Source organism: Xenopus laevis, chromosome 9_10L (assembly GCF_017654675.1).
Source record: "Xenopus laevis strain J_2021 chromosome 9_10L, Xenopus_laevis_v10.1, whole genome shotgun sequence".
Classification (NCBI taxonomy): domain Eukaryota; kingdom Metazoa; phylum Chordata; class Amphibia; order Anura; family Pipidae; genus Xenopus; species Xenopus laevis.
The window spans coordinates 131,155,785-131,281,764 of record NC_054387.1 but is presented as its reverse complement, the minus strand read 5'-3'; the positions used below and the strand labels follow the sequence as shown (position 1 = coordinate 131,281,764).

At 38.8% G+C, this 125,980-nt stretch overlaps 3 protein-coding genes across 8 annotated transcripts; 2 read left to right on the top strand and 1 right to left on the bottom strand.

The window, feature by feature from the left end:
* The first annotated feature begins 11,162 nt into the window (after positions 1–11,162).
* Positions 11,163–23,855, top strand: prss8l.3.L (serine protease 8-like gene 3 [provisional] L homeolog). Its single transcript, XM_041576705.1, has 6 exons — positions 11,163–11,221; positions 11,600–11,629; positions 19,614–19,785; positions 21,693–21,958; positions 22,348–22,508; positions 23,018–23,855. The coding sequence occupies exons 1-6, from the start codon at positions 11,182–11,184 to the stop codon at positions 23,297–23,299; spliced, it is 951 nt and encodes a 316-aa protein (XP_041432639.1). The 5' UTR covers positions 11,163–11,181; the 3' UTR covers positions 23,300–23,855.
* A 6,012-nt stretch (positions 23,856–29,867) lies between these two features.
* Positions 29,868–71,805, top strand: LOC108703876 (A-kinase anchor protein 9). Of its 4 annotated transcripts, none has more exons than XM_041576695.1 (26): positions 29,868–29,936; positions 33,213–33,249; positions 33,330–33,378; positions 33,956–34,150; positions 37,789–37,926; positions 39,059–39,163; positions 40,272–40,322; positions 42,311–42,367; positions 42,624–42,710; positions 44,366–44,489; positions 44,579–44,709; positions 46,581–46,634; positions 47,989–48,057; positions 49,998–50,204; positions 51,855–51,929; positions 53,688–53,894; positions 54,507–54,581; positions 55,196–55,402; positions 58,487–58,561; positions 59,554–59,760; positions 60,314–60,388; positions 64,003–64,209; positions 64,762–64,836; positions 66,434–66,637; positions 67,919–67,993; positions 71,014–71,805. In XM_041576695.1, the coding sequence occupies exons 2-26, from the start codon at positions 33,242–33,244 to the stop codon at positions 71,425–71,427; spliced, it is 3,171 nt and encodes a 1,056-aa protein (XP_041432629.1). In that variant the 5' UTR covers positions 29,868–29,936; positions 33,213–33,241; the 3' UTR covers positions 71,428–71,805. The 4 variants fall into 4 exon arrangements, with proteins under 4 accessions (XP_041432629.1, XP_041432632.1, XP_041432631.1 ...); XM_041576696.1 differs by lacking the exon at positions 29,868–29,936 and adding an exon at positions 30,120–30,236; XM_041576698.1 differs by lacking the exons at positions 55,196–55,402; positions 58,487–58,561.
* A 3,878-nt stretch (positions 71,806–75,683) lies between these two features.
* Positions 75,684–112,654, bottom strand: rnf112l.L (RING finger protein 112-like gene L homeolog). Of its 3 annotated transcripts, XM_041576212.1 has the most exons (19): positions 112,355–112,654; positions 111,199–111,290; positions 105,639–105,661; positions 105,500–105,558; positions 104,992–105,186; positions 103,025–103,162; positions 102,099–102,203; positions 101,111–101,161; positions 99,045–99,101; positions 98,688–98,774; positions 97,944–98,067; positions 97,720–97,850; positions 97,372–97,425; positions 95,985–96,059; positions 95,445–95,651; positions 93,296–93,370; positions 85,709–85,912; positions 84,291–84,356; positions 75,684–76,678 (listed from the first exon to the last, which is right to left on the bottom strand). In XM_041576212.1, the coding sequence occupies exons 3-19, from the start codon at positions 105,658–105,660 to the stop codon at positions 76,259–76,261; spliced, it is 2,070 nt and encodes a 689-aa protein (XP_041432146.1). In that variant the 5' UTR covers position 105,661; positions 111,199–111,290; positions 112,355–112,654; the 3' UTR covers positions 75,684–76,258. The 3 variants fall into 3 exon arrangements, with proteins under 3 accessions (XP_041432146.1, XP_041432147.1, XP_018095764.1); XM_041576213.1 differs by lacking the exon at positions 111,199–111,290 and having other exon boundaries at positions 112,355–112,425; XM_018240275.2 differs by lacking the exon at positions 112,355–112,654 and having other exon boundaries at positions 111,199–111,650.
* Between the last annotated feature and the right edge of the window lie 13,326 nt (positions 112,655–125,980).

Sequence of the window (125,980 nt, the reverse complement as noted above, 5' to 3'; positions counted from 1 at the left end):
AAGTGTATTTCGGTTGAGTATTCACTACCTGGTTTTCTGTTATTTTATAAAGTAATGTAGTAAGATGGTCAACGGGCTAATTAAGTCAATGTTTTGTCCTTTATCATATAAAACACATATGGTTATTGTTTGGTCTTTAATCTAAAAATAAGCTTTTTGTCACCCCAGGTGGGAAAGTAGAGTTGGAAATAATTGAGGTGTACACGTGACATGTTTAGTGCAATAAAGAATGGGAAGATTTCATTGCCAAGGTATCCCAGTGAGGGAATGGGAAAAGCACAATCTCAAGGTAGGAATAAATCTCCAGGAAACCCCAGCAACATTCAATGATCGTAAGATACAGAGAAACATCTAATCCAGCCAGCCAGTTGCCTTTTTTGGTCTCCTGCCTTATCAAGATGACTGAAGATGTTCCAAAAGTGGACATCCTGCCCATTCATACTTTATACAGGTATGGGACCTGTTATACAGAATCCTTGGGACCTGGAGTTTGCTGGATAATGGGTCTTTCAACAATGTTCAATCTTTGTACGTTAAAGGGATACTGTCATGGGAAAAAAAATTGTTTCAAAATGAATTAGTTAATAGTGCTGCTCCAGCAGAAATCTGCACTGAAATCCATTTCTCAAAAGAGCAAACAGATTTTTTTATATTCAATTTTTAAAATCTGACATGGGGCTAGACATATTATCAATTTCCCAGCTGCCCCAAGTCATGTGACTTGTTCTCGGATAAACTTCAATCACTCTTTACTGCTGTACTGCAAGTTGGAGTGATATCACCCCCCCTCCATTTTTCCCCCCAGCAGCCAAACAAAAGAACAATGGGAAGGTAACCAGATAGCAGCTGAAGACAGGCGTATTCGGAAGCAGGCAGAGGTCGGTAGGCAGGCAGAAGTCAACGAAGTCAGGAACAGGCTGAGGTCAAACACAGAAAATCAGAATATCAAAGCAAGCCAAATCACAAGTGGGAATCACAAGCTAGGAAATAACCAAGCACTGTTTGTTTCCTCAGACGCCTATTTAAAGGGACTATTTTGGCACCAACGTTAGGGCACAGTGTGATGACGCTGAGCGTCAAACATTGCATGCGCACGTCTTGTCGCGGCGCGGGTCCACATAAACGGTCGTGCACACACACGCAAAGGCACAGAGAATGTACAGAACCCTGCACACCCCTGCGCCTGCGCGCAGGCGAAGGCTTGGCTGCACCCAGTGGAACCTTACAGCAAGTCATTAACTGGGCTCACAGTGGTTGCATTTATGCAGTTATCCAGGGGCTACATTGCTCCTTTCACATAATTTCTACTAGAACACCACATGATGGTATCTTATGCTTCTGCAACTGCAAATAAAGCCCACGCCCAACCACATTTGTTTTTACTTGGAGCCTGTTCACTATTTTTATGTAAAAATATGGACCTACATTTATTTGAGATACATCTTGAAACAAAATAAAGAATCAAAATGGTCAGGGGGCATGTTGCCTTTTCAACAAAAGTATACACAGCTGTAAATATTCCAAATGTCAAGTCAAGGAAACTACTAATCCAGGCCTCCATCAACTGATTCTGTTGGTCAATCTCAGCAAGAAGGCTTGTTTTTTGCCCATTGGATGGTTTCATTAGTTGGGTTATTAGAGGGTTATTTTGTTACCAGTAATAACAGCCCTTCATAACTGGTAATCCATTATTTACAGTAAAAAATATTATCATTCATCCAGACTACACATCATATATAAAAGGCTCTGACATTTGTCTCTGGGAGCTGGAAACCAAGTTAAACTTCACCAGATATATTGCTCCAGTGTGTCTGCCTACATCTAGGGTGACTTCCCAACAGGAATGCCATGATGGGTGACTGGCTGGGGAGCAATTGCACATCAGGGTAAGTAAGGCTTCAACTCACAGCTTTCAACATGATCATCCTCTATCTTTCTACCTCTCTCTTTACCACCTCATGTGTTTATATCTACGTAGATCTGAACATGGCTTCCCATAAAACAAACTCCTCCTAATTAACATCAAAGGCCTTCATTCCTCTACACCTCACTACATCTCCTCTCTCCATATGTTCCTTGTATTTATTATTGTAATGAACCATGATTGTTCTATTAATAAGTTGTTCTGCCATATAAGAAGCCCTCTATACGTATAAATATACATACATACACATAGATCTTCTTTTCTTTGTCTATTCAGCCTCCCATCACCTAAGACCTTGCAAGAAGTACTGGTGCCTCTGATTGGTGCACAGGACTGTAAGAGATATTATTCAGCTGTAGCCAATATTATGGATAACATGATATGTGCAGATTACATTAGCAGAGGAAAGGCTCCTGCCAGGTAAGTGATAATTAGAATATCAGCTCAGCGTATATTCCCCAGCGTATAAAGATTAATGAAGTTATACATTAGGAGAGCAGATGCTCCATGGGGACAGTACCTACTTACTGTTTGTGGGGAAGTTTTAGGGAGGAAGTAATTACTCTATGAACTGCTTCAACCATGAGTCCAAATAATTTTATCCGAAACCAGGTCTTGGTGGTGATTCATTTTTGGTGACTAAGTGAGAATCTTGAGGGACACATTTGCTTTCTTAAAAATCAACCTCATTACGTGGACAATTATGACTAATGTGGTATCTTTTTTGAAGTTTCCTTTGTAAGTCATCGTTGGCCTTTGATTGCATCTGAATGGCTTTTCCCTACCCAGAAGTATGTGGGTGGCCAATGACAGTTCTGAGAATTGTGAGGAAATATTAGTGGAGAAATAATTGTAATTGTAACCTCCCCCCGTCTACATATAACTTTCTTAGCATTCATTTTTGTCCCCCTGTCTCAGTGGTTGTCAGACTTTATCAGTTCTTAAGGTGGCCATAGACTACAAGATCCGCTCGTTTGGCGACATCGCCAAACGAGCGGATCTTTCCCCGATATGCCACTAAACTGCGTGGCTATATCGGGGTAATTCGAACGTTCGGCCGTATGGCCGAACGATTGAATTACGATGTGACAAGCGGCTCCGACGGGTCGGTCGGGTAAAAATCCAACCTTCCCGATCGATATCGTGGCCAGATATCGATCGGGAAGACCCGTCGGAAGCCCCCATACACGGGCAGATAAGCTGTCAAATCGGTCCAAACGACCGATATCGGCAGTTTTATCTGCCCGTGTATGGCCACCATTAGAGGTCCAGTCTTTGTTCAGGGCCCCACTTAGCTCATAACAAAGTTAAAGTCCAAAAGTAGAATTTCCGCACCTCCTCTCCTTTCCGACGATATTCCTGCTTGGTGGTTCATAACTCCCTAGACGGTCAGCACACGTCGATCATATGAGTAACAGCAAAATGGAAGAGAGCCGCACAACACCATAATTATTGCAGGTGAGGAGCTTACCCCTTTTATTCTTCACGACCCGTGTATCAATGTTTCGGAGGGGTTTTCACCCTCCCTTCATCAGGATAAACACACTGTGCATACAATCACATATTAAAGCCACATTAGACACACCCAAAAACCCAAGGTTCCCAAATTCCATTGTGAATCCAAAATGAGGCTTGGTACTCAGTCCAGTCCAATCCCTTGTTAGAATGTCCATTTTGTGGTGATAGTAAAAAGTCTTTGGAAGGTCATATTATCATTAACCAAAAGCAGTGCATATGCGGATTTAATATACAGTAAACCATCATTCACAGTATTGCAGTTTTCAATTAATATTGGTTATGTGTATTCATCTTTACTATTGTATATATACTATAGGTTCATCTACTCACAGCCAGCAGGGTTCATTTACCATTAGCTCTATCATTGCTTTCTCCCTCTGGCCGGTTTATCTGTGAAAAGGAAAACAAAGTGTCACAATCACCGTTTAAAACATATTATAGAAAACAATTTAAACTGAAATGTTCATTTAGACCCCTTTTTTACTCAAAAAATGACGTATTCTGGTACTACTACCTTTGCTATGTCTGCCTACTACCAATGCTGTTACTACTTCCCTTACTACTTCTGCTCAAAAAAATACTAATTCTGGTACTACTTCCTTTACTATGTCTGCTCCAACCACTACCAATGTTTTTACTACTTCTCTTACTACTTCTGCTCAAAAAATTACTTATTCTGGTACTACTACCTTTACTATGTCTGCTCCAACCATTACCAATGCTTTTACTACTTCCCTTACTACTTCTGCTCAAAAAACTACTAATTCTGATACTACTTCCTTTACTAAGTCTGCTCCAACCACTACCAATGCTTTTACTACTTCCCTTACTACTTCTGCTCAAGAAATTACTTATTCTGGTACTACTATGTCTGCTCCAACCATTACCAATGCTTTTACTACTTCCCTTACTACTTCTGCTCAAAAAAATACTAATTCTGGTACTACTTCCTTTACTATGTCTGCTCCAACCACTACCAATGCTTTTACTACTTCTCTTACTACTTCTGCTCAAAAAACTACTAATTCTGGTGCTACTTCCTTTACTATGTCTGCTCCAACCACTACCAATGCTTTTACTACTTCCCTTACTACTTCTGCTCAAAAAATTACTTATTCTGGTACTACTTCCTTTACTATGTCTGCTCCAACCACTACCAATGCTGTAACTTCTTCCCTTACTACTTCTGCTCAAAAAACTACTAATTCTGGTACTACTACCTTTACTATGTCTGCTCCAACCACTACCAATGCTTTTACTACTTCCCTTACTACTTCTGCTCGAAAAACTGAAAATTCTGTTACTACTTCCTTTACTATGTCTGTTCCAACCACTAACAATGCGGTTACTACTTCCCTTACTACCTCTGTTAAACCACTGCTAATTCTGTTCCTATTAACCATCCCATTCCATTGCTCACAGTTATCCTTATTTTTGTCTATTTTTGCTCATTGTTATTGCCTTTATAGAAAAAATAGAGGCAACAAGACACACAAGTCATGAACAAAAGAGACACAACAATGTATAGTCTATTTGTCCAGATTCAGTTGCATGAGAAAACATTGTTTTATGGTTTATCTTGTAAAAATGTGTGGGCGAGATTGAATTTGAAGGGAAAAAAACTTTTCTTCCAATTCAGTTTGAGTTTTTTTCCTTATAAACTTCAATAGGGTTTTAATGTGATAAGAGCATTTTTTTTTCTATGGGAAAATCTGGAATTGAATTGGGAGATAAGCTTTTCTCATAAAATGTAATCTGGTCCATTGTTTGGTATATTTGTTATAATTGTATTTACTCATGTTATCGTAGTATTAAAGCAGTGCCTTCTGTTAATATCCAGGTACAGTTTACCTTACATTGCCTCTGAACATGAAAATTCTGCTCAGCACAGGAGTGATAGACTGTTGTTGTAGGCAGGAATGGTTGTAGGTGGGGGAAGTGTATTTATAAAACTCTATTTCCGATATGATGAGGAAAAGCTATTTAAATTACAGTATTGTAGACATACAGATGATATTGACCTTCTACATGGAGCAACTTCCTGAGTAACATTGTGCTTGGGGTCAGGACATTGTACTGATAGGCTGGGACACAATTTACCTATGTCCTATCACAAAATTGCCCATCCCAATAATATTGCCAAAGCTGATCCCAGTCAGAGATTGACATCGCTAGTAAGCGGTGGGCTGAGGTGAGATTGGGGGGCACCTGCACTAGGAAAGCTTTTTATATCTGGGTCTATGTTAAAAAAATTAATTGTCCCAAAATGTAACTAATGAGTGGATGAGTTGATATGAATTATTTGTATTGTATTGACAAATGATTACTGGATTATTAAATGTATTATAAATCAATTATGGGCAATTAACAAATCACATTAATTAGTTATCATTATCATTATTTTCTCATAATACAAGTAGTCATTTAATTCTTCCCCAGTTAGAATCAGTAATGGACACTTGTCATGCTGGTTGTGCTAACTCCATAATCCAGGTGGCAATTGCAGTCGATAAATATTCTTGTATTTTCGTTTTTTAATTATTCCGATTTTGTTTTGTGGCCTTCTGGCGTGGAATTACTAATGTTATGTGCTTGTTAAGTTATATTTAACCTTACAATAAGACTGTGGTGTGTAAAAACACATCACCTAAGTCGTTTATTTCTCTAATTTTTTAAGGCACTGCATAATGACATTTCAAAGACTTAGGGGCTGATTCACTATGGGTCGAATATCGAGGGTTAATTAACCCTCGATATTCGACTAGGAATTGAAATCCTTCGACTTCGAATATCGAAATCGAAGGATTCAACGCAGAAAATTCGATCTAACGATCGAAGGATTATTCCTTCGATCAAACGATTAAATCCTTCGAATCGAACAATTCGAAGGATTTTAATCCAACGATCGAAGGAATATCCTTCGATCAAAAAAACTTAGGCAAGCCTATGGGGACCTTCCCCATAGGCTAACATTGAGTTCCGTAGCTTTTATCTGCCGAACTTGGGGGTCGAAGTTTTTTTTAAAGAGACAGTACTTCGACTATCGAATGGTCGCATAGTCGAACGATTTCTAGTTCGAATCCTTCGATTCGAAGTCGTAGTCGTAGTCGAAGGTCGAAGTAGCCCATTCGATGGTCGAAGTAGCCCAAAAAAACCTTCGAAATTCGAAGTTTTTTTACTTCGAATACTTCACTCAAATTTAGTGAATCAGCCCCTTATAGTAGTCATTTCAGTGTGTTAAATTCTCTCTCCCAAGCTGTTCAGATTCACTTTCCATAGACTCCAGCCACAAACAAGCAACAAGGGATGTGACTAATGAATTTAACTACTTTAAATGGTGATGTTAGCAGTTCAATGAGACCCTTGGGTACTGGTGCTAAAAAAAATGTCAAAAGTAGTTTTGATTTAAAATTGCTGTTTTAATGCGAGTAACAAGAGACGGGAATTAAAATGTAGGATAAGAAATAACAAAATTCCTGGTCTGTTCATGGCCACCAAAGACATTTATAGCTGTTCTAAGCATGTCGGAAGTCAAGTTCAGGAGGGTGGGATGAAGCCCTGTCACTCAAACCCCTAAAATACAAAGTCAGTGCAAACGATCCACCTCCAAAATTCCCTGATTGAGTAGCTGCCCTGCTATCTGTCATTATCTCTGTGTTTGTTAAGTCCCAATGAAATCATTGCTTTATAGTCTGTCATTAGGTGAGTTCCTGATTGAGCAGGTAGAGAAACCACAAGAGATGTGGCACCATGCCCAAGAATGATGGGCTGATATTGTGTTTGTTCCCAGTACTATTATGATAATGATCAGGGAGATAACATTGTCTCAAAGAGATAATCTCATATCTCAGGTGTGTTATCATTACATATAACCCAGTAAGAATCTTCATATATAATTTAGTGGCACGTGGAAGAAGCATCGCTGCGTCCTGAGTCATTCACCAACTCCTGGGGCTTGAACACAAGATCTAGTTTTAGTCACCAAGAATATTTCACAATCGATATAAATAACAAAAAAAATCCAATGCCAAGGCAAGATGGCACTGGGACGGAATGTATTTGTTGACCTTACACCATGTTAGGAACCAAACTGCCATTTTATCATTGCGCATGAATCAATTGTATACTGTATAGAAATGTATATAAATGCAATCAAAATCTTAGTTTTAAAGTCCAAACCCTTCACTCTGCTATGGAAGATCTATTAAAAACTTGATTTTGAAATCACCAATTTGTACACTTTTTCTGCACAGATGATGTCCCCATTGCTCCTGACCATTTGCTCATTCTTCAGGGTTGTACCATCTCCTATATATGATACAGGTATGGGAACTGTTATCCCGAATTCTCAGGACCTGGAGTTTTCAGGATAAGGGATGTTTCTGTAATTTGGATCTCCATACCATAAGTCTACAAAAATTGTTTTAAACATTAAATAAACCCAATAGGTTTCATTAAAGGGATACCGTCATGGGAAAAAACATTTTTTTCAAAATGAATCAGTTAATAGTGCTGCTCCAGCAGAATTCTGCACTGAAATCCATTTCTCAAAAGAGCAAACAGATTTTTTTATATTCAATTTTGAAATCTGACATGGGGCTAGACATTTTGTCAATTTCCCAGCTGCCCCTGGTCATGTGACTTGTGCTCTGATTAACTTCAATCACTCTTTACTGCTGTACTGCAAGTTGGAGTGATATCACCTCCCTCCTTTCCCCCCCCCCCAGCAGCCAAACAAAAGAACAATGGGAAGGTAACCAGATAGCAGCTCCCTAACACAAGATAACAGCTGCCTGGTAGATCTAAGAACAACACTCAATAGTAAAAACCCATGTCCCACTGAGACACATTCAGTTACATTGAGAAGGAAAAACAGCAGCCTGCCAGAAAGCATTTCTCTCTAAAGTGCAGGCACAAGTCACATGACCAGGGGCAGCTGGGAAATTGACAAAATGTCTAGCCCCATGTCAGATTTCAAAATTGAATATAAAAAAATCTGTTTGCTCTTTTGAGAAATGGATTTCAGTGCAGAATTCTGCTGGAGTAGCACTATTAACTGATGCGTTTTGAAAAAAACATGTTTTCTGATGACAGGATCCCTTTAAGGATTAATGATATCTTAGTTGGGATCAAGTACAAGATACTGTTTTATTATTAAAAAAAAAATAATAAGAAGAATAATTTGATTAAAATTAAATTTTTTTATCCAATGCTTTTTGGATAATGGATTTCCAGATAACGGATCCAGTACCTGTATTGTTCAGATAAAGCCCAGGAACGTGCTTGGGAAAGGTAATGAGTAACAAGATCTCAACCTCTTTTTATTGTTATGGACACGTGCCGTATGGCTTTACATATTTTATTCACAGAGACTCTGGAATGGAATGAGTGAGCAGCATGAGATTATCTATTCAATATGTTCATTTGTTTATGATGATTAAAATATTCTTTAACAGGTAGAACACACTTCATCATTTCCTCTGTGGTTTCTCTGAATGATTTACCAGAACTTTAAATATGTCACAGGGAGTTAGTCAAGGAGAGGAATGAGGGCTGGAAGGGTTGGAATGGCAGCTAAAAACAAAACATAGGGGATAGTTATTTTCTAGCATTTCTTCACGATGAGTTCAGATAGAGAAGTTTAGGCAAAAGGTTGAATAAGGTAAGTAACATGCAAGAGTAAAGTTGATTTAAAACTATATTAACACAGATATGAGTTTTATTACCCAATGTCCGAGTTTGAGATTTTCTTTATGAGGGATTTTTCCATAATTTCCATAATTTGCATCACCATACCTTAAAGGGGTTGTTCACCTTCCAACCCTTTTTGGATTTCCGTTGGTTTCAGACAGTTCACCAGAAATAAAGACTTTTTCTATTTTTGTCTGATATTAAAGTTTAAAGTGTCATTTTTCAACTTCTAAAGCAGGTCGCCGACTCTCCAAACTCTTCTAAATTGATACACATGGGGGTTATTTATGAAAGCTCGGATTTCAAAATTATGTTAATTTTTTTTAACTTAATTAGAATTTACTCACAACTGGAATGGGAGGTTATTTATGTAAAAAATTGAACGTCTAATATTCGATCGAATACGGACAACCCGAGAATTCGAATCAAGTTTTCTTCCAAAAAAAAAACCTTGAATGTCAGGAAGGCAATTAACATCTTCAAATGGTTCAATGGACCATTGACTTGTACATGAACGCTGCAGGTTTTAGTTGGGAATATTGTAATTAGAACGGTTTTCAGGGTCAAATTCAAACTTGAGTTTGTGATTTAAAATTTGAATTTGTGAGTTTTGACCAAAAACATTTTTAAAAATTCAAATATGAATTTACCATTTGAACCTTAATAAATCTGCCCCTTAGTTGACACATTTCTTATGTTTATCCCTGGAACATTAAAATTGAAACTTCAATTTTGGAAAAACTCTTTATTTCTGGTGCACAATCTGAAAACAATTGAACCAGAAAAAGGGGTTTGGAAGGTGATCAACCCCTTTAAGTCTCCTCTAAAATGGTCTAAACATTAAAAACAAACCAATACAATTGTTTTATCCCCAATATAAATTCATGAATCTTAGTCAGTATGAAGTACAAGGCACTGTTTCATTATTACAGGGAAAAAAAGAAGGTCATTTTTAAAATTTAGAATTATTTGAGTAAAATGGAGTCTAAAGGGCGAAGTGAAATTCGCCAGCGTGACGGCATTTTGGCACTTCGCCAATTTAACGTAATTACTGGTGTAATTTCGCTGGCATAATTTCACCAAGGAGATAGACTCTGGCGCAACGTCGCACTCTAGCGAATTTCTGGGCCGGCGAAAGAGCGTTACTACGCAAATTCACTACGTTTTTCATTTTACTGACCGTTACCTCTATCGCCAGACTTGCCTTCACCACCTCAAACCAGGCGAAGTGCAATAGAGTAGATAGGAGCTCCTCAAAAAAAAGTTGAACATTTTTTTAAGTCTAAAAAAACGCTGGCGTTTTTTTCTATTTATAGGGTGATAGACTGAAAAAGATCGTAATTTTTTTTTTGGGGTACCCTCCTTCCCCCCTACATTATACTATACAGTGGGCACATGTGTAGGGCATTATAATAACTTTATAGAATTTTATTAAGGTTCCCTGGACTTGTGTAGTGTAATGTATTTGCTGCAACATATACGGCCATTGTACTTTAACTGCACGCCGTATGCTAATTAGCCAACGCTATCGTAACTTCGAACTGCTGAGCGTAATTTTGATTGTGTAATTTCGCCAGCATTCGGTACCCTGTGCGCAACTTCGGATCTTCGTGAATTAGCGTTGTCCAGGCGAATTTACGCCTGGCGAAGTGTTGCGATATCAAAGCCATCGCTGGCGAATTTTCACCGGTTAGTGAATTTGCCCCTATGGCAGATGTCCTTCACGCAATTCAGAGGTTTCTGGATTGGGGGTTTTCGAATAAGGCATCCCATACCTGCACAACATTCCTGATCCAGAAGAAAAACTGTGTTGCTGGGAATCTAAACAAATTTTTTCCATCTATAGGTAAATAGGAAGAAGAAGATGAAGAAGAAGTGTTGAGCAGCTTACAACAACAATGGCTCATGACTAATGTATTGCCAAGATTAATTAGTTATGAATACAATTAATTAGGAACAGGCTGGCCCACATTCTAACAGCACACTATATAAAATGGGAGATCTGGACAGTCAGTGGCCACATCTTTCTGAACAAGACAACAACAAAGATGTTCCTTTTAGCCATTCCTCCACTTTTGGCATTCTTGGGTAAGTAGGTCTATATCATTTACTTATAATAGGGTCTAGCATATTATTTCAAACTATTATAACTTCTGTTTCTTGTGTGCAGCCAAATCATTCTGCCATTCTCTAGGCCTGTCTGAAATCTCCCATTGGCCTCTAGGAGACAACCGTGATATTAACCTTGTTTAGGCACAGCCTCACCTCCATTGTTTTCATGGTGAATTCCCATGCATGGGGTCAATGGGCCTCTGTTTTAGACCTGAAACAAAATGAGTGCAAATGCAATGTTTTTGCACCTTATCCCATTCAATTCTGCTCAAAGTGGCCTACTTTGCACTCAGCAGTGCTCCATTATTTTCCATATTATTAATCATATTTTTTCCCACAATTTTCTTTATTTAGGAATCTCTGGAATTTCTAAGGCAGCAACAGGTAATTATGAGCCCAACATATAGTATGTCAAACAAAATCTCCTGTTTGGAAGTAATGGAAGTACGGTAGGTGGATCAGGACAGTAGGAGGGTTGGTACAGTACCGTAAAGTAAGAGGATCAATTTTATTAAAGCATTATTACTATATCTATTAGCATATATCTACACTTGGAAGCATTTTATGCCAATGGCATTGTGGATAGTCATTCAATGCAACCCTATGATTAACTGCTCCCTTTTGGCACGAAACGCGTTTTTTTTGTTATTAGAATGCTTTTTCACTGCACCACTTTGTCTTGATGGTCCAGTTCTGTGCCACCCTATTAACTATGATGTAGGAATCTCTGAAAACCTCCCTTAAGATGAAGGTCTGGGGCATGTGCACCTGCCCCCACATACTTTGGCTAGTTTACCCCCTAAGATTTATTGGATTCCTCTTTAAGCCTAAAATGGATTACCATGCCTCAAAGCTAACAGAACATCTTGATGCAGTAGGATTGTTTATTTCAGTAATCCCACAGCCATGTTTGGGAAACTCTATTGAATAATTACATTTCTTATTGCAACAGAAAGACAAGTCTTTTGAGAAGTTCAGTAGCTGTAAAAGAGTAGCATCCATATAATTATATTGGGAAAACCTTTTGCACTCTAATACAGCTAGTAATCAATTCTACAGTTACTTACGCTCTAGTAAATATTTTGTCGACACTTTGGGGCCGATTCATGAAGCTCGAGTGAAGGATTCGAAGTAAAAAAACTTCGAATTTCAAAGTTTTTTTTGGGCTACTTCGACCATCGAATGGGCTACTTCGACCTTCGACTACGACTTCGAATCGAAGGATTCAAACTAAAAATCGTTCGACTATTCGACCATTCGATAGTCGAAGTACTGCCTCTTTAAAAAAAACTTCGACCCCCTACTTCGGCAGCTAAAAGCTACCGAAGTCAATGTTAGTCTATGGGGAAGGTCCCCATAGGCTTGCCTAAGTTTTTTTGATCGAAGGATATTCCTTCGATCGGTGGATTAAAATCCTTTGAATTGTTCGATTCGAAGGATTTAATCGTTCGATCGAAGGAATAATCCTTCGATCGTTCGATCGCAGCATTTGCGCTAAATCCTTCGACTTCGATATTCGAAGTCGAAGGATTTTAGTTCCTAGTCGAATATCGAGGGTTAATTAACCCTCGATATTCGACTCTTGATGAATCGGCCCCTTAATAAAAATGCACCCATGTTGTATTGGTTAAATATTAGGTTATATAATGTCTAAAATGGCTGCATTGTTTTCCTTTTTGGGTGTTTTGTTATTTTAATTAGACTGTTATTGGCAACTGTAAAAACTACCTGTGATGTCCTAATTTCTATTACATTGGATTTCCCCTCTGATGAGTGCACTGTCATAGGTACATGCCCTATTTATTAGTCATTGGGTCGTGTCGCTCTCTTATGTGCATCCAAACATAAATATAATATATCTATGGATGTGTTTTCACTATGACCACCACAAAACAGACCACTGGGTGCCAGTGGTACTTTAGCAAATAATGGGTGCTGATTAGATGTTACAAGATAATACATCAGCAAATGCTTCAAGTACTTTCACACATTAGGGGGGTATTTATTGGGGTTCGTGTTGTGTTTTCCAAGAAAATTTGAGGTTTTGAGTTGATTTTTTTAATTTAAAAAACCCTGCAATTTTTTAAATGTTTTGTCTTTAAAAAAATACCCCAACCCTGGAAATAGCTAGAACCCAAAATTCACCATCTAAAACCTGTTGAGGTCATGTCAATGGTCAATGGCAGGGGTCCCTTGAACCATTTCAAGATGTTAATAGCCTTCATGATGGTCAAGTTTTTTTCAGAGGGTTTTGCCCTGGTGGTCTAGTGGCTTCCCCCTGGGCATGCGGGGGTGCCCGCTATGCCTCTGGCGGGGAAGCCCGCCACATGCGTCCTTCTTCTTCTTCCGTGTTTGGTCCCTCTATGGCACGTGCGTCGGCGTGCTTCCTGGTTTATGCGCCAGCGTAATGACGTCTTCTTGCATTGGCGCGAGTTTCAAAAGTATAAAAGGGGAATTCTGTTTTCAAAGCACTGCCCGTTGTTAGGTTCTATTTGTAAAGTTCCTAGGTGCCTGATTCTAATTGTTATTACTGGTTTTGACCCTTACCTGCCTTTTTGACTATTCTGATCCTCTCCAATCCTGACTTTTACCTGCCTGATTTCTCCGACCTCTCCAATCCTGATCCTGCCTACTTGTGACTACTCTGACCTCTCCAATCCGACCTTTGCCTGTCCACTGACTATTCTACACTTTCCTATCCTGATTCCGGCCTGTCTAATGTTTCTCTGCTTGTGCTGGCTCGGGCTGCCTTTTCCTGGTGGTGTTCTTTCTTCCAATATCCTGGTGAAACGATCGTGCCCCTTTGCCCCTGTTAGCTTTGCTCCTCTCTCAAATAAGACCTGGCGGCATCCGATTAGCCGAGGGCTCCTCCTGAGGTGAAAGGCGGTGGTTAGAGGCAAAAGTGAGAGCCGAGACCAGAGAACTTAGCTTGAGTTCTGGATATAGGGTGCCAAACGTGATACTTAATCTGAGTTTTTGGCTTTTACAACTTAAACTTGCAAAATCGAGTTTTTTCCATATAAGTTTTTTTCTTAAATAAAATACTTTGTGGTTGTAAGATCATTCTAGTTCATTCGAGTTATAAAAAAAACTCTAACATTTGACCTTTGATAAATAACTCCCTAGATGTTATCCAATACAAATAGGGGCATATTTATCAAGGGTCGAATTTCAAATTGAAAAAACGTCAAAATTCAAAAAGACCAACCAAAATTAAGTCGAAGGTTTTTTTTTTGGTCAAATAGGTCCGTTATTCGGCTGAATTTGAATCGTACGAATCGAAGGAATTGCGCATTCGATCTGATCCATAAATTGACACCAAATAGGTTCTAGGAGGTCCCACATAGGCTAAAACTGCAATTTGGCAGGTTTTAGATGGCGAATGATCAGTTTTTAAAGAGACAGTACATGATACATTTCGATATTGAAATTTTTGAATTTTTTTCAAATTCAAATAGAATTTGGACTATTCCCTAGTCGTAGTATACAAAAAATAGATCAAAATTTGAATGTTTCATTCAAAAATTCACTTCGACCTTTGATAAATGTGTCCCCATAGTGTTATGTTTTCAACATTCAGAGGTAGTACGGACTGCCTTGGTGAAACAATCTGTAGTGCTAGCTGTGTATTTTCCCTTCCTAGATATCCACTGGAACCTTCCTCAACTCAAGGCCCTCTAGCACACACACCACTCCTTCCAGCAAGTCTGGAGACCAAAAGAGGTCAAACTCATGTGGGCTACCCTTTTTTTATAAACAAGAGGAACCCTAACAATGCAATATGAAGCGTCCATTATTACTATGGTTCTAACCTTTATCAGTAGGCTTAATTATAATATCTGTCCTTGTAAAATATGTGACATTTGAATGTGCCTCCTGGATCTTATACCTTCCCATGGCAATGGTCTCTTTCTCCATTCTTGGGTGGCCTGTCCAAAAAATCTGGAGATTGTAATGTTTATTCTCCTGACGTTTATATGGCAAGCTCTTCTTATAACCTCCCATCCAGGCATACACATAACCTTTCTGGTAATCAGATGCCTCTCTATCAAATTTGGGCCGTTTTTGTCATTCCCGCTTCTTACAGTAGCATTCTAGTTTAACAGCAAGTTGACCACACACTTGGAAACATTTGCATAACTAGATATTAACGGGCTCCAAAGCAAAATTATTTTTCAGGCCCTTAAAATGTTTAGGGGTTGACCTGTTTTACCAATATTCATTAAAATTGTTTATGAATTAGGTCCTCATGGGGCCCCTATACCCCCGGGGCCCCCTGCAACCACATGCCCTGGGCTGCGCTGTTGTAGTTCAGCCTCAATTTAGCAATATCCTGCAGGACTTGTTGTATATCAATATCAGTACATTCCAGTGTAAGCAACGTAATCTCACCTACTGGCAGTCTGACAAAAAATCTGGGTTTGGCACATGTCTAGCATAATGCCAATGGGAAAGTTTAATTAAGGAGTAATGATGGCCTACAATGCTGTTTTCCATGATTTGGATAGGGCACCTCATACTAGTGAACCCGTAAAGCAATAATAACACCAAAAATGAAAAATGAAAAAATGAAAAAATTAATTGTATATAATATACTGTTGCCCTGCACTGGTAAAACTGGTTTCTTTGCATCAAAAACACTACTATAGTTATATATATATTAGTATATAAATAAACTGTTGTGTAGCAATGGGGGCAGCCATTTAATTAAGAAAAGTCTCAAATTAGCTATCAGATAATCTCTGTAGAATATAATGGTGTGAATCTGTTATCTGCTATTCAACCTGTGCTATTTAGCCCTATTTCAATTGCCTCCATTGCTACACAGCGGCTTGTTTATATACCAAATAGAACATTAAATTAAATTATTTAAAACACAATGGGGGTTATTTATCAACACTGGGCAAATTTGCCAATGAGCAGTAACCCATGGAAACCAGTCAAATTACTGCATTCATTGTTGTACTTGCAGCTGGATTTAAAAAGCTAATGTGGGTAGGTCATTTTGTTTCTTGTATGAATTGTTCCCCATTCATCACATTTGCTTATTATTATTCTTAAGTGTTCAATACTGATCTGTTTTTGCACACACTTAGGGGCCCATTTACTTAGCTCGAGTGAAGGAATGAATAAAAAAACTTTGAATTTCGAATGTTTTTTTTGGCTACTTCGACCCTCGACTACGACTTCGAATCGAACGATTCGAACTAAAAATCGTTCAACTATTCGACCATTCGAAGTACTGTCTCTTTAAAAAAAAAATTCGACCACCTAGTTCCCCTCCTAAAACCCACCGAAGTCAATGTTAGCCTATAGGGAAGGTCCCCATAGGCTATTTTTTGGTCGAAGAAAGATCTTTCGATCAAACGTTTTTTTGTTCGTTCGAACGAATAGCGCTAAATCCTTCAACTTATTCGAAGTCGAAGGATTTAACTTCGACAGTCGAATATCGAGGGTTAATTAACAATCGATATTCGACCTTAAGTAAATTTGCCCCTTAGGGGCAAATTCATCAAGGGTCGCATTTTGAAGTAATGGGAGTTTTTTTGATCTCCCATAACTTCAAAATTCGAATTAAAAAAGACCAATTGAAATTTATCAAAAAAATCTAAGTTTTCTTTTTGGGCGAATAAGTCCATTTTTGATCGAATTTGAATTGTACGAATCAACATAACAGCGCATTCGAACTTTGATTTTTCAAAGTCCACCAATTGACTAGTTCTAGGAGGTTCCCCCGTAAACTTAAACAGCAATTCAGCAGGTTATAGATGGAGAATGGTCGAAGTCGAGTTGTGAAAGAGTGCATGATAAATTTTTAAAACTCAAATTTTTTATTTTTTATCAAATTTGGACTATTCCCTGGTCGAAGTACACAAAAAATAGCTCAAATTCTATTTTTTTAATTCGAATTTTCACTTCGACCTTTGATAAATCTACCCCTTGAAATAGGACCTATAGCATTTTTAAAATCTCCCTCAACCCATAGACATTTATAAATAATATAAGATGCCTCATTTAAATTTGGGACAAAAAGAGTTTTACCTTAATAATATACATTTTTATTGGAGTTGCCTATAGATTCTTTCTGGACTATGTTAGAAATGGGTGCAGAGCATGTTCTGTTGGTTTTACCCCAGAAGCACAGTAGTTTGTGAGAATCCAATTACAGTTCCCTGTCAGGTCAGTCAAATTGTTGGCCTGGAAAATAGCCAGCAGGAAGTGGTTGATACTAGCCAGTTTTTCGTAGGACAAGCAGGCATGTTTTAAATCCATATTAAGAGGTGTATAATGCAACAGTAAGCATCAAGGGGTCTAGAATAATTTAAAAAAAATAATAGATTTTTTCCCTAATTCAAAAAAATCACTGAATTCACAAGATCTCTCAATCAAAAAAATCTCAACAATTCAAAGGATAAAATTTGGCAACTGAATCCTTGCCAAATCTCAATAAAAGTCAGTAGTAGGTCAAACTTGTAAAAATGAATGGAAGAATGTAATATTCCTTGTGGTCAAGTTTTTTTTCTCCTGAGAATTCAAGCAACCTAATTTTTCTGATTCAAGTCATTGTGTAAACATGCTACTGCCCAAGAAACAAACTTCAAACTGCAAAAAAAAATTCAATTGTTTTTCTTTAAATCAAATTTGAAAAATCTGAAAATGTAAAATGTTATAAGAAGCCTCCCTATTTCCCCTCTAACTTGCTAAACCATAACAATGTCATAATATAATTAATTCTAATGAATAATAAAAGACAGACATTGGGTGTGTCAGCATACAAGAACTAAATGGAATTGTTAAACAATTACACCATAGACCCGTCTGGCGCAAATGCTCTGGAGTGTGGCCAAGAATCTTGACAAACTCAAAGAAAACATTTGTTTCAAATCAATCATTACTTCATAAATTATTATTCTCATTATTATCCTGTAATAATATGTTTAATATGTTTTAATTTTAACATTTACACCCTCCACCTATCCCATTTAACTTGGAGTTCTAAATGTTGACATAATTTGTCTTGGGAACTAATAACAATTTGTCTGTAAATTCAAAGACAAATGAGTCCACCCCAGGCTACCAGAGGGGTGATTTAAGTGATCTGAGCAGAAATTAAACATAGAGAATATACAAAGGTATTTATTGAAAATCATGATTAAGCCTAAAAATTATAATTCTTTATAAATAGACATTTTATAGTTCAACAACCAGTGTTATGTAGAAATGTATTAAAATTAGAGACATTTTCCAAAATTCACATTTTCAAACTCAAATTGTTAAGATTTATCGATAAACATTTTTTTAAAAAAAAAGTTTGAAAAAAATTGTCAAAAAAAATTTAACTCGAATTTCTGTAGAAGTAAATGGGAAGCTAAAAATAAACCTATTTTATAATGAGGTTTTTTTTTTAAAATTTTGTAAAAAATTAAAAATGAATGTTGTTTTTTTTTCAATTTTTTGCTAGCTATATGCTATAATACTGTATGCTAGAAACTGGGAAAAAATTGGGATTGTGAAAAAGGCTCCATTTAGTTTAATCAACTTTTTTTTCCATTTGAAAGTTTTTCTCCCCTTGTCACAAATAATCTTTTTTTTGTTTTTTTTTGTTTACTCTTTATTTCCCACTTTCGTAAATCCTGTATAATTTCTAAAAATTAGTATAATAGAGTATATAGGTCTAATGGGTTGCAATGGGAGCCCCTGACGAAGGGGCACGCCCCCGAAACGTTGTATTGTTGGATTGACATTAAACACGGGAGCAATCCCTTGAGCATGCTACGTGTGCTGGAGTTACTTTGTATGCATTAATTGTGGAGGGGCCGTCCTCCTATACCCCAGGCACCATACAAATTTGTTGGGAGAGGCCAGGTGTGCGTGTGCGAATTTTTGCCTAATCTTGCAATGGGAGCTTAAATTAAGAGGTGTTGGGATATGGGCTTTCGGAAGCCAGGAAGATTTTCTTCATCCTAATAATCATTATTAATAAAGGTAGGCTATTTCAACTAGGCATACACGGTAAGGTCCACTCTTTTGGCAAGATCACCAATTATCTACAGTAGAATCCCATTTTACGTTTTTCAGGGGACCAGAAAAAAATGGAGTAAAATCATGTAAATATATTATGCAAGTGGATGGGGTCAAGAATTCAGTTAAGCAGAGACCTGTATTCCATATACAAGACTATAAGCCGCTGACTCTGGAGCACACCCACACATGTACCAGTAGATGTTAATCAACAACAATGTCTATTTTTAAGTTTTTTTGTTTTAATAGTCTATAATACCTGGGCAGCTATTTTGTTATTTTCAGTAAACAATTGCCTTGAACCTGTTGACATACAATTGTACTCTAACATCTCTTTGTCCTTCAGAATGTGGAATTTCCCAGGTGTCCGGGCGCATCATGGGAGGCCAGGATGCAGCACATGGCGAGTGGCCCTGGCAGGTTAGCTTGAGAGATGTGCTTGGGCGGCACTTCTGTGGGGGGAGCCTCATCACTAACAAATGGGTTGTGTCTGCAGCTCACTGCATCACCAATCCCAGGTCAGTCTATGTTCATGAACCTGTTTGGATACATGTATAGGGGGCAAATAGATGATGATCTAGAATAGCTGCTCTGGCAAAAATAACTCACAAAGGACCATAATATCCAGTGATAGAACCTGCTCATTACCAGTATTGCAGTCATTGTTTATCTGTAGTGATATTTGGTTTTTATGGTTATGTAGAAGCTAAAGTAGGTGCAAATTCTCATACTTCAAGTTCAAGTTGTACCTTGAACCTTAAATATCTTCATGTTCTTCCCCATGTTTATCATGGATAGACAACAAAAACTTCCAAACTGGCATACGAAATTCTATTCTTTACCACTGGAGTAGAAATGGTTTACATAACATACTGTACATGATGTACTAGGCAATACATAAACTAAGTTTTCTCCCAAAATAAACTTGCAGAAAAGTTTCCATTCACAGGAACCCATATATACTTAGGCCTACAAATCATCCACTTTGCAAACACCACAATAAGACACTTAACAAACAGAGACAAAAATAACTTGTTTAAACCAACTCTGGAAGAAACTTACAACCTCACACATATACCAATCTATTAAACCATTAATAGAAATAGATAATGGTAACGGAGATAACCTTCATTTTAAATGGATCACTGAGATACCAAAGCCACAGAGTCAGACATCTTAAAACAACCTACTACTTCCAGCAAGCAGATACCAGGAAATGTCATTACAAATTCTCCATAACTCATATTTAACCCCAATTAGAAGATTAAAGATGGGTAACTAGTGATGGGCAAATAAATTTGCCAGGCACAAATTTGCGACGAATTCCCACGTTTCGTCGCCGGCGAATAAATTCGCAAATCTCTTGCGAAAATTCACCGGTGAAAAATCGCCTGCAGCAATTTGCGATTTTCACAGTTTTTCGTGGAAACGTTCGAAATGCTAGATTTTTTCCATGAAAAGGTCAGAATTGCTAGATTTTGCGTGAAAACGTCCAAATTTCACAATTTTTTCATGAAAACAGCGGAATTTCATGAATTGTTTGTGAAGTTTCAGTTTCCAAAATTTTTCGCAAATTTTTCAGGAGAGATTCGCCCATCACTATGGGTAACCTCTCCTCAGACAAATGCTTAAAATGCCACTCTCCCAAAGCAGACCTAATACATACCTTATGGTCATGTCCCTTAATACAAACCTTCTGGGAGGAGTTGATTTCATATGGTGCACAAATGGCTGGAAAACCCCTCCAAACAAACATAGAATGGGCACTATTTAGTAACACAACCTCCTTTACACAAATAACAAAAGCTGAAAAACACCTAATGGGAAGATTAGCAGCAGCAGCCAGGAAAACAATATTGCAGCAATGGCTAAATACAGATCCTCCACCATTAACACTGGTGAAACAAAAATTGCACCATATCTTTTATACGGACTGGTTAGAAACCATTATCAGAAAAGAACACAATACACAGAAATTCTTTAACACATGGACGACTTACATAACGCACCTCCCGCAACAGATAAGACACCTCACGTCTATACCTTTAGACATACATCATGGTACGACATGGAAACTTTGAAAGAACACCCGCTGGTCATGTAATCATCCCAATACCTAGAAACTCTGCAACAAGGACAACCACAACCTGATAATGCGCCTCCACAGATTGAAAGAGTGGAAAGTTTCACTAAGAGGTAGAGAATATGACCTGTGGATTTTGAGCTGTCAGCTAATAAACCTGCATACTTCTGTTATCTAAAATTTCCCTGTGCTCTACTAAATCTTGGGTTTTACAATGACATCAATGGGAGGCCAAGACTTTATGGGAGATGACATGAGCAGAGTCAGTCCTATTGTGTATTTACATTTCCACCAGTAGTGGGACAACTACAAATGCATGTTCTTCAATTATTTTTGCTTTAGTTCCTTCTCCTCGGTTGTGGTTTTTCTTGGCTCCTACAAGCTAAGTCAGACCAACCAGCAGGAAATCCGAGTTGCAGTGGTGAACATGATCAGACATCCCAGCTATGATAAGAATCTAGATGTCAATGATATCAGCCTCCTGGAGCTAGAAAAAGAGGTGGCCTTCACAAACTACATTAACCCTGTTTGCCTTCCTGACCCTGCAGTTAAATTTCCAACAGGCCTGAAATGTTGGGCAACCGGCTGGGGAGCCATCTTGCCTGGTGGTGAGTACCTCTGCTCTTTAAGGGCTACTTTAATGAAGGTCATATTTCTACCACACTGCTGGTCTTTTTTGGATACACTCATCAACATATACTCATCAATATATACTTATATACTTATCAACATATGTAGCGACTTACGCTGACAATAAATTTGTTGTGATCCCCCAAAATGGTTTCCCAATTCTTAGCCTACAGACTGACTGTTGGGGGCCACCGACGTGCTCCATTCTCACAACACACTTCATACAGGAGATGGTAGTGGATGAGGCAACATATTTCACCTCCAATAGCATATATTATTCATATAAAACAGATGTCATGGATATACTGCACAGTGAGCTGATATTTGTTTTTGCTTTTGATACATACATGAGTATTTCTCTCCACAGTTTCTTTGCCGAATCCCAAGACCCTACAGGAAGTGGCACTGCCAATAATTGACATTCAGACATGTTCACAGTATTATAACACCCCCTCCAATAAGGCAATACTCCATCCTGATTTCATGATATGTGCCGGCTATATAAATGGGGGGAAAGACTCCTGCCAGGTACGTTTTGATTGAAATAATAACATGAAAAAAAAAAAATCAGAAACACATTCTACAATTCTCAAGGCCCATGTGGGACATGAAGTTGAAAACATATTATTTAGTAATATTGTGATGCTTTCTGGGAGCCCATTCAGTTTCAGTAGAGTGAGACATTACTATGCTGACTTCTTTAGTCTCTTGTTCCATGAGTGTCCTCATTTACAATTAGGGATGGTGTGAGGACAGTTCCTTGCTTGTTTAAAAAATGTCCACAAGTCAAGGCAGGTGGGTGGAGACAGTTAGGTGTTTTTGTGCCCTCTTGCATTTCTTTTTCTGGACTTTCAGGACAATGATTTATATATTGCCCTGACATGTACAACAGGCTGAGCTTTTTGTTGCGTTGACATTCTCTGGGGCTTTGCTAAAATTATTATTCTTAAAGTCCATGATTTATTGAGGAAAGCATTTATTTGTTCATTATTACGTCTCTTGAGTTTATCACAATAAACTGTATTTTTTCTTTTCAGGGTGACTCTGGAGGGCCCTTGGTTTGCAGTGAGAACAATCGCTGGTTCTTGGGTGGGGTGGTGAGTTTTGGAGATAGTTGTGGAAAGCCATACAGACCTGGGGTTTACACACTCTTGACACCTTATATTAGCTGGATTAATTCCATTGTTCCCAATGTCTCTACCAATGTGAGAGATGTGCAATTTACAGGTCCATTCATTTCCCTCTATAATGCAACACCAACCCTCTTTATTTCCACTTTCCTCCTTCCTTGTGTGTTGCTACTGCTCATCAGCCAGTGAAGCCTTCCTCAAACATAGGGAACTGTGTTACAAAGGATTGGTTTAGTTGGACTTCATATTCATGTTCATGTACATTTGCCATGCCATCATCTACCCTGACCACATCCAAAATCAACTTGATGCTCCTCCAATCAACTTCTCCCATTTTGGGGTAAATAATACCCTTTGAAGGTCTGCAAATCAAACTGTCCCACCTAAAACATTGGATGGTATGTTATTGTTGGTTGTACATCAAAGTCCTCTGAATATTCTGCATCATCATGAGAGAAAACTATTATCAGCACAGTTGGGTCTCTCAAGTGAATGGCTTCAATGAGCTGATCTATGGCCTGGCAGATCAGAGCACTCTAACAGAGATACCAGGCAGCCATGTTTCTTTGGTTGGTAAACATTGATTGCAATAGAGGTTGGATATTGACCAGACTGTAGGAAAACACAGAGTGGACAGGTTATGAGTCAAATTATAGACATAGTGGAGTGGTTAATCCTTGAATATTTAATATTTAAAAATGTAATATTTAAAAAATCTCACTTCAGACATCTTATTGTTTGAGATGTGTAGAGAGATCACCATGCGAGGTGGGTTAAGGCTTTTATGATTTGTGTTAGACATAGGTGTGTGTTTAGTTCACTGTGGAACTATTTAAGGAAAGTCTGCCATTTGTGAGTCATGTAAATGTCTATGATAGATGCTACTACTGGTAGGTGAGGATTGCTCAGGAATGTTGACTTACAGGTCCCTGAGTGATCCTGGGCCTACTGACAACATTGCCTGCCTTAGACAGCAATTTGCATAAATCAAAAGCGGCTGTCAGCAGGCACTGGCAGTTTAAGTAAATTACTGCAGCAATCTCCAACATTCATTACTTTAAAGGTGTTAAAACCTACTATTTAAGGGAGCCAATAGGGTCCCCAAAGCAGAATGGCAGTGTTTAAACATAGAAATGCTCCAGATAAATCGGGTTTGTGAAACCATAAAAAAATGTAAAATCCAGGAATATAAATTGAGACATCCGTGACCAGCATTCCAACTTTGTAGACCTGGTGTCTTCTCTCCAGCCTTCCATGGGTTTCCTCCTGCATTCTAAAAATGTCTTGGGTAAAGAACTGGTTCCTACTGAACCCCATCCCAGTTTGTGACTAAGGCAGTGTAAGCTTCACTGGGGCTGATGACTGAAACATTTTCTGGAAAGTTCTAAGTCAGGACTATATAAACTCTGGAAAATAAACAAACATCAGCCTTGGGTATCTCAGGGTTGAAATCTGCACCTAATGTAAGAACATGGGGATACAAGTTGGCCTTATTTTTATTGATAGCAATTTGAAGAATGTTGACATGGACACTTTTAATTGAGAATTAAACAAAATGAAATGGGTTTGCTCATTTTTATTTATTATATTTAGACATTTTATTTATTGATTGATTTTTTTGATAGAACATGGGGTGAAGGGGATCTACAAATTGGTCTTGCTGCTTGGCAAATTGTGGTGCAATTTAGCTCTTTTTTGAGTAGGTGAGCCCCAAACTATTTCTGCACCTCTATAAAGTCTTGACTTTGTCCCTGGAAAGCCAAATACTAAATTACCCTAGTTGCCAATGCAATTTAGGTTCAGCATTCACAGCAAACTTTATAAAATCCCTTAAATGTATGCAAGCCTCCTCTCTGTGAAATAAAGAATCTTGACTTACGCATGTGAAATGGGGAACAAGGAACTTGACACTTCATTAAACAAATGCCACAAGATATGGTTAGGTGCCTGAACCAACAGTCATACTGTAGATAAAAGTTTGTACTGCTCCATCACTTGAGGAATTTAAGGTTTTGCTGTTACACCCTTAACTGCTCTACCTGCTCTTCTCCAAGCTGGGTAACCAAGACCAGGCTGCCATATTCCTCACATTGTACCTCAATAAAAAAGGTGGCAGGCAGCACTGCTTATGTTGACCTTACTATTTTACAACTAATTAAGCCAGCAAAGGGCAGAGTGAAGGTGCAGGGCCCGGCGAAGGCAATTCAAGGTCTTCAAAATAGGGTGAAGGCAATTCTTCTGAAGTTCCCTATCAAATATCCTAAACCCCAGTTCATTTGTATTTGTATAGCAAGTTATTATTGTTTTTCAAGCTCTGATACATTTGTTTCCTATAGATTCTCTCCAGCATGGTCACTTACTGACATTTAGGGAGTTATTTACTAAAATTAGAATTTGTCTCATGTTTTATTAAAAAAACCATGACCAAACTTTCATGCTCGATTTAACCATATTTATTAATAAAATATCCTGAATTAATTGAATTGTGAAAAAACTGAATAAAATCTAGTGAAAACTTGAATTACTCAATTTATTCTGGTTTTTTTCCCGAATTACCCAATTTTTCGAGTTTTTGCCCGAAAAAGTCAGATTTTTGGTCTAAACCCCCCAAGACCTTTATACCTTCAATTTGTTATAAGTGCTTAATAAGCATAGAAGTTTACTCCTTTTATGACACGTGACATATGCAGGACATCTTCTTCAAACAAATGAACGAGCAGCAGTATGCACCTATAATGTACTTAACACTGGTTATGTAATTAAAACATGTATAGAAAATGTATATTGCAGCATTTTCTAAATAGAAAACAGAGAGGTAGTAAGTATTATAGTAAGAATAAAAACACAGCAATGGCTTAATTGGTCTGTTTGTACTTTTACTCCCTCTCCCTCTCACTGGAAGCAGCAGCTTTAGTTTAAAGATCATTAATGAGCTCATTTCAACCCAATCATCAATTCCTTTTAATCAGTCTACTACAAGTTGGAAAATCAAAGTAAAGAGGTCGTTCCAGTGGGACACGTCTCAAATTACATATGGGAAGATAATTTAATTAATGACCTTCTGCTCCTCCCACAAGAAACATGGACGTAGGATCTACTGTAGCATTACATGGAGGGCCCATCAGGTTGACTGAATGCTTCTATACAAGGGCCCTTAATGACTGGTGTATATTGCCACCACATGTGACAACCTTATGTGCAGGATTTGTATCAACAGTTGCCTAAAATTACCTACACCGTCCTGCAAATCAGCTTAAACCATTGCATTGGCTTTGTGTTATGATGTGCAGAATAAGTCAGGGAGCCATTCTGATTTAATGGAGAAGACCCAGAAAATCATTTTACATGACACTTGACCAGACTGAGAATTAAAATGTATGGCATTATAGTATTTCATATAAATGTATATAATAAATCTCTGTGCCATGTATAACGCCTGCAAAACGTACATGTGACTGACTAAATATGTCAATAAAACTGTAACTAAACCTTGTAAAGTTTGGGCGAGCATGATATACTGGTTCTTCCAGGTCATGTTGTGGATATTAGGAATAACAATGCACAGCACTAGCTCAGAGGATTCTAGGAAATATATCACTAAACGTGAAAGATGATGTGCTTGAATTCTTTTAAGTGACACCTTGACTCTCTGTGGCACAGCACCAGGTTTTTGGAAACTTTAAAGGATCATTGTACCTCGCTGTGCCTTAGTCCTGTGTGAACTTAGGATGAACATTATTCAAAAGGGAAGTTCTGGGTACTGAAGTCTGGAGGCTTTGAAGAACTTTGTGTGAAGACATCTCCATTCTTACTACTACCTTTGTTATGAGTCTTTAGAGGAACTTAATAATAAAGCCCCTCCCTATATTCCATCTCTGATCTCCAAATACTCTCCTTGATGCAACCTACGCTCTGCTTCTGATCTTCGCCTCCCTTCTCCTCTCATCACTTCTGCCCATTCTCGTCTACAAGACTTCTCTCAGGCTTCTGCTTTTCTCTGGAACCCTCGAGCTGTCAGACTTTCTCATTCTTTCTAAACTTTCAAGCGCTCCTTAAAGACCCACCTGTTTAAAGAAGCTTATTCAATGTACCTTAATTAATCAATTGCTGTATCAAAAATCACAAAATTGTTTCTAAAATCCTAATATCTCAATTGTACCCTAACCTTTAGTTTGTAAACTCTAATTTGTAGGACCCATAATCCTATTGTACTCTGTAACCCTTGTTTGTTATCCTCCATTTATTCCTTGCTTGTTATAACTAAGGTAAAGATACTGAGTATCTTGTCGGCACTATAGAAATAAACGATGATTATGATGATTATTGGCCTCAGCTGTTTTTATGCTAGGGTTGCCACCTCTCAATCAGATGAAGCCCGGACAGTGGAGTGGGCCGTGATGTATTGGGGTGGAGCGGGTGATTTGGAGAGGTGGGGCCATGCCATCAGGCAGCGGGGTTATGATATAGCGATTGGCCAATCACCATGACAATCTAAGAGAGTCCAGTCCAGATTTTCATATTGGAAAACCAGGCAGGAAGCTTTGACCCCTTCCAAAAACCGGGCTGTCCGAGTCAAAACTAGACATGTGGCAACCCTACTTTATGCCTTGCCTGGAAACAAAGTCAAGCTGAAGCAGAATAACATTTTCAGAACTAAGACGTTAAGAATACAACCCTGATGTTGCTGGGCTACAGCTCCCAGCATGCTTTAATGTGTTAAAATATGCTGGGATTTGTAGTCCAGCAACAGCTGAGTGAAATGTGATTGGGCAGTGCAGTGCAGCAGGGTTTATTACCCCTTTAACAACAGGAATAGAGAGTTTCATTGCTGGGTGGCTACTGGTGTAACCACAGTTATCACAAAGCTGGACAATCCCTTTACATTTTAGTAGGGCTAAACAATACGAAAAAGATATTACTGAAATGGAAAATGGAAAGTATATGGGGCAGAGTAGCAAGGGACACTGTGTTGACATTTAAAAGGGGAATATTTTATCGTATTGTAACATAAACAGGCATTCTCCAAGATACTCTAAACCTGGGGTCCCCAACCTTTTTTTTTTACCTGTGAGCCACATGCAAATGTAAATAAAAGTTGGGGAACAACACAAGCATGACAAATGCTACTGGAGTTACCAAATAAGGGCTGTGGTTGACTATTGGTAGCCCCAAAGTGGACTGTCAGTCTACAGAAGTTTGACAGTATCCCTGGTTTTTATGCAACCAAAACTTGTCCCCAAGCCTGGAATTCAAATATAAGCACCTGTTTTGAGGCCACTGCGGGCAACTTTACTAAATCATACCTGCTCTTTGTTCCTGCAACTGGAGTTGGAAGCTTTAAGCCCAGTTTCCCAGCACTGAACAAGGCTGTCCTTTATCCCCATGTCTGATTCCTGTGTCATATAATGAAGAATAAAATGACATAATTATCTCTATATGTAACATAACAGCAAGATGCCTGACATAGTGCTGGGAATCAGCATTCTCATTGGTCACTTCTTTTGCATTTATAATGAAGTTTTTGATCAGTAGAATTCTCATTGGTAAATTTTCTTGCATTTGTCATTAAATGGGATGTAAACCCAGTCGTAAAACGGAATAACAGCGCCACCTCGTTTTCTATAGAAGTTGCTGAAAAACATTTAGATGCAAGAAAATTCACCAATGAGAATTCTACTGATGAAACACTTCATTATAAATGCAAAAGAAGTGACCAATGAGAATGCTGATTCCCAGCACTATGTCAGGCATCTTGCTGTTATGTTACATATAGAGATAATTATGTCATTTTATTCTTCATTATATGACACTGGAAACAGACATGGGGATAAAGGACAGCCTTGTTCAGTGCTGGGAAACTGGGCTTAAAGCTTCCAACTCCAGTTGTAGGAACAAAGAACATGGAGCCAGATTGATACAGATCAGCTGGGATTCTCAATGGAGGGTTTTTAGCATTTTAAAGCAGTCGCTGGCTGTAGAGATTTGGGAAAAAAGTTTTATTTGCTTTAAGAACACAACCCTGATGTTGCTGGAGGAACAAATGCAATAAACAGACCAACAGTTGAATTCTTGTTTCCTGTTACCAATTATCATTTTTACACACATTTAAAAAAAACGTAATTTTTTTAGGAATCAAAGCCATTGCTTTTTTCCCAACCAAAAAAAAAAAAATGTTCTTCTGCATTGAGTAGTTAAAAAAGCATTGTAATCCTAACGGCCAAAACTAGAAAAAAAGGTAAAAAGTACATAACCTGCCTCTTCTGCTGCTTAAATAGGTGGTTCACCTTTAATTTAACTTTTAATATGCTATAGAAATTTTAAGCAACTTTACAATTGGCCTTCATTTTTTATTTGTTATAGTTTTTGAATTATTTGCCTTTTTCTTCTGATTCTTTTCAACTTTAAATTGGGGGACACTGACCCCATCTAAAAAAACAAAAGCTGTGTGAGGCTACAAATTTATTGTTATTGCTGCTTTTTATTACTCATCTTTCAACTAAGGCCTCTCCTATTCATATTCCAGTCTCTCTCAAATCAGTGCATGTTTGCTAGGGTAGTTTGGACCTTAGAAACCAGATGGCTGAAATTGCAAACTGAAGACATGCGTAAATAAAAGTTAAACAATAAAAAAATATAAATAAATAAATAAATAAAGAGATCTATTTTAGTGCACAAAGGAGCTGGTCCCATGAAAGGAATGGCGTTGTGCAACGGTGCCAGTGTTTCTAGTTTCACTTTCCATTCTCTGGAAAAGCAACTCCCAGGCACAAGCCTTCGGACGAGATGTTATAGATAGAACAGTCTCCACTCTGGATCAAAGAGAAAGGTAGGACAAAAGAAAGTTGCTTTGGACTTTTTGGTTTTATCACGCGTTACAGACATTTTTTTTATGTCTTTATGGTATTTTATTAATTGAACATTTGGAATATTTACAGTTTGGAGCATTTTATTAGAAGTTTCCCAAGGGGTCCTCCTTCATTATCTCATTTTGATCCTACTCAACAGGGTCAACAGGGTCTTTCTTCACATCTGCCTAATGGGGTATTGCCACCACTTGGAGAGAGTTGGAAGCTACAGCAGTGGGTAATTGGACTCAACCCAAAGGCCAGTTAGGGGGAGATTTGGGGTGAGTGCTTATTTGTACCCTGGGTACCCCTGGAACTATAGCAGGGTGACTGTTACCCCAATGTTTCTATATATCTGTAACCTTGTTATGAGCTAAGGGGGCCCAGTCTGAAAGGTCAGTTAGGGGGAGATTTGGGGTGAGTTCTTATTTGTACCCTGGGTACCCCTGGAACTATAGCAGGGTGACACCCCAATGTTTCTATATATCTCTAACCTTGTTATGAGCTAAGGGGCCCAGTCTGAAGGCCAGTTAGGGGGAGATTTGGGGGTGAGTGTTTATTTGTACCCTGGGTACCCCTGGAACTATAGCAGGGTGACTGTTACCCAAATGTTTCTATATATCTGTAACCTTGTTATGGGCTAAGGGGGGCAAGTCTGAAGGCCAGTTAGGGGGAGATTTGGGCTGAGTGTTTATTTGTGCCCTGGGTACCCCTGGAACTATAGCAGGGTGACACCCCAATGTTTCTATATATCTGTAACCTTATTATGAGCTAAGGGGGCACAGCCTGAAGGCCAGTTCGAGGGAGATTTGGGATGAGTGTTTATTTGTGCCCTGGGTACCCCTGGAACTATAGCAGGGTGACACCCCAATGTTTCTATATATCTGTAACCTTGTTATGAGCTAAGGGGGCCTAGTCTGAAGGTCAGTTAGGGGGAGATTTGGGGTGAGTGCTTATTTGTACCCTGGGTACCTCTGGAACTATAGCAGGGTGACTGTTACCCCAATGTTTCTATATATCTGTAACCTTGTTATGAACTAAGAGGGCCCAGTCTGAAGGTCAGTTAGGGGGAGATTTGGGGTGAGTGCTTATTTGTACCCTGGGTACCCCTGGAACTATAGCAGGGTGACTGTTACCTCAATGTTTCTGTATATCTGTAACCTTGTTATGAACTAAGGGGGCCCAGTCTGAAGGTCAGTTAGGGGGAGATTTGGGGTGAGTTCTTATTTGTACCCTGGGTACCCCTGGAACTATAGCAGGGTGACACCCCAATGTTTTCTATACTGTATATCTCTAACCTTGTTTTGAGCTAAGGGGCCCAGTCTGAAGGCCAGTTATGGGGAGATTTGGGGTGAGTGTTTATTTGTACCCTGGGTAACCCTGGAACTATCTGTAACCTTATTATGAGCTAAGGGGGCCCAGCCTGAAGGCCAGTTCAAGGGAGATTTGGGATGAGTGTTTATTTGTGCCCTGGGTACCCCTGGAACTATAGCAGGGTGACTGTTACCCAGATGTTTCTATATATCTGTAACCTTGTTATGAGCTAAGGGTGCCCAGCCTGAATGCCAGTTAGGGGGAAATTTGGGGTGAGTGCATTTTTGTGCCCTGGGTACCCCTGGAGATTGAGTCAGCGAGAGAGAGAGCATTTAAAGCCTCAAAACTAAGTTCTCAGTCTCTCCTACCCTCATATTTAACTGAAGATGCCGCCCTTCTCATTCTTGTATTTTCCTGGCTCTTTCGCTTCTGGGGCATTGCCTGGGGGGACTTTTAGTTTATCTAAGGGCAACCTAAGTTTTTCAAAATATGCTGGAATTTTTGAAGTGGAATAACACTTCTGTAACAAGATACAGTATATCTAAAAATTTAAAAAATCATATTTTTTTTTTCAATATAAACTAGGGTTGCACCAAATACATTATTTTGGGATTTTGCCAAATCCTGAACCGAATCTGAACCCAAGGCAAGAAAGGGATAAAGGGAACCACATGCATAGGGCATGGGTTAATATGTTTTCACTTCCTTGGTCATGTGAGAAAAGTCACGTGATTTGTGACTTATATAGGCCAAAAACTCCCAGCAGTACACTACCAAATTTCCAAAGCACCACTCCAGAAATCGCCATACTTTAGATTTAAGCTGGCCATAGACGCAAAGATCCGATCGTACGAATCGTGGATTCATACGATTTTCGGACCATGTGTGGAGAGTCCCGACATTTTTCGTCCGTCGGAGATCGGTCGTTTGGTCGATCGGACAGGTTAAAAAATTTCGGTCGCCTGCCGATTATATCTCTGCGTGTATTGCCGATCGTACGATTTTCAGAGGGAGACTGTCACTAGTGTTGTCAGACATAAGTATCGTACGATTGCTGTCAGGGGCAGAACATTGGGTGATCTGTTCTTATTTGATCGGAATGGTAAAGACTTTGATCTGAATGGTTAGTGGAGGGTCGGGAGATGGGAAAGTCCGATCGTACGTTGATTCGTACGATCGGATCTTTGCGTCTATGGCCAGCTTAAAAGGCCAAAATTTTCACTAATGGTGCTAAAGTTTTTCTTTTTAGGTGGCATTTTGATCACCTTGGTCCAGTGCAGCTCCAAATTTCCCATGATTGCTGTAGGTCACCCATATCATACACTTGAGCAGTGAAAGGCGATGAAGAAACCTGCACAGAGAGTTGAAGGAAAGAGAGACACTTTCTTCTATCACACTGGGCTGGTGTAGTTCAATCCTTCCATAGGGCAGAATCCAAATGTAAAAAGTACTCCAGCCTATTGAAGGATGGTTCCACCACCAGCCCAATGTGGGGTATAATACAGATCATGGGCTCCCTGGCATCTAAGCCATGCTTGAGTATCGTTTCAAATAAAACATGATGGACATGACAGTTCTTCCATAGTAATAATAACATGTTCTTTTTTCATGAAAGTGTCAGTAAAGTCATTTACACTAATAACAAGGTGTTCAAAAACCTAGCTGACCTAGTTGCCTTTTGACCACTGTTGTTCTCCAACCAAAATGCCGTGTGTGAGACATTTATTAGCATTTATCAGTATGTGAACATATGCTGCTATAAAAATACTACAACAACATCATCCATTACTGACACCAGGCAATGTAGAGCTCTTCTGAGCCCTTGGTACCTATAGTCACAGAAACAGAAAGACTATCCAAGAAGGACCCTTACGTCAACTAGATAAGAGTCTTGTCGATCAGGATACTGATAGCTGTATTAATCAATGCATTTTTATTTGCAGGGTTATTGCAGCACCTCAAAGCAACAAAAATGGACAAGTAAGTACCAGTTATTCTGAGTAAAAACAGGATTGGATGGGAAATCTAAAAAAACAAGGTTGATAAGTCCTTTCTTGCAGGAGCAGACGACGTTCCAGAACTGCAGGGAGAAGCACATCTAGACACCAGGTAACTACTGAACTATTGCTTTGTGCCCAGGTAAATGTGTAAGGATTCAGTGTTGTTGAAGTTCCGCTACCTGCAGTCAGTGAAGAGGGGATACAGGTGCAATTTCTGCTCAATAATTAGCGCTCAGTTTACTCCTTTGTCCATTCTACAAATTCAGATGTTCATGCCTTTCTAAAGTTTGTCCATGATGCAATTTATGGGTTTTTGCCAGGCAGTATGAACCCTTTTGCACCTACAGTGCAGCACATAACACAATATGCTTGAATCAAAATAGTATTGACAGAGACATGAGGAAATCTTTTACTTTTCAGGTACAAATTTGTACCTGTTTATACTTTGCATAATGGACAGCTTGATAAATAAACCCGTTAGTTTCATGCATTTAGATTCCCAAAAGGCAGTTAAAGGAGCCCCTGTAAGGCCCTATCTGTTCTCCTTGCAGTGAGCTGGACTTGGAAGCCTTCTGCAAAGTGTATCACTGTGTTCTCCATCCCACAAAGTACTGTAACCACTAAAGATCTTTAAATTCCTAAGAAGGATTGCATGTTATTGTTTGATTTCTCATTCCTGTTCCAAGAAACAACCCTGTGCCATACGACTGGTACACACAGATGAATCTGGTCAACTGCAACTAAATGAATCTGCTGTACAGACCTGTTTTCTGGATGGAGAGATATCAGACTACCCTGTTTGCCTAATCTGTGTGATCGGAGAGAAGCGTCGAGGCAAATCCTTCCTCATGAACTACATCCTGAGAGCTCTGTCCTGCCAGGTGAGAGGATCTTATAGAAAAACATAGATTGAAGGGCTATCTACCAACAGTCCAACCAAGTTGTCCTTGTTAAACTGGATGGAGGTATGAGAATGTCATAGTGCAGTGAAATTGCATTTAGTTGCACATCAATTTATGCTAATCTTTTATATACCGTATATACTCGAGTATAAGCCGAGTTTTTCAGCCCCCAAAATATGCTGAAAAACTCTACCTCGGCTTATACTCGGGTCAATCGCAAAAACGGTCCAAGAATGGTCGCCGGCATCAAAAAACCAGACGCCGGCACCTCCAATGTGAGCAGAAACCCTAAATTTTTTGATTGAAACTTACCAGAAGCTGCTGCATTTCTCACCCTAGGCTTATACTCGAGTCAATCAGCTTTCCCAGTTTTTGGAGGTAAAATTAGGTACCTCGGCTTATACTCGGGACAGCTTATACTCAAGTATATACAGTACTTTTGGGTGAGCACTTATTTGTTTTCCTGTGGCTGTGGTTGAAAGACAACACCTTTATACAGTTTATATATATACTTGTCAAGGAGATCAGCACACCAATTTCTCTAATTAGTGATTATTTATTCCACTGTGCATTCCAATGTTTCGATCCACATTTGGATCTTTATCAAGGATTCTGTGCAAGTGATACATCTGGGTTTAAATACTTAACATTCAAAAAAAGTGATACTGTGACACCATCATTTACATATATTTGTCCACCAATCACATCACAATGCCAATTATCCATTACCTTACTTCACTTGTATTGTGTATTTCAAGTGACTTACTAAGTTACTATCTCCACCTAAAGTGTCAAATGTCCAATAAAAAATCTTTTTTGAATCCAGAAGTGTGAGTTTTCATTATGATTATTCGTGCAGGATAACAACAAAAAAAACAAAAACATCCTTAAAACAAAAAAATCCAGACCCGCACATCACTAACATGAATATATGCACTGAAAACTGAAGAAGTAAGGTAATGGTTAATTAGCATTGTGATGCGATTGGTTGACTAATATATGCCAATGATGGTGTCACAATATCATTTTTTTTTTTTAATGTTTAATGTTAAGCATTGAAACCCAGATCTATCACTTGCACCGAATCCATGATAAAGATCCAAATGTGGATCAAAACATTGGTATAAATAATTGCATAATAAGAGAAATTGGTGTGCTGATCTCCTTGAAAAGTATGCATACAATTTAGATCAAGCACCCATTATTTATATATATATATATATATATATATATATATATATATATATATATATATATATATATATATATACTGAAACCAGGTAAGGTCATGCGCACACCTTAAAGGTGAAGTAACCAGGTGCCGCCGCTGTATCGAATATCCACTTCTATCTTGTTGTAAGCAGCGCACACTGGATGATTTTTTAAAACGATTAATTTATTTTTCAAAATATTAAAAGCATAAAGCACAGATCAACGTTTCGGTCCTGGTCTTGGACCGAAACGTTGATATATAACGAAATTGCAGATGATACCCGCACTCCTTCACATCTTGTTCTGCCGGGTGCTCGGTCAAAAATATATATATAGAATTGTGGAAAGGACGAGCACTCCGTTTTTCAAAAAATTCAATAATTTATTTCAATCTCACAGTGTCTCCAACGTTTCGGCCCACTTTAGGGCCTTTATCAAAGTGGGCCGAAACGTTGGAGACACTGTGAGATTGAAATAAATTATTGAATTTTTTTGAAAAATGGAGTGCTGGTCCTTTCCACAATTCTATATATATATATATATATATATATATATATATATATATATATATATATATATATATATATATATATATATATATATATATATATATATATATATATTTATGTAAATTATTTAGTGCTTCATATCACTTGAATTTGTAGTATATTCATCTGGCCAGAGGGTAACTGCCATTTATGAAGAATAGAGAATGAGCACCAGAGACAATAAATGGCAGCCTTCTTAGTGCTAGAAAGTGATCTCAACATAGCCCAGCTTTAGATAAAGTCTTATGGAGCAACAGACTGATCTGATCCTCACTCATCTCTTCATTATTTGAACTTTGAATTGGTCACCAATCAGAACAGGCTTCCAGTACTTTTTTGTTTGCTCAAGCAAAGCACTGCTAACATTGATGAACCTTGTACTTCTAAAATAACAAAACACATATTTGTACTTGACTTTGTGGTAACGATTGGAAATCGTGTAAAAATGCTTGAACCTGCAGTTATAGACAACGGCTCATTGCAGTTACATGTGCAAGTTCAGTATCTATTTCCTCTTCACTGATCTTGGCAGAACATTCCTCTTCCTGGCTTTGTCTATTCCGCAGCCACATTCAGGATAACGTTTGGAGAAGAAAGCCAAAAAGTGATGTGATATCGTAGGAGTGCAAAACATCCTGACAAAATGCCATCCTTCAGTACAAAGATTATCTTGGTTGTAAATGGTTTTATTATTCAATTAGCACCACTAGTGTAATAAAACAATGAGAGCCAGATAAGAAGAGCAGAGCTGCAGTTACATGCTGGGCAAACAAATATGCTTCAAATATAGTTTCTCCTGACCAGTTTATTATTTGAATTAGTAAATCATTTGTTCTCTAATATATGTTCTAAACCAATTGCAGCTGATCTGAGCATGCTTGAGTTCATAGGGGTTGCATCACACCTCTTCTTCTAAGTAGATGAATATCTGGAAAAATGAGTTTTGAACTTCTGCACTTGTTTCCTCAACCAATCAGTTTACATTGTATAATCTGAAAAGAGAAAACAGCAACATTGGATTAAAAGCATCACTTCTGTTCTATTCTTACCTTGTTCTTACATAAAATGGTTCTTCCTTTAACCTTAGTACCCTGGTTCCTTGAACAAAAGTTGGACTTCTTACCAAAAAAGTGTTATCTATAGCTCTGTCTCTCGCAGCACTTGGGGAATTGTTTGCCTTTGGTTAAAACCGGTGAGAAGTAGTGCCAAAATAAATGATCTTTATGAATTAATCTGGGAGTTAATCTCTCCCAGAAATGATGACTGTTCAACAAAGTATCTATTTCCATAAAAGAATGAACTTAATATACTTCTTTCATTATTTAGGGGCACATTTACTAAGGGTCAAAGTGAATATTCAAATTGAAAAACTTCGAATTTCTAAGTAATTTTTGGGTACTTTGACCATTGAATAGGCCAAATTCAACTTTGATTTGAAGTGAAAATGCTATTCGACCATTCGATAATCAAAGTACTGTCTCTTTAAAAAACGTAGACTTCGACACTTCGCCACCTTAAACCTGCCAAATTGCTATGTTAGCCTATGGGGACCTCCTAGAACCTATAGCCAACATTTGGCTAAATTTTTAGAAGTCAAAGTGAACTCATACGATCATACGATTAAATCTTTCGATTCGAAGTACGATCGAACTATGATCGTAGTACGATTGTACTTTCTTAAAAATCCTATGAATGCCGAACTAGCCTATTCGATGGTCAAATTTTGAAGTTTTTTGCACTTCGAAATTCAACCCTTGATAAATCTGCCCCTAAGTGTTGTGTGTTCCTGCGATTGATTTGGGATGTTTTTTTGGAAGCAAGTAGTGAAAAAAAGCAAATCCCTCTTTTTCGTTTTAGGAGAAGGGACATCCACTCAGCCTGGGGGCAGATGATGCTCCTCTCAGTGGGTTTGAGTGGAGAGATGGAATAAGCTGCACAACCAAGGGCATCTGGATCTGGAGCAAGCCCTTCATTCTAGAGCGTAATGGAGAAAAGGTGAGGGTGGGATTGCCTGGGCCTTAGTTGTATGTATCCTATATATTATGGATATTTAATTTGGATATCATAATGTTCACTGATTTCAAACCTTTTGAAGTTTCTATTTCTGAAATCTTTAAAGTTGCATCTCCTATTTCAAACTGCAAGTCTTTGTTTCACTTACAAAATAATTTAAAAAAAATATCATAATGTAGACATTTGCAACCCAAGACAATTTACTTTTGGTCTTTATTTTTTATTTTTGCGATTTTTGAAAAACATTAGAATTTTGCAGCCTTCAGGTTTTTACGTTATTTCTTATCTGGATCCAAGATTCTCATTGTCCGAGAGAGCAGGCATTGCCCTTTAAAAACTCCAAAAAAAAATGACAATTCCTGATAGTTTCAGAATAGTAAGATCACATTAAGGGACTGATTTATGAACATTCGATAATCTTGTTCAGTTATTACACTATTAATTCATTAAAAGTAATTAATTAAAAGTTCGACCGTTAACCGTGAATGCTCATAAATCTGCACCCTAAAGTTAATTTAAATTTAATTTAAATTTAAAATTAATTTAAAGATTTTTTTTAATTCTCAACAACTATAGGGTACATGTTCAAATCGAATCTGTAAAGTTTATTGTAAGAATTCAGATTCTAGTGTATACTCATACACTACACATACACATCCTCCTCAAACACTCTCTAATAATAATAACAACAACACAGAGCATTCGAAGCAATTCATACAGACCCACATACCAGACATACATTGTCATCAGATATGCGAAGATCTCCATGACTCAAAAAGCAAGACAACAAGAGGGATAAATAATGGTAAAATAAGTGAAGGTGTATGAAGGAAACTAAAAGATGAAAAACAGCTCAGAATAGCAAAAGGAAAGGAATAAAGGCAAAACAAAAATTAAAAAGTGGGAAATATACACATGAATAACAGATTAAAAATGCAGAAAATCAAAAATAGCATTAAAAAACTAAATTAAACCTTTTCTGGTTTGCTAGTGAAACAACAGTTCAAGTTGAAACCTCGTTATGTAGTTTAGGCTCCTAACCTGTCCTCATTCAAAATCAAATCCTTAGGCTTTAGTATCAATCCTTATTCCACGGCTTGTGCTTTATTCTCAGAGGGCCGTGTTTGTTCTGGACACAGAGGGCTCCCTGGATATTCAGAGTTCAAGAGACATTTGCCTGAAGCTGTCTGCATTATCCATGATCCTCAGCTCCTACCTGGTAGGCCAGAACCTCCAGACTCTAGACTTTGGGGCCGATTTATTAAGATTCAAGTTGTTTTTTTCATAAAGATTAGAATATTCGAGTTGTATTTTTTGTTCAAAACGTACATTTTCGAGTTAAAAAAACTCAAATAGATCAAGTTTTTTTTAAAAAATAAAAAAACCTTGAATATTCGAAATGTATTATACATCAACCCTGAAAATAGCTTGAATACAAAAATACACCACCTAAAACCTGCTGAGGTTGTGTAGAAGTCAATGGCAGAGGTCCCTGGAGCCATTTGAAGAGGTTAACAGCCTGGAGATTTTTTTTAGGGTTTTGGCTGAAAACTGGAATCGAGAACCTTATTTGATCAATTTGATTTTTTTTTCTGCCAAAAACTCAATCAATTCAAGTTTTCTGGTTGCAGGACTCGAACTCACAGAATTGGGTTTTTGACATTCAAGTTTTTTCTTAAGTAAGATACCATTCGAGTTTCAAGGTCATTTGAGGTTGAAAAAAACTCTAACATTAAACTTTGATAAGTCAGCCTCTTGGGGGCAGATTTATCAAGGGTCAATTTCGAAGTTAAAAATACTTCGAAATTCCACCATCGAATTGAAATACTTGGAATATCGAAGTCGAAGTTTTTTTCATCGAATTTGGCTATCCTGTGGTCGAAGTAAAATCGTTCAATCAAACGATTCAATGGATTTTAGCGATCAATCGAACAATTTTACTTTGACCTAAAAAAACGTAGAAAAATGCATTAGAAGATCCCCATAGGCTAACATAGCACTTCAGCAGGTTTAAGTTGGCGAAGTATTGAAGTCGAAGTTTTTTTTAAAGAGACAGTACTTTGACTATCGAATGGTCAAATATTCGAAGTATTTTACTTCGAATCAAAGTCATAGTAGCCTATTCGATGGTCGAAGTACCCAAAAATTTACTTTGAAATTCGAAGTTTTTAACTTTGAAAATTCCCTCGAATTCACTTCGACCCTTGATAAATCTGCCCCCTTGATGTCTGTAGCAAATAGATATTTTGTATTTGGGGATAATAATTTCTATTTATTTTAGTTCTTCATGAATCTGTTTGATATTGTTTTGTTGTTCAAATATGCAGATATTCAATGTGAACTCAAACTTGAAAACAACAGAAATGGACTATCTTGAGGTAATTACAGGCTTATGGGGTCGGTGACTGACAATGTGGAGGGGGCCATAAGGAATTAAATTAAAAATGGAATGAGAAGATGACAATTAAGCTACAGATAGAGTCGACATGTGCATCATTTGCCCACGGATGTTGTGTTGTGTGCCCCAAGTGTGTCACATGGGTCAAGCTAAATCTCCTCCCTCTACAGAAATATAAATATAAAGCATAACTTGAAACATAAATAAGTTCCACAACCAGTAACATAGACAAGGGCTCATTTATGACCATAGCTGTTGCTGTGGGAAGAAAGGTGCAGGCATCACGTAAATCGAATAGAAACTACACTTTGTACACAATAATTGGACTTTCTATAGAATAATCATTAAGCTCCCAAATCTCTTAATTACCCTTCATGCAATGTAGAGTACATAATAATATAGAATGGGTAACAGTAGACATTAGGTGCAAATGCATATATCATTTATGGAGGTCTAGCCCCAATGGCCAAATCATTAATTGTTCACTAATTTAAAGCCAGCTCCTCAATAGCCTAATGGCTGTGATACTGTAAATATTTGTGAAAACAGGTTGTCCAACTATGGGGTTGGCCCTAGGGGAAGCAGAACCTTGGATATCTGAGATCTTTAGAGAATGCCAATTTTCTTTTCTTGATACTCCTGAAAACCCACCGTGAGGATTAATTAGAGTGAGGTTTGGGGTGGCTCCTGGTGCTCATGAAGCTGTAATTAAATGGCTGATACAGCACTCTTACCATATATCTACTACTATGCTATGAGTTTAAGGGGTATATTACAGAGTGATATCCCCAAATGGAATATGAAGTTGAGATTATGCACCAGTACTCCCTTCAGAGCAGTGATCCCCAACCAGTAGCTTGTGAGCAACATGTTGCTCCCCAAACCCTTGGATGTTGCTCCCAGTGGCCTCAAAGCAGGTGCTTATTTTTGAATTCCAGGCTTGGAGGCAAGTTTTGGTTGCAAAAAAAAACAGTTGTATTGCCAAATAGAGCTTTCTGTAGGCAGCCAGCCCACATAGGGCTTCCAAATAGCCAATCACAGCCCTTCGTTTGCATCCTCAGGAACAATTTTCATGCTTATGTTGCTCCCCAACCCTTCTTACATTTGAATGTGGCTCATGGGTGAAAAAGGTTGGGGATCCCTGAGCTAGAGGGACCACTGTTCTGTCCTCGCTACGTATTACCCTGGGGCAGTGTGTAGTTCGACATGCAGCTAAACCTTCCCACAATTCAATAAAGAGACTAAGCTTGGAGTCTGTAGATTTTACTGAATAGGCAAGTGGAATAAGGTGAAACTGTAATACAAACAGCAGAAAATATAATAAGTATGCTTGCAATGAACTATATATAAACATGCAAATGAACATATAACTGCAGCATAAAATATATATACTGGCATAAATGTCTCTGTAGCAATGTCTCTGGGGGTTCTGGCAGCTGTGGAGGTGTTTTGGTGTAACTATTTGCTTACCAGCGATTCTATCATAAGGGAGATGCAGAACTGTGTGCTTCTTCCAGCAGCATGGTCTGTAAAATGGAGTCCTGGCTCCCACAAGGCATTGCTCTAGGTCACGTGGTGGGCGTACGGTAGCCTGATTAGTCCAAATTCTGCCATAAGCCTTATGGAGGTGTAGAATGAATATACAGGAAGTGACGTTGTGCACTTACAGCAAGTGTCCAGAGGAGGGAGCTCCGAGCAAATGAATAGGGAAATCCCAAATATGGTAAAAGCGTATGCTGGAGACATGACAACCACCATATACAAAAACTTGGTTAGACACTCATGGTGAAAACCCATAGACAGGCCAACATAAAATAAATACAGATGATTCAGCAAACCAAGTATGTGGATGGTTGAGGGCAGGGTTTGAAGCATAGGTGTGGAACTGTTTTGTGACCAACATCACTTTTATACTGTTACAATGATCACTGGGTTGCTGTGCAGTTAGCATGACATTTCTGTTTCCAGATGTATCTCCATGTAGCTGAGTATGTCGGGAGATCGTTTGATCTGCAGGCCTTACAGGTAAGTGAGCAATTGATAGACTGCTTCCAGCACAGAAGTTTAAGGTAGGAGGTGGCATCTTTGGTCAAATGAATCAAATGATTCTAAGACAAACCCAACTTTGCATAATGCATAATCCGTTACTACACGTATTCTATTTTCTTTGACCACGTGACCTCTATGACATGTCAGCAGCACCCCATCAGATCCACTTGCACCTATCTCCTTATGCCATTGCCTGTCTGTATTATATTATGTTGTCTGTTTTGTGTTATAGCACCTCAATATCCTTATACGTGACTGGCAAGATTTTAGGAGATGTGGAAAAGAAGAGGCCCGGGCTTATGTATTTCATGAGACTGAGGTAGAAGCTTATGTACAACACTGGATAATCAGTTGTCTTGTTACTAAATTTTTGTCCAAAAGTAGCATATGTTGGGGTATATTAATCACATATACTGTAACTGTGATGATTGAGAGATAATATTGCCACATTTTTTATTTATTTGGTATTTTTAGGTTTATGAATAATAGAGATTCACCGAATCCAGGATTCAGTTCAGGATTTGGCCAAGATTATGCCTTGTTCAGCAGGGTTCATCCAAATCCGAGTTCCTGGCAGAACCAAATCCAAAAATATCACGACTTTTTGACTTTTCATCTCACAAACAAGGAAGTCAAAATTATTTTAACCACGTGAGCAGTGGTTCCATAATTTACATATACAAATTAGGGATCGGATTCAGTTCAGTATTTGGCCAAATCTTTTTACAAAGGATTCAGGATTTGGCTGAATCCAAAATTAGTAGACTTGGTGCATTTGTCTTTCTATATTTGTTCTTTCCAGTTTGCAGCTGAAAATGTTACCTGGTCATGAATATCAGTCAAAAAACAGATTTTTATTTTTATTGCTCCCAGGTTGTTCAGGTATAACCTCAACCAGACAACATTTTACATTTCTGAATATCATCTGTAAATAAATCAGAGTTCAGAACAATACAATTATCAAATTGTTTCAGAAATCTGTTGTCTACACCATACTAAAAGTATATTTATGCCAAAACTTTATGTTACCACCTATCGATTCATAAGAGTTGGACAGTGAGGTATACAAGAATTTGTCTCACAACCCAGGTACCCAACAATATGGTTGGATCTCAATGCAGAACTGCACCTTCGGTTGAATTATGGGTTCTGGGTTAAAACAACACACACATCAATGGGGGGGATCATGGTTTGGAAAAAAAAGTCCAAGCAATGCAATGTGATTATTATAAAGCCTCTATAGACTTACCCATGTATAGACTGGAGATAAAATGTTCTGCGGGAAATAAAAAAAAATGTTATGAAAGCAGTGGTAGACATGAATCCAGCTCTATCATATTGCCCCCAAGGCAGCCATTAAATTATAAGACTTAAAACATGAGGATATTCTAAAACAATAATAATGATGCATGTTATTGTAGGAAAATGGTATTCAGGGTTTACAAATTGGGATAAGATCATGGAAGGAGAAGGCCAGAAAAAGAGCTTCTCAATAAGTGAGCTGGAAAAGTCTATCTATATAAAGAAGGGATAATTTTAGTATAGTAGCCAAAAAAACTAATCATTTAGTTGGTACAAAGGTGGATATGGTTAAAATTAAGAAAGCATTTAGGAGTGATGGTAGAGTGAATTTACCAGAGGTGGAGACAAAAGCAATCTGGGCATTTTTTCATCTTCATGCACTCAATTGTTTAACAGCCTGGTTACTTGAGCCCTTCCACTGTCCATTTGATTTTGGGGCCAGATGGGTAAACATATAACACCCATGCAAGAAAAAAGTGGAAAAAAGAAGACAGATGCTGTTAACAGAGGTTCGAGGCATTAGAAAAACAAACTTTGAGAATAAGCCATCACCAATGATTTTCAGATGTTGATGGATGAAAGAAGGAAGGTTATCAGAATGTGCCATTGTTGTTGACAAATAATCAATATTCTGTCACTCCCGTAACCCCCATCTTACATATTCGTATTCAGAATCTGCAAAATGAACCTTCATACAAATTGGTGTCAGAGACCCTAAGAGGCCCATTAGCAGACTACTCCCTCCTGCCCCACCCAGGGAAAGATCTGATGATTGACAGTCAAGGGAAATTATCAGGTAACACTAAACCCTTTTTTTCACTCCATTAACCACAATTGAGTCCTTAACACTAATAGTTTTGAGACTTTCCCTCTTCTCTATGGCAGATATGGAAGAGGATTTCAGGAATCATCTAACAACCTACATATTCAACCTCGTGGGAGACATTTGGCTCCACAGAAAAACCAACAGACAAGGGGAAAAAGTGACGTGTGCTGAGCTGGCAGGAGTATTAAAGGTTTGTGAAATTATTTCTGTGTATGTCAATGCCTCTCCGTTAAAAAAATTATTTGTAGAAATGGCGGCCATTGTCATCCTGTGGATTGATTACTTCACATCAGTTGGTGGGCCTCACAATAGACGTGCAGATAACTTTATAGTGCTGGGAACGTTCATTCAGATAAAAAAAGTATACAAAAATATTTATAATATTATTTTTCAGAAAAATTAGCTTTAAAGTTTTAATTCCATGGGAGATACTTGGAGACAAACTAAATATAATATGTTGTTGCTATGGTGTAAGGAACTCAAGTTTCTAGAGTAGGGTTGATTAATCAAAAACATTCCATGAAAATTTTTTATTCCCCAAACCTGCCAAAATGACCTAGGTAATGAATTCACCTTTATACCACTTCCCTTGTTCCTTGGATGTTACAGAGAAGTCATGGACAGTGACACATATACTATGCAGATGGCTAAAAAGACATTGATTTGGTATATGTTGGTGGCCTTTCTTCATGTAGTTGTTAGGATGTCTGGAGAGTGTGTGGGGAAGCAGTGTTAATTTTTGAGCACCACAGGTTTTTTGCTCCATCCAAACCTTGAACTGATAGGAAAACCTTGTCTTCCTTTTCTTGTTTCATCTGTGTTGCTTTTTGTTAACAAAACTGTAAGGATATTTCTGTGTTGGTATACATGTATAATGGTATTTCTTTTGTACATATGTACTTCCTCCTGTTGTCGTATTCATCTGCTGGGCTTTCTTTACGTTTTCTGAAAAGCATGACATGCTCATTGTTCAAAGTTTCTACTAAGAAATTTGCTATAATTCATGGGTGTACACATGGGAGCAGCTATGAAACCAGTGGTGAAAGCTATGCCAAAGTATACAATTTAATATGTAGACTCACAGTAGGGTAAATGCTTCATAAAGTCCAAGAGTTTGTCCTGTCAACATAACTTGTCTTTTTACATATCGGTAGATACATTGTAACACTATAGTAAACTGAGTGGCACCGTTTCTGTAACTATGAGCTTTACCCTAATAATACTGTATGCTCCGGCTGAGACCTTAATTGGCAGGGGTTAAGCCCTCACAGCGATGTGGAGGCAGGGTGTAGTAGACCTGTAATTGGGTGCTATGCACAATAACTGGGTGCCAGGAGTTCTTGCAACTTATTTATTAACACAATAATCCACAAAGGAGTTCACATAGAGATACGCAGGAACATGGAGCAACAGTGGATAGGCATACTGTATACTCACAAGCACCAATGGTCAGTATAAGTATAAGGGGAGAGAACATACAGTCTACAGAGGTACACCCAGCTTTCAGCCTTTATCCTAAGTAGAACCTAGGGGAATCTCTACATCCCTAAGTCTGTACACTTAGTCCCTACTTCTGGACAATTGGTACCCAGGATCCTAATCCCATCACACTCTTTGGTGGAGCCTCAGCTGCTCAGCTAAATAACCTGACTATCGGTGACTAATAAAAGTGGGTAAACTATCCTTACTAGACCTGACCTGTCTATGTTCCACGTCTCCCTTCCAGCCTGCTCAGGTAAGGGGATTAAAAAAATAGACCCTGAGCACATGGATGCTCTGGCTTATATACTTCAGCACAGTCCATCTACTGGACATTTATTACGGGATCAGGAAAAATTCCCCTCCTAACTTTATTTTAGGAGTCCATAACACTAGGGGACTGCCTGATAAATAAAAGTAACTGGCTAATTTACCAGTCCCCTACACATTAATAGACATTTATATAAATATATCACATCCAATGTTTGCAAAAACAGCTTGATCCAGAGAAAGGAAAACTGCACTTTCCTGGGTGCCAGTGTGATCCTCTAACTGTAGTAATAACATTTTATATCATTACAGAGAGTTGTGAACATTATGCAGAGTTTATCATACAGCTTTACCTCCCCGTTGCAGGTATGTATCTGAAAGTATTTTTATAAACAGTATAACCTCTGGGTGAAAAGTAGCTAGGCCAGACCAACCATGTATTATACTGTAAATAAGGATATTAGAAGTCACTGAGGGGTTGTTCTGTGACCATATAAAGACACAAGGCTGCAGGCTGAGTTATACAGGGAACTCTGAGTATCACTCATGTATTATAAGGGATAATGTACCCCCTACTGTAAATGATAAGGATATTAGAAGTCACTGGGGGTTGTTCTGTGACCATATAAAGGCACAAGGCTGCAGGCTGAGTTATACAGGGAACTCTGAGTATCACTCATGTATTATAAGGGATAATGTACCCCCTACTGTAAATGATAAGGATATTAGAAGTCACTGAGGGGTTGCTCTGTGACCATATAAAGGCACAAGGCTGCAGGCTGAGTTATACAGGGAACTCTGAGTATCACTCATGTATTATAAGGGATAATGTACCCCCTACTGTAAATAATAAGGATATTAGAAGTCACTGAGGGGTTCTATGCCCATATAAAGGCACAGGGAACCTCTGAGGTGAAAGACCCCTTTAATAAACAAGTTAAAAAGCCAAGGACCAAGTACAGAGACCTGCGCTACTCCACTGGTCCAATTAAAAAAATTCCATTTACCACCATTATTTGTAATTTAGTAAGTCTTCAGTTTGTTTCCAATTAGACCAATGAAAGTCAATTTGTAATTCAATCAGTAGTGACTTAAATAAGTGAGGATTGGAATCTTGCCACCTTATCATGATTGATGTCAGAGGCTTAACTACAGAGGAAGCAGAACCTGCAGGGGGGCCCAGGAGGTATAGGGGCCCCCAGATTCCCTAATTCATATAGAAGTTAAATAAATATTGGTAAAACAGGTCAACCTCTAAACATTTTGGGGGCCTGAAAACTAATTTGCTGTGGGACCCATTAATATCTAGTTACACCACTGTGAAGCAAAGGAATTGGTCTCCCAAATGCAACTTCGGGTTAACGATCGTCATTGTCTCATACAATTCTGGCTGCAGTGTAGGGGGGGGAAAAGCCATCCTCTAGTCTAAAGAATCCTGTCACAGGGATAATTTTCCTGATTCTCTTATTTAATTGCCCTGACTATTTTCAAATAGACCTTCAACCAATTACAGGGTAGCTTTATATATCTTAATAGGATCACTGCTCTTTTTATTCTATCATGTGATTTATGGCCATCAGAATTCGATTTAATTTTATTCTTTAAATGTCAACTGGGCTTTTAGGACCATTCCTCGTCTTTCAGGCTGCTAAACCAAGGACCAATTGTAAGACTATGGGAGCGTGTTTACAGACAATTTCTATATTTTTATTTTACGTAGATGTTCTTTGCCTTTGAAAATCACAAAAAGGTGGAAGAATTTAAGGAGAAGTTCCACACTTTCAAACAGGTGCGTTAACTGCTCTTAACATATACCATGTAGTAGTGTACTTGTTTCTGTTCAAAGCATTTGCCCTTGACCAAAAAACGAGTCAGTAGTGCCAGGTGAATATCTTGTGAAATGGACATGCTATTACTCTTTGGTAGATCCATGTTTCTCAACAGAATTCATTTTGGGGTTATTTGTACATTTTTGAAATATTCTTATATGTTTGTATCAGCCAAGGTTTAGACAAACCATTTGCCAAACAGGCCCCTCAGGATCACCAACCAACTGAAGTTCAGGGAACTAGTTATTCTTTACCCAGGTGAAAGGTTGGGTCAGATTAGGTCCTTATCATTTACCATGTGAGTATTGGGAAAGGACCCCAGATCTAAGAGATCTAACAGTCAGTCAATATATATGCTTTCTGGTTAAGAAATCTTCTTGACAAGAAATAGTGACTTTATAATTGATAATAAGATGATTTCTCTTTCGGAGATTCAAAAACGTTGGGGTCGACAGCCTAGGGACTTATGGGGTTATAGACAATTACATTTTTAAATATCAAAAATCAGAATGAAGGATTGGAACAGGATCTTAATACCTTGAGAACAGATGTTAATGTCTCCACTTAATTTTACTAAACCCCTTTCAACGTTTTATAAACTACTTGTAGAGCAATTCTCTATTCAAGAGAAGAACTTTTGTAACAAGTGGGAAAAATAACTAAATGTTAATATTACAGTACTTATGTGGAATACAATTTTTACTAATATACTTCAAACCTTCAGGGCATCAGGGGCTAGAGATTCAGCATATAAAATAATTTTATTTTAATTACTAGATGGCACTATACCCCTGTTAGGTTAAGTAAAATGAGCCCGACCTTGTCCAGGTTGTGCTGGAAATGCAACGACAAAGAAGCTTCTCGTTCCCATATCTGGCTTACATGTCCAGTCTTAAAAAATTTTGGAAATCAGTAATTTCTATAATTAACAGAGTTACTAATTCTTGTTTGGATATTAATAATCAAACATAAATCCTATTGACTTATTTAATTATGGAGGATAAAGTTATTTCCAATCCCCTTACCCTGCATATGATGCATGCGGCTAAATGTCTCATACCAAACAAATGGAAGTCACCAGAGGCTCCCACGATAGTAGAACGTCTTTCCTCTATTGAGGACATTAAACAAATGGAAGAAATCACTTATATAATACATAACAAAAGTGTTCGATTTTGGGAAATATGGTCCCGATGGACAAATTTCATGGAATCAATTAATAACCGTGGTAGGCTTATCATACTAAAAACATTGATTGTATTTGGGAAAACCAGTGAAAGGGGATACCTAAGATGTGATTGGTGGCTACTTCACTTTATGCTGTCACAACGTTAATTGTATTTTCTGCATTTTTCTTTATTAATTATTGCATACTTACCTACTTCTTTCCCTGTTCCCTTTTTAAAAGAAAAAAAAAAAAAAAAAAAAAAGAGAGAAATCTCTTGACAGCACAGAAAAACATAGAACTGCTCTTACAGCCAAACAGGTGGTTCTGCCTCAAGGCAAGGGTACTAGGGACCAAGGCTAGCTTGAGAACAGAATCCATCTATGCATACACAGAATTTCTCTTTAAGTAGGATGTAAATACATGGGATAATTCAGGAGTCTAAGCTATTATGGAATATATATATATATATATATATATATATATATATATATATATATATATATATATATATATTTATATGAGTTTTTCTTAGGAGCAACCATACTGTCTTGTTTTAATAACAAGGAGTCTGCATATATTTTATATATGCAACAAGAAAACAGAGATCCAGATACATCACCATCCGCTCGCTCCATGTCTGAATCTTCCTAATAAAATGCTTATTATGATAATGACAAGGTAAGTGAACTCACTAAGTACAGTTAAATTAACATTTGAGATTTACAATTCCAGTCAAAAGAAGTGGATTCTCTGATCAGGAAACAGAACTTGAATCTGATTCAAATGGAGACCAACATCAATGAGATGGCAACCAAACTCCTACTGGATTTTAAACAATCACTTAAAGGGGATGATGCCAAAGAAAAGGAAAGGCTTGTAAATGAACTGGAATCCTACTTGTTAGAACAGCAGCAAGAGTTTTGTGAAGACTACTCCAAGGTAGAACATTAAAATGAGCAATGCCTAAGGGTGGGATGTTGTGTGTGGTCTGGCACTGGTTAAAGGATACCATTCCCTTCCTCAGTGCATATTGACAGGCAACAGACATACTGAGGATAATGGAAAGTGATGAAATGTTGAAAGAGCTGCCTCATTTCATTTCAGCACTGGGTACATTACTCTTACTATGAAGTTCCTAGTAATGTATTCCCAATGGTTTGTAGTCAAAGCTGTGGGAGCTATCTCTGGAAGCTCCCACAGGTCACATCTCCTGGCTTTGCCTGTAACTGCTATAACTATGCCCTTGAGTATTGGAATGGAGACCTGAACTTAACAATATAAAGTTGTGATCATTAAGGTCTGACCAGAGTGTGCCAAGAAAGGGCACAGAAAAAAAGATGGCATTTTAAATCCAATAATACACCAGCAATGACAATCACTCCTTGAATCCCAATGCCACTCAGAAGTACCAGATGTCCTATGACAAGTAGCAAATAATAGTGTGCCCACAGACAGAGTCCCATATCTTCAACACTGATGTACAGGAGTCCTTGGTGTAGATTAATGGGCGAATTTTCATCAGCATCAGTTTCGCATAGATTGCACCAGTTCCCAGGCACAAATGCGACATGACTACGCCAATTCACTAATATGCGGAGTTTCGTCCTGGGTGCTGAACGCTGTTGACTTTTCGCTAGCGTTACTTCGGCAGTGCAAGCATTTCACAGAGAAGATGCCCTATCATTCGTTTGTGCCTATCGGAAATTCGCTAGAGATCTTGTGCATAGGTCAATTTGCATGGGGCGGGTAATCTAAAGTTGTTGGTGGAAATGCATTGTGGGACATTCACTAAGATTGGTAGTTGCGCCAGGCGTAACTTTGCCGCACTTCGCCAGGCGTAGTTTCGCCAGCGCTCTGCAAATTCACTAAAATCCGAAGTTGAGCTCAGGGGTAGCGTAAGGCTGGGAAGTTGCGCTAGCGTTGATTCGCTAAGCGAAGCGAAGTTACGCTAGCGATGGTTAATTTGCATACGGTGCCAAATTCAAATTTCAATGGAGGAATACGTATCAGCGCTACAAATGCCTGGGAAACCTTCAAAACATCAAATAAAATGTTTATTTTGCCCTACACATGTGCCCGCTGTATAGTTAAGTTGCCATGAGTTAGGAAATGCAGGGGGGAAGGAGGGGAGCCCAAAAAATTTTTTCGATCTTTTTCAGCCGATCACCCATAATATAGAAAAAAAGCCAGCGTTTTTTGGGACTTTTTGAACTTTTTTTGAAGCAATCCCTATCTACTCTATTGCGCTTCGCCTGGTCTGAGGTGGCGAAGGAAGTCTAGCGTAAAAGGTAGCGTTCAGAACAATGCGCGCGTTAGTGAATTTGCGTAGTTACGTCAGTTGCACAAATTCGCCAGGCATAAGGGTGCGAAGTAACACTAGCGAATTTACGCCAGCGTTTGTTAGTGAATTTGCGAAGTAACGAAAATGCCCAACGCTAGCGAGGTCTGTGTGGTCAGGACCTTTAACTCTTAAATAGCTGGTCATAAAGAGTTCAGCTGGATTTCAGTACAGTTCCCCACAGAACTTTCACACAAGTGACCAAGATTACTATTTCTATAATCTTTACATTTATTTTTCATTCCACTCAGAGGTTCTATAGATTCCAAAATCACAAGAGGATGGAGCGTATGAAAAAGACGTTTCAAAATGTACTATCATCAAAGGTGAGTCAGTAGATACCTCCTGCTAAAATATTGTGTTCAATCTCTCTATATACTGACATCTCCCTTTAAGTGACCCTCACAGTTTTCCGGAATGTAATTCATGTATCCCTTCCCTGTGCATGCTTCACTTTCCCATTATTTGTATTTATATTAATCTTTTATTCATTTAGCGACACTTTCTAGATCATTCACCCTTAACTCACAATCTAACATTCCCACAACATACAAGCTAGGGGCAGCTGCATTGGCAGTCCTTTAAAGACATGGGGAGATCATCCAAACTGCTTCCAAATATTGCCCGGGTCAGAATCAAACACACTATGTTGTCTGCCTATTTGCCCTTGTCACTACCAATACTTTCACTTTTCCCCAAGTACAGATGAACCCATTGGGATTTCACATTTTGTTGCACCAAACACCATTTTGTGCAAAGTTCTAGACGGTGCTAGAGTGCATTTTTTTCAACACATTGCTTTTGATGGACTAAGGCCATTGATCTCTAGCACCATCTAGACTGCAGTGATCCCCAACCAGCAACAACATGTTGCTCTCCAACCCCTTGGATGTTGCTCCCAGTGGCCTCAAAGCAGGTGCTTATTTTTGAATTCCTGGATTGGAGGCAAGTTTTGGTTGTATAAAAACCAGGTGTACTGCCAAACAGAGTCTCAATGTAGATTGACGATCCAAATAGGGGCTACCAAATGGCCAATTACAGCACTCATGTGGCACCCCAAGAACATTTTTCATGCTTGTGTTGCTCCCCAACTCCTTTTACTTCTGAATGTTGCTCACAGGTTCAACAGGTCGGGGATCCCTGATCTAGAGACAGGACTTTGAATTAAAAAAATGAAATGGTGTCCGGACATGGTGTAACAAAATGTGGAAATCCCACTGGCTTCATCTGTACATTCCAACTCCTTGTACTTACTTTACATTTCTATTTTCTGTAATTGTTCCACTTTTAGTCATATACTATTAGAGAGTTCAGGAAAGGGCACAAAAATTACATAATTAAGTGTGCGCGCCTATGTTTACTTCTTTCTACCATCTTTGCACTCATTTTGCCTATTCTAGTGACCTTAGGCTCAACTAAGCCCTGTAAGCTTGCCATTGACCAGGTATAAGATATAGGGCTCCTTTTGCCAAAGCACAAGAGCATATTCTTTATAAAATAGCTTCCACATGGCTGTCTCAGTTAATATGTTATGTATTATGTAGGTGTGGCCTACTGTGTGTTTTTTATAGTTAGTGTACAAGAGTAGAACAGAGGTCCATCCTCATGGCTGATTGCATTCCCCATGTCTGCATCCTCATAATATGCATTTAATAATGGCAATAAGAAGGTGAGAAGGTGAGATAACTCATCCCAAGTATTAAGTTCCAGACAGAACAAGATGCCAGTGTTATTCCTCCATAGATCTCCAGAGTTGGTGACACATATACAGAGGACTCTCCAGTGAGAATCCTGAGACCAAACCTTGAATATGGTGTTCATACTTGGAGATTCAGGGTAAAACAGAGACAAGTGAGGGCAACTAATGTACCATTTTATGAAACTCAGGAAAGGTTTCCAAGACCTTCTGCATTATCTTCTAGCCAACATTGTTTTTACAGCTAGTGTAGAGCAAATGAACAGAGATCCAAATAAACTGCTGCCTGCTCTCCTTGTGTCAGCATCTTCCCAATAAATATCTTATAATGGTTCTGAGAAGTTAAGTAAATTACAGTTAATTTAAAATTAGAATTTTACAATTGCAGTCAAAAGAAGTATATTCTCTGATCACGGAAGAGAACGTGAGTCCATCTCAAATGAAGTCCAGCATCAATGATACAGCAACCAAATTCCTCGAGGACTTTAAACAATTAATACAAGGGGATGATACTCAAGAAAAGGAAAGGCTCAAAAGTGAACTGGAATTGTATTTGTTAAAACTTCAGCAGAAGTTCTGTAAAGACTACTCCAAGGTACCAAACTAAAATAGTGGGACTGTTGGGGCGGAATGTTGGGTTTGATTAGGTACTGGTCATAGGTTCCCCCAGTGCCTAGGTATATAAATATGTACGATGGGTATAAAGGAAGGTGATTTAATGTTGAAAGATGTGCCACTTGTATAATCTTGGCACTGGGTACATCCCACTGATGGTTTCTCAATGACTTCAATGACAGTATGCTGTTGTGTTCAATGTATGATACATACAGGGACATGCCTGGAACCTGATGGGTCGCAGTGTAAAATTTGATGCAGGACCACCGTATTCCTCTTGAAGACTCCATAGTCACCTATCCAGGGTGCAGGTGTAACCTCTATGGTTATGCTCCTAAAAACATAAAAAATATTCTAAAGATGAAACTAAGTTGAGAGATAGACAATACCAAGTGCTAAGAGAGTCCCTGATGCACATAAAGTAATCAGTGTGTAGAGCAGCACAGGGGCACAGAATGACATACAAGTATAAATCAGAAATGAGGACAAATACTACATAATGGTGCCCAAATACAAAATTAAATTTACTCTTTCATCAGCCTTTTCTTAGAAACCCACTTTAATCTTTATAATTATTTTTCCTTTTTCTCAGAGGTTCTGTGCATTTCAAAATCACAAAAGAATGGAGACAATAAAAGAGTTGTTTCAAGGTGTTATATTGTCAAAGGTGAGTGAGAAGATAACTCCTGTTAAAAGGTAATACAGAAGATATTCCATCTGTTTCCATGACCTTCTGCATTATCTTCTGTATTCTGTATCAGCCAACACTGGGGGTCATTTATCAACACTGGGCAAATTTGCCCATGGGCAGTAACCCATGGCAACCAATCAAATTGCTGCATCCATTGTTCTGCTTGCAGCTGGCGTTAAAAAGCTATTCACTGATTTGTTGCTATGGGTAACTGCCCAATGGGCAAATTTGCCCAGTGTTGATAAATGAGCCCCAGTGTTATTTACAGCTAGCCAACAGCAAATGACTAGAGATCCAAATAAACTGCTGCCTGCTCACCTTGGAGCTCATTTATAAACAGTGGGCAAATTTGCTCCTGGGCAGTAACCCATGGCAACCAATCAGATGATTGCTTTCGCTGCTCAACCTGCAGCTGGCTGAAAAAAGCTAATCACTGATTGGTTGCTAAGGGTTACTGCCCAGGTGCAAATTTGCCCACTGTTTATAAATGAGCCCCCTTGTGTCAGCATCTTCCTTATAAATATCTTATTATGGTTCTGAGAAGTTAAGTGAATTCGAGTTAATTTAACATTAGAATTTTACAATTCCAGTCAAAAGAAGTAGATTCGCTGATCACGGAACAGAACATGAGTCCATCTCAAATGAAGTCCAGCATCAATGATACGGCAACCAAATTCCTCCAGGACTTTAAACAATCAATACAAGGGGATGATACTCAAGAAAAGGAAAGGCTCGAAAATGAACTGAAATCACATTTTTTAAAACAGCAGCAGATGTTTTATAAAGACTACTCCAAGGTAACAAAAAAAAATAGTGGGACTATTGGGGGTGGTATGCTATACAGGGACTAGGGATGTAGCGAACGTCGGAAAAAAAGTTCGCGAACATATTCGCGAACTTGCGCAAAAATGCGAGCGGTTCGCGAACGGTTCGCGAACCCCATAGACTTCAATGGGAAGGCAAACTTTAACATCTAGAAAAGACATTTCTGGCCAGAAAAATGATTTTAAAGTTGTTTAAAGGGTGCAACGACCTGGACAGTGGCATGCCAGAGGGGGATCAAGGGCAAAAATGTATCTGAAAAATCTGCCTGTGTGTGCTTGGAAGAGATAGTGTAGGGGGAGAGCTGTTAGTGATTTCAGGGACAGATGATAGTAAGTTTGCTGGCTAGTAATCTGCTTGATACTGCTCTGTATTGGAGGGACAGAAGTCTGCAGGGATTTGAGGGACATTTTAGCTTAGGTAGCTTTGCTGGCTAGTAATCTACTGTTCTCTTTAAACAACTGCCATACGTTGACCTTGTAGGCATTGTTTGCCCAGTTTTTTTGGACGCAGCCACTGAAGCACAGTTGCCAGAAAAAATATGCCATATAAATGCTGAAAATAGTAATTTTTCGCCATACGTTGACCTTGTAGACATTGTTTGCCCAGTTTTTTTGGTTGCAGCCACTGAAGCACAGTTGCCAGAAAAAATATGCCATATAAATGCTGAAAATAGTCATTTTTTGCCATACGTTGACCTTGTAGGCATTGTTTGCCCAGTTTTTTTGGTCGCAGCCACTGAAGCACAGTTGCCAGAAAAAATATGCCATATAAATGCTGAAAATAGTAATTTTTTGCCATATACGTTGAGTCAACGTATGGCAAAAAATGACTATTTTCAGCATTTATATGGCATATTTTTTCTGGCCTCTGTGCTTCAGTGGCTGCGGCCAAAAAAACTGGGCAAACAATGCCTACAAGGTCAACGTATACACTACTACAGCGGTGGATACGGATTACGTAAAATATATTATGGCTGCTTGAAAAAAGTCACTCCGGTGTTTTTTCTGGAGACGGTAATATTATGGATATTTAGACAGAATGTGAACAAGGTCACACAGCTAGATGGCGGGTTGAAGAAAACAGTGTGCAAATAATGCCTACAAGGTCAACGTATACACTACTACAGCGGTGGATACGGATTACGTAAAATATATTATGGCTGCTTGAAAAAAGTCACTCCGGTGTTTTTTCTGGAGACGGTAATATTATGGATATTTAGACAGAATGTGAACAAGGTCACACAGCTAGATGGCGGGTTGAAGAAAACAGTGTGCAAATAATGCCTACAGGGCAAATAATGCCTAAAAGGTCAACTTATACACTACTACAGCGGTAGTAAAATAAAAAAAAGTAAAATAAAAAAAAATGAATATTAAAAAAAAAAAATTAAAGTTGGTGCTGCTGAACTACTAGGAGCAGCAGATTAGCACACCAGTCCCACTCCCCAACACTGCTAGACTAATAGCACTGGGCTCTTATAGTAGTAGTAGTAGTAGTAGTAAAACAACAAAAAAATAAATAAAAGCAGTCCTTACAAGGACTACTGTTATTGCAGCAGTCAGCAGATGAGATCAGAAGCAGGACAGCTGCCCACTGCAGCTACATACAGAGCACTGCAGTAGAAGGTAGATTACTAGCCAGCAAAGCTACCTAAGCTAAAATGTCCCTCAAACCCCTGCAGACTTCTGTCCCTCCAATAACAGAGCAGTATCAAAACGATTACTAGCCAGCAAACTTTCAACTGTCCCTGAAATCACTAACAGGCAGCAGCTCTCTCCCTACACTATCTCTTCAGCACACACAGGCAGAGTGAAAAAACGCTGCAGGGCTTCGGTTTTTATAGGGAAGGGGAGTGGTCCAGGGGAGAGCTTCCTGATTGGCTGCCATGTACCTGCTGGTCTGGGGTGAGAGGGCAAAAAAAAGCGCCAACAATGGCGAACCCAAAATGGCGAACGTCGCGCGACGTTCGCGAACTTCCGGCGAGCGCGAACACCCGATGTTCGCGCGAACAAGTTCGCCGGCGAACAGTTCGCGACATCTCTAACAGGGACATACTGTAGCTACTGTACAACCGTGATGGGTGCAGGACCATTCCATAGTCCCCGTAGAACCTATATCCCCCCTTCACCAATAGCTTCTTTGTCTCACCCTGTCTGTCCTCCAATATCCCTTCAAGAGGACTACACATATGAAAAGAAAAGGTTTGTAAATGAACTGGAATCATATTTGTTGGAAAGTTCATATTTATGGAGGTGAAATGTCCAATAATATGTTCCTCTTGAAGACTCCATAGGTCACCTCTCCAGGGTGCAGGTGTAACCTCTGTGGTTATGCTCCTGAAAAATAAAAAATATTGTAAAGATAAAATTGAGGTGAGACCTAGACAATACTAAGGGGCATATTTATCGAAGGTCGAAGTTAAAAAAATTTCGAACTTTGAATTCAAAAAGAGCAATCGAATGGCGGTTGAAGGTTTTTTGGGGTCGAAGTGGGACGAATTCGGCCTACTTTGAATCATACGATCGTATTGTACGATCGTACTTTGATTCAAAGTTTTTTAACTTCGACCTTCGATCTCCCAAACTCCCCGAATTGCCTCCATACAGGTTGTAGGAGGTCCCCCCATAGGCTAAAACAGCACTTTGGCAGCTTATAGCTGGCGAATGGTAGAAAGTCTAAGTTTTAAAGAGACAGTACTTCAAAAAAATTCCACCTTCAAATTTCGAAGTTTTTTCAAATTCGAATCGAAGTATGACTATTCCCTAGTCGAAGTACACAAAAAATAGCTCGAAATTCGAATTTTTTCACTTTCAAACTTCACCTCGACCTTTGATAAATCTGCCCCTAAGTTCTAAGAGAGCAGGATTAGCTTTTGCCCCTGATGCACATAAAGCGAGCAGCGTATAGAGCAGCACAGGGGCACAGAATGACATACAAGCAGAAATGAGGACAAATACTACATAATGTTGCCCAAATGCAAAACTAAATTTACTCTTTCACCAGCCTTTTCTTAGAAACCCACTTTAATCTTTATAATTATTTTTCCTTTTTCTCAGAGGTTTTTTGCATTTCAAAATCATGAAAGAATGGAGACAATAACAAAGCTGTTTCAAAGTGTCATATTGTCAAAGGTGAGTGAGAAGATAACTCCTGTTAAAATCTAATGTACCTCTTTACACCCTCTTCATAGGGGTCTCGTCTCGCTCTCTATGTTTCTCTGTGATTCTCTGAGATTTACTTATCCCTTACCTGTGCACTCATTTCTGTACATATTATTTTATTATAAACCAATGCATTTAAAAGATTGCTTGTAAATAACACCAGTCCCTGGCTTGGTGGAACGTACAATCGTAGGTCTGTAGGACATTCACACACACACCAGGGTCCATTTTTATTAGCAAAAATGATTCCCATAGACTTGAATGACGTCACAACAAATGATGCGTTTAAAAAAAAATTGCTGCACAGAAAAAAAAATTGACGCCCATAGACTTTAATGCATGTCGGCGAATTTTTACCGGCAGCGAATTTTTGGCGAAACGGGTCAAATTTGACCATCCCTAATTAGGAGACAACTTACCCACCTGCAGATGTTTCAAGTCTGGAAAGAAACTGAAGCACCTGGAGTAAACCCGGGCTGATGTAAGTGTAGAAAACTGCCAGTTTCAGACGTGTATTAGCAGACAAATTGTATGTTTAATGCAAATAAACAAGGTACCAGCTGCACAGAAGGCAGATGAGATGTTTGTTTCTTGATCCTGTTGCATTAATTGGGCCACAGGCTCTCGAAAGCTGGAAAGAAGGTGTTAGAAGATTAAATTCCATTCCTGATATTACTGAGGTGCAGACCCCATGGTCTAACGACTTGCTTTATCTGCTGGAGCTAATATAAGTCATATTTAGTGGTTTGCTTCCCTAAAAGTTCTATAGATGGGTTATATAGCCCTTTAAATGTTTTTATATGATTCAAATTGTCTCTACTTTGAGTAGTAAATCTGTTAGTCGTTACTAGGTGTGAGAATGCTGCTGTTTTACTATTTATGAAACAACCAACAGTACAAAGAATATTGCTGCCTGTTCACCCCAATCACCCCGACATATCATTGGAATTTTACCATTCTAGACAGAAGAAGCTGATAATCTGATCACAGAACAGAATGTGAGTCCAACTCTAATGGAAGCCCGCCTCAATGATACAACAAACAATTTCCTCCGAAACTTTGAACAATCATTCCAAGGGGATGATGCCCAAGAAAAGGAAAGGCTTGTAAATGAACTGGAATCCTATTTGTTAAACCAGCAGCAAGAGTTCTGTAATGACTACTCCCAGGTACAACATTAAACTGGAGGATCTGATGGGGGTAGGATGCTGGGTTTGAACTGGTACTGGTCATTGGTTCCCTCCCAGTGACTTGTAACATACTAAGGGTATAAAGGAAAAGGAAGGCAATGTAATATTGAAAGAGGTTGTATGAAACATACAGGGGCATAGAAAGACCTTAATGGGTCCCAGTGCAACGTTTAGTGTAGGACCACTTCATACTGCCAAAACACCAATGTCCCCCAATCACTAACAAATTCTTTATTCTACCGTATTTGTTCTCCCATATCCCATTAAAGAAAAGATATTCATGAAAAGGAAAGGCTTGTAAATGAATTGGAATCTTATATGTTAGAAGACCTTGGAAAGTTCTGCAATGACTACTGCCAGGTACAGCATTACAATGGAGGGAATATTGGGGATAGGCTACCAAGCTAGAACTCAATGGGCAAATTCAATAACTTTTTGCAGTGGTCAAATGCAACAATCCAAGACTTCTCTTCTGACAGCCTATCCTCAGAAACTCTCTATAATCCTTGTATTTATTTTCCGTTCCATTCAGAGGTTCTATAGATTTCAGAATCACAGGAGGATGGAGGATATTAAAGAGCAGTTTCGGAATGTAATATTATCAAAGGTGAGTCCATAGATCCCTTCATGGACCTTCTATCCACTTCTCTTTCTCCCTGTATGTGATGGCCAATGTTGGTTTCTGAATGTAATTCACTGTCGCGTTCCATGTACTTTACAGCTCTTTGTACTTCAAGTTTACATTTTCTTTAATAGCTTCACTTTCCTGATTGAAGAACATTTTCGGTCTCCCCACGGGTAAATTATTTTACAACTACCTGTATGAACATTGTTTAAATTTAAGGGATTAAGGCAAATTAAGGGTTACGGTCATTGTGGTAATTTGGGAGTGCAAAGTTGAGGTTAAGGCTGATGTAGGGTTGAAGGAGTTAATTGTGGTTTAAAGGTGATATTTGGACAAAGCAGTATTGGCATCAGTGGTGGAGTCTTGGGTACTTAGATTGAAGCAGACTAGGGTTGAGTGAGTAGTTTAACTTGGGGTCTTCAATTTAATGTTAGATAGACATATGGTTAGGGTCATGCGTTTGGGGGACACCACCAAAATATAGACATATTCAAGTTATCCATGTTAAAGTAGAGGGTTTAGGGTTACAGTCCATGCAGTAACATTTTGAGGAACATAGTTGAGATGTAGGAAGATGTAGGACAGCGAAGCAGCACATGATGATCATTTACTGTACCTTGACTTTCCTTTGCCAGCAACTGTACTACACAGACATTTCTCCTAACTCCACATATTCTATTTTGACTCTTCCCATAAATATTTAACTTTTTAATGCCTTTTACATCCAATATTATGCTTTCCCACTTCCATTATGTAAGTCACTTTCCCACTCCATTTACCTACAGTAGTTTACTTTTCTTTATTATTTCACCATCCCATTCCCCATACTTACTTCAGGTTGGATCTCCTTGCACTTCAACTAGACATATGTGCTCCACTCTTCTCCACTCTTACTCTATGAAGATACTTGATTTTCTCTCTCCCTCAATTTCATGGACTGACATTCCTGCTGCCTCCACATACACCAGTAGATGTTCCACACTCCCCCTTTCTGTATGTACTTTCCCATTCCCTTTTCTTATTTAATCAAGTATGTGGGGATATCAGATAAAACAGACCATCATTTATTGCTGTTAGGTGCACACATAATCAAAATAACAAAGATTCTACCTTAAGGCTGCATTAAACTTATAGTAAACTTATGAGCCAGGCCCTTCACAGTAAGGTTTGTGATTTGCAATACTGGGTGGGGGCAAACCACAGAGACATTTGTAAGGCCCATACATGCAGGGATACAGAGTTAACGTATACCCAGTTGGCGCCACTGAGACACCACTGTAACAAGTAATAACAAGAATCATGCCTTTTTTTGGTTTTGCTGAACCTGCTGAATAAAGTTAATCTATTGTTAATTTTCAATTTCTCTGTCCGAGGAATCAGAAATCTCTACTCTTATGAGGAATAATAATCACCCTAACAGAATTGAGAGGGAAATGCTTGATGTAGTCAATCAATTGCTTGATAATCAAAGTCAGTTGAAAGTGGGACAGCTGGGACCATGTATTTTAACTCCACCTACAGTTGTCCTACCAGAAGTTTTTAATTTTTTTTCCTGATGTCCATCTGTCCTTAAGTGCATTGCATGGGGTATTTACTAAAATTTAAATTTATCCCATTTTTTTTATTAAAACATAGTCAACCTAACTCCCAAGCACAAATTTAATGCATTTATTTAAAAAATCAGCTCGCACAAGTTGGTGCAGGAAAAGTCTTGTCAAAACGTGTGACAATGTGAATCATACACGTTTTTATTTGAATTTGACACTGAATTGTACGATTTTTCCAAGTTGTCATCTGAAAACATCATCATACGAAAACCAGTGCAGATCACGATGTCAAGAAACATCTGCAAATTGTAAAATGGACATCTGACATTGACTTCTACATGTTTTAGATGGAGTATTTTCTGATTTGGATTTTTAGCAGCTTTGGGGTATAATAAATCTCGAAACCACAAAAAATTTGAGTTTCCCTCCTAAAAACTCAACCAGAAAAACATAAACAGGCATTCAAAATTCTTGGTACATAGTCATATTAGTAGAAGAATCTCACCTGTTTATATGTAGGGTGTGGGTGCACATACCCCAGATCTACAGCTCAAGGTGGAGGTATCATACCAAGGATAAAGGAACAGCAGGCAGTCACAGATCCTTACAGATAAAAGAACTGCACTTAGGCACTGATGACTTAGCCTATGATTAAGTGCCTAAGTGCACAAAACAAGTAAGGTTTTGTCTATTTTGCCTAAAGAAAGTTTGCAGTTCTTTTTACATAGTTAGTTACATAGTTAAATCGGGTTGAAAAAAAACAAAGTCCATCAAGTTCAACCCCTTCAAATGAAAACCCAGCATCCATACACACACCCCTCCCTACTTTTAATTAAATTCTATATACCCATATCTATACTAACTATAGAGTTTAGTATCACAATAGCCTTTGTATTATGTCTGTCCATAAAATCATCCAAGTCCCTCTTATAGTCATTAACTGATCAGCATCACAACATCACCCGGCAGTGCATTCCACAACCTCACTGTCCTGACTGTGATGAACCCCCTACTCTGTTCCTTTAAATGAAACTTCTTTTCTTCTAGTCTAAAGGGGAGGCCTCTGGTACGTGATTCTCTTTATGGGTAAAAAGGTCCCCTGCTATTTGTCTATAATGTCCTCTAATGTACTTGTAAAGTGTAATCATGTCCCCTCACAAGCGCCTTTTTTCCAGAGAAAACAACCCCAACCTTGACTGGTCTACCCTCATAATTTAAGTCTTCCATCCCTTTAACCAGTTTAGTTTTAGGTCTCTACAACTAAGGGATCTGTCCTGAGGGATCTATGAGTGCCTGCTGTTCCTTTTCCTTGACTTCATAAATAGGCCCCAACATTTTGTTGCCTTCACAGAGACAACCTCTTCTTCCCCATCTGCTTGGTAGTATTGGATTTTGCAATTCTTTGTGGGAGCACTAGGAGGATATTTGATGAACTGGGTAAATGCAGAACCAATGGAGCTTTTAAACTGTTCTGCTGGGGCCATAATAGGTGCAGCGGTGTGAGAGGGTACTGTTTGTTTAGTATTTTAAAACTGTTGGGTTACTGGACCTGTGTACTGGTTGCTGTTGAGTGCATAACATGGTTGTTTGTGGGTTGCTAACCTGAAACAGTGTCATTATGTTGAATACATGTATGAAATTTTATTAAGTGGTTTGCTTCCCTAAAAGTTCTATAGATGGATTATATAGCCCTTTAAACAGGGGCGTTACTATAGAGGAAGCAGACCCTGCGGCTGCAGGGGGGCCCAGGAGGTATAGGGGCCTCACGAGGCCCTAATTCATACACAATTTCAATAAATATTGGAGAAACAAGTCAACCTCTAAACATTTGGGGGCCTGAAAAATAATTTGCTGTGGGGCCCAGTAATATCTAGTTACGCCACTGCCTTTAAATGTTTTTATATGTTTCAAATTGTCTCTACTTTTAGTCGTTACTAGGTGTGAGAATGCTGCTGTTTTACTATTTATGAAACAACCAACAGTACAAAGAATATTGCTGCCTGTTCACCCCAATCACCCCGACATATCATTGGAATTTTACCATTCTAGACAGAAGAAGCTGATAATCTGATCACAGAACAGAATGTGAGTCCAACTCTAATGGAAGCCAGCCTCAATGATATAAGAAACAATTTCCTCAGAGACTTTGAACAATCATTCCAAGGGGATGATGCCCAAGAAAAGGAAAGGCTTGTAAATGAACTGGAATCCTATTTGTTAAACCAGCAGCATGAGTTCTGTAATGACTACTCCCAGGTACAACATTAAAATGGAAGGACTGATGGGGGTAGGATGCTGGGTTTGATCTGGTACTGGTCATTGGTTCCCTCCCAGTGACTTGTAACATACTATGAGTATAAAGGAAAAGGAAGGCAATGTAATATTGAAAGAGGTTGTATGAAACATACAGGGGCATAGCAAGACCTTAATGGGTCCCAGTGCAACGTTTAGTGTAGGACCACTTCATACTGACAAAACACCAATGTCCCCCAATCACTAACAAATTCTTTATGCTACCGTATTTGTTCTCCCATATCCCTTTAAAGAAAAGATATTCATGAAAAGGAAAGGCTTGTAAATGAATTGGAATCTTATATGTTAAAGACCTTGGAAAGTTCTGCAATGACTACTGCCAGGTACAGCATTACAATGGAGGGAATATTGGGGATAGGGTACCAAGCTAGAACTTGATGGGCAAATTCAATAACTTTTTGCAGTGGTCAAATGCAACAATCCAAGACTTCTCTTCTGACAGCCTATCCTCAGAAACTCTCTATAATCCTTGTATTTATTTTCTGTTCCATTCAGAGGTTCTATAGATTTCAGAATCACAGGAGGATGGAGAATATTAAAGAGCAATTTCAGAATGTAATAAAATCAAAGGTGAGTCCATAGATCCCTTCATGGACGTTCCATCTACTTCTCTTTCTCCCTGTATATCATGGCCAATGTTGGTTTCTGAATGTAAATCACTATCGCGTCCCATGTACTTTACAGCTCTTTGTACTTCACGTTTACATTTTCTTTAATAGCTTCACTTTTCCCAATTGAAGTACATTTTCAGTCTCGCTGTGGGTAAATTATTTTACCAGTGCAAAGTTGAGGTTAAGGCAGATGTAGGGTTGAAGGACTAATATGGTGTTTAAAGCTGATATTTGGAAAAGTAGTATTGAAATCTGTGGTGGAATCTGGAGTACCTAGACTTAAGTAGATTAGGGTCGAGTGAGTAGTTTACTTATGGTCTACAGTTTAGGGTTAGGTAGACATATGGTTATGGTCATGCGTTTGGGGGACACCACTGAAATATAGACATACAGTATTCATGTTATCCATGTTACACTAGGGGCAAATGGTTCAGATTTAAGCAGTTGCGACTTTGAGGGCCAGTACAGTAAATTGTGATACACATTTAAGATTTAGGGTTATAGTCTATGCAGTAACATTTTGAGGAACATAGTTGAAATGTAGGAAGATGTAGGACAATGAAGCAGCACAGAGTTATGGAAAATAGCTCATAGTACAAGTTGATCCTGGGACTGGTCCCATTGCCATTTTGGAGTCAGGAAGGAATTTTTTCCCCCTCTGAGGCAAATCTGAGAGGCTTCAGATGGGTTTTTTGCCTTCTTCTGGATCAACTGACAGTTAGGCATGTTAAAAAAAAGTTAAAAGGTTGAACTTAATGGACGTGTGTCTTTTTTCAACCTAACTTACTATGTTACTATGATGATCATTAACCTTGACTTTCATTTGCCAGAATCTGTACTACACAGATATTTCTTGTAACTCCACATATTCTATTTTGACTCTTGACATAAATATTTAACTTTTTATTGCCTTGTACTTCCCATGTTATGCTTTCCCACTCCCACTACGTAAGTAACTTTCCAACTCCATTTAACCTAATTTACTTTTCCATTCACTGTACTTATTTCATCATCCCATTCCCCATACTTACTTCAGGTTGGATCTCCTTGCACTTCAACTAGATAAATGTGCTCGACTCTTCTCCACTCTTACTCCTTCATGTCCCTCATTTTCATGGACGTAGCCTGACATTCCTGCTGCCTCCACATACACCAGTAGATCCACACTCCCCCTTTCTGTATGAACTTTCCCATTCCCATTTCTTATTTAATCAAGTATGTTGGGATATCAGATAAACAGACCATCATTTATTGCTGTTAGGTGCACACATAATCAAAATAACAAAGGTGCTACCTTAAGGCTACATTAAACTTACAGTAAACTGATGAGCTAAGGCCTTCTTTGTAAGGATTGTGACTCGGAATACTCGGTGGGGGGGGCAAACAACAGAGACATTTGTAAGGCCCATACATGCAGGGATACAGAGTTAACATATACCCAGCTGGCGCCACAGAGACACAAGTAATAACTTGTTAAAGAATCATGCCTTTTTTTGGTTTTGCTGAACCCGCTGACTAATGTTAATCTATTTTAATTTTCAATTTCTCTGTCCTAGGAATCAGAAATTTGTACTCTTATCAGGAATAATAATTACCCTAATAGAATCGAGAGGGAAATGCTTCATGTAGTCAATCAATTGCTTGACAATTACAGAGAATCCCTGGAAGGCATTGATGACGAACAAAAGGAACTGCTTGTTAATGAAATGGAATCACATTTGTTGCAAGAGAATGAACTGTTCTGTATAGAGTATAGCAAGGTACTGTACCCAGATGGGATTGTTATTTGTAGACCTGTGTAATACTCTTGACATATACCAGGCTTTTGGATAAGCAACTCTTTATATGAGCTGCTGTGTCAGAGCCGACTATTCAGATTATTACAAAAGTGCTCTGAGTAAAGATGGCCATAGACTAAAAGATCTGCTCATTTGGTGAGGTTGCCAAACCTTGAGGTGGGTAATATTGGGCTTATCTGATCGTTTCACCCTGGGGCCAAATGATCTGACCTCAATGTCAGCAATTGCTGGTCGTCAAGCAGGGACTATGTCAATGAGCCAATGTGGAACCTACCCCAAGGAGATTTTTAAATCAGCCCAATTATTATCTGACTGATATTCAGCCAGATATCAGTGGGGCAGGTCCGAGTTAACCAGAATATGATCACCTTAAGTTCACATTCATTTTTTTATTTGGGTTTAGATCACATCAACATTTTCTGCTTATGACTCATGAAATTATTTGTTATCTTGAAACAGAAACCTTTATCAATGGATTATTTGCTGTTGCTTCACGACAAAAACATTCAAAGTGGTCATTTCACATCATCGTAGGCCTATACAATCCTTGGTAAACTAAGTAGAAAATGGTAATGCAATTATAAGTTAGTATCCAAAACTAAGCTCTTTGTTGATGGAGAAAAACAGATACCCAAAAACATATCTGCTAGGACAGTGTTGCCTACATTTTTCCTTATAATTGGTCTGTAATTTTATAAGCAACAGGTTTACAAGTTAAGATATAGAAAAATGATGATGTTATACAAAGATCTGTGGAGAAATACATCTAACCTATATGCCCCTTGTTCAACTGCCCTGTTCTATGGCAGTAATGTGCCACCTTTGGTCCTCCAACTGTTTTGAACCTTAATTCACACAGTCCAAAAACCTTTGGCAGTAAGGGTGGTAGCACTCTTTTGTTCACTGAATCATTTTTCCTGATGTCCTGACAGCCTTACTTAGGTTTTGTAAGGGATGTGCTCCCATACCAACCATACTCTAACACTACAGTATTCTTTGTCTTCAGAAGACAATACTCTAATGACACCCAATGTGCTTTAAGAGGACAGAAGCCACTCTTGCAAGAGCCACGAGTCTCCAAATTCAAACTTTCTTTCCAAGATAGTAACTCGTATCCATCAACACTGACTTAAGGAGGATGGAGATTGATATGTTTACTTATCCTCAGAGAGTGAAAACTACTGTATTTTAGATGCTCACTTTCAAGAACATTATATAATTATAAATTTGTATTCTATTCAGAATTTCTATGCTTTTAAAAATCAGAAACGCATGGAGGATACTAAAAGAAGGTTCCTGAATTTTCTAGAGCAAAAGGTAAGTGTGACAGAAATATATCTTCTATTTCTGAACAAAATAATTAACTTCTCTGCTCCCTCCCTCCATGACCATAGAGGAACACATGTAAGAATCCAGTCAGGGCCTCAGTGATAAGTCACAAAGGGGAAGGGCTTTCAGTGATTGGGCAGGATTTTTTTTTAATGCTATGTGTGTTTCTTTGTAATGGGTTGATGAGCTGGATGATCAAGTAATATGCTAATTAGTTTAACATTTATTTATATGAGCCTAGTGGACAGATAATAACCTGTACTCCCCTTGGAAATCTTGCCAACTTTGTAGAATGGGTCAACATATAAATAATAGTTATCTACATTGTACTCTTGAGTTGGGGTAGCTGAGATGGGACTGAGGCTGTGGGATAGCAGGTATAGTAGGGAGAGATTTTGCCTATAGTAACAGTGGGATAATAGTCTCTGGGAAGGGAGTGTGACTGTGGGATAGCAGGTATAGTAGGGAAAAATGGTGCCTATAGTAACAGTGGGATAATAGTCTCTGGGAAGGGAGTGTGACTGTGGGATAGCAGGTATAGTAGGGAGAGATGGTGTCTATAGTAACAGTGGATAATAGTCTCTGGGAAGGGAGTGTGACTGTGGGATAGCAGGTATAGTAGGGAGAGATGGTGCCTATAGTAACAGTGGATAATAGTCTCTGGGAAGGGAGTGTGACTGTGGGATAGCAGGTATAGTAGGGAGAGATGGTGCCTATAGTAACAGTGGATAATAGTCTCTGGGAAGGGAGTGTGACTGTGGGATAGCAGGTATAGTAGGGAGAGATGGTACCTATAGTAACAGTGGATAATAGTCTCTGGGAAGGGAGTGTGACTGTGGGATAGCAGGTATAGTAGGGAGAGATGGTGTCTATAGTAACAGTGGGATAATAGTCTCTGGGAAGGGAGTGTGACTGTGGGATTGCAGGTATAGTAGGGAGAGATGGTGTCTATAGTAACAGTGGATAATGGTCTCTGGGAAGGGAGTGTGACTGTGGGATAGCAGGTATAGTAGGGAGAGATGGTGCCTATAGTAACAGTGGATAATAGTCTCTGGGAAGGGAGTATGACTGTGGGATAGCAGGTATAGTAGGGAGAGATGTTGCCTATAGTAACAGTGGGATAATAGTCTCTGGGAAAGGAGTGTGACTGTGGGATAGCAGGTATAGTAGGGAGAGATGGTGTCTATAGTAACAGTGGATAATAGTCTCTGGGAAGGGAGTGTGACTGTGGGATAGCAGGTATAGTAGGGAGAGATGGTGTCTATAGTAACAGTGGATAATAGTCTCTGGGAAGGGAGTGTGACTGTGGGATAGCAGGTATAGTAGGAAGAGATGGTGCCTATAGTAACAGTGGATAATAGTCTCTGGGAAGGGAGTGTGACTGTGGGATAGCAGGTATAGTAGGGAGAGATGGTGTCTATAGTAACAGTGGATAATAGTCTCTGGGAAGGGAGTGTGACTGTGGGATAGCAGGTATAGTAGGGAGAGATGGTGCCTATAGTAACAGTGGGATAATAGTCTCTGGGAAGGGAGTGTGACTGTAGGATAGCAGGTATAGTAGGGAGAGATGGTGCCTATAGTAACAGTGGATAATAGTCTCTGGGAAGGGAGTGTGACTGTGGGATAGCAGGTATAGTAGGGAGACATGGTGCCTATAGTAACAGTGGATAATAGTCTCTGGGAAGGGAGTGTGACTGTGGGATAGCAGGTATAGTAGGGAGACATGGTGCCTATAGTAACAGTGGATAATAGTCTCTGGGAAGGGAGTATGACTGTGGGATAGCAGGTATAGTAGGGAGAGATGTTGCCTATAGTAACAGTGGGATAATAGTCTCTGGGAAAGGAGTGTGACTGTGGGATAGCAGGTATAGTAGGGAGAGATGGTGTCTATAGTAACAGTGGATAATAGTCTCTGGGAAGGGAGTGTGACTGTGGGATAGCAGGTATAGTAGGGAGAGATGGTGTCTATAGTAACAGTGGATAATAGTCTCTGGGAAGGGAGTGTGACTGTGGGATAGCAGGTATAGTAGGAAGAGATGGTGCCTATAGTAACAGTGGATAATAGTCTCTGGGAAGGGAGTGTGACTGTGGGATAGCAGGTATAGTAGGGAGAGATGGTGTCTATAGTAACAGTGGATAATAGTCTCTGGGAAGGGAGTGTGACTGTGGGATAGCAGGTATAGTAGGGAGAGATGGTGTCTATAGTAACAGTGGATAATAGTCTCTGGGAAGGGAGTGTGACTGTGGGATAGCAGGTATAGTAGGGAGAGATGGTGTCTATAGTAACAGTGGATAATAGTCTCTGGGAAGGGAGTGTGACTGTGGGATAGCAGGTATAGTAGGGAGAGATGGTGCCTATAGTAACAGTGGATAATAGTCTCTGGGAAGGGAGTGTGAATAGATGGAGAGAGATTTTATACAATATTAACTCTAAAACCATTAAAAATTTTAAATGTTTATTGGAAGTTTGCATTGAATTTCATTTTCTTTTGTTAAGTAAAAAATACATTTTCTGGTGATATTCTCCTGTAAATATTCCATATATATAAGAATAAATGAAGCCTCAGTTAATGGTTGAACCATGGCTAAAGTGTAGTAAACCTGTAGCCTATTTATTTAATATATATTAAATATATTACTTCTGGTACTCCAAATGACACGTTGCAGTAGGAGAAAATAATTAGGGAGACAAAACACATAAAACATTTAAATCTCAATAAGGATAAGAAAAAATATAAAAACTATTCATTAAAAATAATTTTTGAGCTTCCAATTATATCGATAACTGATTTCAAAAAATTGTTTCCCCTTTGATAAGATGTTTGTAGGTCGAACCCATTTTATTTTTCCTTTTCTAACAGGAACCAGGGTACAGAAGTACAGTCAGAAATCAATATAATATGTTCTCCATATTTGCACTTTTAATGGTGGTGGAGATGGTGGTGGTTGGGAGGAATTAGAGAATTTACCCATGTGGTTAATTCACTGTCACGCATTTGCCATTCCAGAAAGAAGAAACTTCATCATCTCTGTTGAACAAGTTGATGGTGATGCCATCTGCCATGGAGTCCCAGATCCAGGATTCTATCAAAAAGTACATGGATGAATTTAAAAGGTCACTTGAGGGCACTGATAGCCAAGAGAAGAACCATCTTGTGGCTAGGCTGAATTCATACTTGGATAATATGAAGGATGAGTTTTGTAAAGAATACTCCAGCATCTATACCTCGGCAATGCAGTGGATCACTGGTGGAACTGCCACTAGTTTTTTTCTGGCCAGAAACATGATTGGAAATGCATCACTTGTAGCAGCAGCTGCGGAAGCGCCAGTATTGGCAGCAATCATTGGTGGAGCTGTAATAGTTGGCGCCCTTGTAGCTTGGGGGAAAACTTTTTATTTTGCCGAGCATAAAAAACAGTAGTTAGAAAGAGAATCCATTGGCACTCCACTCCACTGCACTGTGAAAATGTTTAATGAAAGCCCTTTAAATATAATCTTATATTATACAAATTACATAAAATTACAGAACACAGTGTTTACTAACACCCAGCTCCACCTGGCTGTAAAACTGGAATTTAAATGTTCCATTAAAATTCTATGTACAGTATAGTTCAATAACCCGGTGACACTACGGTTAGTTTAAGGGTTCCTGTACAGTTCCTCAATAAGCCTCCTAAGCTCTTCCCAAGTTCTGTGCAAGATCAGAGCAGATTTACTTTGCCTTATTATACAGGTATGGGATCCATTATCCCGAAACCCATTATCCAGAAAGCTCTGACCGATACTCTGATGCGCTCCTCTTCAGAAAAGGCGACGATCCATTGTGCGGCGCTCGATTTCTCCTCCCTTCCTTCTATAGGAGATAGCCAGGGAGGAGAAATCAAGCGCCGCACAATGGATCGTCGCCCTGTCGCCTTTACTGAAAAGGGGCGCAAGCGGAGTATCGGTAATTTATTTATTAATAAAGACTTTGCGATTTTAAAGTTAAATATGTTTTGGTCGTTTTTTTTCGTTATATACAAACACATTTTTTTTAACTAAGAATTTGATGTTGTGACTGCTTTAAACTGCAAAATATCATCCAATGAGAATCCCAGCTGATCTGTATCAATGTGACTCCATGTTCTTTGTTCCTGCAACTGGAGTTGGAATCTTTAAGCCCAGTTTCCCAGCACTGAACAAGTCTGTCCTTTATCCCCATGTCTGATTCCAGTGTCATATAATGAAGAATAAAATAACATAATTATCTCTATATGTAACATAACAACAAGATGTCTGACATAGTGCTGGGAATCAGCGTTCTCATTGGTCACTTCTTTTGCATTTATAATGAAGTTCTTGAGCAGTAGAATTCTCATTGGTGAATTTTCTTGCATCTATAATTATTTCTATCAGCAACTTCTATAGAAAACTAGGGGGCGCTGTGAGATAGTTGGGTTTACATCCCCTTCAATGGGTCATTGGTCTGGATGGTAAATTTTGTCTGATCTGCCAATTGCTTTGGGGCCTTGTACACACACATATAAGCAGGGCCGGCATTAGAAATCACGGGGCCCCGTACAACAAAATTTTTGGTGCCCCTTGGGCCCCGCCCACACTAGCGCCCGTGCCCCGCTCCATCCCGCCCAAAGACCACACAGACATCAGCACTAAAAAAGTAATCCCCCCACACACAAGTTATAAAAAGCTATTGATGGTCAGGGCCCCCTTATAACTTAAAAAAAAAAAACATTGGTGGCAGGGCACCCCTTACAAGTAAAAAAAATTGGGGCCCCAAAAAATATTTTTTAAATAAACATTGGCCCCAGGTCCCCCCTAACAATTTAAAAAAATTGGGGCCCCAAAAAATATTTTCTAAAAAAACATTGGCGCCAGGGCCTCCCTTACAAGTAAAAAAAAAAATTGAGGCCCCAAAATGTTTTCTTTTAAAAACTTTGGTGGCAGGGCCCCCCTTACAAGTTAAAAAAAATATTGGTGGCAGGGGCCTATAGAATATTAAAATAATACTTTGGTAGCCAGGGGATTAAAAAACAAACAAAAAAAAAACAACATTGGTGTTCAGTAGAATTGAACTCGTGGCTTCAGCACTTCAACTTCGCCTACTTTCGTGACTTCGGGTCTTTTCGCTGCATCGGGACTTCAGCTTCGGCTATTTTTGTGACTTTGGGTGTTTTTGCTGCTTTGAGAGTTTGGCTTCGGCTGTTTACGTGGCTTCGGGTCCCCCTTCATGCAATGGCCCAGGACACATGTCCCCCCTTGATGGTGGCCCTGCATATAAGCATTCATTATGGCTGGATATTGACCAACAAAACACTTCATGGGATGGACAAGTTCTGAGTACAGTTGGAGACATGTTGTCCATACATGATAATCTGACCTGTAATAAATCTCACTTTAGACATCCAATAGTTGTGAGCTGTATAGAGGGGCCACCATGAGAAGAGACATTGAGCTGTATGAATGAAGTAAACACATAAGATCTCTGAGGTCCTGTACATGGGAAGTGAATTCACAAAACACCAGTATTGGCCGCCAGCCACTGATTCATGTGAATGTGAAATACACGGTTTATTATAGAGCTACTGACAGACAGACAGACGTTATTCAGGAATGTCGACTTACTTGTTCCCACTGATCGTGTGTCAACTGACAATAGTTGAAGAAAATGAAAGCCTATGGATGTAAATTGGCCTATCAGTGTTTAGCATTCTATGTACTTTGTAATGCTGGGGTCCTGGGTTAGATTCTGACCAGAGCACGCTCGGCATCTTCTCTGGAGCACAAAACTTGCACCCAGGGTCCCAATCACAGACAGGGTACATAAGGGTGAAACAAGGACACCTGTCTGTGCCGACTGGACTGAGACTATAGAATTTTACTGATCCGAGATGATAAAATGTCGCTGAGATGTATGTACAGGTATTGGATCCATTATCCGGAAACCTGTTATCCAGAAAGCTCAAAATTACAGACATGCTGTCTATCATAGACTCCATGTCATACAAATAATCCAATTTTTTTAAAATGATTTCCTTTTTCTGTGTAATAATAAAACAGTAGTTTGTACTTGACCCCAACTAAGATATAATTAATTCTTATTGGAAGCAAAACCAGCCTATTGGGTTTATTTAATGTTTACATGATTTTCTAGTAGACTTAAGGTATGAAGATCCAAGATTCCTAAACCGAAAACCCCCTGATCCTGAGCATTCTGGATAACAGGTCCCATATCTTTACTACAAATGTGCAACTGAAGGACAACACAACATTAGATTGACAATGATGTAAAGTGCAACAGTCCCAGCATGGAGCAACAGAGGGCACAAGGGCAACATTTGGGATCCACAGTGGCGTAACTACCGGGGGAGCAGGGAGTGCGATTGGGCCAGGGCCTGCACCCCCTCAGGGCCCCCCAGCAGCTCGCGCACCACGGTTCCGGGCTGATTCCGAGTGGTTCCGGGCGTACGGAGGGGGCGGGAGGGGGGCCCGGCTGCGCATCCCGCGCAAGGGCCCGCCCCCCTCTAGTTCCACTTGACAGGTGTTAAGGTGCTCAATAATGTTCAGTCCCCCTTACAGGTTTAACCCCTGTCCACTCTCACTACTGTTAACCTCTAGCTCCCCCTAGCGGCAACCCAAAATATATCTATTGACCATTAACTAAACATTTTACCCTGTTCCACCCTTATAGGACTTTGGTCTTTTTTCAACCCAACTTACATTAACTTTTAGTATGAAATAGACCAATTTGCAATTGGTTTTCATTTTTTATTATTTGTGATTTTTGGGTTATTTAGCTTTTTATTCAGCAGCTCTCCAGTTTCAGCAAGCTGGTTTCTAGGGCTCAAATTACCCTTCGCAACCTTACAATGTTTTGAATAAGAGACTGGAATATGAATAGGAGAGGACTGAATAGAAAGATGAGAAATAAAAAGGAGCAATAACAATAAATGTGTAGCCTTACAGAGGATTTGTTTTTCCCCCCATTTGAAAGCTTGAAAGAGTCAGAAGAAGAAGGCAAATAATTAAAAAAACTATACATAATAAAAAATAAAATCCAATCAAAAAGTTTTTTTAGAATTAGACATTCTATAACATACTAAAAGTTAACTTAAAGGTGAACCTCCCCTTTAACTATGTAACTAGGCAAGTACTGCCTGGGCTTCACAGTCTCCTGGGTGGTGCACAGAACTTCCCTTTCTTACTTACCCCAGCTCTCCCCTATATACAGCATCTAAACCATACTGAGTAAACCTCATTCTGGGGGGTCCTGGTTTCCGACGTCAATAGCTTTCTTCCAACCATGAGACCTTCTTTAGCCTCTGGCCCCTCAGCATTTGCACTTGCTACCTGAGATGGAGTGCCAAGAGTCTAACACATGTATCAGAAAAAGGAGCCAGAGCTACCCACAATACTCTTTCTCCAATGGGAAGTCCTTCCTTCTCAGGGCATAGGTCACCACTATCTAACTTACTGATAAAATTCCAGTTCAAATGTGAGGTTGTAAATATAGTTCTCTACAGAAGACATTGCATTTTCAACTTGTCCTGCCCTGAACCCAACTGGGTGAGGAACAACTCCCTGCAACTCCCAGCAGAACTGAGATGGGCCCTCGCTAGAATGCTGGAGGAAAGGTGTTGAAATTCTCAGGTAGAATAAACACAGCTGGGCCCCAGTGGCTCTTAAACAATAATTAACTGTTTATTTATTGGAATATATAACATAATATTGGTAATATCAATACAATTAGTTAGTACATTCAATTAGTTAGTTAGAGCAATACAATAAGCTAATTAGTACAATCAAATAGTTAGTACAATCAATATCAATTAGTTAGCGCAATACAATCAGTCAATAACAAACAATGCCTCTTGATGGTATCACCCAGGGAAGATAGTTGGTTACAATTCAGGTGCCATGGAAGATGATTTTGGCAGGGGGGTGGTTAGGGGGTAGGTTTCTCTACTATGCAAAACTTTCTTGGTGTCCCCAGTTTCTTGCACTAACTTCCACAAACAGGGATGGAAATTGTGGATATGCCATAGGACTCTAGGTCCCCCAATTTCTGTTACAATCAGATTATAATACTCACTCAAAAGTGTCTCAGAGTTTAAGGCTCTCTATGAGGAATCTCTATGGGAAATAATGGGGGGGATATAAAACAGGGTATTAATTGGCAACATGTCCTTTATTCATACAGTGGGATAATAGTCTCTACCAGCTGAGCCCTTAGTGCTACTGAATTCTCTTTCTCACTACTGTGTCCTCTTATTTGCATAATTTTTCCTCAACACTACGATGGCACCAACAATCACAGCGACTCCAATGGTTAATGGCAATACTGGTGCCCCTGCAACTGCTTGTGCTACAGCTGTTTTGTTTTTAATAATTAGCTTGACTGCTTTTGCTACAACAACTAACGAACCAGATGCAATTTTTGCAATTAACTTAAGTAAACTATTATAGTCGCTGGAGTACTTGTCACAAAACTCCTTTCCTAGTGGGATCAAACATCGTTCCAGTTCATCCTTAATAAACCTCTGCTCTTGTGCTTCAATGCCCTCAAGTGACCTTAGAAAGTCAACCAAGTAATCATTGACAGTATCATTGATCTTGGACTGTATTAGAGATGGGGACTTCATCAGGTTCTTCCATATAGGTGACAATTCTTCTTCCTAGAAAGGCAAAGAGATGACACAGAATCGTCCATTGTCATTGAGTTGTCCAACCCCACTACCCCCCAACTCCAGTGAGAGTGAAAGTGTATAGGCAAGGTTCATATTTAAATGGTTTTTCCTATAATGAAATAAAATGTAATTCTAGGAAACTTTCAAATACACATTCTCTATACATTTTCATAGTTTCATAATCAACATTTCCAAATAATTTGACTGTCAACAAATAAATGGAACAAACGGATACTTAGGCTGCAAGTTAGTTCTCGTTGTCATTTAATCATGATGTAATTAGTATTATATTGAACACAATTATTTATAAGATGTAACATCAGTGCAGAATTCATTTGCACACGTTGCTTTATTAGTGTAACGCCCACTTGGCCAACCCCCCTGGTGCCAAGGTCGTACCTGCTCACCAACTCGAGTCCTGAGTCCCCTTAGCAAGGTAAGAGGGTACTGGGAAGTTCTCTTTGGCAGTGCCTCCACCTAATGGGATCCGGGAATACAGCTGCGGTGGCCCCATTAGGACAACAAATCAATCACACACTTTATTATATAACAAATATAATTTTTATACAAATTTAAAGAGGAAGTAAAACTTTACATTACACATTCAAATGCATTCAAAGCATGACCCACTACCCTAGGAACCTGCAGCAGTCCAGTCCTGGTAATTCCCTGCCAGTAAAAGTTCCACACTACTCCATTTTGGCAGCCCAAGAGTCTCCATCCCTTGTCCCCAAAAGAGTACCAGTCCTAGGTAGCGCTACCTGCCCACATACTTTCCCGCTGGAAAGTATTTGCTCCCACGTGGCAGGCACACAAACAGGAGATACAATAAAACGATTAAAGAAGCGGTTATGGCGGAGCTCACCTCGGCGTTCAGCGCTCCCTTCCTGGTCGCAGCTAACGCGAGACTTCGGGTATTAGCCCCAGATACTCCAGTCTTCACACTATAGATTCCTTGCTAGCAGCGCCGGCCATTCAACGGAAGGAATACCACTGTTTAATATCATTCGACTTTATTATTACACACAGTGCGGAGTTACAATTTCAGTGGGTGTGCTGTGCAAACCTACGCGTTTCGTGTCTAGGTAAACGACACTTCCTCAGGGTTACAATTACATCACGTGTCTCAGTGTTTAAATGGGGTCAAATAAGGTCAAAGTGCATATCATTTCGAGACTGAAAGTGCAATAGTGCAATTAATTAATAATAATGTGTACATTCATGAAAATACATCAAGATGCATAAAATCTATTGTTAAAGTGCAAGTGCTTATATTGTATATAGTAGATAAAATGATTTGATTTGTGTTCACAATTTATGAATTATATAAAAAAGTTAAAAAAACTTTTTGTTAGTTTTACATGAATTCCCATATAATTATTCATAATCAAAGTTATATATACATACAGTGAATTTAATATCAATAAACATATCTATCTGTCTTGTCTATTTAATTTGTTTAAATTATTATTTTTCAACATCTTAAAGATAATCAATTTGATAAAATAAAGATGTTGAAATGAAAACACCCATCATGCAGTTTTTGTGTTGTTATTTCTTAACACGTTCAAGTAGTAATGTTGTAAAATAATTATAGTTTATATGATATAATATCAATGGATAAGGTTCTATATTAATTCATAACTTATTTTGTGAATAATATATTCAGAGGACATTTATTGTATTAATTAATATTCAAATTCTAGTATTTTTTAATTCCTCTTTACCTAACGCTATTACGGAAATCGTTTCATCGGACTGTAGATATATTGAATATGGTTTACTTCCCTTAATCAATGAAAAACCTAATCTCACAGTCTTTGTTCAAACCATATGGTACTACAGTCTCCAATAATGACATCCACTTGATTTCTCTCTTAGATAACAATTTGTCTATGTCTCCTTTCCTTTTTCCCAGTCTTACAGTTTCTATAACCTGAAAAGAGATAAAATTCTCATTAACACTATGTTCATTAATTATATGTGCTGCTATAGCTGAGGATATGTCAGATCTGTTTATGCAGGCTATATGTTCTAATATTCTATCTTTAGCTTTCCTAGATGTTTTTCCTACATATTGTTTTCTACATCTGCATGTAGCAAGGTATATTACATTTGTAGTACGATAATTCGCATATGTCTTATTTTGGTATGTTTGTCCTGTCACTGTACTCTGTATTTTTTTGGAAACATTCATAAATCTGCAACATTTACAAATGTTGGCCCCACACTTATAGGTCCCTATTGTCTGTAGCCAATTCTTTCTGTCGATTTTTTCGGGTAACATACTTGGTGATATTCTATCCCTGAGGTTATACCCACGTCTATAGACAAATTGTGGATCCTGTAACTCGAGTCTAGATAAAATCGGGTCTGACTTCAATACCTTCCAATGTTTTAGAATGATGCGTCGTATCTCCTCAGCTTCTAAGTTATGTGCAGTAATAAATCTCATTCTCCCTGTTCCTTGTGTTGAATGTTTTTCTTTTTTACTTCTATAGGTTGAGAGTAATTTTTCTCTGTTAGTTGATACTGCCTTTTCATATGCTCTTTTTATATTATCTGTTTTATATCCTCTGATTAGAAGTCTGTCCCATAGCTCCATAGATCTCTGCTGGAAAGCATCCCAAGTGGAACAATTCCATCTCAAACGTATGAATTGTCCAGTCGGTATGCTCTCCAGCAAAGATCTCGGATGGCTACTTTGTCTTTGTAGGAGAGAATTTCTACTTATGGCTTTTCTATAGACATCTGTGTGTACTACACCATCCTGTGAAATAAACTGTATATCTAAAAACTCAATGGTGGTAGGGTCACATTTGTATGTAAATGCAATGTTCTTTCCGTTGTTGTTACAGTAATTCACATATTCTTGTAATTGCAATTCATTCCCACCCCACACCAATATCAAATCATCGATATAGCGATAATATTTTAAAATTTTTGAAAATTGTGGGGCATGTTCATTAAGAATATGATGTTTTTCTAACCAACCCATAAATATATTCGCGTATGAGGGCGCAAAGCGTGCCCCCATCGCGGTACCGCACTTTTGTAGGTAGTATACCCCGTTAAACATGAAATAATTATGGGTCAGAAGATATTCCACAGCTTGCATAATAAATTGATTCTGTTCTTGTGTGTGTATAAGTCAATTTCTCTTAACCAGTAATATAGTGCATGCAATCCCTCTTCATGTCTTATGGACGAATATAGTGCTGTTACATCCATTGTTACCCAGAGAAAATTTTGTTTCCATTCCATATCAGATATTTTATTTATAGCGTCTCCACTATCTCTCAAATAAGATGGTAACTGGGTAGCAAGTGGCTGTATCAGTTTATCTATGTATTCACTCAGACCTTCATTTAGGGAACCTATGCCCGCTATTATAGGTCTTCCTTTTGGATGTGTAGGGTTCTTATGTACCTTGGGAAAGGTATGAAATATTGGGATTTTAGGGTGTTCCACCCAGATATACTCTCTTTCATTCTCATTAAGAATCCCCATTTCTTTCCCGTATTGTACTATTTTATATAATTTATCCCGAAAGCACAAAGTGGGGTCTCTATCTAGTCTTTGGTAGTTTTCTTGATTATCTAATTGATTTTTGATATCCAATTCATAATAATCTCTGTTAAGTATGACTATAGAGCCCCCCTTGTCAGAGTTTCTCACCACTATATTCTGATTTTCAGTGATAGATTTCATTGCTTGGTATTCTAATTTGGTAAGATTATGTTTCTTTTGTTTGCATCTTTTATTACTTATTTGTTGATTACCACTATTCTTAGTTAACATTTTTAAATCATTGACCACCAGGTCATAGAATCTTTCAACAAATGGGCCTCTCTGTTCTATAGGATTAAAATGTGATTTTACTCTCAAGTCTGTGTGTATTATTTTCTTCTCCATACTAGATTCTTCACAAAGTGTCATAGATAGTTGTTCATTATTCATATTTGTATCTTCATTAATTTGATCTATGGCCTCTAATACATCTTGTGTGAGGAAATTAGTTGTATCATATTGTTGTAATACCTCATTCTGAATTGTATCCTTGGGACAAAAGAAGCGCTTTAAGGCCAATATTCTAGTGAATTTGTTAAGATCAATTATTGTATCTATATACGAAAAGTGTGAAGAAGGGCAAAAAGTCAAACCCCTATTGAGTAACAGTTTTTCACTTTCAGTCAATGTATAATTAGATAAATTGATTACCAAGTCCTCATTAACTTTCTCCTCAGAGTCTACCTGTTCTTCCCCAACTTCTTTGTTCTGACTCCTTTTGGTCTGATATCTCTTTTTTCTTCTTTTGTTGGTTCCTCCCCTGGTTCCTCTTTTTCGACTCTTCTTTTCTTTTTCCTCTTCATCTTGTTGTACTCCGGATCTTGTTCTTCTCCTGGGCTCACCTCCAGGTCGCTGTTCGATGTCACTAAAAAAGACACACTGGGAGAGGTACTATCAGAATCTGCATAAGATATATTGTGACTCCTCGCCGTTGGTTTATTCCTTCTATCTGCCTTCAGTGTTGGTTTCATACGTTCCCATCTACCTCGCTGTGTATTCAGTTTCATTCCCCATGAGAATACTCTTTGTTGATCATAATCAGCTTTATCTCTCAAAAATTTCCTTTGTTTGATATCTGTAATCTTACTTTCCATAGTATCCAATTCCTTCGCTAATCTTGTATTTAATCTCTCAAAATCACTTGATTCTTTATAGATACTCAATTCAGTCTCCAATTAATTTCATCCTCCAAACGTCCCTGTTCAGATTGATACTTTGTTACCAAAATCTGCATCAGTTTCAATGAGCACTCTGTGAGGGTGTCATACCATTGATCCATTAGATCTTTATCCTGGATTTCAAAGGCTGGAAATTTTTTAAGCCTTAACCCTCTAGGTACACGTTTTACTTTGATGTAATTTTGTAATGTCGTTATTTCCCACCAGAGTTTCTGCTCTTTAATAGATATTTTTTGTAATGTCTTAAATAATGCAACCATATTGGTAGTCGTATCATCATTGTCTGTAACAGAGGGAGGATATATTCAATATATCTACAGTCCGATGAAACGATTTCCGTAATAGCGTTAGGTAAAGAGGAATTAAAAAATACTAGAATTTGAATATTAATTAATACAATAAATGTCCTCTGAATATATTATTCACAAAATAAGTTATGAATTAATATAGAACCTTATCCATTGATATTATATTATATAAACTATAATTATTTTACAACATTACTACTTGAACGTGTTAAGAAATAACAACACAAAAACTGCATGATGGGTGTTTTCATTTCAACATCTTTATTTTATCAAATTGATTATCTTTAAGATGCGGAAAAATAATAATTTAAACAAATTAAATAGACAAGACAGATAGATATGTTTATTGATATTAAATTCACTGTATGTATATATAACTTTGATTATGAATAATTATATGGGAATTCATGTAAAACTAACAAAAATTTTTTTTAACTTTTTTATATAATTCATAAATTGTGAACACAAATCAAATCATTTTATCTACTTTATACAATATAAGCACTTGCACTTTAACAATAGATTTTATGCATCTTGATGTATTTTCATGAATGTACACATTATTATTAATTAATTGCACTATTGCACTTTCAGTCTCGAAATGATATGCACTTTGACCTTATTTGACCCCATTTAAACACTGAGACATGTGATGTAATTGTAACCCTGAGGAAGTGTCGTTTACCTAGACACGAAACGCGTAGGTTTGCACAGCACACCCACTGAAATTGTAACTCCGCACTGTGTGTAATAATAAAGTCGAATGATATTAAACAGTGGTATTCCTTCCGTTGAATGGCCGGCGCTGCTAGCGAGGAATCTATAGTGTGAAGACACAAACAGGAGATCACTGGATCCTTATCTTTTCCTACCCCTTCCCTCAGGTAACACTCACCCCAAAGGAGTCACACAGACGGGTAGTCTCACACAGAGCTGACAGGCATCCACAGCGATGAAGATTCTTTATAGGCTCCAGACTCTCCCAGTCCAGCACATCACTTGGCTTGAATCCTTCAGGTATTTGCTCCCAACGCTGTCTATAGCGTGAGCTCTCCCGACATCCATTGCGGAATTGCAGCTCTCAACACTCTCCATAGTGTGAACATGAAAATCCGGCAATCCAAACTTCAAACCTTCTTGGTTGAGCTTTCAGGCACTGGAGGATCCTGCCCAGCCTTGACAGGTCTATCAAACTCCCTTTATGCCTACATTTTGCCAGAATTCACTATCTCCACAGTGAACAAGGTTCAGCAGCAAGACAACAGCAAAACTGTAAAACTGTAATGGCTATGAGCACATGGCAATCTCCTTTTATATTGGTGCACAGCTACACCTTGTGGCTGCCTTTGGGATCAGCCATGCTGCACCAATCCGAGAGCTATGCCCCTGGAAACTCTAGGGAAACCCCACTCTCAGCCATGAGGCTCTGACTGAAGGGGATATTAACCCTTTGGGTCCCTACATTAGCAATGAATAATCCTTACAGATGTTAATCTCATAATGTAGTTTAGGGGCATAAACATTATATATATACTGATTGTGCTACATTTTACCTCTTTAAATGCAAGTTTAAATATTGATTGTACATAGAAAAAATGTTACTGGTTATAGGGCTTTGTCATAGCTTCAATCCCTTCCCAGAGACTATTATCCCACTGCTACTATCGGCACCATCTCTCCCTACTATACCTGCTATCCCACAGCTACAGTCCCTTCCCAGAGACTATTATCCACTGTTACTATAGGCACCATCTCTCCATAGTATACCTGCTATCCCACAGCCACACTCCCTTCCCAGAGACTATTATCCACTGTTAATATAGGCACCATCTCTCCCTACTATACCTGCTATCCCACAGTCACACTCCCTTCCCAGAGACTATTATCCACTGTTACTATAGACACATCTCTCCCTACTATACCTGCTATCCCACAGTCACACTCCCTTCCCAGAGACTATTATCCCACTGTTACTATAGGCACCATCTCTCCCTACTATACCTGCTATCCCACAGTCACAGTCCCTTCCCAGAGACTATTATCCACTGTTACTATAGACAACATCTCTCCCTACTATACCTGCTATCCCACAGTCACACTCCCTTCCCAGAGACTATTATACCACTGTTACTATAGGCACCATCTCTCCCTACTATACCTGCTATCCCACAGTCACACTCCCTTCCCAGAGACTATTATCCACTGTTACTATAGACACCATCTCTCCCTACTATACCTGCTATCCCACAGTCACACTCCCTTCCCAGAGACTATTATCCACTGTTACTATAGACACCATCTCTCCCTACTATACCTGCTATCCCACAGTCACACTCCCATCCCAGAGACTATTATCCACTGTTACTATAGACACCATCTCTCCCTACTATACCTGCTATCCCACAGTCACAGTCCCTTCCCAGAGACTATTATCCACTGTTACTATAGACACCATCTCTCCCTACTATACCTGCTATCCCAGAGAATAACATAGATTATTCAAGAAAGATAAGATAGAAAATACACGTTGGTGTGAACACTTACCATATTGTCTAGAAAATTCTTGAACTTTCTCTTGGTAGTATCTATGCTTTTCCAAGCAAAAAATATCTGAATAGAAGAAAAATTTAAATTACAGGAAGTTTTTGAAACCAAGCTTAGTAATAGTGTTATTATTATTATGTTAGTGTAATTATAAGTAATAGTGTTATTATTATTATTATGTTAGTGTAATTATAAGTAATAGTGTTATTATTATTATTATGTTAGTGTAATTATAAGTAATAGTATTATTCGTGGCATTACAGGACCAGAAATAAAAAATTATTAACATGGGCCTCAATTAGTCCCGGCCACAGAGCAGTTTTTTTCTACTAAATGACCCTAGGTTAGATGCTGCTCTTCTCAGGCTCCATAAGATCTTTCTTTTTTAAATATGACTTGATCCGTATATTTATCCAAAAAAAATGCCCATTACAAGTAAATAATTAGGAGTGGAATATTACAGATAGGTGGATGGGTTAGTAAAGGACAAAGCAGAAGGAGAGGAATGGAAGGAAATGATAGAACACCGTAAAGATGTTAAATGTACTGTAAGAAGAAAAAAAGGGATAGGATATGTTGTCAATTAAATTGTCACTAACAACACTTCTAAATATAACATTCTGTTTTGTAGGCTCGGTCTACAGAACCACATTTATAAAGTGGAAGTTGTAGAGAAGATTATCAGGAAGGACTTTTTCCAAACATTCTCAGATTGGGTAGACAACCTTCGACCCTTACCTCAAAACATGCTTGTGAGAATTTACCCCGTGGAGTGTTTGATCATTTTTGTTTAAGAACCTCTGGCATCAGTATATCTTGCCGCTTTAGAGAGATGTAGTGAGACAACACCTCTACCTCCTCCACCTACCAGTCTATCTGGGAAAGAGTTCAATGTAACCAATGTTCTACTAAGATAAACGAGGAACTTCTATCTAGCTTAGTATTCTGGGCCAGGATAGGGTTATACTTATCTTTCCTTATTTATAACCTATAGCTTAAAGGGCACCTGTTGGCCGAAAATATTTTCCCCCCACCAATAGAGCGGTAACAGTAGTTTAAAAAAAAAATGGCCCTACTAGTGCTAGGATACTAGTCATGTCATGACCTTCTGATGCAATGCACATAATGATCAAGTTGCAGCATTCGCTTATGATGCGCATCCATGCACCCCACCACTCGGAGTGTTTCCCCCAATTGTAGTGCGGGCGCTATTAGCCCACAACTTTGGTGGGGAAAAATATTTTTGGACAAAAGTGCCCTTTAAACCAAAATGTATCCAAAATGATATTATGCGGGTGCGTAACAGACATAATTGACTTGTAACTCTGTTGGTCCTTGGAGGTGATTGCAGGAGCATTATGAAGATTAACAAATAACAGACCCAATTGGTACAACAAAGATTTGCTTTTATACTGTACCTTGTTGTACTTCTCACAGAACATTTCTTTTTTTTGCAAAAAATCTGGTTTCAATTCATTGAGGAGCCGTTGCTTCTGTTGGTCATCAATGCCTTCGAGGGATTCTTTATAATCAGCCAGCAGTTTTTTAGCAATATTACTCAGCTCATTCTGTATTATAAAAGGGTGCGTATCTTTCTTGATAAGAGAAACCTTTTTACATTCCTAGAATAGAGAAAATATAAATCAATAATAACTTATATAAATACTCAGCGGCATCTGCAAAAACATATTGGAATGTAGATGAAAACATAATTTCCTGCTTTACAAAATGGTGGGAATTTGGGGCCCAGTTCAATTATGGGTTTTTTATGTTAACTGCAAATGTATCATCTTCGGAAGGAAATTAGAATTTTCCGTTTGTATATTGGGAATCCTCTGCCCTCAACCTGTGTTTTCATAATATTTCGGGAAAGCAAGACTTTTATTTGCCAGATGTATTTAGATCCTAATTAGGAGCATGACGGGATTAAAAAGGCTATTGGCACATTATTATGAGAGAAAACCTTATAAAATCAGGAAAGGTTGATAATAAATAGATCATTTTAAAGGTTAAGTACGTAAACCTTTAAAAGAAGTCAATGTAAACCACTATCCCAGGAACAATGCATTAAGCATGTTAAAGGAACAGTAACAGCAAAAAACTGAAACTGTTTTAATGGAAAGACAATATAATGTACTGGTGCCCTGTACTAACAAAACTAATGTGTTTGCTTCAGATAAATGACTATAGTTTATATAAACAAGCCACTGTGTAGCCATGGGGGCAGCCATTCAAGCACAGGATACACAGTAGATAACAGATAAGTACTATTATAGTTTATATAAACAAGCTGCTGTGTAGCCATGGGGGCAGCCATTCAAGCACAGGATAAACAGTAGATAACACATAAGTACTACTATAGTTTATATAAACAAGCTGCTGTGTAGCCATGGGGGCAGCCATTCAAGCACAGGATACACAGTAGATAACAGATAAGTACTACTCTGCTCAAAATATTGCTGAGCATTTCAAAAACAAAACTGACACTGACATGACACTACTCAACCCCCCTAGACTTCCACCACCCTCCCTCCACACCCCCCAGTCTCTCCTGTGCTCCTTCACCCCTGTCACTGATGAGGAAGTCTCAAAACTGTTGGCCTCCTCTCACCTTACCACCTGCCCGCTTGATCCAATTCCCTCACAACTTCTCCACAATACCAATCCTTGTCTAATCAAAGCCTTAACTCACCTATTTAATCTTTCGCTCTCAACTGGATTGTTTCCTTCTCAACTAAAACATGCTCTTGTCACCCCCATTCTGAAAAAAACCTCTCTTGATCCCTCCAATCTTGACAACCTCCGACCTATCTCTCTGGTACCTTTCATCTCTAAACTACTTGAGCGCCTAGTCTACAACCGACTAACCTCATTCCTCTCTGACAATAACCTGCTGGACCCCTTACAATCTGGTTTTAAGCCACAACACTCCACTGAAACTGCCCTGACTCGACTAACTAATGACCTTTTAACCGCTAAAGCCAACAACCATTTCTCACTACTAATACTGCTTGATCACTCAGCCACATTTGACACTGTAGATCACCCTCTCCTCCTCCAGTCCCTCCATTCGCTTGGCCTTCGTGACACAGCCCTGTCCTGATTCTCTTCTTACATCTCCAATCATTTCTTTAGTGTCTCCTACAACTGAGTAGCATCTTCTCCCCTACCTCTTTCTGTTGGGGTTCCTCAAGGCTCTGTCTTGGGACCATTACTATTCTCCCTCTATACTTCCACCCTCGGCAAATTAATCAACTCATAATGGTTTCCACTACCACCTCTATGCTGACAATACTCAGATCTATCTCTCATCTCCTGTTCTCAACCCAGAACTCCTAACTCGCGTCTCCTCCTGCCTGTCCTCTATCTCTACCTGGATGTCGCAACGCTACCTTAAATTAAACCTCTCAAAAACTGAAATGGTTCTCTTTCCTCCAACTAACACCAGTAACATCCCAGAAGTATCCATCATAGCTAACAATTCCAGTGCCAGGGACGCAAGTGTATTTTGTACCGTTTATCCTCTTTCCTATTTTTTAGGTATAAATGTGGACTTTTAATTATGAACTTTTACACTGTAAACGAGGAGGATGGAGAGACGCACGAAACGAGACTTTTTATACACTTTTTACATTTCGTATTTTTTCACTGGAAATATTTTTTCACTGGAAATATTTGTTCACTTGATCTGTTTTAATATGGACAGAATTTATTTGGTGGCTAGGCAAACAAAATTGGATCCCTCAGCAGTTGCCACCTGCATCATGATTGGAAGGGGAGGGGTTAATGGTTTAAATGTTCACAACTGTGTAGATTTTGTAACACTTGACAAAGAGCGCCAGCTCGAAACATGTAGTGGAATAAAAGAGCACCAGGAATTTTTGCAGTAATTCTGCGTATGACCTTTTTCTTACCTTATATTTAATTGTGGATACAAGGCTTCAAAGGACAGAAGCAGTAAGAAGTGGTCGAATTTGGAGGTGAATCAATGTTTAAACATATGTGATTTGATTTATTCGTCCTACCTGATTCATACAAGGTGCTGGTCAGAGAAATGACTACCGAATCTACACAACAAGGCTTGAATGCAGCCACGTTTACATACAGCGAGAATGAAATCGCGAGAATATTGAAAGGAGTTAAGAGTGATGAATTTTTACTAACCGAATCCCCAGGAGAGATTGATCCAGGGAAAGAATTGCTATATACACTGAAGAAGGAAATCAGTTTACAACTACATGTCTCTGCCTTAGCCCAGTACGTGAAGGCTAAAAGAATACCACGAGGACTGAGGTTAGATATTCAGCCTAACCTGTGTGCTGAGGACCCAGTCCTGGTACAACGTTGGCAGGAGATTTGTAATAAGTGCAGCCTGGACTTGATGATACTTACGATTGAACGTCTTCAAGTGAAGTTGTCAGAGGTATGTCTGCAGGTTTCCGCACTGAAGGAACAATTGTTTGTAAAGAGAGGAACTACACAAGGGGAAGCTATTTTGGATGCACAGATAGACACGCTTAAACGCCACAGGGAAGGCATTGCGGCAAGGAAAGCGCGGAAATACGAGCGAGACGCGCAAGATTACCTGAAGGACAGGGTCTACACCTGGAAAGAGGAACGGAGGAATACAAGAAACCGAGAAGATAATCATTATCCCTCTCAACGCAGAGTATATCCATCTACTTGGCGCAGTAGACGACCGCGCTATACAGAAAACCGGGGGGAGTTCTCCTCAGATTCAACTGACACCGCGTCTGATTACGAGAGCAGACCTGTAAGCGTCCAACCACAGTACCGCCCCGAGTTACCAGCTCCGCGACGACCGAACACAGGCAGCCAGCAGCGACCACAGCCTTTTTTAGAATATCGCCCATTACCAAAGAAACGGAACCCAAGGGCACCGATCCAAAGAGAGGATTATCCACATCGGTCCAGCCAGAGGAGGTAGTAGACTTGATTATTAATATCTCCTCTTATACACTGTCCTCAGAGGAAAAGTCTGTTTTGAATAAGGGCTTAGGCTTTATCCCTACATATAGAGTGGACTATTTAAATTGGGAAATTGAGTTCCAAAAATTTTTGAGAATGTTGAAATTAAAAATTTGTTTTTCCAAAGGTGAAACGATCAACACTATACCTGGGAGTTGTTTTAAGAAAAAGAGTTCTTATAATCCAGTGGTACAAAATGAAGCCTTATCTGCTTTCGAAAAAGTGGTGTTGACTGAAGTTAAAAAAACAATTGAACAACCGGTCTCTAATAGATCCAAACAAAACCTCTCGTATAAGGAGAGAATTGCATTGCAGAAGTTACAAAATAATGACAAAATTGTAATAAAGAAGGCAGATAAGGGAGGCAGCATTGTACTTATGGATAAGGAGATGTATGTTGGGGAAATAGTTCGACAACTTACCACACCGGGACATTATAAAATGATCAGTAAAGACCCGTTATTTGACATACAAAAAGAAATAATGTTGTTTGTTACTGAAGCCCACCTTGATGGAATTATTTCACAGGAGACAAAAGAGTTTCTGATAGTAGATCACCCCAGAGTACCAGTTCTATATGTGTTGCCGAAAATTCACAAGTCACTGGTTAACCCCCCAGGACGCCCTATAGTTTCAGGGTTAGGTTCAGTTTTAGAACCTTTGTCCAAATTTGTAGACTCTTTTCTCCAACCACTGGTGAGACAGATTCCCACATGCCTGAAGGACACCAATGAGTTACTAGCTACATTATCAAAAATCGAGACAAATGGTGCAGATTGTACATTATGCAGCATTGATATAGCTAGTTTGTACACCTCTATACCTCAGGATGAGGGTATTAGATGTATTGAAGAATTCTTGCTTGAAACAGACTATTCACATAAATTGGTCTATTTTCTCATTGATTGCCTGACATTGGTGCTAAAAAGAAACTATTTTCGTTTCCAGGGTAATTACTACTGGCAATGTCAGGGTACGTCAATGGGGGCTGCAGTAGCGCCCTCATTTGCTAACTTATTTGTACACAGATTGGAAAAGGTGTTTTTTCTTTCAGATGAATATAAGGACAACATTGTGTTATATCAGCGGTATGTGGATGACATTTTGATCATTTGGAAAGGGCAAGTGTCTCTGTTTCAGGAGATGGTTAATAAGGCGAACTTAATGCACCCTACAATTAAATTTACATCAGAGGTTTCTAACTTATCCATTAATTTTTTGGATGTAAAAATAACCAAAACTGGCGAGGGACTCTCGACAGAACTATTTCGAAAGCCCACTGACAGGAATAGTCTGCTACATTCCTCGAGTTTTCATAACCCGAAGTGTATTGCAGCTATACCTAAGGGACAGTTTCTACGGGCTAGAAGAATAGCGTCAGATGATTTTAAGTATTGGGATGCAGCTAACTCCCTCTCCAAAAGGTTTAAGGAAAAGGGCTATAATCCACGGAAACTCAATGAAATTGCAAGAGATGTGAGTTTCATCCCAAGAGATCAACTTCTTTCGACAAAAATTACCCAAAAATCAGACAATAAGAAAAATGAAAGGATTCCTTTTGTGAGTAAATATAGTAATCAGAGTGATCAAATTGAAAAGGTAATTAAAAGATTCTGGCCTATCTTACAGCAGGATAAGATCCTGAAACATCACTGTAGCAACCCTCCCCTCTTTAGCTATAAGAGAGGACAGACATTGAGAGACAAATTATGTCCCTCTGAATTACGAAAAGATCCAAATCCTACATCTTGGCTAATAAGGAGTTCGAAGAAAGGTACCTTTCCCTGTATGGGATGTGTCTGTTGTTCGTCTGTGACTAAAGGAGACACAGTGTACCATCCCATCACTGGAAAGAAATACAAGTTGTATTCCTATGCCACTTGTGATACGGCGGGGGTGGTATATCTTTTAAAATGCCCCTGCGGAATGGTGTACGTAGGTCAAACGTCTAGGCAAGTGAAAGAGCGAATTAAAGAACATAAGGCTGATATTCGTAACTTTAAACCTAACACACAAACAGACACGTCAGTATCTCACCACTTTCATGACAAAGTACACAATCAGGCCCAACTAAAGTGGCAGGTATTGGAAGTGGTACGTAGACCCGAAAGAGGAGGGAGTCTAACCAAGGTACTACTCCAACAAGAAGCCAGGTGGATTAAAAAACTGAATAGCTTGAAACCAGAAGGTCTAAATGACTATTGGAGCGTGAGTAGTTTTCTTTAAACAATGTTGCTAGGATTGAATATATTGCAACATTTTACTTGAAACATAATAGTTGCGACTATCATGATGTATTTAACACACTCTTCCTTTCTTCTAGATAACAGAAAAATAATATTCTGAATAATGGTTTTTGCAACAAGGCATAAGGGTAAGAGAATTTTTCCCTTATATTTGCTGATGGTACAGCTATGTGGTTGCAAATTTTCTGTATAATTAAGGGCAAGGTTACTCTAGGCAGGCTTTCACGAGGCAGTGCCAGGGACGCAAGTGTATTTTGTACCGTTTATCCTCTTTCCTATTTTTTAGGTATAAATGTGGACTTTTAATTATGAACTTTTACACTGTAAACGAGGAGGATGGAGAGACGCACGAAACGAGACTTTTTATACACTTTTTACATTTCGTATTTTTTCACTGGAAATATTTGTTCACTGGAAATATTTGTTCACTTGATCTGTTTTAATATGGACAGAATTTATTTGGTGGCTAGGCAAACAAAATTGGATCCCTCAGCAGTTGCCACCTGCATCATGATTGGAAGGGGAGGGGTTAATGGTTTAAATGTTCACAACTGTGTAGATTTTGTAACACTTGACAAAGAGTGCCAGCTCGAAACATGTAGTGGAATAAAAGAGCACCAGGAATTTTTGCAGTAATTCTGCGTATGACCTTTTTCTTACCTTATATTTAATTGTGGATACAAGGCTTCAAAGGACGGAAGCAGTAAGAAGTGGTCGAATTTGGAGGTGAATCAATGTTTAAACATATGTAACAATTCCACTAACACCCTCTCTCCCCAGGCCTTGGGGTTATCCTAGATTCTGCCCTGTCATTCACTCCTCATATCCAGTCACTTAAATTATTAAATCATGTCACTTCCACCTAAGGAACATATCCAAAATATGATCATTTATCACCCAAGATTCTGCCAAAATTCTTATTCACTCTCTTGTTATATCAGGTCTAGACTACTGTAACTCTCCTTTAATTGGCCTTCCCCTCCAGAGACTGTCACCTCTCCAGTCCATAATGAACACTGCTGCGAGGCTCATACACCTCAGCAACCGCTCCTCCTCTGCCTCGCCATTCTGTCAATCCCTGCACTGACTTCCACTACCTTTCAGAATCAAATTCAAATTAATGACCCTGACATTCAAAGCACTTCATAACTCTGCCCCTCCCTACATCTCTGAACTCATCTCTATATACTCACCCAACCGCTTACTACGCTCCTCTACTGACCTGCTACTCAACTCTTCTCTCATTACCTCCTCACATGCTCGCATTCAAGACTTTGCAAGGGCTGCACCCCTCCTCTGGAACTCTCTCCCACGGTCTGTCCGACTTTCTCCCAACCTTTCTGCTTTCAAGAAATCTCTTAAAACACACTTCTTTCGAGAAGCCTACCCTCACTCTGCTTAACTACCAAACGCAACACCAAATACAACACCACATTTCTCACCCACTTAATTCGATCTTGCCCACTCCCACACCTTGTGTATTACTCCCTTCCCTTTAGAGTGTAAGCTCCTTTGCATAGGGCCTTCCTCACCTTTTGTACCGGTATTGATTGTGATGTATGTAACTTCATATGTTCTATGTATATAATTCATGTAATTTAGTTGTATAATCACATTTACTTTACAGTGCTACGCAATATGTTGGCGCTATATGAATACATGTTAATAATAATAATAATAATAATAATACTATAGTTTATACAAACAAGCTGATGTGTAGCCAGGGTCTAGGAACACAACATAACTAAAATGTGTTCTCTTCTCACTCACCTTTATGGTTATTTGTGTCTGAAACTCCTCCTTAAAGTTCTCCGTACTCTTTTGATTTTGAAATTCATAGAACTTCTGAGGGAATGAAAAATAAAGGATTGAGGAATACAGAATGTATCTGAGAAAAGGCAGCAAAACTAATTTGTTACTTTGTTTGTAGGGATGGGCGAATTTGACCCGTTTCGCTTTGCCAAATATTTGCCGCCGGCGAAATGTCTCCGACGCCCATTAAAGTCTATGGGCGTCAAAAACATTTTGTCACGTGGTGAATTTTTTTTGTTTGTTGCACGAGGCCATACAAGTCTATGGGTGTCATTTCTGCGGCAAAACAATTCGCCCATCCCTATTTGCTTCTCATCATTTTCATGTATTATTTAGACATGGCCCCCGTTTCTCTTCTTCCCTCTGTCATTATTCAGCCCTGTGATGCCATTTGCAGAGTTTGGTTTATGTGGAAGAGGAGCAACAAATAACTGTGCCCTTTTTTTGTCCTCTTCAGCTCTCAACGTCCACATTTAGAGTTGTATATGAAGCATAGCTGAGATCCTGCATTTGCTGATGACACGTAGCAAAGATCCGTTTTACGACCGTTTCGAGACTAGTAGCGTGGCTAGCACTAACTATAGCCGGACAACGGAAGATGTAACATCATAAGTAACGAGCGCCTCATCAGCATTGCAGAGCATGACATGTGGGCAGCACTAAAATGGGTAAACACCAGGAAAGCAGTAGGTCCGGATCGCATCTCCGGACGACTTCTGCGCTGTTGTGACTATCTTTATCTTTAACGAGTCTCTGGAGCAGTCTGTGGTCCCCACATGCTTCAAAAAATCCAAAGTTGTTCCCGTTCCAAAAAGCAATAAAGCCTCATGCCTGAATGACTACCGACCTGCCACACTGACATCATTAGTCATGAAAGTGTTTGAGAGGTTTCTTAAGTACATCATCTTCTCATTCATCACTAGTTTCATGGACCCACTTCAGTTTGTCTACCGTCCCAACAGAGCGTCAGAGGATGCCATTTCCCACGTGCTACATACCACCCTCAGCCACGTCGATAAGAAACAGGGGAACTATGTGCAGATGTTGTTTATTGCTTACAGTTCAGCATTCAATACAATACTACCCTGAAGACTGTTCACTAAACTGAAGGATTTAGGACTTAGCCGTTTCTGTGCGTGGGTGTTGGACTTTCTCAAAGGCAGAACACAGGTAGTGAGAGTTGGTAACTGTGTCTCTAACACAGTGATCCCCAACCAGTAGTTGGCGAGCAATATATTGCTCACCAACCCCTTGGATATGATTATAAAGATTTTCATTCATCCAGGTCATTGAATATCTAGTATAGGTAAATCTAAAACAACTGGATTTGCTGAGTAATCAATAAAAACTTTCACTACTCATCCAAGCAGCTTCTTCAGTTCAACTGACTGGTGTGGGAAATTCTCGGCATATAAACTCTTCCCCTAATCCATTTACAATGGCCCATTGTAACTCTTTATAGAGGTGACATCAGAGGTGTTGATTCTGTGTAGTTACTGTGATAGGATTATCCAATGTATCATGCAACTCCTAGAAAGAGGTGTTACTTGTGAGAGTTGCATGAATGGATGTGTGAAGTGTTCTGAATCCGCCGGGGTACAGATGTTAGAACAGCATTGTATGTAGCAGACAGGTGGTGTCGAAGGCCCCCTCCTCTGATCAGAGATGGTCTCTCCACCTTGACATGAATCGCCTCTTTCACGCCTCGTTCAAACCAGCGGTCTTCTTTATCCAAGATTTGGGCATTGTTATCTTCAAAGGAGTGTCCCTTGTCTTTTAGGTGTAGAAAGACAGCCAAGTCTTGCCCTGTAGAGTTCTCCCTCCTGTGCTGAGCCATTCGCTTGGTGAGCACTTGTTTTGTCTCCCCAATGTATAAATCTGTGCATTCCTCGTTACACTGGACTCCATATACCACATTGCTTTGTTTTTCTTTTGGTGTTGGATCCTTTGGGTCTACCAGTTTTTGTCTCAGTGTGTTGCTAGTTTTGAAAAACACAGGGACATGGTGTTTGTTGAAAATCCTACTGAGTTTCTCTGACACTCTTTCTCTGACCTAAATCACTCTAAACATCCCACCCACAGCAGTCCCTCCAATTTAATGTTGTACCTGGGAGTAGTCTTTGCTGAACTCTTGCTGGTGTTCCGAGGCGTAGGATTTCAGTTCATTTACAAGTCTTTCCTTTTCTTGAGTGTCATCCCCTTGAAGGGATTGTTCAAATTCGAGCAGGAATCCGGTTGCCCTTTGATTGATTCTGGATGCCATTTGAGATGGAGTCACATTCTGATCAATAATCAGAGAATCTGTTTCTTGTGACTGGAATGAAATACTTATTATTATCTTTATAAGTTCAGGAAGACAAAACAAACATTTTAGATGAACTTTCAGGGCTCAGCTGGGTCATCTGTGTAAGAGAATAGTCTAATTTCTGGACACCAGCCTGAATTATTGGAGTCTTTAATTTACAGACCACAAACTTAATTTTAAATTAATAATAATAATGAGTTACGTTGCTAATCTGAATACATAATCAAAAAAGGGGAAATCCTTAACATATAAAAAGACCAGGATATACTTGGAGCAGGGGCATTAGACGGTACATAAATCAGGACAAATACAAGAAGTAAGATACTGTGAGAAGAAACTCACCATTTTCCATACATCCTTTTGGAATTGCATTTTCAGTTTTTCCATGTTCTTGTGGTTTTCAAAGGTAAAAAACATCTGAGTAAAATATAAATGAGGAAGAAAATAGAAATTGAATTTAATTTGAGAACATGCTATTAATATATTACAATATGCATTTTGTGCAGCAGACTCAACCCCCTAGTAGTTTCTATGTGTGTAATATATTAGAGGAATGAAATGCAAAATGTTAAAAGCCAATTTGCATGTTGTGTGACAAACAGGAATGTGCCAGCACTTTATACTATTGAAATATAGAAGGAATGTACTGTTTGGGGCTGATTTATTGAGAATATCTGCAAACACCTGACTAGTCCCGCCCATCTGTTTTGCTGCCTCCTTTCCCAATCTGTGCAGGGGAGCCAGCGGCACAGAGCTCACCAATCAGCAGCTAGCAGGACCTGACAGGGAACTGAAGCCTGTCTTTGCTTGTGTGATTGGGAAGGGCTGTCACTTATCCTATATGTCACCTTTAAAAAGTACATTGTAAAAAAGTGTGACATCCATAAACCACCTGATTATATGGTCGCAGAACACCTTAGTGACTTCTAATATCCTTATCATTTACAGTAGGGGGTACATTATCCCTTATAATACATGAGTGATACTCAGAGTTCCCTGTATAACTCAGCCTGTAGCCTTGTGCCTTTATATGGTCACAGAACAACCCCTCAGTGACTTCTAATATCCTTATCATTTACAGTAGGGGGTACATTATCCCTTATAATACATGAGTGATACTCAGAGTTCCCTGTATAACTCAGGCTGCAGTCTTGTGCCTTTATATGGTCACAGAACAACCCCTCAGTGACTTCTAATATCCTTATCATTTACAGTAGGGGGTACATTATCCCTTATAATACATGAGTGATACTCAGAGTTCCCTGTATAACTCAGCCTGCAGCCTTGTGTCTTTATATGGTCACAGAACAACCCCTCAGTGACTTCTAATATCCTTATCATTTACAGTAGGGGGTACATTATCCCTTATAATACATGAGTGATACTCAGAGTTCCCTGTATAACTCAGGCTGCAGTCTTGTGCCTTTATATGGTCACAGAACAACCCCTCAGTGACTTCTAATATCCTTATCATTTACAGTAGGGGGTACATTATCCCTTATAATACATGAGTGATACTCAGAGTTCCCTGTATAACTCAGCCTGCAGCCTTGTGCCTTTATATGGTCACAGAACCCTTCAGTGACTTCTAATATACTTTGCAGTGTAATACGTGTTTTACTCTGACATATCCACTACACTACTTTTCATCCTGATGTTCTGAAGTAGATAGATTGCAATGTAATACGTGTTTTCCTCTGACTTACACTAAATACATTTAGACACATACCTGCAATGGGGAGTTAAAGTTGTACCGTGCACTCTGCAAAATGTTCATGACTCTCTGTAAAGAAATATACAGTTAAGTGCAGAGGCCACACTGTCACAAAGGAAAATAAATTTCGTTTGATGGATAAGCTCCATCAGTCTGAATAATTAAATTCATGTAAAAAATATTGTAACTGTTTTCACAAGGATCACATGGTATGGCACAGTGAGGCCAACCAGTAGCTGATAAGAAGTGTTCAAGCCCAAGGATGACAATGGTCACTGTTTTTTTACAATTATCTTTTCAAGTAGAGGCATCAAGGGACACAGAAATAAGACCCAGAAATAAGACACAAATAATGCCACAGACCTTTAATATTCTTGCCAGTTGAGGACAGGTCAGATTTTCCCCTTGTCTGTTGGTTTTTCTATGAAGCCAAACGTCATCTACCAGGGTGAAAATGTAGTTTGTAAGGAGGTTCTTGAAATCCTCTTCCATCTCTGCCATTCAGATGGTGAAAAGTAACAAAACCGAGTATTAAGGACTTGTTTGTGGTTTATGGAGCCAAAGAAAGTGAAAGGATTTGGTGTTACCTGATAATTTCCCTTGACTGTCAACCTGCAGGCCTCTCCCTGGGTCGGGCAGGAGCGAGCAATCTGCTAATGGGCCTCTCAGGGTCTTGGACACCAAATTGTACGAAAGTGTATTTTGCAGCTTCTTATGGTGAAGAAGAAATGTAAGGCAGGGGTTAAGGGAGTGAGAAAATAGTGTTCACTTACAATGAAGCTCTTCATCCAGCCAATAACCCTTCCTTCCCTCCATGGTCTTATCCCAACCATGAATACCATTTTCCCAAGACAGATTCTAAAAGGTGCTTTTTCTTTTAGAATATCCTGCAGTTTCAACTGTTATAATTAAAGAAGTGGCCCACAAGCAGTACCCTAGAGATAGGTCTATCAATACCATTGGGTAACCTAGAACCCATCATTTAACCCACAGCTAGATACAATAGCTGCCCACCATAGCGGTCTAACCAAGGAATATGTGGGTTGCAGATCAAGTGGTTTTATATTCCACTATCCAACACTTGTGGGTAAGGCCAATCATTCAAAAACCTTACTAAATGAATCCAACTGAAAAACTACTTGTAGTCAATGCAGAAAGTCAACAAAGTCTTATTGTACCATTTTGGTAATGGCACAAAGTTCTGACATTATTATCTATCACAGCTATAATTTGTGTGATGTGATTATTATACCCTACAGCATATAATACTTTTGGACATCAATTTATTCATAAGACAATTGATCAAGCAGTGTTGACAAATAACCTTATACCTCAGTCTCATGAAAAACATAAGCCCGGGCATCTTCTTTTCCACAGTTCACAAAATCTTGCCAGTCACGTATAAGGATATTGAGGTGCTATAACACAAAACATGGAATAGTACAATGCATACATACAAGAAATGAAATGAGGAGATGGTCGCAAGTGGATCTGATGAGGTTTTGACATATTTTATTAATTTTGACATGTCACAGAGGTGCCATGGTTGGGAAAAAACATGTTTTTGGATCATTGTACTCTGGAAGCTTGGACCTGTCTTAGAATAATAGATTTACTTTGAAGAAAGAAGTTGCTTCCCTACCTAGGACTTTTTTGCTGGAAGCAGACTCCAACATTTGCTCACTTACCTGTAAGGCCGGGAGATCTAGAGACTTTCCAACATTCTCAGCAACATCAAGATACAACTGTAACCAGAAACCACATGCTAACTGAACAGCAGCCCCATTCTCATTGTAACAGTAAATAACGTTATGATTTTGGTCACACAGCAGTTCATTTATAATAAACACCAACGCTAAATAAGTGGATCTCAGACACCAACCACCCATACACCTTAAGGTCATTTGATCAGGGGAATTCCTATTATTATTAGTTCATAAGGCTATTTTGGACAAGTTTGCTAAATACATTGTGATAATTTTATGTTGGTCTGCCCCTAGGTTTCTTCTTGTGAGTGTCTACCCAAGTTCCCTCTGTGGATTAGGACCCCATGGGTTTACTGGTGAGAAATATTTCTCCCAACAATATAGATATGATATTTAGGAGCAGCTCTTAAACTAGTGCACAGTTAAGATTTTGCCCTCTGAACTACATATATTATACATGCCTTTGCATCAAATATCTGTTACCCATTTTATAATGTTTTTTTTAAAGGTATCTTTTTATTGAGTGTAACGATTTAAACAGGTAGGCAAACATTACAAACAAAGGTTTGTCAGACACTTCACTACAGTGTTAAGTAAAGTAAAGCATTCAGGGGTCATTGCTGTTGCAGGGGATAAAGTGCAGGATTCCCACACTTTATCAAACGTATCCAGGACACCTCATCCTTTTTCCATAGAACAAGAGGAGTCGCATAAGTTCTTTGGTGCTGAGAGGTGCCTACTAGTCCCACTAGACAGATTTTGGGGTCAATAATATGTGGTACATACAGTTCATCAGTTATAAATTTTATGATTTGTGTAGGGACATTCCCAGATTAGGTGAGTAAAAGTTCCTATTCCTGCATTACACGTTAGACAGTTGGGCAAAGCAAGTGTCCCCATGTGGTGCAGTTTTAGTGGAGTAAGGGACATTTGGTGTAGGATCTTAAAGTGTATGAGCCTGACTCTAACACTGTTCAGCAGTCTTTGCACACTGTAGTATCGCTATTTCGTCCCAGTCATCGTCATCTAGTGCTGGGATGAGAGGGGCCCATTTGAGTTCAACTTAGGGAAGTGGGTCATACAGGTTCCACATAAAGATCATATAGAGGCAGGATATTCGTTTCTTATTAGATCTATTTAGGGATTTATTCAAGTGTGGAGTACTGTATACACTGGGGTTTATTTTGGAACTGTGTGTAGAAGGTGGGATGGATCTGAAAATAGGTGTGTATGGGTATATTTGTTGGTACCTCCTGATCCCCCATTTTGCCCTTGAGGCAAAGGTCCCTTTGTGAAGAAGGTTTTTGAGCCTTCCTACCCCTGTCATTGCCCAGACTAGTAAACTAGGTAGATTTTGGAATTGGAGAAGTTGGCTGTTAAACCATAATGTAGTTTCTGGTGAGATGTTACTGGAGTGGGGATCTAGTAGGTTTTTGCTTGGTCCCATGCCTCCTTTGTAACTGCTAGTACTGGAATTAGAGGTCTCAGGTCTTTGTGGGGCCTGTATAGTACATTTTAAGCCCTTTGATTGAGTCAAAGTATAAAACTTCCAATAGAGTAGCAGGGTTTTCAGTATCAAAATGTATCCAGGCGTGGGCATGGCCCAGTTGTACTGGCAAGTAATATGTACAGCAGTTAGGGGCCGCTAGGCCTAGCTCAGTAACTGGTGTTGTCAAAGTGGTGAGGAAAAATTGTGGGGGTTTTGTGCGCCGAAATAAAGGGGAATATAATTTTTTTTATACACTGGAATGGGGATTTGGGGATGTCTATTGGTGAGATGCGCAATACATATGTGATTTTGGGAATGTATATGATTTTAATGATGTTAATCTTTCCAATCAAAGATAGCTGTAATTTACCATTAAATAATATCTAGTAGACCTCTACAGTGCAAGTTATGTAAGAGATTTTGGATCTATTTTACTATTTTGCATCTGCTTCATTGTTATTGTTCATTGTTATTACTGTGTATCAGTTTTGTCCCCCTCTACACTGTCACCATCTCCTACATTGACATGTGACCCTCAAACCAATAGCCCTATAATTACCTCAAGGTAGTCCATTTCTGTAGTTTTCAAATTTGAATTCACATTGAAGATCTGCAAAATGTAAACAGTAAAACAACATTTAAAATATTAACACTGAACTATGATAAATACATATAGTGTATATATTCAATCATCCAATTAAAACCTGCAATATAAAGTCTAGAGCAGGGATCCCAACCTTTTGTACCCGTGAGCCACATTCAAATATAAACAGAGTTGGGGAGCAACACAAGCATGAAATTATGAGGGGAGACTGTCAAGGTTGGGGTTGTTTTCTCTGGAAAAAAGGCGCTTGCGAGGGGACATGATTACACTTTACAAGTACATTAGAGGACATTATAGACAAATGGCAGGGGACCTTTTTACCCATAAAGTGGATCACCGTACCAGAGGCCTCCCCTTTAGACTAGAAGAAAAGAACTTTCATATGAAGCAACGTAGGGGGTTCATCACAGTCAGGACAGTGAGGTTGTGGAATGCACTGCCGGGTGATGTTGTGATGCTGATTCAGTTAATGACTATAAGAGGGACTTGGATGATTTATTGGACAGACATAATACAAAGGCTATTGTGATACTAAACTCTATAGTTAGTATAGGTATGGGTATATAGAATTTTAATTAAAAGTAGGGAGGGGTGTGTGTATGGATGCTGGGTTTTCATTTGGAGGGGTTGAACTTGATGGACTTTGTCTTTTTTCAACCCAATTTAACTATGTAACTATGTAACTATGTTCCTGGAGGTGCCAAATAGGTCAGTGATTGGCCATTTGGTAGCCTCTATGTGGACTGGCAGCCTACACAAGGCTTTGTTTGGCAGTACAACTGGTTTTTATGCACAAAAACTTTCCTCCAAACCAGGAATTGAAAAAAAAAAACACCTGCTTTGAGGCCACTGGGAGCAACAGCCAAGGGGTTGGGGAGCAACATGTTACTCACAAGTCACTGGTTGAGGATCACTGGTCTAGAGTCTGAAGGATGTGACCTACCATGTAGGAGCTGAGAATCATGGATAAGGCAGACAGCTTGAGGCAAATGTCTCTTGAACTCTGAATGTCCAGGGAGCCCTCTGTATCCAGAACAAACACAGCCATCTGAGAACAAAGGATACATTATGAAATAAGGTTTCATGCCATAGGATCTGATTTGAGTTTCCAATTTTCCTTCTGGCAAGAACCATTGGGACACCACACCACTCATCTGAAACTCAGAAAGGCACCAGAAAGGAACTATGGGGAGCTCCAATAAAGAGGCCACCCAGATTGAAACCAGCATCATATATTATCCATCATTGCCTGCAATAATAGAGGGAGTTTAAAAATGTCTCCTTTAATACTGGAGATTCTGAATGCATTTCAACTTAAAATAAACTTTTTTTTTTTTTGGTTTTTAAAAACAGAATCAAGATTTTTTAGCCTCATTGATATCTAATGTTGCAATTGGATTCTGTTTTCTGTTTTCTTTCTTCCTAAACCTTATGTGATTTGTTCGGTTGTGATTTGTGAAAATTAGTTCAAGTTTTTACTTATATATGTAGAGAATAAAAAAAACGCTATCATGTTTTTACATGTTTTTACAAGTGTCTTTTATATATATTTTAATTATGATTGTATTTTTTCATTACTTCGTTTTATACTCAGACCAAAACATTGATGACTTAAAAAAGTCAAAATTTTCAAACACAGCATGAATATACAGTAAATAAAGACCAAAGGTACAGTATATATTTTTGGAATGTTAGTTATGATAAATTTGAACATAAAGGTGAACATAAATTATTCTGAAAACGAAAGAAACATAAATTCTGACTAGGTAAAAAATAGGAGACAAGATTTCAAAAAAAAAGAAAGAGAAAGATATCATAAGATAGAGAACACAAGCAAAGTCAAGTTAAGCACACACTGTTTATTCTGACCTTTTCTCCATTACGCTCTAGAATGAATGGCTTATTCCAGATCCAGATGCCCTTGGTTGTACAATGTATTCCAGCTCTCCACTCAAACCCACTGAGAGGAGCATCATCTGCTCCCAGACTGAGCGGAAGACCCTGTTCCTAAACAGAAAAAAATACCTTTTTTCTAAACACGTTTATACTGCATACTTAAAGGCATTGCTAATAGGAATTTAGTTTGTTACATTGTTGGGCTGTTTGAGCAAAAATAAAATGAGTGGTCATATTCTAGGAGATATGAATTTGCAGATTAATTTACGGAGATAATTTATTTCAATGCTTCTACAAAGGCCGATATTTCACCGAGTGCTGAGAAAGAACTTTTGTATGAAACTTTGTATAAAGTGCTAATGTGGATGCTTCACAGGGATGATCTAATAGAGGGGTTAAGGAGGAACCTTCTTATGAAGAAACAGGGTGAGAACATTTGCAGAAATGCTGTTTTCTGCTGTTCGGATTGTACTATGTAAACATGACTATAAAGATTTTCATTTATCCAGGTCATGGTATATCTAGTATAGGTAAATCGAAAACAACTGGACTTGCTGAGTAATCATTGAAGACGTTTCACTACTCATCCGAGCAGCTTCTTCAGTTCAACTGACTGGTGTGGGAAGTTCTCGGCATATAAACTCCACACCAGTCAGTTGAACTGAAGAAGCTGCTCTGATGAGTAGTGAAACGTCTTCAATAATTACCCAGCAAGTCCAGTTGTTTTTAGATTTACCTATACTAGATACTATGTAAACAGTTATTCATCTACTCAAACGGAGAGGGTTTGGTGCCACCCATGTGCTGCTCTCCAGGATTACAAGCTGGCTCAGATCAGCTCACAGTGATCCCCCTGCTGATAAACTGGCATGTGAAGGCTACTTTGCTCAATTGGTATAATGTTATGGAAAAAAATGTAACGGGGTGGAGATGATACTACTAGGGTTTTTCAAGAATATTATACTCCGATGCTTCAAGAAGCCAAACCTGAAAACTGGGCATCTCAAAAATATTGAGAGATACTGGAGTAAAGTAAAGTAAAATTGATATGATTCGAGTTTTCACACAATTTTAACAAGTTTTTTCCCAACCCGACTTTTTTTGAGTTATTTTAAAGATAAATAAGGTAAAATGGATTGGAGTTTGGTCGAGCTTTCTTTATTAAAAAATGAGATTAAATAGAATTTTAGCAAATAACCCTCTTTTTCCCTCTCTAAACCTTATCCTGAATCCAGTAGCAGAATACTCAAATCCATGTCAGGCTTTTTATTTGTCTTTGAGTGAAGATGTCATATTTGTACAGAATTTCAAGGCATTCCCAAAATGAGATTTAAACTTCCACCAGGCAGATGTTCAAAAAGTGAAAAAGTTTCATGTGTCAAAATAGCCTGACGCGTTTCGTGTTCCAGACACTTAATCTAGATTTTGGATTTGAGATTTAAAGTTGACTTTAACTGTGAAGTAATTTACTATTCTAGTAGTGCTTCGATTTCAATTTCACTGTGCTGTAGCCTTAGGTCAATTTCATGGAAGCATAACTCCTTAAGATTAGAATTTACACACGTAATGCAGCATCTTTTTGCGAATATAAATAACTGAAAGGTTTATATTAACTATTGTTTTCCTCAACAGGGAAGAGGGTTAGGGTTTAGGTCATGGCATGGCCACAATTAGAAAGTGATCACCATATACATATATATGTACATATACAGTAACAAAGAAAAGCTGACCTAAAATTCACCTTAAGGTGTAGCAAAGAATAGCATCTGAGGGTAATATTAGTTCCCTTGAAGCCACATGTATTGTTTGTAAAGCTGAAGTACAGTAAATGCCATTTTGTTGCACTTTGACCATCTTTTACCATTTTACCATTATGATGAGGACAACTAACAAGTGGCATTTTACCATTCAAATTATTTTGAAACATAAGATCCTTTTACCTGACAGGACAAAGCCCTTAAGATGTAGTTCATGAGAAAGGATTTGCCCCGACGTTTCTCTCCGATCACACATATTAGGCACACTGGGTAGTCTGATATCTCTCCATCCAGAAAACAGGTCTGTACAGCAGATTCATTTAGTTGTAGTTGTCCAGATTCATCTGTGTGTACCAGTTGGATGGCATGGGCTGGTTTCTTGGAACAGGAAAGAGAAATCAATTAATATTCAATCCTCCTAATGAATAGAAATGTGTGCCCTTGATTGTTATTAGTTACTTTGTAAGATGGAGGACACATTCCAAAAGGTTTCCCAGTCCAACATGTTGCAAGGCCATGTCTATCCAATGAGATGGGTTTTACCTATACCCAAACCCAATCAACAACCATCTTACCTGCCACAAAACTCAAAAATTACATCATAGAGGAGCTTTAGAAAGAGAGAGAAGCAAATAAACTTTCAGAATAGACAGAAGATCAGACCAACTTGCAAGGTGGATTCTGTACTTACCTCTGGTCTATCAGAGTTACTCCCTTCAGTTGCCTGCAGCTCTGGTATAGATGCTGAGCCTACAAGAATGGACGTATTAATCTTGGGTTTCTATCTCCTTGACACCTGACTGTTTTTACTTTATATAAATGGTACTTGCCTGTGCGTTCTTGGTGGTCCATCCTGCAAACAAAAATGCAATGTATGAGAGGTCATCAGGATACTTCATAGAGTAACACTTCACCCAGATTTTTAACATGGCCAAAGTAAATTCACCCTATTTCAGTTTTTTTAAAATGCCCTTGACTGGCTGAGTGATTCTTTTATGAGCTATGGAGAGGAACACACGAAGTGCAGAGAGTAGAAAGGAAGCTCCTGGTTATCTAGATGGCTATGAGGTCCTTCTTGAAAAGTCTTTCTAACCATTTCATGGGTAGATATCCAGGTACAGAAGGGCTCCCCATTCCCAGGTGAAGTTAAGGAATAAACAACATAAAACGCAGGTATTACAATGGTATTATATAGCAGCACTTTATTACATACTGATAAATACAAATAAATGAAAATGTGGTATTTAGCCAAATTGCACATGTGCTCACAGCAATTCACTAAGGAAGAACCACAGTGGTAAAAAGTTCAACAAGTCAGAGGCCATCAACAATTCCCTTGGACCCAGAGCAACAAATTGGTAACTATCTCTTCAAATGGAACTTTATTACTTATTAAAGACAAGTAAATGACCTTTGTCATATTCTAAACTTGGATGTTTATTATACAGATTAAGGCATAAAGATTATACAGATAAGGAAGGTGCTACAATATTGAAGTTTCCTTAGGGTATTTACTGTACATGGTTTATCTAGCTGAGATGACAGAAAAGAGTGATCCCAACTTTATGGGCTTATTTATCAAAAATCGAATCTGTACTTTGCTTAAACTCGCAATTTAAAAAAACATGAATGTTTGCTTATTTATTAAAAAATCAGAATAGAAAAAAATTGATTCAATACAATCATGGCATAAAAATGGAATACAGGTATGGTACCTGTGATCCAGATTGCTCGGGAACCTACTGTCTTCTGGAAAATGGATCTTTCCATAATTTGGATCTTCATACCTTAAGTCTTATAAAAAATCCTTTAAACATTTAATAAACCAAATAGGATGGTGTTGCTTCCAATAAGGATTAATCATATCTTAGTTGGGATCAAGTACAAGCTACTGTTTCATTATTCCACAGAAAAAGGAAATTTTTAAGATTTGGATTATTTGGATAAAATGGAGTCTATGGGAGAGAGCTTTCTGGATAATGAGTTTCCGGATAACAGATCCCATACCTGTACCTCAAATTTGTGAGCGTATCAGCTCAAAAAACTTGAATATGTGAGTTTATAAACTCAAACATCTCAAATTTGTGAGTTTACAAGCACAAAAAAAGTGAAGAAATGGCTTGAATTTTGAATGGAACAACTCCAACTGACTTCTACCTGAACTTGCAAATATTTAGATGCCAAAGTTTTACATATGAGTTTTTCGTGCTTAATAAATACCAAACATTTGCATTTTTTAAACTATAGCTCGAATTTTTTGCAAAAAATATCAAATCATGGCAAAAATGTTGATTCAAATGTTAATGAATCAGCCCCCGTAGAGTGTGGCACAAGGTTTTACAGAAATAAGAAGTCTGTCCCTACTACTCCTACGAAACCCATGAATGAATTTTGATTTTGGTCCAAGTCTTGATGCAAAAATATGGGCCATGAATATGGGTCATGTGTAATGCTTAACCTTCCAGACATGGAGACATGACATTGAATGCTGAAATGGTGATGGTTCAAAAAATAGCAGAGAGAGAGGGTGGATTAATTTAAGAATGAAATAGAACTAAAACAGAAATAAAATGGAAATTGAAGAAAGAGATACGTATAAAAATTTTAGAGAATATAAAATCTAACAAATCCAATATTTCATCTAGGTTATAAATCTAGAAATGATATATAAGGTATAACACTTTTCTGAAAAGGTTGAGAGGTGTTCCTGATACCTCAAACCAATTAGCGGATTGTCCTACCTTCCTTCTTGGATCCAGAGTGGAGAATGTGCAAACTACAACAACTCACTGTGAGGTCTCTAACGATTTGCCAAGAATGGAATTTGTTTGCCAGGAATGGAAAGTGAAACTATTACAGCCCTTTGTGCAGTGACATGGCTGTGTCTTTTCCTGCCCTATCCAGACATTTATCAGAGTTTAACCGAACTTAAGGCTAGATTTATCAAGCATTCAAGAAAAAAAATATCAGATTGTGTTAAATTCTATACTTGTATTGTACTTGGGTATATACAGTCATATGAAAAAGTTTGGGAACCCCTCTTAATTCTTTGGACTTTTCTTTATCATTGGCTGAGCTTTCAAAGTAGCAACTTCCTTTTAATATAAACATGCCTTATGGAAAGTAGTATTTCAGCAGTGACATAAAGTTTATTGGATTAACAGAAAATATGCATCATAACAAAATTAGACATACATTTGGGCACCCCAGCAGAGATATTACATCAATACTTAGTTGAGCTCCTTTTGCAAATGTAACAGCCTCTAGACACCTCCTATAGCCTTTGATGAGTGTCCGGATTCTGGATGTGGCTATTTTTGACCATTTGTCCATACAAAATCTCTCCAGTTCAGTTAAATGCCGAGCATGGACAGTCTGCTTCAAATGATTCCATAGATTTTCCACGATATTCAAGTCTGGGGGCTGTGACGGCCATTCCAGAATATTGTACTTCTCCCTCTGCATAAATGCCTTTGTAGATTCCCAAGTGTGTTTAGGGTCATTGTCTTGTTGGAATATCCAACTCCTACTTAACTTCAACTTTGTGACTGATGCTTGAACATTATCCTGAAGAATTTGTTGATATTGGGTTGAATTCATCCGACCCTCAATTCTAACACGGACCCCAGTCTCTGAACTAGCCACACAGCCCCACAGCATGATGGGACCTCTACCAAATTTGACAGTAGGTAGCAGGTGTTTCTATTGGAATGCCGTGTTCTTCTTCCGCCATGCAAAGCGCTTTTTGTTATGACCAAATAACTACATTTTTGTCTCATCAGTACAAAGCACTTTGTTCCAAAATGACTGTGGCTTGTCTAAATGAGCTTTTGCATACAACAAGTGACTCTGTTTGTGTTTGTGTAAGTGCAGAAAGGGCTTTTTTCTCATCACCCTGCCATACACATGTTCTTTGTGCAAATTGTGCTGAATTGTAGAACGATGTACAGATACACCATCTGCAGCAAGATGTTCTTGTAGGTCTTTGGAGGTGATCTTTGGGTTGTCTGTAACCATTCTCACAATCCTCCGCATATGTCGCTCCAGTTAGTGTGGCCTTCCATTTCCTGATTACATTCCTTACAGGTGAAACTGACAGTTTAAACCTCTGAGATAGCTTTTTGTAGCCTTCCCCTAAACCATGATACTGAACAATCTTTGTTTTCAGATCTTTTGAGAGTTGCTTTGAGGATCCTGTTGACACAAGGTGTGATGCAAATACTTGTCTGTTTATTCTTTAGTGAAGCAAAATGATATACCTTTGCACGCCCCTTTTGGCTGCCCACAAGAAAAAACAGAAGCAAAAAGGTACATAACAAGATGCCAGAGTTACAGAAATAAAACAGGTATTACATTTGTGGTTAGACATCTTCCTTTAAATGATATGAGTTATTCAGCTGTGACAAGAAAATGTCAGATAATATTGTGCAATCGGCGTAGCCATGTAGCCTGAAGTGTCACTTAGCCTTGCAATATAATGATTATGGATTTAGGCATATCCCAACAATCCCTCCTTTTCATTCCGAAAGGAGGAATCACATGACAAGAAGAGGAAAATCATGAGTAGGGGTAGATGGGGTTTACGGAAAGAACACAGAGATTTGTGAAACAGATAACAAATCAGTTTGGCAGTACAGCCTACAGGAGAAGGATAACAAGAGAAACACCCTTAACTATACCAGAGAACCACACGCTGAGGCCTGAGAACCAGGTGGATGGGTAAAGCCATGAAAAAGGGTTAGTTTCAGTGTGGTTGGTGAACACTACAACGCACACTACCGTGAGATAGTCTAACACTAGGCGGTGCTGCATTACTTCCTTCTTTAGGGATTGAATTTCAGAGGCAACTATACGGAAGGTTTCATCAAATTCATTAGTAATATTGTCAAGCAAAATAGATAAATCAAATATAAACCTAAATGCCTTCTTAAGACAGCATCTGTTGATCCAAGGGATGTCAAACAATGATTGGGCCGTTCCTTGGGAGTCATCTCGCCTACGGCGAGGTCGGGAAAAGGGCATGGAATTAGGAAGGGAGGAAGAATTGGTATACCAAGTGGGAGGAATCAAATGTGCTATGGTGCAGATTCCAAAGGCTGCCACTTGCAACCATGGGTAAGCATACCTGCCACACACATAATAGTAAGTAGGAGGCAAAGTGTAAAAGTGATCAGTAGAGATATGCAATGTAATGACTCTAAGCATATTAAAACGAGATGAACAATTAACAGAGCCAAGATTATAATTTTGCTGAAACAATGATTCATTACCCTGAGCAACAAATTGGTCACGTTCACTAGGCCTCTTGTGGGTGAGGGCCTGTTGAAGGTCAATCATATGGGTAATACACTGTCTTTGTCTGCCTCGGATACCACACAAAGTAATATGGACTTCTTCTTCCTCCTCATATGATTTATTATAGCAGAGTATTGGGGGCCGGGAAAACCCTGCAATCTCTATACGGGTGCGTGTGGTATTGAAGAGGGAATCCTCAGACTCTTGATGTTGTCATATTCGAAACCAGAGTTGGGATCATTTCCTAATGATGCATCTATAATTAGTCTAACGTCCTCAACTGTGAGTGCTTATCCCTTGGACATTCTTTTAAGGTAGTTTACAGCGGAGCATGGATTGCGTCGCGGGTTGGGACAGTTGGTGAGGGTGGCATTGAGGGACTTTGCATCTAAGGGCTTGATTATCATTTGATCCCCAACTGTCATGAAAGGTGCTTGGAAATGTTTTGTTTGTTTTCTGTCTCTTTTAGGTTTCAGTTCTGCTTTTTCTTAATGGGGTGTGGTATCACCCTTATCGGCTGTATCAGAATCCTCTGACTTAGTCTTAACAGGAGCACGGCGGGGACTAAATACTGACCTTCAAGCTGCTAAGAGAGCTTCCTCATCAGTAAATTGGGACTCTAAGGTGGGGTACAATGGGGCATATGGGAGTGGTTTTTGTTGTCCTTTTGGGGCATTGGTTGCCCTGGGGTTTTTTTTCTCTGTTGGGGCTATGGGATCCACGTATGATGGAGCTAGCTGGACCCACACTTTGGCACAAGTTGACATGTCCTTCATATCCCACTCGGGATCGTGACTATAAAAGTCCCATGCTTCTGTGTCCCCCAGACAAAGTCCCTTCAACATGTTCACATGGTAAGTACTAAATGAACCCTGTCTGGGAAATGGGTCACTATCATCTAATGCTTCTGTCCACCCTGCAACATTATCTACAAATGGGTCAGAGTAATAGCCTCCAGCAGTACGCTGGACGTACTCCTTGGGGGCTTTCATTTGGTAATGGCTGAGCAGATATCGATCGGGGGCTCCTTCGAGCCACTGGAAGTTTTAAATTGAATTATATGTGTTTTCTGTTGGTCTGGGTTGAGCCGCTTACCTTCGACACTCCTGGTACCAGAACTGTTGAGGTGGTTCTTTACCGCCTTCACCGGCCACGCCCTTGAAGTACCCCACTTAGGATCCAAAGACCTCCGGGAGACAAGCAAAAGAACACACAAATACAAATACTTGTCTGTCTATTCTTTAGTGAAGCAAGATTATATACCTTTGCACGCCCCTTTCGGCTGCGCACAAGAAAAAGCAGAAGCAAAAAGGTACATAACAGGATGCCAGAGTTACATTTGTGGTTAGACAACTTCCTCTAAATGATAAGAGTTATTCAGCGGTGACTAGAAAATGTCAGTTAATATTGTGCAATGGGCGTAGCCATGAAGCCTGTGTCACTTAGCCTTGCAATAGCAGTTTCTAGCACTTATCTATGCAATATAATGATTATGGATTTAGGCATATCCCAACAGGTCCCATGCTGTCACTCTTCAGAGGAGAGTCAAACAGAAGCAAAACTTGCAATTGGTCTACCTTAAATACCTTTTCTCATGATTGGACACACTTGCCTCTGAAGTTCAAGTCTTAACGAGCTAATCCAACCAATTTGGTAATCAGTATTGAGCAGTTATATGCCTTCAAATTAGCAAAATTACAAGGGTACCCACATTTTTGCACAGACACAGTTTTTCACATTTGATTTAATTTCATACAACTGAATACTGCTTCACTATAAATCTTTGTTCAGAAAACACCCCAGTACTCAGATGTTCCTGGGAAATGAAAGACATCCAACTGTTATCTTTTCTGTTGAAAGTGGAGTAAATTATTATGCAGGCTGAGAAGGGTTTCCAAACTTTTTCATATGACTGTTATATACGGGTATAGGATGCATTATCTGGAAACCAATTATCCAGAAAGCTCCTGATTACAGGAATGTAATCTCCCATAGATTCCATTTAATCGTGGAATTCTACATTTTTAAAATAATTTCCTTTTTCTCTGTGATAATAAAACAGTAGCTTGTACTTGATCCCAACTAAGATATAATTAATCCTTGTTGGATGCAACACAATTCTATTGAGTTTTTTTAATATTTCAATTATTTTTTTAGCAGATTTAAGGTACAGAGACCCAAAATTACAGAAAGACCTGGAAAATCCCAATTCCTGAACATTCTGGATAACAGGTCCCATACATGTACTTACCTCCAGTTTGAGCTGATTCCTGTTCCCTCTCCAGGATGAACTGCACTCACGTCTCCCAGCTGCTCCCTTGTCTAAAGATAACTGTAATACGTCAACTGCAGTTTTATCTTGATATTATATAACCCAGCATCCTGATGTCTTAAAGCTGAAACGAAAGAGAAAATGAAATTCGTAGCAACATTGTGATAAACATTCGTACCACTTTTTCAGTTATTATAAAGTTATTTATAAATGTAATTACTACTGAATACAGTTTTGTTTTTCCTTTTCTCTTCTCTTTGCTGGTGCACAGCCAGACCCAACATTTTGTGACCACTTTCAGTTCAGCTGTAATATGGCTCTATGATCATTTACCAGCACCTTGTCTGTAAACTGATTCATCAAGATCCTCTGACATTGCTGCAAATGACCAGAAAATAATTTCCAATATTTAGAGAAGTGATTCAGCTGGGGCTCCTTTATAGACACTGGGCAAATTTGCACCTGGGCAGTAACCCATAACATCCAATCTGCTGACAGTCCAGCCCTTCCAGTGACTTTCCAGTGTTAGTTGTTAAATGACTGACTCAATGCACACTTCATATTAGCTGCAGGTTTATAATATGTCATAGTACAAGTTGATCCAGGGACTGGTCCCATTGCCATTTTGGAGTCAGGAAAGAATTTTTCCCCCTCTGAGGCAAATTGGAGAGGCTTCAGATCGGGGTTTTTTGCCTTCCTCTGGATCAACTGGCAGTTAGACAGGTTAAAAAAGCTAAATGTTAGAACTTGATGGATATGGTCCTTTTTCAACCTAACTTACTATGTTACTCATATTCATATCAAAGTGTATTTGACCAGTGTAACTTATGGGAAACATGAATTGAAAGAGTAAAAAGAGGACCTGTGTACAAACTGTAGTATAAAATGAACTGTTGCTGTTGGTGTAATTTAATATAATAATAGGCAATAACCACTGTCTTCTTTTGCTATTATGCTCAAAATTTATATCAGGCAGTAGATGCATCTCAGCCATGGGCATATACCCCTTTCTGATTAGAGGAAAAACATACAAGGTCAGTCAGGAGCATGTCCTTCCTGGAACCCATCCAACCATGATGCCGATACCCTACCAGGGATTCCTTAACCGTTAACCTTTCTTGGACCAAAACTGACGTGAGTCTAGCTGATGGTTATGTATCACCTATAGCACTATGGCTCAAGGGTGGGCACATTCAGATTATCCAGTATTTCTCCAACTCAATGTCTTAAGAAATTCCTTGCCCAGCAGTGGGGCAGATGTTTGTGTACAAATCAAGTTGTGGCTATTACATATTCAGAGTGAGGATTATGTCAATTATGGGGCATGTATTACTTGCCTTTAACAGGTCTTTGCAACTACTAAGGCAACACATTGTGGGAACAGTGGAGCTGCCCCTACCTCAATGGCTTCTTTTACAAACAATGCTCAGATATTGAAGGCAAAGTACAGCATCTTTCCCATGAATACAGAGCTACCTGCGCTCATCAGTAATGTGTGTATGTGGTACCAGCACAAAGGGGAATCATTTTGCATCTCTGCCAGTAGTGAATGAGGCCCTATGTCTCCAGGTTCCTAGGCCTCAGAGCATAGTACACTTTATTTCATTTCAGTAGCAACATTGGAGGAGACATTTCCCTAAATTTGGCATCTTATTTGTGAGACTGAAGTTCATGCTCTAAAAAGTGCTGAGCCAACAGTGTTTCCTTTTATTTCCCATATCTTTCTATTTTATCTTTCCTTTGGTTTATAATATTTAGTAACACTTTTATGTACATTTAACCGTATATGAAACATTCTAGTCAGCTGCCCTACACAGGCTCAATCCACGTGGACAGTATAGGGAATACTATGCCCTTTATTCCAGGATCTGTATAATGCTCCAGTCAGATGGAAAAACCTTATGATGCATGTGACTATGAAGGTTTTCATTCATCCAGGTCATGGTATATCTAGTATAGGTCAATCTAAAAACAACTGGATTTGCTGAGTAATCAATGAAGACGTTTCACTACTCATCCGAGCAGCTTCTTCAGTTCAACTGACTGGTGTAAGAACTTCTCGGCATATAAACTCTTCCACTTATCCATTTACAATGGCTAAAAAACTCTATGCTTCTCTGAACTTGTTGTTTTGTTAATTGCTTAATATTTAATTAAACCTATTAGAAGCAAGTTCTCTTTATTACACTAAACTTTTATCTGATTCATTAAGAATTCTATTGTTTCAATAAACATTTTACACATGGACTAAGTTTTACCTGCAACTTACTTGCTGCTTTCCCAAACATGGTTGTCCTTTTATTGGCCACCATTGTGATCACCTGACTATAGGGCTGTAGGACTATGATGACTGTGACGTAGTTGGCCAGCTTAAATATATTGCATTATATGGATAAACAATCACTGTTTTGTTTTTTTAAAGGGTAAGGCATTTTTTAGTAGTTTAAGGCACAAAATGTCTCAATGAGCTAAATTTATTGATAATGGGTTGAGTGCAGAGGACTCTTGTATTTGTCTATATGTATTTTGTGGTCACACCCTCATTGCACCCCCCGCCTAATGGTTTTAAAAATTAGCAGTGGCACAACTTTCCCTTGTTTGTTTTAGATTGTACAGTTAGGACTAATATTTTATTTAGTGGCTGCCTTTCTGAGTAGATGTTTTAGAGCTAACTCAAATAACCAACTCCAGCAAAAACAAAATGTAACCACATAAGTGACACACACCCTACATGTAGAGAAACAGAGTTTATTAATCAGAGCCGGTTATTTTGAAAGAGTGACCTCTAATATCTCTTCTATGCAAAGTTTGCCAAACTCCGCCTCCCACAATGGATGTATTAGACCTAACTGTCAATCAATAACTGACTCCACCTACTGCATGAAGAGGGAATGAAGAGAGACTGGTTATTCAGAAGGGAAGAAAGAAGAGTAACTTGATTATTTCATTAACTTTACAGAACTTTTAATTGATTACATTTAGAGATTTCAGTGAGCGAAAGCTTTTATTACATTTAGTTTTCATTTAATAGAGCCCCTTTAAGCAGTGCACAGTGTAAATCATCCAGCATCAAGCACAGATAGTTATCCATTTACTGAGGGATGTGTATAACTGGCCAGAGGTTGTGTTGCTAAATATTCCCCTGTACTAAGGACAATTCAGCACAATCAGGTCAGAAAATGTTTGCATGTTGTCTGTATAGAGCAAAACCATAAAACAGCATAGAAATCCCTGTGTAAGCACAATATACAGCAGGAATATCAATGGGAATGTGGACTTTTAATGTAACAGCCAATCCCCGTGTGAGATAAGGAACATGTTTGTGCTATATACAGAAAGGATAATCAATGTTGTACATTTGTCCTGTAGGTATCTGCTAATTAAGTCTTAGCTGTCCTATAAGTCTATAGACATGAGTCACAGAGCACTGGGTTCTTGACGGCACAGAATGCAATTAAGGTCCAACGCCCGTTGATATGCTCCTCAGTGTTATTGCAACATATGTAAAAAACAAGTGCTTGACTATATGGTACAAGGTCACTGATAAGTATGAGAACTAACAATCTGGGGTTTTAAGGAATTTTAAATAAAAAAAATGAGCTGCTTTGGAGCAGTAGCAAAGTTGTCCTTTATGGATTAACCTTACAAAAATCTTTTTTTTTAAAAAAAATATTTTCTAGGTACATAGACTATAACCCGATGTAAATTAGGTGTTATAAAACGGAATATTAATTAGCACAATCTATTTTCATCCACAGCCAGTCCTTGATACTATTTAAAGGTATATGATTCACATTACCAATCAGGTTGCCCCGAATTCTAAAACTGAATCCGGAACCAAATCAGAACCCAAATCTGTGCATGAAAATGAGCAAAACAGTAGAGCAGACAACTGATTCTCCCAACAGGTATAAGATTGCGCAAAGGCTTGAGAAGATAGGAGCAGAGATAGCAGCTGCCATGGAATTCGTGGTCAATGATGACGTGGGTTGTATACATGTGACCTACCAAGTCAACACAGTTGGAGAATCTTAAAGTTCTAATGCACAGGAGCAAGATATAAGACTGTTTTTCTGCACACGTGGCTGTGCCCAATTCCAAACATGTTCATTATTAGAGTGAAAGTGATGCCCTCTAATTACTACTTTTTAAGATCTTGGATTAACGCCTCAGGTTTCCAATGTCCTTTAATTATCTTTAATCCTCGTTGTTCCTGTTGTGTTTAATAAATAAACAATTTCTGGCATCTACATGTTCATGTCTTCACTCTTCTATGGTCTTCGCTGACCAACGGTTTAGCCAGATGTAGAAGTGGCTTTCAAAGCTGAGGTTCTTCAGGAGCATTTTATAGATAGGTCTTGATTTACAGCACTAGTGGCATTAAGCCTGATGACAGGTCAACCTGAAGACAAGATAGAAACCACAAGTGCTATGGGTAAGAGGAGTGACTTAATATCTCCAAATTCCAGAAAAGTGGCAACTACGACCATGTTATACCATATATGTGATTTAGTGATGACATCTCTTGCTTCTATACAGGAATTCCTATCGGTCCCAGCAGGTTTTTCAACTTCAATAAAACCCAGTTAGGAGTTTTGGTCTAGAATCCGAGGAAATGGATTGGTTACATACAAGTGACAATGGACAGGTAAGAAAAGACACAATTATGTAATCTTCTATAAAGCAGACAGGTGCCACTATCATAAGAACTGCATTGCTCTGCCTCAGATACTCGTATGTACAGGGAGATTTTTATTATTATTATTATCATGTATTTATATAGCGCCAACATATTGCGTAGCACTGTAAAGTAAATGTGATTATACAACTACATCACATGAATTACATATATAGAATATATGGAGTAACAAACATCACAATCAATACAGGTACAAAAAGGTGAGGAAGGCCCTATGCATAGGCATACAGTCTAAAGGGAAGGGAGTAATACACAAGGTGTGGGAGTGGGCAAGATCGAATTAAGTGGGTGAGAAATGTGGTGCTGTATGTGGGGGTTGCGTTTGGTAGTTGAGCAGAGTGAGGGGAGGCTTCTCGAAAGAAGTGCGTTTTCAGAGATTTCTTGAAAGCAGAAAGGTTGGGAGAAAGTCGGACAGACCGTGGGAGAGAATTCCAGAGGAGGGGTGCAGCCCTTGCAATGTCTTGAATGTGAGCATGTGAGGAGGTAATGAGAGAAGAGTTGAGTAGCAGGTCAGTAGAGGAGCGTAGTAAGCGAGTGGGTGAGTATATAGAGATGAGTTCAGAGATGTAGGGTGGGGCAGAGTTATGAAGTGCTTTGAAAGTCAGTGTCATTAATTTGAATTTGATTCTGAAAGGTAACGGAAGCCAGTGCAGGGATTGACAGAATGGCGAGGCAGAGGAGGAGCAGTTGCTGAGGTGTATGAGCCTCGCAGCAGTGTTCATTATGGACTGGAGAGGTGACAGTCTCTGGAGGGGGAGGCCAATTAAAAGAGAGTTACAGTAGTCTAGACGCGATGAGAGAGTGAATAAGAATTTTGGCAGCTTTGAGTGTTATGTTCTTGCCTGAAACAATAACTATAACCTATTTTGCCCAATGGGCTTGGAGTATAATGTTATCATGTCTGCATGCGATCCCATTTAGCAATACATGTAACTTAGGACTATTGAGGGGCTAAAATAAGTCATAATGAGGAAACAAGAGTGTCAGGGTGTGGTTTGTATGGATTAATTAGATGTCTGAGATTAATTTGGCAATGTGAGTGTTCCCACAGCTCACAATAGATATACTGTATGACCAGCATGGCTTGGAAGCATAACCTAGGCACTGGCTACAGAGAAGCATGAACTCGCTCCATTTCATCGGTGCTTTGCTCCTATTCACCCTGGGTAAGTGGCGTTGTGCATCAGTGATATTAATATTAAGCCTTCTATGTGTCCCAGGATTACTGCTGGGGTTATATCGTGTATATTATTGGTATGATTATTGCCATGGCTTTCTAAGAAGTAAGATGAGAGAGGTAAGAACTTTTATTCAAATCAAATATTTATGAAAAACAAAGCAGTGAAGCATCACTATATCGTTGAGACACATTAGGGGCCATTTACATACTCCAGGGCCACAAGTGCAAGAGAGATAAGAGGTGCAAGAGTGCGCTCCCTATGCAGCCTGTGCTTTCTGATGCTCCCTGATGATGATCCTCAAGTTATAGGGTTGGCAGTAGGTGGGCAGTGGGACACCTATGTGCCTCTTCTTCTTGGATCATATGTTGCCTAACGTAGGTTGAAGGTCTGCAGCCAGTTATCACATGCCCCGCACAGTGTGCATGATTGAATAATATAGTGGCTCTTTTTTGTTGCACTTTGCACACTTTGTGGGGGGATTTTATATGACTCCTATTGTCTTAACAGGAGGATCAGAGGTTCTTGCTTCTACGTGCTTTCAGTCTCAAGGGATAGAAGTTAACTTACACATCTTTCAAACATGCCATTTAGGGGGCGTCAAGGGCACAGGTCACTTTGGGGCCTATCTTCACTGCCTTTGGATTGATCTGGGCTAGGCTTTAGAACCAATGACCATGGTGTGTATATATATATATATATATATATATATATATATATATATAAAAACAAGTCCCAAAGGTGCACTCTGTTTCCTGTGTAAATGCCCGGGTGCCAGCAAACATGTAATGGAGTCTCCAATAAAGTATCACATTTGTTAAGCTTCAGAAGAGTCCTGTGAATGTCGCTATTCCTGCAGATAGATATATATATATATATATATATATATATATATAGAGAGAGAGAGAGAGAGAGAGAGAGAGAGAGAGAGAGAGAGAGAGAGAGAGAGAGATAGTTCAAATATTCCAATAAAGACCAGCAACACCGGGATATTTGTGCGTCAAAGTGTATTCACATTTGCATGAATAGCAAACGTGGGACCTCCTAGACCCTATAGCCAAAGTTTTTAGAAGTCAAAGGATTTTTATGTAAAATCGTATGATCGAAGTCCGATCGGAGTCCGATCATAAAAATCCTCCGACTTCAACTTCGAATATCGTACTAATGCAATTCGATGGTCGAATTTCAACGTTTTTTTCACTTCGAAATTCGAGCCTTGATAAATGTGCCCCATAGTATTCATTCTGGACATAGCAATGAACGGTGCTCATAAATGAATAATTAAGGAATATAATCCGTGCATTTTATATCTATATTCCATTAAAGACCAGCAACATCGGGATATTTGTGTGTCAAAGTTAAAGTGTATTCACATTTGCATGAATAGCCGAAGTGACGTTTCGGTCCACGCAGGGACCTTCCTCATGGCAACCATACTCACATTCCAAATCCCCATAAATACCCCTCAAAAGGAAGTGACCTCATTACCATCTTGTGACTGCCGAGTGCATATCAAAAAAATATGTTTTTTTCAAGTGACTAGCGCTGGTAGCAGGTTAATCATGTTACTGTTCAAAGTGACTAGTGTCATTAACATATTAACTATTAACCTTACGATGATAAATATGTGCATGATAACATTATATTCCATTTGTGATAGCATTAAAAACATATCTGTCACGTCCAACAATGTATACTTGTATAATAGCAAATCATTACTACAACTGTGGGGAGCTGTACCCATCCTGTATAGTTAATTACTTATTAAACCTCATTCTTAAATATAAAGCAAAAAATAGCCAAAAATTTTACTATATCCACAGATGAATCCATAAAAAGCAGATCACATATCAATGATAGGTAGAAATATTTGTAACATTATATGAATGGTGTATCAGCATGTACTTAAAGATTATATAATCCATGTTGTCAGGAAGTCCCATATAAACATATATTCCTTCAAAGAAAACAATTCAACGACAAAGAGCTATACAAACCCTTCGGGAACACACCGTTCAATTCATAAGTCCAAAAAGCCTCCCTTTGTAGTAAAGCTTGATCAATGTTGCCTCCACTTGGCACATCTGCAATGCAATCAATTGGCATACACTTAAATGCGGAAGCTGGATGTTTAGCCATCAACCAATGTTGAGCCACCGGTTGTTTGGAAATATCTTGTTTAGTTTCCTTCTTTGGTTTCGGATCCAGTGCAGCCCTAAAGGTTTCAGGGTGCATGCTTATACGCTCCCTAAGTTTCCCGCTATACAAATAACCACACGGCATTTAATTAGATATATGACATTTTGGGAAGTGGAGGTTAAAGGGATACTGTCATGGGAAAAAACATTTTTTTCAAAATGAATCAGTTAATAGTGCTGCCCCAGCAGAATTCTGTGCTGAAATCCATTTCTCAAAATAGCAAAGATTTTTTTATATTCAATTTTGGGGGCTAGACATATTGTCAATTTCCCAGCTGCCCCAAGTCATGTGACTTGTGCTCTGATAAACTTCAATCACTCTTTACTGCTGTACTGCAAGTTGGAGTGATATCACCCCCTCCCTTTTCCCCCCCAGCAGCCAAACAAAAGAAAAATGGGAAGGTAACCAGATAGCAGCTCCCTAACACAAGATAACAGCTGCCTGGTAGATCTAAGAACAACACTCAATAGTAAAAACCCATGTCTCACTGAGACACATTCAGTTACATTGAGAAGGAAAAACAGCAGCCTGCCAGAAAGCATTTCTCTCCTAAAGTGCAGGCACACGTCACATCACCAGGGGCAGCTGGGAAATTGACAATATGTCTAGCCCCATGTCAGATTTCAAAATTGAATATCAAAAAATCTGTTTGCTCTTTTGAGAAATGGATTTCAGTGCAGAATTCTGCTGGAGCAGCACTATTAACTGATGCGTTTTGAAAAAAACATGTTTTCCGATGGCAGTATCCCTTTAATCTCTGCTTGATATTATACGCTTTGCCCATATGCGGGTGAAAAAATGTATCTCCCACCATTAAGGAGCTGCACATAGCACAATTGCCACATCTGTACACACCCACCTTATTTATTTTTGTCCGTAACCAGGGATGGGCGAATTTGACCTGTTTTGTCAAAAATTTGCCGCCGGTGAAATGTCGCAGACGCCCATTAAAATCTATGGGTGTCAAAATATTTTTGACACGCAGCGAATTTTGTTTGACGCGCATCATTTTTTTTTTGGCGCATGACGCCATACAAGTCTATGGGCATCATTTCCATGGTGAAACAAGGCGAAAAAAATTGCCCATCCCTATGGACCGTAACTTGTATTTGCTTGTGTAGGAGTTCTTTAAGATTCTTATGTCTCCTATGGCCAAAACGGATCCGTTTACGATTGATGCCCGTGAGTTCTGTGTCAGATTGAACAATAGGCCATTGCTGTAATACAGATTTTTTAATTAATGGAGTACATGCATCAAATGTGGTCATGTGGTCATATAGTAAACTACATCGTCCATATTTTTATTCCCATTAAAGATTTGCTGTCATGGGAAAAAAAATGTTTTCAAAATGAATCAGTTAATAGTGCTGCTCCAGCAGACTTCTGCACTGAAATCCATTTCTCAAAAGAGCAAACAGATTTTTTTATATTCAATTTTGAAATCTGACATGGGGCTGGACATATTGTCAATTTCCCAGCTGCCCCAAGTCATGTGACTTGTGCTCTGATAAACTTCAGTCACTCTTTACTGCTGTACTGCAAGTTGGAGTGATATCACCCCCCTCCCTTTTCCAACCACCAGTCAAACAAAAGAACAATGGGAAGGTAACCAGATAGCAGCTCCCTAACACAAGATAACAGCTGCCTGGTAGATCTAAGAACAACACTCAATAGTAAAATCCCATGTCCCACTGAGACACATTCAGTTACATTGAGAAGGAAAAACAGCAGCCTGCCAGAAAGCATTTCTCTCCTAAAGGCAGGAACAAGTCACATAACTGGGGGCAATTGGGAAATTGACAAAATGTCTAGCCCCATGTCAGATTTCAAAATTGAATATAAAAAAATCTGTTTGCTCTTTTGAGAAATGGATTTCAGTGCAGAATTCTGCTGGAGTAGCACTATTAACTGATGCGTTTTGAAAAAAACATGTTTTCCGATGACAGGATCCCTTTAACTCGTGTTGAACCTCTTCAAATAAGTTCCCGATCCAGCAATTCAGCTCACTGTTTGGTCCTGGCTATTAAATCCCTCGGGTATCCCCTCTCTAGAAATTTCTTGGCCATAGATTCCAGAGCTTCGACCCTCTATTTGCCTTTGCTGGTTATCCGAATCACCCGCATCATCTGTGATCTGGGCAGGGAATTAAGCAGATGTCTGGGGTGGCTACTGGTATAATGCAATATTGAGTTTCTGTCTGTTGGCTTTTGAAAAATCCTGGTATCTAACTCTCAGGCTTCCTTGTCCTTATATACTGTTACATCTAGGAAATCAATGCTGCTGCAATTGTTATGTACTGTAAACCTTATAGGTGAAGGGATGCTATTGAGATCATTGATGAATACTGATAATTCATCCTCCGTGCCATACCATAGGAAGAACAAATCATCTATGTAGCGCCTACCCACCATGTTTGCGAAACAGTGGATGGCCATATATGTTAGATGTTTCATAATCATGCATAAAGGTATTCGCATACATGGGCGCTACATTTGATTCCCATTGCCGTACGAAAAAATTATTCTCAAATTTAAAATAGTTATTATGCAAAATAAACTCAAGCAGAGAACCGCAAATTCGGATAGGGGACCTTCATATATAGGGTTACCACATAACAGTTTCCTTACTGCATCAATCCCCATATCGTGTGGTATACACGTATACGGGCTGTGGACATCCATAGTTACATGTGTCCATGCTTCCTCCAGTAAAATCTTGAGCTGCTTCTGAAATTTGAGAGTAGGATCATAACTTAATTTGCAGTAGCTGTTAGCATCAGATAACTGCCCCAATAGTTCCGTTTTATAGTATTTGTATTCCAGAACCACCACTGCCCTTCCTTTGTCCGCGGGCTTGACAATTATATCTGGATTCTCACGTAGTCCTTTTAGGGCCATACGTTCCTCCTTAGTGAGGTTCCCCCTATGATTTAATTGCGGTGAGAAATCTGGTATTGCTGCATCTATCATGAGTCAAAAGATCCATTGTTTGTGGCCGGTCACTTTTGGCTCTAAATCTAGTGGTATTCCAATTGGCATATGTTGTATTTCCCTTTTCATGTTTAAAGTGCTCCTTCAATCTCAATGTGCGTAAAAACCTATAGTTTTCCACAATTATATTACAATTCTGAAGTAGCGTGGAGGGAGCATAAGACGTTAGATAGTACGCTTACCTCTAAGGGTGTTATGCCACATTTAAAGTGGACCTGTCATCCAGACACAAAAATCTGTATAATAAAAGTCCTTTTCAAATTAAACATGAAAATCCAATTTCTATTTTTTATTTAAGCATTCGTAGCTGTTGTAAGCTCATTTAAAAATCTCAGCTGTCAATCAAATATTGTCTGCCCCTCCTCTATGTCTTAGGCAATTACTTTCACTTTCCATTCAGCACTTCCTACATGTCACTGCTCTCCCCACATTCCCCCGTTCTCTTTACCATTTAATTGTGTAACCAGGACATGGGGATGGACATCAGGTCCCCCATTCTGGTGCACAAACAAGATTCTGAGATGATACAAGACTTGCCTTAATAATAGTGTCCACAAAATGGCTGCTGCCTGCTTGTTATAATTATGAATTCCCAGACTGAAGGAAACAAGAATCAAATAATTTATATAGTGTAATTAACGTTCATTTTGCTTGACTAATGTGATAAAATAGGATTTTGAATATTTTTTTGGGTGATGGGTCCCCTTTAAGTGTATGCCAATTGATTGCATTGCAGATCTGCCAAGGGGAGGCAACATTGATCAAGCTTTACTACAAAGGGAGGCTTTTTGGACTTATGAATTGAACTGTGTGTTCCCGAAGGGTTTGAATAGCTCTTTGTCGTTGAATTGTTTTCTTTGAAGGAATATATGTTTATATGGGACTTCCTGACAACATGGATTATATAATCTTTAAGTACATGCTGATACACCATTCATATAATGTTACAAATATTTCTACCTATCATTGATATGTGATCTGCTTTTTATGGATTCATCTGTGGATATAGTACTATTTTTTGGCTATTTTTTGCTTTATATTTAAGAATGAGGTTTAATAAGTAATTAACTATACAGAATGGATACAGTTCCCCACAGTTGTAGTAATGATTTGCTATTATACAAGTATACATTGTTGGAGCGTGAGCGTGTTTGTAATAGATATGTTTTTAATGTTATCACTTACACATCAATTGTCTTGTTTTTATACACTTCGTATATCTTAACAAACTTTCAGAATCATACACAGGATTTTAAGAATGAATAGATCATTCATGCACATATTTATCATCGTAAGGTTAATATTTAATATGTGAATGACACTAGTCACTTTGAACAGTAACATAATTAACCTGCTACCAGCGCTAGTCACTTTATGAAAAAAACATATTTTTTTGATATGCACTCGGCAGTCACAAGATGGTAATGAGGTCACTTCCTTTTGAGGGGTATTTATGGGGATTTGGAATGTGAGTATGGTTGCCATGAGGAAGGTCCCTGCGTGGACCGAAACGTCACGTCGGCTATTCATGCAAATGTGAATACACTTTAACTTTGATGCACAAATATCCCGGTGTTGCTGGTCTTTAATGGAATATAGATATAAAATGCACTGATTATATCCCTTAATTATTTATTCATGAGCACCGGTCATTGCTATGTCCAGAATGAATACTATGGGGCACATTTATCAAGGGTTGAATTTCGATGTGAAAAAAACTTCGAAATTCGACCATCGAATTGCATTAGTACGATATTCAAAGGATTTTTATGATCATTCTCCGATCGTAATACGATCGTACTCCAAACGTATTATCGTACTTCGATCATACGATTTTACATAAAAATCCTTCGACTCCTAAAATCGTAGCCAAATTTTGGCTATAGGGTCTAGGAGGTCCCCATAGGCTAACATTGCAATTCGGCAGGTTTAAAGGAGAAGGAAAGGTTAAAACTAAGCCTTATCAGAAAGGTCCATCTAAATATACCAGTAAACCCCCAAAGTAGTGCTGCTCTGAGTCCCCTGTCAAAAGAAACATCACATTTCTTTCCTTCTATTGTGTACACATGGGCTTCTGTATCAGACTTCCTGTTTTCAGCTTAAACCTCATTGCCCTGGGCAAGAGCATGCTCAGTTTGTTCCTCTCCCCCCACCCCTCCCTTCTCTACTGTAATCTGAGCCCAGAGCAGGGAGAGACTCAGGCAGGAAGTGATGTCACACCATGTTAATACTGCAGCTCCTATCCTAAACAAACAGAGAGCTTCTAGAGCTTTTTACTCAGGTATGGTAAAACATTCTACAGAATAAATATAGCATTCTAGCTTGCACTATTGCAGCTAATCTATTGGCAATAAAATGCCTCCGTAGCTTTCCTTCTCCTTTAAGGTGGCGAAGTCGAAGTTTTTTAAAGAAACACTACTTCGATGATCGAATGGTCGAATAGTCAAAGTATTTTTACTTCGAGTCAAAGTTGGACTATTCGATGGTCGAAGTACCCAAAAAATTACTTCGAAATTCGAAGTTTTTTGAATTTGAAAAT

What these genes read in the sequence shown, in the direction of transcription:
- prss8l.3.L (XM_041576705.1), top strand. Translation starts at nt 11,182, where the DNA reads ATGTTCCTTTTAGCCATTCCTCCACTTTTGGCATTCTTGG. An exon ending in TCCACTTTTGGCATTCTTGG is followed by an intron (nt 11,222 to 11,599) that starts GTAAGTAGGTCT and finishes TTCTTTATTTAG; the next exon opens with GAATCTCTGGAATTTCTAAG. An exon ending in CACTGCATCACCAATCCCAG is followed by an intron (nt 19,786 to 21,692) that starts GTCAGTCTATGT and finishes TTTTTGCTTTAG; the next exon opens with TTCCTTCTCCTCGGTTGTGG.
- LOC108703876 (XM_041576695.1), top strand. An exon ending in AAAGTGTCATATTGTCAAAG is followed by an intron (nt 58,562 to 59,553) that starts GTGAGTGAGAAG and finishes TTACCATTCTAG; the next exon opens with ACAGAAGAAGCTGATAATCT. An exon ending in TCTGTAATGACTACTCCCAG is followed by an intron (nt 64,210 to 64,761) that starts GTACAACATTAA and finishes TGTTCCATTCAG; the next exon opens with AGGTTCTATAGATTTCAGAA.
- rnf112l.L (XM_041576212.1), bottom strand. Translation starts at nt 105,660, where the DNA reads ATGGACCACCAAGAACGCACAG. An exon ending in GTAACTCTGATAGACCAGAG is followed by an intron (nt 105,187 to 105,499) that starts GTAAGTACAGAA and finishes TCCTGTTCCAAG; the next exon opens with AAACCAGCCCATGCCATCCA. An exon ending in TAAGGGCTTTGTCCTGTCAG is followed by an intron (nt 103,163 to 104,991) that starts GTAAAAGGATCT and finishes TTTTCTGTTTAG; the next exon opens with GAACAGGGTCTTCCGCTCAG.